Genomic DNA, 144,179 nt, shown 5'->3' with positions numbered 1-144,179 from the left:
CACCACACACATACACAACATTAAAAACTTGATTTTCACCGCAGGGGGGTCTTTAAGATTCCAGCATTGATATTTGACCAATGTTTTACAATAAAAATGTTACTGTGACAGTAATTTAACTTATTTAAACATTATTTAAGGAATATCATTTTTTTGTCCATGTTTTAATGTAGTAAATCTCTGTTGTGCAGCACTTTGGCAAAAATAAAATGATAAAGTTGTTATATTTTCATTTGATTACATTTTAAAACATTAATTCAATTGTTAGTTGTATGCATTCATTTGATTACCAGCTTTTTTGATCATGCATTTGTATTGTCATAAAAAAAGAAAAAAATCTGAATAAAATACATTAATAATATAATTATATTATTATATTTAACATAATCAATTATAAATGATAAAAATAATTTGTTAATCTAATCCATAATCAATTATTAAATGTAATTGATTAGACATTTGATTTGATTATTGGAATTTGAATAAACAAAAGTTTGCAATAATAAAGTATTAGTTCAATTCAACAGTCATTTTAACTGATGATGATAATAATAATTGATTGCTTAATAACATATACTGTGAAACTGTGATATTTTCTGAGACAGTTATCATACTGTTAAAATATCATACTGTTACAACCCTGTTCTCTGGCTCCACCTTGGTCTCCAGTCTCCCTGACTTTGCCTCGTTTTCCATCTCCCTGGCTCCGCCTTCGACTGCACCGCCTGAGGCTCCACCGGGACTTCATCCCTTCGTCTCCTTCAGAGCATTCCACTTCTCCTTCATCATGTCAAACTGGTTGGTATGATGTTACATTTAGCGGCTGGCTTTCGGACGGGGAGTACTGTCACTTGTATCTTGGAACCCCTTTTCTCTACTCTTCTCTGCGTCAAGCGTTACAGTTGCAATGTTCACATTTTAAACATGTTCATGTTTAATGATTAGCTAGAGTAAATAATATTTATTTATTTTTTAAATCAGTGATGCATCATCTTCTCTCATCACTTTTTTTTACACATTCAGCGATAACCAAGACTTGATAGACTCCCTCATCACATAAGGATAAATTATAAAAAAATATATAAAATAAAGAGCTACTCATGAGGCTTAAAAAAAATGAAAGAAACTAATTATTTCTAGGAAATTTACCATTGTGTGACCAAACAGAGGTCTTGCCTTTAGTCTATTTGTTTTTGCTAAACTCAGTAATCATAAACAGAGAATGCGTGCTGGAAAAACTGAAATAGAGGGAGAGAGAAAGGGATAAACAAAATGTCTTACAATAGATATGACAAAGAAAAAACGGAGTGTGTGTATGTGCCCATTTGCTTGGTTGAGAATAGATTTGCAAATGAGATACCTTAGGGGTTTATCTTAATAGCAACACAGCAATAAGAGAGAGAGAAAGGGTGAATCCGACAAATCGTTGAACTACAGACTGGCCGAGAGACACTGTCGATAAAAGAGAGAGTATTAATGAGGGTGACTGGAGTTGCAGTCAGGAGTCTGTTAGCAGCACTGCAGCTGTTCCATTATGTCACATCATTGGTACAATCTGACCATAGGGCCATGTTGCTTCTTCCTCTTCCTCACGTCAAGCTTTCAGAACAAAAAATCAGACTGAAAGAATAAAAGTATTTCAGTTCAGAGACAGAAGCTCTGTTGTAATCTACAACCCCAAATCAGAAAAAGTTGGGACATTTTGTAAAATGCAATAAAACCAAGAATCTGGGATTTGTTCATTCTATTTAAACTTTCATTACCTGACAAAAGTACAAAGAAATGTTTTCCAATGTTTTCACTGACCAACATAATTGTATTTTGTAAATATGAACAAATTTTGATTTTGATGGCTACAACACACCCCAAAAAAGTTGGGACAGAGACATGTTTACCACTGTGTCACTTCACATTTCCTTTTAATTACACTTTTTAATCATTTGAGAGTTGAGGATACTATTTGTTGGAGTTTTGCTAGTGGAATATTTGCCCAATCTTGTCTGATACAAGACAGCCGCTCAACAGTCTGTGGTCATCATTGCCTGATTCTCCTTTTCATGATGGGTCATACATTTTCCATAAGAGACAGATCTGGACTGCGGTAAACAGGCAGGCACATCCCTTCTATGGTGCAGAGTGTGTAGAAACCACTCAGTTTTAGCACTTGCAGAATGAGGCCTGGCATTGTCTTGCTTCCAAGGAAAGATGTCATCTTGATGGCAGTTTATCTTCTGTACAATCCAAATACATGCCTCCATGTCAATGGTACATTCACAACAATGCAAGTTACCCATACCGTTTGCAATGATGCACCTCAATACCAGGACAGATGTTTGCTTTTGCACCTGTCGCTGGTGAAAGTCTGGTTGGTCCCTTTCGTCTTTGGGACTGAGAACTCAAAGTCCATTTTCTCCTAAAAACAAGCTGAAACATGGACTCATCTGACCACAGCACACATGTCCACTGTCTTCTAGACCATCTGAGATGAGCTCAGGCCCAGAGAACTCGCCGGCATCTCCACATAGAACTGATGTAAAGCTTTCTCCTTGCGTAACAGAGATTCAAGTGGCATTTCTTGATGCAGCGTCAGACTGTGTTCAGTGAAAACTGTTTTCCAAATTACTCCTGAGCACATGTGTCTGAATTTAACAGAGTAGCATGATGGTATCTTGTGCAATGCCATCTGAGGGCTCAAAGATCACGCACATTCAACAGAAGTCTACTGCCTTGCCCTAAACAGACTGAGATTTCTCTGGATTCCCTGAATCTTATGACAAATTTATGTATGGAAGATGATGACAAGTATAAATGCTTTGCAATCTTGCATTGAGAAATGGGATTTTTTAATTTTTTGACAATTCTCTCATGATATTTGACAAAAGTGATGAGCCGTGACCCATCTTTGCTTAAAAAGACTGAGAAGCACTTTTACACCCAAACATGATACCCTCAACTATTACCAATTCACCTGCTCATTGTGGACTGTTTCAAAATACTTGGATAATCTAATTTGGATAATCTTTTAACTTTTATTTGGTCTCTGTCCCAACGTTTTTGTGGTGTGTTGCAGCCATCAAAATCAAAATTTGTTCATATTTACAAAGCACAATTGTGTTGGTCAGCGAAAACATTGGAAAACGCTTCTTTGTACCTTTGTCAGTTAATAAAAGATTAAATAGAATGAACAAATCCCAAATTCTTGATTTTATTGCATTTTACAAAATGTCCCAACTTTTACTGATTTGGGGTTGTAGTTGTCTACCTACATATATTATCTTTCTTCCTTAAGGCATCACATTCAGACACAGTCTCGTCCAAAAGGCAGTAAGCTTAAAGTCATAGTTTATCGAAAAAAATTATTATTTACTCAACCCAAGGCCATCCAAGATACAGTATATTGTAATCACATGATCAATGAAAAACGAGGCCTCACTTTAGGTGTGTTCGACTTTATGCGGTGCTGCTCAGACCGATCTGTGTATGACATCGAAGTAACGCGAGAGCGATTGGAGACCAGACGGCTCCGTATCCTTTCAAATCACTCTCACTGTATTTTGATGGCATACAATCGGGGGTAGAATTTAATAGGTATGCTAGGGACGTGTCCCTAACAATATCCAGTGACACTGATATGTTCCTAGCAATAATTTTGCAATGTATTAGGCTTATTTTATTGAATCAGGAAACATCTTTAGATTCAAATCTCTTACAAGAGCGTTCTGAGAAAAGTGCAAAATCAATGGTACATAAACGGTTAATTTTCTTTCTTATAACAATAGGTGTGGAAAAGAAATTTCTTTCTTTACCCTCTGGGGTCTAAGGTGTTTTTGGGGTCCTTGAGATGTTTTGACATGCCCTGACATTTGTGCTTTTTTCAGTTGCTTATAAACATATTAATTGCAAATGTTTATTTACACTCTATTAAGCACAAACAGAGCTACCATAATATGTGAGCAAGATGTATGTATATGTTTGTATTTTTGAGAGAATATTGTTTATGCATGGTTATTGAAAAAACTAAAACTTAAAGTGTCTGAAATAAGGCCACAAACCACATACTAAATGTGTCCACAAGACTTTTGACTAATGGGTGTTGTTGCCTAGAGTTTTTGATTCAAAAGGATCTGAAAATTATCCTGCCTAATAATTTAAACAAAACAATACATACATTTTATAAGACACCTTTTGTTTGGAAAGGCAATATGTGTGGAGGCGTGTTCACACCTGAGAAGACAAAGACGGGATAATGTGCCGCATAATGAGCTGCATATTAATTAGCCTTTCACACTGATGAATGCGACTGATGAATGCGACCTCGGACAAAAGAAATTCTATATATATATATATATATACAACGTGCGCGCGCTTGTGTCGTTCATTCATCATTTAGCCTACACACAGAGACGCAATTCATATTTAAACACTCTTTTTGTGGTTTACATACATTATTTAATATCGCGATTAGAACAAAGCACTTAAGAATAAATGACTTACTACATCAGCTGGATCCATTGCTCCTCGACATGAAACTACCAGCACTTCTGGTACATTGTCCAGGGCAATTAGATAGTATTATTCCTCACAGTGTAGCAAGACGAGGTAAAGTGCAAGATACTTACTAAACATGATGTGTTTTATAATCCAGCTGGTGGGCGTTGGCATGTTTGAATGGCTTGCCTTAGATCATTTGCGTTTGAATAGCGCGCGCTCTCTGTGGGCGTGGCACATTAACGCGTAATCAGATATAATGAGCTGGGGGAAAAAAGACTGACATCTCTCTCTTTTCATACAGATTACATAAACTGGGAATATTTGTTTTTTTATATAAATTAATTAATTTAAAAGAAGAGAGTTCAAGCTTCATTATGGAAAAACACTCATGCCGTTATGACAAATATTCGTGGAATTACAGTTAATTTTCGGAAGCGTTTCAGAATGGACTCCACTGACAGAGAGAAGGCAAAATTAGCATCATGTTTATTTTTCTTTATTTGAATAAAAGCAGAATACTTTGTTTAAATTGTGAGTATACACAAAAATATAGACACTTAACAGGATCGAATGATGTATAACACTAACACTTCACATCAAAATCAACAGAGTATTTTGAGTCTCTTTTACACCGATTAGAAAAAAAGCGAGACTATCGCGCCGGCGCGATAGCAGACCTCAGAGGGTTAATATTCTTTCTTAATATTCTTCGGACTTTCTTTTTTTTTCTTATTTCTTTTTTACATCATTTCCTCCAACAATTTTATTGTAATAAAATGGTTTTTCTACCACTAGTTTTGGGTGTTGTTTTCCACTGTTCCCAGTGGTGGAAAGAGTACTGAAAAAACATACTCAAGTAAAAGTAGCATTACATTCCAAAAAATGTAGTGTGAGTAGAGTAAACAGTACTTGTCCAAAAAACTACTTGAGGAGGAGTAAAAAAGTAGCTTATTTAAAAGTACTCATGAGTAGTGAGTAGTGAGTACTGAGCTGCGGATTCTACCCCTTACAATAAACACATGTGCACTACAATTTATAAATTAAAAAAAATTGTACATACTGTAATTCACATTATATTTTGTTCTTTGTTAGAAAGATTGAAGAATATCTATCATCCATCTTTTTAAAATGTATCAAATAGAGAGATTAAAAAATACCCAATTTCTCTCCAAAACGGTATCAATGTTAGTGTTTTGATAAATGAGAATCACTAATATTATCAGATTACCTCACCTAATGCACTGAAAAAGGCTAAGATAGTGAGCTAACACTAATTACACACTTTAATTCCATGATATTAAATATGTTACAATTTAAATGTAAATGCATTGTTCTAGGGTGGCATCATCCCTTACATTTTACATGGCTACATTTACTCACATTGTAATGCTGATAATATAATTTGTACGGAAAATTGTGCATTAAATAGGGAAGTTATATCCAGGAAACTTTTACAAAAGAAACAAACAAACGCACTCACACACACACAGACAGACACACAAATGCATGTCTCTTTGTAGTCTCGGTGAAGCTGTTTTATCAGCAGCATCCACACACACACACACACAAAAAAGTTGAACATGAAAAATGTTTTTGCGCAAGTGCACTTGCCAAATGAAGACGGATTGTAATGGATCAATCAAAAAACGTTGTTTATTAACGAGCTGTAGTCACGCACTGACAGAAATGCAGTTCAAGTTAACGCCATGGTTCATAGAGTGCACTGATTCTGAATCTGGCGGCATGGCGAGCGCGAGACGCGGCCGTGCACAGATCGTGACGCGCGTCTCTCTATAATGTGATTTTGAAGTAAATGGGAGCGGGAATTCACCGCATTATGAACTCGTCACGCAATACCCTCAGCCTCAGACCAAATGTTAGGCCCTGTAGACAGGCCAGCCTATATAAATATCATATTAAGCAGAAATGTGAAATGTACCTTATTAGAGGATTGATATCTGGATTGATGCGTGAAGAATGCACTTCCACAGCACGAGTCACGAGTAACAGCAGGAATAGGCGGTTAAAGTTGTCTATGCTTAATTTGATTTGATGACAGTCACGAGACCGCTTACTCAATCCAATCACGTTGATGGATAAAAATTAAATACATTTAAAACAAGCATGTAACGAGTAACGACCACAAACAGAAGGAAAATAGCGGAGAAAAAGTACCGATACATCACTTAAAATGTAGGTACTCAAGTAAAAGTAAAATTACAAAAATTTTAAACTACTCAAAAAAGTACAATTTCTGAAAAAAACTACTTAATTACAGTAACGTGAGTATTTGTAATTCGTTCCTTCACACCCCTGACTGTTCCTTCCCCCGATAAAGAACCTGTTTTCGATAGTGAGTTCCTGGGGCCTCAGTTTCAACTCTAGGTGGCGTAGTCTGCTACAAATGTTTTTTTCTAACCCTTTAAGTGTCACCTGTGCCATTGTTCTGAGCCATGTTTTCAGTCTCCTAAGAGCACTGAAACTTCTTTCAGCCTTAGCTGATGAGACAGGGTTACAACTTCATCAAACAGTCCTCTTTCAACAAGACCAAGCAATGTTTTTATGTTTTATGGGGACTTTTTACAGACATAATGATTTTATACTGTGCAAACTATTATATCCCCCTACACTAACCCTACCTATCACAGAAAACTTTCGGCATTTTTACATTTTTTAGGATATTACCATTTTTGTGGTGACATTTTGTCCCTATAATGTAGGGTTACACAATCTCTCTATCTCTATCTCTATCTCTATCTCACTTCCGGTGTGAGTGTTGGGCGTGAGTGTGTACGGAGTGGTGCTGAGTGCTGTGAGTGAATTTTTTCAATCAATTTCTCTACGCTGCTTTTTTTCTTGTTCTTTTTGTTTATTCTGGTCTTTTTGTTTCCTTATTACTGTACTATATCTAGGGCCGTGTGCTATCCGTTTGTAGGAAGCATATCGGCCCAGCGTGTGCAGGGTTTGTGATCACTCACGAGATGCCATGCAGTAAAGGTGGCGTCCATGGTTAGCATAGAGGACTGTTGCTTGGCTGTTGAGGAGGTGGTTGGACACTCAGGTGTTTTATCCGCTTCCAGGATGAATAATGTGTTAGTGTTTTTTTTGGATAGCATAGAAAAAGTGAATGAGTTGGTAGAGTGGGGAATTGTAATTAGTGGAGAATTTGTTTAATTGAAAAGTATGCTTTGTGTGATGTTTTGAGAGCTCTGAATGGAAATGAAAGACAGTAGACATGGGCTTATACACGTGATAATTATTTAGCTTTAGCTAGACTAGACAGATTGTATGTTTTTAGTTTGAAAATTATGTCAGTAATTACTCACCCTCATGTTGTTAAAACCCCGTAAGACTTTCGTTCATCTTCGGAACACAAATTAAGATATTTTTGATGAAATCTGAGAGCTGGCTCACTCCTTCATAGGCTGCTAGAAAATTGATATCTGTCAGCCCAGAAAAGTTAGTAAAGACATCATTAAAATAGTCCAAGTGACTACAGTGGCTCAACCTTAAGTTTAACAAGCGACGAGAATACTTTTTTGTGCGCAAAAAACACACACAAAAATAACGACTTTATTAAACTATTCATTTCCTTCTCTGTGGGCCTCGAGTGAGTTCACATAGTGTAACAGCGCAGCGCTTCCATGTTGTACATTAGATGCATCACACACGACCAGCGTCGGCCAATAGTGAGCCTACGTGTGAAGTACTACACAGAGGCAGATATCAAATACCTTGCAGCCTATGAAGGAGTGAACCAACTCTCAGATTTCATCAAAAATATCTTAATTTGTGTTCCGAAGATGAACGAAAGTATAACAGGGTTGAAAACAACAGGAGGGTGAGTAATTACTGACAGAATTTTCATTCTTGGGTGAACTAACCCTTTAACAGTATTGCTGTCTGTGTGCCATGTCCAACAGGACAAACTGGACATTATTGATGTGAAACAAATATACCAACAGTTCATTTATGTTAAGTTCACTTAAAAATGAAAATTCTGTCATAATTTACTCTCCCTCAAGTTGTTCAAACCTATATGAATTTGTTTCTTCTGCTGAACACAAAAGAAGATATTTTGAAGAATGTCGGGAACTGTTCCTTTAATGACAGATGCAGCTCAGCTTCTGGGGATCTCCCCGTCCCCACCAATTTTCAAAGTCAAACCTATGCCCTTGCATACAACAATTGGTCCGCGCAGCGCCGCATGAAGTCGAACACACCTATTCTTTCCAGTCATGTGAATGCTTCACTGTCAGAACGTTTGAATCCATATCACTACTCTACTACGGGTTTATGGAAGTTCAAGTCCAAGTATTTTTATAAAGGCCTAAGTATTACATTATCATATATTCTGCCATGTACAACACAGGCTCAAAAGTTTACACCTTGCAGAATCTGCAAAATGTTAATTATTTTAACACACTAAGAAAGATCATACAAAATATGTAATTTTTTTATTTAGTAATGTCCTAAATACGATATTTTATAGTCCATATGACAAAAATTCTTTATACTGTGTATCGTTACCTGTATGATCCACAACTGTTTTTTGATGGTTGTTCTTGAGCTCCTTGTTTGCAATGTTCTTCAGAAAAATCCTTCAGGTCGTGCAAATTCTTCAGTTTTCCAGCATTTTTGCATATTTGAACCCTTTCCAGCAGTGACTGTATTACACGTTACACATTATTACATTGTATTACACATCTTCTGAAAGAGTGCAGAATCTCCTGATCAAAAGACATGTGAAGAAGAAGCAGAAACAAGCGATAGCATGTAACCAGATATGTAATATGTAAAATAACACGATCATCAACATTAAACAGCAAATAAATCAAAACATGTCATTAGGCATGTTACTGAATGAAATGTAGACCCAGCACGAGCTACAGTATATGACTGTGAAGCTTTGGGGGTGTCAGGGCTCTCAAGTCTCACGCATTTCAACCCGTTCACACGCTCACACGCCACACCTTGTATTTCTCACGCTGAGGAGTAAGGGAACTTGTCCCGCTATACAATTAATGGACGAGGCGCAGGCAAACGGAGGGAAGTTCTCTGCCGAGTTCATAGCATCTGTCTCGAGTTATACAGAGTTAAATGCTAGCTCGCCAATCAGAAATTAGAATTAGTTGTTTCCGGGTAAATTATGTGTTCCCGCTGCAAGCTCGTTCGTTACTAGACAACACGCGCACACACGGAGTGGAAGTTGAAAGAGCACGATCTGATGAATGCGGTTTGCGGACATCTTCATTTATTTTTTTTAATTTTTTTTAGCATTTTGATTTTACGATTCCTGGACGATATATCTTGCCTGTGATCAAAGACAGTGAGAGCTGATGTTGAGGAGTATAGCCAAATTCGTGCTAAATTATTTTTGATGCATTCAAAAACTCTCCAACTGCTTTTAAAGGGGTCATCGGATGCAAAATACACTTTTATATGGTATTTGCAAATAAATGTGTCTTTGCAGTGTGTGGACACAATCACCATGCAATGAAAAAAATCCATTCACTTTTTTTTTAATCCTCAAAAAGCCAAAAAGTTGTTGCTCATTATCATTTAAAGAGACATGCACCGAATCGGGTCACTGTGAACAGAGCTGTTTTTTAAGAGGTAAAAAAGGGTGTTGTTTTACACAACCATTGAGAAATTTTAACCACAGTATGTTACAAACTTTACATGAAGACCCAAAAGAATCATACCAACTTGTGGAAAATGAGCATCCGATGACCCCTGTAAAGGTGACCGGTTTGGGTCTTGACATACATGCTCAGGGCAAGTTGTTATGACACAATGTTATGTACATTGAGCACTGATGTTCAGCTGGCTTGTTTGGGGTCAAATTTATTTTTATTTTTCAATAAATTTGTATTTTTTAAATATAACTATTTATTTTATTTGGATGAATTTGTCTTTTTATCAGATTTAACAATTGTTATAATTTCCATTTGTGCTGGTCAATTATGTACAATAGGCAAAATTGAACTGCTAGCAAAAATTGAAGCGAATTTGGTTGGGTCGAGGGACCGCTGCTGCAAATATTTGGGTGGCTCCTCCCCTAAATCTCACTCTAAACTTTTGATAAAACTTGAGAGCCCTGGGGTGTTGATGGACTCGATCTACTCCATCTTTGTTTTAATCATACTTCTGAATCTGATCTGGATGTATGGATATCTTTGACAAAAACACATTTTTCTTCGCTTTTTGCTCAAAATGTTGCTTTTTTTATGAAACTTAGCCACATTCAAGTCTTGATAAAAATAAAGAATACATTAAGCTAGAATAAAACAGTGTAGTAAGTTAAGTAAGTTTAAGTAAAACGCTTTTTTTTAAGCAGAGGTTGTGTTCTTTCTTTTGATATATTTTCAGACATTATATATAACAAAATATTCTGAGGGCCATGACATTTTTGTGAAAATGGTAAAAAATGCTGCCGGTGGCTGGCGACTTTTTTTAAAAAAGCTGACAGGAAAAGAGTTAGTCTGGTTAATTAATGATTTTTTTATTTTGAAGAGCCTCCTCATTGCTACATTAGGCACTTGGAATTTCCTTGGACACTTATACCTTACTAATTACCACACATTAATCTGACATCGCTAGCTTCTATCTAAATCGTTATCATTAGCTCAACACGCTAGTAATTTCGCCAGCCTGCAGAACATTATTCTGACATCGCTAGCTTCTATCTAAATCGTTATCATTAGCTCAACACGCTAGTAATTTCGCCAGCCTGCAGAACATTATTCTGACATCGCTAGCTTCTATCTAAATCGTTATCATTAGCTCAACACGCTAGTAATTTCGCCAGCCTGCAGAACATTATTCTGACATCGCTAGCTTCTATCTAAATCGTTATCATTAGCACAACACTGTTCAATCTGAAACCATTTAATGAAAAGTTGAAACACTGGCTGAAACAAAACCAAATCTGTGATCATTGATCATGCCACTGTGCAGACCCACTTATAAATGGACATGTACATACGGATAGAGAAATAGATACGCACACACACACACACACACACACACACACACACACACACACACACACACACACACACACACACACACACACACACACACACACACAGATATATGTATATAATGTAATGTTGTGTTTTGTTATTTTTGTTGTTGTTTCTGTTGTTTGTTTCTGTTCTCTTGGTAATGGTGATGTATGTAGCCTAACTAGGGACAGGGGTTGCAAATTAGCTTCGGCTAGAAACCCTATAGGCAAGGCAAGGCAAGTTTATTTATATAGCACATTTCATACACGGTGGTAATTCAAAGTGCTTTAAATAGAAGAAATTAAAATAGTCAAAAGAAATCAGAGTAATTAAAACAGTTTTGAAAAAAAAAATACAGCACAAATACAGCACAAACGTGTACGGACGAACAGTGGCACAGTGCTCATTCATTAAATGCACAGCTAAACAGATGTGTTTTGAGTTTGGATTTGAATGTGACTACTGTAGGAGCACATCTGATCTCTTCTGGAAGCTTGTTCCAGCTACGGTTGGCATAGTAGCTAAAGGCGGTCTCGCCATGCTTAGAGTGAACCCTTGGTATTTCAAGCTGATGTGATTCTAATGATCTGAGTGATCTGTTGGGTTTATATTCAGTGAGCATGTCTGCAATGTATTGAGGTCCTAGGCCATTTAGTGATTTATATACCAGTAATAATACTTTAAAATCAATCCTATATGTAACTGGCAGCCAGTGTAAAGACCTGAGGACTGGTGTGATGTGTTCATATTTTCTGGTTCTGCTCAGAATCCTGGCAGCAGCGTTCTGTATGAGCTGCAATGGTCTTTTTGGGAAGGCCAGTGAGAAGTCCATTACAATAATCCACCCTACTGGTGATGAAAGGATGCACAAGTTTCTCTAAGTCTTGACTGGAAACCAGTGGTGGAGGAAGTACTGAATCTCAGCAGCCTACTTAAGTAAAAGTACAAATAACCAGTGACAAATTTACTTTAGTAAAAGTAAAAGTACCACACTGACAACCCTACTTAAGTAAAAAGTAAAACTTACCTGATTTTAAATGTACTTTAAGTATTAAAAGTAAAAGTACTTGCATAACATGCTCTGCTCATCAGCTCATCTGGTTCTATGTCGAACACGTCCGAAATAAACAGTTCTCGGTTCTGTACTGGTGATTCGAGAACCGCTGTAACTGTGCGCGCATGCTCAGTATCAGCTGCTCGTGCTCATCACTTCTCTCAGCACAACAAGTCTCAGTTCAGTGCACTTTTGGATTTACTGGTGTAAAATATATTCCAGGATATTGATTAATTTTGAGTCAGAGGGACTGTCAGGCATGTCTGAAAGTGAGTAACTTTAGTAACTTGTGGATCAGCGCTGACGCAAGACGCGAACTGTTTCGAACGATTTAGTCCAATTTAGTGTGCTGGTTCGAACGGTTCACTAAAAAGAACTGGTTCAAAAGAACGATTCGTTCACGAACAGAACATTACTGATATCTATGGCAACCAAACTTGAGCCCCATTCACACAGAGATTCCGGAAAATAGACGGATAAAGTGACCCGGGATTTGACCCGGGTTCGTTTGATTTTGGTTCATTCACACTGCCAGTGGTTTTCCGGAATCAGAGAGTGCGTTCACACACAACCCGTAAAAATCCCATAAAGACACGTGACATCGATGTGACATGTAATGTCTCAGCAGCGTCTATAGTTTGCTTATGAGCTGCGATTTCTCTCTCCACGCTTGTGCATTTTTCTCTCTGATTCGATCATAAACTAGCGCATTATGTATCGTTTCACTAGCCTGCTTTCACTTCACTTCACTTCAGCGTCGTCATAACGACACGGCATCGATTACGGCTTTTGTTCACACAGTGCTCTTTCCGGGACTGATCCCGGCAATGTTACTAGGTCCCCAACCCGGCATCGATCCCGGGATCAATCCTGGGTCGTGTATGCGTTCAAACAGAAGGCGTTCTGGCAATTTCCCGGCAATTTCCCGGGATCAACGCGTTGTGTGAAAGGGGCTTTGTTGAGACAAACGTGCAACGGTCGGACGGTCAGTAAGACGTTTTGGCAGGTGGAAAAGTGATCAGAAAATGTAACGGAACATTGTAGAAATGTAGTGGAGTAGAAAGTATAATAATTGATGTAAAATGTAACGAAGTAAAAGAAAAAAGTATGCACTATTGATTCTACTTAAGTAAAGTACAGATACGTGAAAAATGTTCTTAAGTAAAGTAACGAAGTATTTGTACTTCGTTACATTCCACCACTGCTGGAAACAAAGCATCTAATTCTTGCAATATTTTTCAGGTGATAGTATGCTGATTTAGTTATTGCGTGGACTTGACTACTGAAACTAAGGTCTGACTCTAGAGACACACCCAGATTCCTGACTTGATTTTTAGTTGTTTGACCCCTAGACTCAAGGTTTGCATTCACCTTGAGAACTTCATCTTTGTTTCCAAATGCAATGACTTCAGTTTTGTCTTTGTTTAACTGAAGAAAGTTTTGGAACACATCCAACTGTTTACTTCATCAATGCATTGGAACAGGGAGTCAATGGGGCTGTAATCGTTAGGTGATAGGGCTAAGTAGAGCTGTGTGTCGTCTGCATAGCTATGGTAAGCATTTTGGTTATTTCTCATTATTTGGCTCATTGGGAGCATGTACATTGCAGGTTGAATAGGAGTGGCGCAAGAATTGAGCCTTGAGGGACTCCGCATGCAGTGTTGGGAAAGTCAACTTTCTACATGAACTAGTTCAAAGTCAGTTCACAAATTTTAAAATGAACTAGTTCAGTTCATAGTTCATACTTCACAATTTTGAACTAAGTTCACGGTTCCAAAAAATTAACTACTTCATAGTTCTTTTTTTCCATATGTTGCTGCGAGCTATTTTTGTATATTTTATTATTGCCACAACCCATATACAACCACAGACAACCGATTATTTTATCGGCGGGCAAAGTTTGCACAGAAATGTAAGATGTTTCCCATCTTCACCGACCTTGTCTTAAAACTGATCATACGATACGACGCCTCCTCGCTGCTTTGTTGACTACATGCTGCTTTATGTTTTGATGATGCATGCGGCGGCCGCGGTGCGACACTGGTGGCTTGTGTTGCCAGATTGGGTGTTTTTTTATTCGCTACATATTAAGGCCTGTTAACGTGTGTTTTATCCGGGTTTTCGCCTGGAAGACTCTATAGAAATCTGGCACCCTATTGAACGAAGTTAAACTATGAGAGCGTGCGTTCACAATAACGTTTCTACAATAAAGATCTCTGTGCTGTGATGCGTTGTGACGTCGATGTGACGACGTAATTGGGATCCCATGGAAAACACCGCGGTTGCTGCCACATTCAGCACCCTACGGAAGACTCTCAGACCCCCATCTGGCTGGGGCGGAAGACCTGCGTACAGGGAGTTCACTGCTGTTCCGTTATACCCCAAACATTGGAATTCTTTGGATAACACTGGGAAAGCGTGCCTTCCCAGGGGAGAGGGACGCTGCGGAAGCCACATCCTGCCCGAAGGGTGGTAACATGTGGAGAATACACATATGGACTGGCCGGAGGGGCAGTGCAACATATGGAATGTCACTGGGGTGGCTCCAGCCTGAGAAGGGGGAGGCAACACCAGGCAGTGACGGCACAGCGGATTCTGCCAAGGGAAAGACACAAGCTCACCGCAGGGAGCTGATCGTGGAAGAATACGCATATGGGATCGGCACAGGGATCACCACATATGGAACCCAGCATAGCACAAGTTACACAAGCATACTAGCACTAGGCAATGACGCTCCACAACGTCTGACTGCTGAAGGGGTTCGGAGGAACTCTACAGGGTTCGCCTGAGTGGGGTACTCGACTGGAGCAAGAAGCGCACGTATCCGCTCTGTGTGGAGGGGAGTGGCGCAGCAAGCCGACACTAGAGCGGGAACTTCGGTGTAACCGGCTGGTTGAAGCAAGCACACAGGAAGAAACCGGCTCAACACGTAGGCTATAAAACCTAGCGAACGTGTTTGGTGTCGCCCAGACCGCAGTTCTACAGATGTCTGTCAGCTAGGCGCCGTGTGCCAGCGCCCAAGAAGAAGCGACACCCCTAGTGGAGTGGGCTCTCAACTATCCAGTGGGCCATCCTCTGCTTGGAGACAGCCTTTCCCTTCTGCTGGCCTGCAAAGGCTCAAAGGGTGGTCTCTGAAGTGCTGAAAGGACCAGAGACAAATCCCAAGAGGGTATAGAGAGTGGGCGAGGAGGATTTAGTCTCTCTTGATCCCATCAGGAACCTGACGATCAGGTCGTGCTTTCCCAGCGACTTACCTTCAACTGCATCGTGATGTGCAGCAATCGCGGCAACATACACTTTAAGGGTGGAGGGAGACAGCCTTCGCTCCAGCCCATCTTGCAGGAAGGAAAGCACAGCTCTGACCAAGCAAGTTCGGGGGTTCTCCTGGTGAGAAGAAAACCAGTCAACGAACAGGTTCCACTTCAACGCATAGAGGTGCCTCGTAGAGGGAGCTCTAGCGGAAGTGATGGTGTCAACTACCGCAGGGGGTAGTTAACCTAGAACCTCCGCGCCCCGTCCAAGGACCAGACATGGAGTTTCCAGAGGTCTGGACGCGGGTGCCATAGGGTGCCCCGTCTCTGAGAGAGCAGGTCCTATCTAAGAGGAATGGGCCAGGGAGGGGCTGTCTTGGAGCACTAGTTCCGGGGACCAGGTCCGGTTGGGCCAATACGGCGCAACTAACAAGACCTGCTCCTCGTCCTCCCTGACCTTGCACAAGGTCTGTGCAAGAAGGCTCACTGGGGGAAACGCATACTTGCGTAGGCCCGGGGCCAGCTGTGTGCCAGAGCATCCGTGCCGGGGGTCCCCTCGGTCAGGGAATAGAACAACTGGCAGTGAGACGTGTCCGGGGCGGCAAACAGATCTACCTGTGCGGTCCCGAAGCGCCTGAAAATCAGCTGGACCACCTGGGGATGGAGTCGCCATTCTCCCGATAGCACCCGCTGCCGTGAGAGCTCGTCGGCTGCATGGTTGAGCAGGCCCGGAATATAAACGGCACGAAGCGACCTCAGATTGTTCTGACTCCAAAGGAGGAGATGGCGGGCATGTTGTGACATGCGGCGGGAGCGTAGACCACCTTGACGGTTGATGTACGCAACGGTCGCAGTGCTGTCCGTACGGACCAGTACATGCTTGCCTAGTAGCGGCGTATTGAAGCGGCCAAGCGCAAGATGTACTGCTAACAACTCGAGGCACTTGATGTGCCAATGCAGTTGATGCCCCGTCCACAGACCTGAAGCTGCATGCCTGTTGCACGTGGCCCCCCAGCCGGTGGCAGAGGCATCCGTGGTGACCACAGAGTGCCAGGACACTTGTTCTAGGGGAACACCTTCCCGCAGGAACGAAGGGTTTCGACCACAAGCTGAGAGTTTGGCGACTGTGCGGAGTCACTTGGACCCGGCACGAGCCGCTCTGCCACGCCCATCTCGGGACTCGATCGTGGAGCCAGTGTTGGAGCGGCCTCATATGAAGCAATCCGATCGGCGTGCCCTGTGTCTAGTTCAGTCTTTGTGAGTTCTTGATGTTGTTATGTTGCATGTCGTTTGTTCTGTTCATGAGTTCTGTTACGGAGTCTTAAGGGCCGTACACACCGGGACGAATATCAGCGCGCGTTATTCGCCAGCGTTTTTCAACGCGTTTTTTGTGTTCACACCCAAGCGATTTTCGCTGACGATGAGGGCGAGTGAACATGCAAATTCATTCCCTGACATTAGATGGCGCTTAATGTAAAATAGAAATATCCAGACTCCTGGATTCTGTTCCATTTTATTGTGCTCTCGAGGGTTTTTTGAACCAAGGACACAAGCTGTGTGAATGACTCCTTACCAAGAGCAGTATTAAGTGTTGTTGGTGAGTCGCGTTACCTGTAGTAGCAGCTGGGACTCATTTCGATGGGCAAAAACATGAAAGTGGGATGTCAAAGCTTATGTTCCGACACAAACGAGACCAGCAGCTCTTTATTTATTTTGGCTTGCATCTTCCTCGTCTTCTTCCCGGCAGTGTGTAGACGCTACTTAGCGTATATCTTCTTCGCCGTTACGTATGTGTGCTCGGCAAGACCATTTTGTGTTTGAGCGCCCCCAAGTTGTGTTTTCTGTAACTTCAGAAGCTCAAGACACGTGAGCAAAAGCGCCAATCTCATTGGTCGGATAGTTTTTGACGCGGCGCGTCAAACCAAAAAAACGAACCCAAGGCGTTTTTTTAAAAAATGCCGCTTTTACCCGTACCGTTTTTCGCGTCGGTGTGCACACTCACATTGGCGCCCTTTGTTTAATCACAAGGCGTTAAACGTCGGCGAATATCGCGTGCGAAATTTGTCCCGGTGCGAACGGGCCTTTAGTCTGAGTCATTGTCAATGTTCTAGTTTATTTAATAAAATCTCTGCTGCATTTGGATCCTGCTTCTTGCTTCCTGCTCTGCATCGTCACAATATACATGTAGATAACGAAAAAGATGCATTAGGATTGGCATTTAAAGACATTCTGAACTCTATTGGAGTTAGACAACACGTGTCAGGACCTACCTATTGGGTGCTTCTCAATATCCCTCCTTTTCTCCTCGCTCCTCCGTCCTCCATCCTATGACCCGGAAACCGATCGAGCTCAGCCATCTTGAAGGACATCTCAATTCTCTAATTGCACCGCGAGGAGGCGAGGATCAAGGAGTGAGGAGGCTTCCTGAGGAGTTATGAGCGAGGATACACAGGTGTATCCTATGCCGAAGTGTTTTATCGACTAAACGTGACGCACGTATCAAATCTCCTCCCCCTTCACATTGATCACAATCGTTTTAATTTATACTTTACCTTTGCAGTTTAAATAAACCACACATCACACATATTTCAACAGGGTATCGTGCTTTATTATTATTTATTATGAATTTCTTAAATAACCAAACTTCAACAACACACTGATGATGCTGTTAAGTGACGCTCGAGTGATCAATGTATAAAAAAAGCTTTCATTCGATTCCTCCATCCTCATTTTCTTTCCTCGCAGCCTTCCCTCGCATCCTACAGGGTGAGGAGCAAAGACGCGAGGAAAGGAAGCGAGGAAAGGAAATGAGGATGCACAAATAAGAAATGAGAAGCACCCATAGTCGTAATCATACTATAGATTTAATTTTATCACAATCAATGTTGATGCCGTTGAAATTCTACAGCAGAGTGATGACATGTCAGATCATTATCTAGTTTTGTGTATACTTCATTTAGCCAAGGCTGCAAAGTCGACTCCGTGCTACAAATATGTTAGACCTATCACTTCTGCCACTAAAGATTGCTTTATTAATAATATTCCTGATCAGTTTCATCTCCTCAGCATTCCAAATAGCTTAGAAGAACTTGATATTGCGACAGAAACTTTTAACTCTCTCTTTTCCAGCACTTTAGACACAGTTGCTCTGTTGCGCTTAAAGAAGATTAAAGAAAATAGTCCAACGCCGTGGTACAACAAGCACACGCAGGCCCTTAAGAGAGCAGCCAGAAAAATGGAGCGCAACTGGAAGAAAACAGAACTAGAGGTTTTTTTGCATTTCATGGAAAGAGAGCACAATTGCATCCAGAGAGGCCTTAAAAGCTGCTAGATCTGCTTATTGTTACACCCTATTAGAAGACAATAAACAAAACCCTAGGTATTTATTTGAAACAGTGGCTAAATTAACTAAAAATAAAGCTTCAATCCCAGACGTTTCCATGCAGCACTGCAATGGAATGACTTTATGAACTTCTTTACTTACAAGATTGATAATATCAGAGAGAAAAATTATAACTATGCAACCGTCTACTACAGTATAACATCATTGTAGTCTCCTTGAGGAAAATTATATTCATCCATTGCTATAGGAGAGGAAGAATTTTCCAAGCTCGTAAAATCATGTGTGTTAGACCCTATACCAACTTAGTTATTGAAAGAGATGCTTCCAGAGGTCATAGATCCTCTTCTTAATATCATTAATTCATCTTAATATATACGTTCCAAAAACGTTTAAGCTGGCTATGATTAAACCGCTTGTTAAAAAAATGCAACTTGATCCTACAGAATTAGCCAATTATTGTCACAGTGTTGGGTTTGTGTTCCCCAGGTGTCCACTAGAGGTCCTCGTTATCACGGTGTCCTTCACTATTGACTTCATTTCCCAGCATTCTGTCTGTCACTGTCACTCATCAGTTCATTGCACTCAGCTGTTCCCCGTCATCATTGTTCCCAGCTGTTCATTGTTAGTCTTGTTAGATGTGTGTGTATATATTCCCTGTCTGTGTTAGTATGTGTACGGAGTCGTTGTATTTTATGTCCCCACACTTCTGAGGTTTGTTTCTGCTCGTTTCTCGTTTTTGTTGTTTTGTTCTTGGATTGCTTTTACGGTGTTTGACCCTTGCCTGGACTGGATTACGTGTACGGATTACCCATTAAACATACTGCATTTGGATCTACTGTTTCCCTGTGTGTGTGTCGTGACAGAACGACTCCGTCAACTCAGATCCAGCGGTATGTTTTTTAACATCTCCTCCCCAGCTACCGAGCGGGAGAGAAGGGAGTTATTTAAGGGGACCCGATTAGTCAAGTTTCGCGGGACCCGTGGAGGTCGCAGTGGAGGAGGTGGTCGAGAGACTGTTCACGTCCCGTCTGCCCAGCGAGAGAATGTTCACGTCACGTCTGCCCAGCGGGAGACTGTTCACGTCCCGTCTGTCCAGCGAGAGACTGTTCACGTCCCGTCTGCCCAGCGAGAGACTGTTCACGTCCCGTCTGCCCAGCGAGAGACTGTTCACGTCACGTCTGCCCAGCGAGAGACTGTTCACGTCACGTCTGCCCAGCGAGAGACTGTTCACGTCACGTCTGCCCAGCGAGAGACTGTTCACGTCACGTCTGCCCAGCGAGAGACTGTTCACGTCACGTCTGCCCAGCGAGAGACTGTTCACGTCACGTCTGCCCAGCGAGAGACTGTTCACGTCACGTCTGCCCAGCGAGAGACTGTTCACGCCACGTCTGCCCAGCGAGAGACTGTTCACGCCACGTCTGCCCAGCGAGAGACTGTTCACGCCACGTCTGCCCAGCGAGAGACTGTTCACGCCACGTCTGCCCAGCGAGAGACTGTTCACGCCACGTCTGCCCAGCGAGAGACTATTCACGCCACGTCTGCCCAGCGAGAGACTGTTCACGTCACGTCTGCCCAGCGAGAGACTGTTCACGTCACGTCTGCCCAGCGAGAGACTGTTCACGTCACGTCTGCCCAGCGAGAGACTGTTCACGTCCAGTCTGCCCAGCCAGAGACTGAGCACGTCCAGTCTGCCCAGTCAGAGACTGAGCACGTCCAGTCTGCCCAGTCAGAGACTGAGCACGTCCAGTCTGCCCAGTCAGAGACTGAGCACGTCCAGTCTGCCCAGTCAGAGACTGAGCACGTCCAGTCTGCCCAGTCAGAGACTGAGCACGTCCAGTCTGCCCAGTCAGAGACTGAGCACGTCCAGTCTGCCCAGTCAGAGACTGAGCACGTCCAGTCTGCGCAGTCAGAGACAGATCCGGAAATGCCCATTTGTGTGGCCGCCAAGGCACTTACGGACTATCTGGAGCGTCTGGCTCGGATCCTGGACATGCCCGTGTCTGCTGTTCCAGAGCCGGAGCCAGTGTCTCCTGTTTCAGAGCCGGAGCCAGTGTCTGCTGTTCCAGAGCCGGAGGCAGAGCCAGTGCCTGTTCCAGAGCCGGAGGCAGAGCCAATGCCTGTTCCGGAGCCGGAGGCAGAGCCAATGCCTGTTCCGGAGCCGGAGGCAGAGCCAATGCCTGTTCCGGAGCCGGAGGCAGAGCCAGTGCCTGTTCCGGAGCCGGAGGCAGAGCCAGTGCCCGTTCCGGAGCCGGAGGCAGAGCCAGTGTCCGTTCCAGAGCCGGAGCCAGTGTCTGCTGTTCCAGAGCCGGAGCCAGTGTCTGCTGTTCCAGAGCAGGAGCCAGTGTCTGCTGTTCCAGAGCCGGAGGCAGAGCCAGTGCCTGTTCCAGAGCCGGAGGCAGAGCCAAGGCCTGTTCCAGAGCTGGAGCCAATGTCTGTTCCAGAGTCAGCGCCTGTTCCAGTGCCAGAGCCAGTGTTTGTTTCTGTGTTTGTGTCTGTCCTTGTGACCATGTCTGTTCTAGTGACTGTTCCTGAGCCGGTGTTTGCAGTTCCTGAGCCGGTGGCTGCTGCTCCAGAGGCAGAGCCAGTGCCTGTTCCAGAGCCGGAGACAGAGCCAGTGCTTGCTCCAGAGCCAGTGCCTGTTCCAGAGCCGGAGGCAGAGCCAGTGCCTGTTCCAGAGCCGGAGGCAGAGCCAGTACCTGTTCCAGAGCTGGAGCCAATGTCTGTTCCAAAGCCAGTGGCGCCCTGGCATCCCGAGGGGTCTTCACCGCCCTGGCCGCCCGAGGGGTCTTCACCGCCCTGGCCGCCCGATGGGTCTTCACCGCCCTGGCCTCCCGAGGGGTCTTCACCGCCCTGGCCTCCCGAGGGGTCTTCACCGCCCTGGCCGCCCGAGGGGTCTTCACCGCCCTGGCCGCCCGAGGGGTCTTCACCGCCCTGGCCGCCCGAAGGGTCGTCTGCTTCGCCCTGGCCGCCTGATGGACTGTCTGCTTCGCCCTGGCCGCCCGATGGACTGTCTGCTTCGCCCTGGCCGCCCGATGGACTGTCTGCTTCGCCCAGGCCGCCCGATGGACTGTCTGCTTCGCCCTGGCCGCCCGATGGACTGTCTGCTTCGCCCTGGCCGCCCGATGGACTGTCTGCTTCGCCCTGGCCGCCCGATGGACTGTCTGCTTCGCCCTGGCCGCCCGATGGACTGTCTGCTTCGCCCTGGCCGCCCGATGGACTGTCTGCTTCGCCCTGGCCGCCCGATGGACTGTCTGCTTCGCCCTGGCCCCCGGCTAAACCATCACCCCCTGTTTCTGTTCCCTTTCATGGACCTGGCCCCCCATCCCTCCCCCTGATCCTCCACCATTCCACCTCCCTCCTGAACTCTTGTGTTGTGTGTTTTGTCTTGGAGCGTCTGGTAGCCGCTCCGTAGAGGGGGGGTTATGTCACAGTGTTGGGTTTGTGTTCCCCAGGTGTCCACTAGAGGTCCTCGTTATCACGGTGTCCTTCACTATTGACTTCATTTCCCAGCATTCTGTCTGTCACTGTCACTCATCAGTTCATTGCACTCAGCTGTTCCCCGTCATCATTGTTCCCAGCTGTTCATTGTTAGTCTTGTTAGATGTGTGTGTATATATTCCCTGTCTGTGTTAGTATGTGTACGGAGTCGTTGTATTTTATGTCCCCACACTTCTGAGGTTTGTTTCTGCTCGTTTCTCGTTTTTGTTGTTTTGTTCTTGGATTGCTTTTACGGTGTTTGACCCTTGCCTGGACTGGATTACGTGTACGGATTACCCATTAAACATACTGCATTTGGATCTACTGTTTCCCTGTGTGTGTGTCGTGACAATTATAGGCTGATCTCGAATCTACCTTTTCTGTCAAAGATACTAGAAAAGGCAGTATCCTCACAACTATGTTCATTTCTAGAAAGAAATGGTATCTGCGAGGATTTTCAGTCAGGATTTAGACCGTACCATAGCACTGAGACAGCTCTCATTAGAGTCACAAATGATTTGCTCTTATCTCTCTATTAGTGCTACTCGATCTTAGTGCTGCATTTGATACTATTGACCACAACATTCTTTTAAATAGATTTGAAAATTATGTTGGCATTAGTGGAATTGCATTAGTATGGTTTAAATCATACTAATCTGACCGTTATCAGTTTGTAGCAGTAAATTAAGAGATGTCTTATTGATCAAAAATTCAGTATGGCGTACCACAAGGCTCAGTACTAGTACTGCTGCTGTTCACTCTGTACATGCTACCCTTAGGAGATATCATTAGGAAGCATGGCATTAGTTTTCAATGTTATGCTGACAATACTCAGCTCTATATTTCTTCACGCCCTGACGAAACTCACCAATTCACAAAATTAACGGAATGCATAGCTGATACAAAAAACTGGATGACTTTAATTCTGAAAAAACAGAGATTCTAATTATTGGACAAAAAACTTCCTCACGTAATAACCTAGAATACTTTCTAACACTTGATGGCTGCTCTGTCAAGTCTTCGTCGTCAGTTAGGAACCTGGGTGAAGGGATGGGAATTGATAAGAATTTAACGATTCCGATTCCATTATCGATATTGCTTATCGATTCGATTCCTTATTGATTCTCTTATCGATTCTCATTGGGTGAGGGAATAAGTACAAATGTGTTTGTTTGTATTAACTCGCTTTAATATCTGATCAGAAGACACAGCTATGAGTATTAGTGGTTTGAACCTACACTGCATGGTCTCATGGTTCGGTTCGATTACGATTATCATGTCATCGATTCAGTTCAATTCGATATCTCGATGCATTACGATGCACTGCATCCAATTTTCAATTTTACCTCAAAAGTGATGTGTGCGTGCGCACGCGTCTGTGTGTGTGTTCGCCTGTTCGGGAAGTCGCAGTGACAGAAACAGTGACATTCCAGTTAAAGTTTCATGGGACTTAAGTCTGTTTATGCCATTAAGAAAATGAAATTCTGTCAAATCAATTTTGTTTTAAAGAAATGTTCATTTAAAAGCAGCGCTCATTCATCAGTGTATAATGTTACCCTGAGACGCGCGCATCCGTCAACGTGTCCGTTGTTGAAGACGATCATCCATTTATAATCATGCGTAACAACACAGAATACTTGTAATTTGACCATCGGGTGCGGATACCTTAATCAGATAACATTGGGACGGGTGGATGATTTGTTTTTGGCTGCGGATCCGGGTGATATTGGAGCTCATGCTTACTCTAAAGCAGTCAGACTCTGCAGGCGTTATAACAGCTCGAGTGAACACGGCTAACGTGGTATTTCAAGTTAGTGGTATTACCTCCTGCATATTCTATTAGTGCGTGACATGAGCGTACATGCACTGTCTCTTCTCCAGGTCATGCTTACCAGGTTGTTCATAAAAGCCGAAATGTGCCCAGATGTAGGCTTTTAAAGTAGTTGGAGCATTTTTAATTACTCACACTCGCGTCAAATGAATTGCATGCTGTGTGGCCAAATGTTTCTGCATATTGGAGGTAGATCCCTTTGACGAAATAGAAATTTTACAAGTGTTGCAAGTGACCGCATTGTCGTCTTTTCGCGTGAAATATAACCAAAACAACGTAGCGCGTGTGTGACGTCATGACACATTCGCAACGAGCAGAACCGATAAGAGGAATCGTTAAGCAAGCATGCTAACGGTTCCAAGGAATCGGTTCACTGGGCACCGGTTCTGAAGAAGAACCGGTTCTCGATTCCCATCCCTACCTGGGTGTGCTCTTTGATACCCGTCTTTTATTTGAAAGTCACGTGTCCAGTATCTGTAAAACTGCATTTTTCCATCTTAAAAATATATCTAAATTACGTCCTATGCTCTCAATGACAAATGCAGAACAATTAGTTTATGCGTTCATGACATCAAGGCTAGATTATTGTAATGCTATTATGGGTGGTTGCCCTGCACGCTTAATAAACAAAATACAAATGGTCCAAAGCGCAACAGCTAGAGTTCTTACCAGAACCAGGAAGTATGACCATATTAGCCCGGTTCTATCAACACTGCATTGGCTCCCTTTTAAACATTGTATACATTTTTAAATATTGCTGATTACTTACAAAGCACTAAATTGTTTAGCTCCCCAGTACTTGAGCGAGCGCTTAACACATTATAATCCTTCACATCTATTGCGATCTCAAAATTCCAACCAGTTGATAATACCTAGAATATCAAAATCGACTGCTGGCGGTAGATCCTTTTCCTATTTAGCACCTAAACTATGGAACAGTCTTCCTAACATTGTCCGGGAAGCAGACACTCTCTGACAGTTTAAATCTAGATTAAAAACACATCTCTTCAACCTGGTATACACATAGAACACTATATATTCCTATTATTCAAATCAGTTATATGATTATTAGGCTGCATAAAATAGGTCAGCCGGAACTGGGAAAACTTCCTATAACACCAGATGTACCATCATAAAAAGAATGGCATCTACACTAATTTTAGTCTTTCTGTTTATTCCGAGGTTGACTGTAATCAGCCGGACCCGGGCCTTATCCAGATCAGATGGTGGACTTGCGCCTAGACACGACCACAACGCATCCCTGAAGTGTCAGCAGAGCTTGTGCCAACTAGACTCTCGCTTGTGAAGGCCTCATTAACACGACAGCCATCGGCACTGATCCTCAACAAACTCGTCTCCATACGCGCGTGATGACATCTTTAACCAGATGAACTGCATTTAATTTAATACAACATACTTTAATTTAATATTTAACAATCTTAGTACAACATTATTTTCCTGTTATCTCTGTAAAGCTGCTTTGAAACAATCTGTATTGTAAAAAGCGCTATATAAATAAAGGTGATTTGACTTGACTTCGATTCGAATACGATACAAATTTTTGCAGGTCAGAGTTAACCAAACTTCAACTTTTGAAGCATAAGCTTGCGTTTCTGGTCTCCTGCATTTGCATGCACATGAATGGATGTCAATTGAAAGAAACGTGTATTGACCGCCCCTTAACTCTCCATCAAGCACTGCATAAAGACTGCATAAAGACCCGCACTTCCAGTCAGCATCAGCGCCTGGTATTATCGTTATCCCCAAGGACTGCACAGATTGCTCTAGCCTTCCTGTAGAGTACTTACCTGATTGATTACCTAAATTGCAATTGACAGTGATAATTGTCAGACAGTGACAAAAATATGGCATGTCCAAATAGATTACGCGCAATACAAATGCAGACCAATAGATTAACAGGAAAATATTCGAATAAGTATATTTTTGATATTCCATTTCCGAATAGCCTACTATTATTTGTAAAAGTGATGACTAAAAGTCTCACTGTACATTGCTATTCTTGTTATGGTGAAGCCTTGCTTACATCTGCACTATGCTGGAGAACCCTAAATAATTTCAGATGCTCTGTGGTTTGATTCTTAATTGTCCGTCACAAGGTAAAATTAAAATGTGAAGTTTCAGTAAACTTTAAGTTAAAGTTCAAGTAAATGTTCAATTATCAATCTGACAGTTAAAAAAAGTGAATTTAATTAACTGAATAATAAAATTAAAATGTATGTGACTGCAAATCCATTAAATTTATTTACAACTGTCAAGAACTGCCCTGAGACACAAAGGTTGAGGATCCAAATGCAGTATTTATTAAAAGATTAATCCACAATCATAATCCAAATCCAGGAAAAGGTCATAGACAAACAAACAATCCAAACAATAACTGAATTAAGGGCTGAGGCAAACAGAGAAATCCAAGGGAAAAGGCAGAGAATTAAGAGAACCAGGACACTGGAGAAACAGGATACAAAAGCACTAAGAAATGCAGTTAGACATGTGAGAATAAACCAGTCTTATAGAGGGTGAGCTAAACTGTCACAGTGTCTGGTTGTGTTCCCTTGTCTATCACTAGAGGTCCTCGTTCTCACGGTGTCCTTCACATTTGACTTCAATTCCCAGCATTCTGTCTGTCACTGTCACTCATCAGTTCATTGCACTCAGCTGTTCCCCGTAATCATTGTTCCCAGCTGTTCTGTGTTAGTCTTGTTAGATTGTGTGTGTATAAATACCCTGTCTGTTTTAGTATTTGTTACGGATTCCTTAGTTTGTGTCACACCACTTCAGGTCTGTGTTTGTTGTAGTTCCTGTTTTGTTTATTGTCTTGACGGCTTTGTTTGGATTGACCCCTGCATGTTGACAACGAGTTTGGATTGCCCTTTTATTAAAGAAACTACTGCTCATGGGTTATCTGCTTCCCGTGTGGTTTACGTGACAGAAGGAATCCGTCACAAATAATCCAGCGGTATGTTTTGCTCCATCTCTTCCCCAGCCACCGAGCGGGAGAGAAGGGAGTTGTTTAAGGGGACCCGGTTGGTAAAGTTCCGCGGGACCCGTGGAGGTCGCCGTAGAGGAGGTGATAGAGAGTCTGCCTTCATGGACCTGGACTATCTGGAGCGTCTGGCTCGGATCCTGGACATGTCCGTGTCTGCTGTTCCAGGGCCGCAGCCAGTGTCTGTTCCAGGGCCGGAGCCAGTGTCTGTTCCAGGGTCGGAGCCAGTGTCTGTTCCAGGGTCGGAGCCAGTGTCTGTTCCAGGGCCGGAGCCAGTGCCTGCTGTTCCAGGGCCGGAGCCAGTGCCTGCTGTTCCAGGGCCGGAGCCAGTGCCTGCTGTTCCAGGGCCGGAGCCAGTGCCTGCTGTTCCAGTGCCGGAGCCAGTGCCTGCTGTTCCAGAGCCGGAGCCAGTGCCTGCTGTTCCAGAGCCGGAGCCAGTGCCTGCTGTTCCAGAGCCGGAGCCAGTGCCTGCTGTTCCAGAGCCGGAGCCAGTGCCTGCTGTTCCAGAGCCGGAGCCAGTGCCTGCTGTTCCAGAGCCGGAGCCAGTGCCTGCTGTTCCAGAGCCGGAGCCAGTGCCTGCTGTTCCAGAGCCGGAGCCAGTGCCTGCTGTTCCAGAGCCGGAGCCAGTGCCTGCTGTTCCAGAGCCGGAGCCAGTGCCTGCTGTTCCAGAGCCGGAGCCAGTGCCTGCTGTTCCAGAGCCAGAGCCAGTGTCAGATCTGGAAACGGCCTGGATCCGGCAGGCTGCGGGAAAACCTCGGGATAAACAAAGACACTAAAATTAGCGAAGATGCCATTCTTCTTATGATGTAACGAGTACATCAGGATATGAGGGAAGTGTTCCCAGTTCCGGGTGACCTAATCTAAGCAGCCTAATATTGAACACATCCGGAGGCAGAGGCAGTGCCTGTTCCAGAGCCGGAGGCAGAGCCAGTGGCTGTTCCAGAGCCGGAGGCAGAGCCAGTGGCTGTTCCAGAGCCGGAGGCAGAGCCAGTGGCTGTTCCAGAGCCGGAGGCAGAGCCAGTGGCTGTTCCAGAGCCGGAGGCAGAGCCAGTGGCTGTTCCAGAGCCGGAGGCAGAGCCAGTGGCTGTTCCAGAGCCGGAGGCAGAGCCAGTGGCTGTTCCAGAGCCGGAGGCAGAGCCAGTGGCTGTTCCAGAGCCGGAGCCAATGTCTGTTCCAGAGCCGGAGCCAATGTCTGCTCCAGAGCCGGAGCCAATGTCTGCTCCAGAGCCGGAGCCAATGTCTGTTCCAGAGCCGGAGCCAATGTCTGTTCCAGAGCCGGAGCCAATGTCTGTTCCAGAGCCAGCGCCTGTTCCAGCGCCAGAGCCAGTGTTTGTTTCTGTGTCTGTTCTTGTGACTGTTACAGTTCTTGTGTCTGTTCCTGAGCCGGTGTCTGTTGTTCCTGAGCCGGTGTCTGTTGTTCCTGAGCCGGTGTCTGTTGTTCCTGAGTCGGTGTCTGTTGTTCCTGAGCCGGTGTCTGTTGTTCCTGAGCCGGTGTCTGCTTTACCTGAGCCGGTGTCTGCTGTACCTGAGCCGGTGTCTGCTGTACCTGAGCCGGTGTCTGCTGTACCTGAGCCTCTGCCATGGCCGCCCGAGGGGTCTTCACCGCCCTGGCCGCCCGAGGGGTCTTCGCCGCCCATGCCGCCCGAGGGGTCTTCGCCGCCCATGCCGCCCGAGGGGTCTTCACCGCCCATGCCGCCCGAGGGGTCTTCACCGCCCTGGCTGCCCGAGGGGTCTTCACCGCCCTGGCCGCCCGAGGGGTCTTCACCGCCCTGGCCGCCCGAGGGGTCTAAACCGCCCGGGCCGCCCGATGGACTGTCTTCTCCGCCCGGGCCGCCCGATGGACTGTCTTCTCCGCCCGGGCCGCCCGATGGACTGTCTTCTCCGCCCGGGCCGGCCAGATGGACTGTCTTCTCCGGCCTGGCCAGTTGATGGATTCTTGGTTTCGCCCTGGCCGTTGGCTTAGCCCTCACCCCTTGTCTCCCTTCATGGACCTGGCCCACCATCCCTCCCCCTGATCCTCCCCCGTCAAAAAAAAACTGTTTTTTTGCTATCGTTGTTATCGCTGTATGCATATTATTTTTTTTATTATTCTATCTTTGTGGATTTGCTTGTTCACGTGACAATTCGCATCACATTCGCGAGAATCGCGGCAGAATAACGTCTGTCTCCTGCACGCGAGAGAGGAGAGAAGGAGAAAGCTGGTAAATGTCAGTTCAGTTGCAAGTTCATTCTTTATGTGCGTATCGGGTGTGCGATGTGTATTGTCTATTATGATATTGTAATCAATGTTTAAACTGTATACAAGGTGACATCGCATTTGTCTATCGTCCTTTCACTGCTGTGTGCGGCTCATAGGTAGGCTATGTCCCCAAATTAGTTTATGTCTTATATTTATGTTCTTATATTAGAATATCAGATCAGCAAGAGTGCCGTTTTCCCGTGCACAATTGCAACTGTGATATTGATGTTACACAACAGTTAAATTAACAATAAGTGAACATTGGGAGTTACTTTTTAGACACAATATTGTTTGTTTTCCCTTTATTTCGCCGACTAGAATTTCAAAATGAAACCGTAGCAGAGTCTCAATGCAACAGACAGCGATGATTTATTGACTGAAATCCGCGTTTTGAAGGAATCACTTGCTCCTTTCCCGAATGAATCAGCCGTTTGAACAAATCCGTTGAATGAATGAATCCCTCAACTCACTTATTAAGATTAGATTAAGGTTTTAGTTTCATATTTAAAGTAACCTTTAATTAGAACATTAAAATTAGAAATCATTTCATATTTAAATGTTGATTTAAAAAAAAATCTCGTAGCTTTATTTATGCAATTATAAATGGAGTGTAAATATATTAATGCCGCTTCTGTGTCACCTCTAGACTGCACTGCAAAGATGGATTTTGATTAAATGATTTCATTTGACTGGTAACAGTGGTACTGTATAATTATTGTATAATTAAGTATTATTGTATAAATAAGTATAATTACTGTATAATTTGAATGTTAGTATTTGACATAAAAGGTGATTCATAACTCTAAATAAGTTTAGAAAGAATGTCCATATATAGGTGAAAATGCCCCTGGAAATCAATTTAAGGTGGCAAATTAAATTAATAAAAAAATTATTTAAAAAATTATTTCGGTCCCTGCTGTTAACTGACCACTACATAGAATATAAAAAAATATGAATATCTTTGTGAGTCTGCTGTCAACAACAGGCCTAAACCAGCCATGTCACCAGCACAAAAACACAATAAGTAAAATATCATCTAATTATCAACAAAATATTGAAAATATTGAGATATATTTTTGTCAATATTGCACACCCCTAATGTACGGTATGAATTTTAAAAAGCCTTAAATTTGACTTAAATTTATTAACTTAAAATTAATAAAGCCTTAAATTTGACACTAAAAGTGTGCAGGAACCCTGTAAATGGTTAGTAGTTACCTAGCAAGTCAGTTATTTTCAGTAAATGAATTAATACGATTCTTGGTCCCCATTGCTTTTGCTCTATAGTTCTCACCAAAATGAAGAGAAAGAAGGTCATCATGTCAATTACAGTTACTGTGACTAATACTGAATATGTAATGCAAATGTAAAAATATAATGGAAATGCAAATGCATTGTTGAATGATTATAAACATGGTATTTTGCCTGTTAATACCTGCAGTGCAGTGCAGAAAATGATATGACAACAATAAGGTCTAAATGTAACTGGCCCCTCTAACAGTACAACTGGCCTCAGCTTGGCCCCCCCCAGTTGAAATGGTCTAGAACCGCCACTGGACAAAGATAGAGAGACTCAAAAAGATTTGGCAACATGTAGAATGCAACAGGACATTTCTGAATGGTTAGTTAATGAATTTATGTAGCTGATGTTGATTAACTATGATTATCATTCCCGGGGGTGGGGTTTATGTCAATTTTTGGGTTAGTGATGTTACAGAAGCTCATTGTTGTCCCTACCAGCCGTTTGTTATAGTCTTTAAAAAGCGATTTCTGTAAAAGAAAATATCTACCTTTGCTTTGAACTTTGAGCGTTGTTACTTTGCGGATGTTGTTTATGCTCAAAAAGCAACTATACGCACTAGCTAAAGTTAAAAAAGTGAAATCATGATCAACCACCCCTTTAACATAATATAACTATCATAATATGGTTGGTCTCTATTAATATCGAAGGCTTTATGCTTAATATGTAGTTCAGTTTGTCACATTTTGTATCGGGGTTCCTTGCTCCATGACTATAAATAAGGCAACTAAAAGGTCCTTCCCCTGACAATCATTAAAGACACCTGCTCTCTAGATTGCTAACTGCCCAACATCAAGGGCATTCTTGTTATTTCACCAGTTAGGCCATTATTAATTAATTTCGCTGTTGCTTTCCTGCTTGTTCTCAATCTCTGTCAATATTTCTCCCGCATATGGGTTCATTGCACTCCATTCCTGTGTGGTTTGTAACACTTATGTGTATTGCTTATGTGCAAAGGTTTTTTTTTTTTTTTTTTTTTTTTTTTGCTTGTTTGTCATATATGCATACTATTAAAAGGATGCATTGACAAAACTGATTAGCTGTGACATCACAGGCAGCAGACAAGGAAAAATAGAAAAATACATATGATTTCAAAAAACATGTAACATCAAATGATAATAAAATTTAATTTGGTTAAATTGGAGATGTGACCAATAGCCTACCTTATTCAGAAAGAAAAATAAAGACCTCAAAATGAATAACAAATTCTAATAATGATAATAGAATAAATTTAAATATTTGTTAAACTGATAATCCATGGAATACATTGTAAAGCATTGAACATGTCTAAAAATATTTTTTTATTAACCCATATGACTAAAACTTTATGAACAAAAATGTACACTGTGATTTCAAGTTTACGCTTTATTACATTTTGAAGTAGCTCACCATGGGAAAATGTAAGATAATTATTGAATACATTATACATTATATATTTTTGAGACAATAAACATCTATTTATTATTGGAAATGAATAAAAATGTATTTCGTATTTGTGCTAATCCCTGCCTGTGGTTGATGCAGTGGCCGAGAATACTGATGTATTCTATTTGTTAATGGCCATATTCTGTTATCCACAGCAGCAAATTAAGCAATTTAAGAACACTTCTCCGACAACAACACTTTCTCCAAAATTTGACACTCAAGAATGATAGAAACACTGTTTCAATTACCTGTCACTCCTAGATCTCCCAGCAGGCTTATAAACATTACAGCTAGTTTTATCTCTGTCTATCCCTCTGTTATATATTCACATACTGTCAAACATGAAACAGATTATCTGTGTGATTTACATTTAGACATACATATAAAATTTTTCTCACTCTCTGTGGGAAGGGTTCAGTGACAGGAAAGTGTACAAATTTTGTGTATCCATGTATGCAGCAGATGCTTAGGTTGTCTTCAGTTGCTTAGTTATTTCTTCCATCTTTCAGCCACACACACTCTTGTGCATCAATTCTTGTGCATCAACACACTCTTGTGCATCAGTTTTCAATTAAAATAAGCTTCCAGAGAGAAGATCCCAGCCAGAAGATGGCCAGCATACTTGACAGCATGACAGGAAAACCGTTTTTCTGCACCTGCCTACTCCTTTACACGAACAAAGAGAGGGTTTTTTTTCTCTCTATACAATACATGTACTGTTCTCACACTTCTCAATGTCAGAAACAGTCTCTCAAGTGACACAAACAATAAAATAAACAAGACAAAAATAATAAAATAAACAACGCCTGAAAGACAACATAACAAAAAATTGTGTGATGAGTCAACAAATAGTTGCTAGTGTCTCCGACAAGTCTATTGAACAGCAAGTCTATAGAGATAAATAACATTACCACCTTAGAAGTTTGGAAGATCATAATGGATGATTTATTGGTTTTCAATATATTTGTCTTATTTTGATTTGACCACATAATATTTTTTGATTCCAAATTACAGTTTACACAGAAAATCCAAGTCTGTTCATGGAGAACAATTCCTTTTGCAGGCTCTAGACTACTGCAATGCTCTTTTAGATGGGCTTCCTGCCTGCACAAACCGCTGCAAATGACCCAAAATATGGCAGTACATTTGATCTTCAATGAGCCCAAGACATAATACGCTTCTCTTTGTCTTGCTTCACATGGCTGCCATTGCAACTCACATCCAGTTCAAGACCAGCCACTGGCTCTGCATCCTCCTACCTCTACTCACTTTTACAAGTTCCCTCCTGAAGCCTGCAGTCTACGAGTAAGTTGCACCAATGCAGTCCTGTAGTGTCATCAAGTCTCTCCCCTGTGAAGACTTCATTCCCTTCCTTATACCTCTTTACAGATAAAACGTTGTCAAAATGATTCCAGTTCACATAAGCGACAATAAATTCTGTATTATGAATTTTTAAGGCCAGACTAGAATTTTGGTGGTCAATTTTTAAAGAAGGACTATACGCCTATATACATATTCAAACACGCATACCTATAGACTAAGCACAAAATAAGCATGTGCACGCCCTCAGCGTTTTCACAGATTCACGTTTTTGAAGTTTACGCGGAGATTCTAACGTTTTTCAAAAATTTTCAACGCTTGCACCTTGGAACCTATTTCAAGGTTTACATTCTCGACCCACCAGACAATGAGTGGCCTGGTGCGCGTTGAGGGTGCATAAATGAGTGCACAAATGTGTGGCCGGAGCGCGTTAAGGGTTTTCTGTTAGAACGGTGACGTATAAGCTGCCCCCAAGTCAACGGAAGTGAATCAATCAAAACTAACTTTTTTAGCTGGACAATAACTTTATTCTAGAGCTGCTGTAAACCCAAAACAATCTCTGTTACTTTAATGTCCTATTCTCACTGTAAAGCTGCTTTGAATCAATTTGCCAAAAGCGCTATATAAATGAAGGTGACTTGACTTGACACCGACACAGAGACAAAGAACCACTTTCCCAAACTTTCACTCTCACTGTTACTTAATTTCATCTTTGCTCCAATGTGTACTGTATCTCTGAGTTATTAGTTACAGCCACCTTAGGATGAATAACTAGTGCTGTATTTCTTGTTTGTAAATTGCTAAAAACAGCTACTAAATGAATTAATACAAATGTCTGCTAAATAAACGAAGCAAATATATATTTGTCAAAAATAGAAAGACTAAAATGTTTTAAAAGCAAGAATCTAAACACTGTGAAATGGATCCATTCAGTCATTTGCAGTGGGTATTATATGTTCTTCTGATATGCAATTACATAGCACATACTATAGCCTGGAAAATATGTGAAATCATGTGCGCTTTTTTGTCTTTTTTTTTTTTTTTTACACATTGAAAAAGGTCTGTGGAACAGTTTAAAGTGCACTTGAATGAGGTTTTATTTCATGGTTGTAGCATGCATTATGCAGCAAATATCTATAACAATAATGACCCATGAAGGATAATGTTGTTCCCCAGCAGACAGCAAAAGAAGAGCAGAAAACAAAGGTTTTCTTTGGATTCTTTAAATGTGACAGGTTATGTAATGATTATTTCTTACATAAGTCTACACATTATAATGTATTTCAGTGTTTGTCTCATTCCGCTCTCATTCTCTCTCACAGTCACCAAAAAATGGTAGAAAAAAATCAGTAAGTAATAAATGACACTATACTGACTTTTGTTCCATTGAATAGGTTTGTTCCTCATATTCATTTTTGTTAGACTAGTAATCAGCTTTGTTTTTCCTCTTTTTCCTGATTATGCTCTTCATCAGGAGTGAATGCAGAGGCAGATTTGTCTCTTTCATGTAAAAAAGCAGAGCACTTTCAGTAACTATGTGCAACTGTTGTAAGAATTTGAGGCATGGATCTAAGCACAGGCCTTTTATTCACATATGAAGGATGAAACAAATATAATCCAAACAAAACAGCAAATGCTACAGCTACAGTAACTATCTTACTCCAATACTGTTTGCAGATGACACAACCTCTGTTCTCTTACACTCAAATTTTATTAAGAATGTAAATGATGGTCTACTCGCTTATGCTAATTGGTTTAATTTAAATAAACTATGTTTAAATATATTAAAAATATATTGATTATTTTTAGTGATAAAAAAGTTATACCCTGAGGATTCATCAAAGTTTAATTGATCAGTATCACTCATATTGTAATATAGTTTCCTACTACTCTTCAAAAACATTTTATCCTTCAGAAACATTTTGTTAGGATTGCAGCCCGATCAAATACATATACTTCATCTGTTTCTTTATTTCAGAAACTTCAGTTTCTTAATATTTATGTTTTTAATTTTTCTCAAATGTCTCCAACGAAAAAAAAAAATCAAAAATGAGATTTCTTTAACATCTTAAATGTTCCTTTTAGACAAAAATGAGGTTACTTTAACATCAAACGGAGACTTTTGCTTGAGTCTCCTGCTTCTCACACTAACACTCTCACAATAGTCTCCTAAAGTTTTAGAAGAGATTTCAACAACATCACACACTGTGCTCAGATTTTTCTCCTTAGCTAGAGACTCTGGATCACTCACATTTGTCTCCTCTAATGATTGTGAAGGGATCGTCTCGGTTACGTATGTAACCCTCGTTCCCTGAAAGAGGGAACTGAGATGTAGTCGACATGTCGACTGATTGGGATCACGCTTAGGGAGCCTGTCATCTTCGAGTACTGTTAAATGACCCAATGCACATTGTTGTGAGGTCTGCATCTCATACTCCGCCCCGTGGCGCGGGTATAAATATGGAAGTGGATGCATGCACAAGTTGTTTTTCGCTGAGGAAAAACACATCTGTAGCCGAAGGGTATGGAGGAACTCGACAGGGTTCGGCTAATGAGGAACTCACTGGAGCAAGAATTAGGCACTAATCCAGTCCATAGGAGGGGAATGGCGCAGCAAGCCGTAGTCCACGTAGGCTATTTTTCTAAAGCATCTGTCAGCGAGGCACTCTGTGTCAGCGCCTAGGCAGGAGCTATACTCTCTCTTTGAAGGAGCTCACTACCCAGGGGGGCACGTGCACCTTTGGAAAACACACTTCTGCTTGGAAACAGCTTTCCCTTTCTGCTGGTCTCCGTAAGAGACAAGAGCTGGTCTGAGGTCCTGAGGCTATGCATTCTGTCCAGTTATAACCGCAAGAAGTGGAAAGGGCAGAGAAAAGCCAGGGCTGGATCTGCCTCCTCAGGGGCAACGCTTGCAGGCTCACCACCTGGTCCCCTTTTCAAGGGCGATGTAGGAACCTTGGGCACACATCCGGGCCGGGGTCTCAGGATATCATGAGAGTTGACCGGCCCGAATTCCACGCACGATTCGTCGACCGAAAATGCGTGCAGGCCCCCTACCCTCTTGATATAGGCCAAACAAGCAGGAGAACTGTTCTTTTAAAAACTCAGCTGCCTGTAGTGGCTCAAGGGGAGGTCTCTGCAGTGCAGTAGCACCAGAGATATGGGTTTCACTTTATTTTGATGGTCCCTTTAACAAATTCTGTTGTCTATAAGTAACATTGCACCTACATGTCTACTGCTTGATCGTCAGGTTCCGGAGGGGAGCAAGGAAACTGAATCACCTTGGGCCCCCTTTATGCCCTCTTGGGACATATCTCGGTAACACTTTATTTTGATACATTTTGATACATTTGAACATTCTGGAACATTCTGCAAGTGGTACTTCCCCATGGATTTGTATCCACTGCATCATGATGTGCGACAATAGAGAGGCAACAAACATTTTGAGGGTGGAGGGAGACAGCCCTACTCAACCCATCTTGCAGGAGCGTAAGCATGCTCTTCCACTCGAGGGCGTAAGCATGCCTCGTTAGAGGGTGTTCTCGCAGAAGGGATGGTGTCTACAACATGTTTGTGGTAGATCACCCAGAACCACCGCATCCCGTCCTTTCGGGACCAGACATGAAGTTTCCAGAGGTCTGGACCCGGGTGCCATCATGCCCCGTCCCTGAGAATGTACTCAGAGGTATCAATCCGAAAGGGGCTGTCGAGAGGAGCAAAAGTTCGGGGGAACTAGGTCCGGTTAGGCCAATAAGGGGCAAAGAGCAACTAGCAAGACCTGCTCCTTCTCCTCCCTGACTTATGTAAGGAAATAAGTAATTAAATAACATGTCTGGGTTAGACAGGTCAATTTAGCTCAAAAGGAATTATTAATTAATTTATAGGGAATCACTTAAACGAATCACTTAAACGGCTCGCAAATGACTCGTCCAGCGTTCATTTGAACGGGCCGTAACTATAACCTCTGCAGCGGATATAAATATCCAAACTATAGCGAAACACTATTTATTAGCAAGGTAACTTAGATCAGCAGTTTAAGACATTAAATCTGTAAGCACAAGACAATTATCTTTAAAATATAAACAAGACTTTATTGATATTCTAACACATAAAACTAATATCTAACACAATCAGATGCACACACACACACACATTCATACGAGTTGCAGAAAGAAAGAGAGTGAGGAAAGAATGAGTTTTAAGAGTGAGATGATGAATTCCCAAGTTTCTATATGCACTTATAAGACATGACCTGAACGAACCACCAATCATTAATTTAACCCTTCTATCGTTTCTTAGGCGGGTTATTCACGTTTATCTCAATGCACCAGTTCAGCTAAGAGTCTGGAGGTATACTTGCTTTTGTCTGTGCGTTTCTTTGGGAATTACTTTTGTCGGTGTAAAAGGGTGTTTCCCGGGTTCGTTGACTGGCTGGTGGTCGATCTAAGCTGGAAAGCGGGCTTTGCAGTCGAATCATTTAAACGAAAATTTGCAGCAAAACTTAACTTAGAATCGAGACTCTCAACGGAAAAGAAAAAGATAAAGCTAAGAACAGAAAGAAAAATGAGACGAGAGTAGTTATAGATGGCTTGCATGAAGCTGTTTAACCCATGGATGTTCTTCTGATCTTGTTTTGGGTTCTTTTGTCTGCCGTCTACATGGTTACTCGTCTGTCCGGTTCGTCATGGCTTCTCCATGACTTCTGTAAATTTGCTCTAGCGAACAAATTCACAAACTAAACCTCAACCCAACTTAACAAAATCTTCTACTAAAACTCTCTACTGGCTTTTTCAGGTCCTAAGATTTTAAACTCAGAATCAGAATCAGAATCAATTTTATTGCCAAGTAGTGTTGTGCACATACAAGGAATTTGCTTTGGTAATAAGGTGTTACCGAGGCTTCTATATTCACCGCCAACTTAAGAAAAAATACAGCATGACATGAGGAGAGGTGAGGAGAAAAAAAAGGCAACCCCCAGACTATGCTCCTGTAAGGAGTACAGTCTGGGAACAGGAAAAAACACCTCAGCAACATTAGCACATAAACAGTACACTCTACAAACAAGACATTGCAACACGGTTGGGAGTGGGGGATGGAGGTAGTCCAGCCCAGGCAAGCAGCATCCGGTCCTGCAGCCATTATGGCGCTGGTCACAGACCCGCCTGTCAGACTGGGGGTACGAAGCGGCGAAGGCGTGGGATGGGGTGTGGGGCAGGTGCATATCTGTGTATGTGTAAGTTCATGTGTGTGTAGGCCTGGAGAGAGTCGCTAAGCCGGCACCATAATCTAGGAGCCTCAGTCCGCAGGATTGTCGTAGCGATACACAGCAAGTTGCCATGGAGACAACCTTGATCATGTCCCAGGCAGAATCAACAATCAACAGGTGTCTGAGGAGTCGGGGAAGGAACGCAAGAGCGGCTCACTGCAGTGCTCTTCCGGGAGAGTTGTTGTTCCAGCAGCGGCCTTGGCCAAGGCCAGTGCTGGTAGGGGGGTGCAGAAACAGATAAGATTGGAATTGTTTGGTCTTCAGGCGAGTAGCCGCATTCAATTTATACAGGCTATTCTCCTGGTCCATTTTGGTCTCTGAAATCCAATTGCCTTTGCAAAGCTGTGAGCTTCTCCATGATGTTATCCATATTGTGGTTCATAGACCCAGTCTGAGTGCTGACAGCTCTGCCCACCGCTTCAATCATGACGGGCAGCCTTGCGGGGCTTTTGACAGCTGTCACTGTCTGTTTAGTTCCTCGATAAACCAGGGCAATGCCTAATCCAATCAGCAGAAGACCTTTTATCATGGTGCCGAATAGGTAGATATCTTCAATATCCTCCACGGAAAGAGCCGCCAGGCACACGACCCGCCACCTCTCCCACGCGTCCATCGTGTAGCCAGCTGCGAACGTCCCGGCAGGGCAGTCAGGTTCCCCCGAACCCAAGCTTCTCTTCGAGAAGATGGTGTCAATTGCATTGAGAGACCAGTTGATCAAATCCATAATTTCTTGGTTTTGGAGAGCAGTGTAGCGAGAGTCTCTCAAAGTACAAGACAGTAGACGTGACGAGAGAAGCAAAGCAGGATAGGTAAGGGGAGGGAGAGAAAATGTGACTTCCTTCGTTGAGAAACTCAATGGTTTGTCCAACCTCTTGGATGATTCTGACCAATAAGACACTGTGTTATTTGAGAGGTGGTATTTTCGTCACCTCTCATCGTAAATCATGTGTTATCTGTGATCCCTTTACTTCTCCAGCTCTAGCAGAGAGTAAAAATGGTACAGTTTTGATTCTCATTATAAGAACACGACATATTTTACACAGATTTCACTCAAGCCATCTTCTTAATTAAGAACACACGATCGTACTGATAGGAAACAAGACACACTTTCATTCAAACATCTAATAGTTATAACAATTACATGACTTGTATGTGATCTAAGCATAATAGACGCATACAGAGGTGGTATATACAATATAGGATTATGTAGTTGAACAATGTTTGATTAGACATCCGTCAATAATGGTTTTGGGATGATTTTATGTATTTTTATATGTAAAATCTCTGTTGTTTTAAGGGATTCCCACACTGGGGTCGTCAAAAGGTCCTTAAAATGGAGGTGGTCTGTTTTAAATCCTTTGTCTTGGGATCAAACAACCTCTGCCGTTATCTTGGTGGGTTCTGAGCCGTGCCATCACTGAACCAATCAGCCTTTTCCAAACTATCTAACTTTGACCAGCTCTTCCTCTATTTAGGCTCATCTCTTTGAAGCTTGCAGGGCCATAAAGTCGTTTTGTAGACTAGCTGGAGCCGGGAACTTTACGGTTCTGGAATGTTGAGTTTTGTGTGGAATTATGGAACTAATCACCTGGAAGATTCATATGTTTGGTTCGCCCTCAATTCCTACACTTAGCACATTGCTGTGCAAGAATGCTCACTGGGGGAACGCATTTCTGCGGAGGCCCCGGGGCCAGCTGTGAGCCAGTGTCTCCATGCCGAGGGTTGTCCGCTCGGACAGGGAGTAAAACACCTGGCAATGGGACGAGTCTGGAGAGACAAACAGATGTAACTGTGCGGCACGAAGTGGTCCCAGAACAGCTGGACCCCTGGGGATGGAGTCTCCATTCTCCCTGGGCCATAAGTTGTCATGAGGCCTTGTCAGCGGCACGATCGAGCAGGAATGAAGCGACCTCCTATTCTGACCCCATAGGAGGAGGTAGCGGGCGAGTTGCAACATGCGAGGGAAGCGTTGCGCAACAGTCGCAGTGTTTGTACCGACCAGAACAAGCTTACTGAGTAGCGGGGTCTCAAAGCAAGGTGTACTGCCAGCATCTCGAGGCAGTTGATGCCAATGCAGTCGGAGGCACAGACCCCCGTTACTGCATGCCCGTTGTACATTGCCCCTCAGCCGGTGTTTGGTGGACACTTGTTCTAAGGGCAGCTGGCCCGGAGAAACAAAGGTCTGATCATGGGCTGAGAGTTTGGCAGCAGGCCAGGTGATTGTCACACGGAGCGCGCCACCACCTCGGGACTCGGCCGTGAAGCCAGTGCTGAAGCAGTCATCATATGGACGAAGCCATTGCGGCTGCGTCTGCCATATGCCTCAGGAGCCTCTGAAAAGGTTTCAGTGGGACCCCTTTCTCACTTCTGAAAGCACCGACCAGATACGTTCCTGCTGTGAGGCATGTTAAACTGAATCCAGCTCCTTACCGGAAAAAGAGATCCTCAGCCCGTGGGCGAGTTCATTCTTTTCCCAGTTGACCTGAAGACCCAACTGGCTATATAGCACTCGAAGGTTAGGATTTGTACTGAGACTTCGAACCCTCAAACGCACAAACACAGGATGGCCTGCGTTGCGAAGGATAGAGATCGGAAGTACGCGTCCTTCAGGTCGAATGCTGCACACCAATCTCGGGGAAGGAGCATTTGAAAATGCATCTCTGCGTTAGCAGCTTGAACGGATGCTTGTACAGGGCCCGAATCAAGAGTCGCAGGTCCGAGATAGGCCATAACCCACCACCTTTCTTGGGTACAACAAAGTACGAGCTATAGAAGCTGGTCTTCATATTGGCTGGCATTGGGCTAACCACCAGCATTGGGAGAGTCTTCCAGAAGAACACCGACACACTCGCTCGTTGAAAACTTCAACACTCTTCAGAGACATCGACACCGATGTTACTATGTTGAACGTGAGCAACTGAAAGGGAACTTAACAACATCACACACTGTGCTCAGATCTTTCTCTTTAGCCAAAGAAACTGAATCGCTCACCTTTGTCTCCTCCAAAGTTTCAGACAAGACCTCAACAACATTACACAATGTGCTCAGATTTTTCTCAGCTAGAGGAGCTCTCACATTTATCTCTTTTAAAGTTTAGAAGAGACCTTAACAACTTTACAAATTGTGCACCAAGTCAAGTAGGCTACTTGAAAGGCACTAAAGTAAAAACAAATAAATTTAAAGTTTAACCCTAATTTAAGAATGAAGTTATGCAGAAATAAGGTTAACGTTACTGTTACATCCTTGTGTTGTGTGCGTGTTTTTTTTCTCCCTGCTTCTCTTGTTTACTTTCATTTTCTTAGATACCTGTGATTGCTTCAGTCTTCTGTCAGTCTTCATCAGCCGCGGACATCATCCATCCTGTCTATCGCCAATAGGAAAAGATTACAGATAAAAGAGCATGCCAGACCACTCTCTTGCTTCCACGCTGCTTTGTGTTGATTTCTGTTATTTGCCCAAGCTATCCTGCTAATTATTGTTGCAGACCATTTTGTTTGTGTTGCTTGGCTCGAGTATATGTTTAAAGTCATTTTTGTATATTCGTTTCTTCCCCTGTGTATGTTACATATTTCGTTAAGTGTTCACACTGTATGTTACTAGGCCTGGAGGAGGCGGACAGGTAAGAATGTCACGTGATATTCACTGCAACACGTAGGGGTTTCAATTTGCATTAGTACATTAGGTTAGCCCATGTGCTTTTGGTTTTTGGGATAGCGAGTGTAGATTAGTTAGGGCGTCACGGACGCTGAAGACTTTTCCTTTTCTTTCTTTTTTTTTCTCAGTTAGATTTAGAGGTTATTTAAAAGTTAACTTCGTTTGGTTTTGTTATTTTCTTTCTTTTGGCACCGCCCGTGTCTCCTCTTCCTCCCTGTGATTGTATTGTTTGTCTTCCGTAATACTGTAAATACTGGACATATATTTATTTTTATTTGTTTTCGTGTGTGTGTGTTTTGCTTCAGCCTTACCTATATTACCTTTTGTACTTAATAAATGTATCCGCTTGTTGCACAGTACTTATCTGGACTTGTGATTCTTTGAACAGCACATTAGTTGTATTTCTTTTTAATGTCAATTTTAAATGTTTAAATGTTTTTAAAATTTTAAATGACCAATGTAGACCCCTAGACTGTCTCGGGGGTCGTAACAATTGGAGGCTCATCCAGGATCAAAAATACCCATCCCAAGACATTGACAAGGATATATATAGTTTGTACCGGTGGCAAAGCAACCTTGTTTTTCATATAGTGGATTGTGCTGGACACGGTATTGCTGAGTGATGCGTGGTATTGTGCTGACATTGGTTTACTTGGTAACATGTATGTGATGCTCGTGACAATCTGATGTCTCAAGTGCCTTTGGGTCTCGCTCCCTGTTTGTGACATCGATTAGTGTGTTGATCGGTTTGTTTCTCTACACCCAGCATGGCCTGTCGAGGAGCAATAGATTCATGGGACTCACAAGCTGTATGCTGAGGGCGTCCATGATGAAGCTCTGTTGTGTGTTCCGTCTAGTTTGGTAGTCCCATAAGTAACTTTGTTTCAAGAACTTAAATCCTTTGTAAAAGTCTGTGGCAGTTTCTGCAGCAAATAGATTCTAGAAAAGGCATTTTCTTTCTTATCTTTTTGAATATAGACAGCTGTGTTTTCCCTTCTCCGGAATGTAAACTGATGGCAGTGGGAGGCTGGTCGAATAGGAAAACCGCTTTTTTGTAGTAATCTTACAGTCACAAAAGTATGTTCTAGTTTTAACGTTGAGCAGTAAGCAAGAGAATCCTGACAGTAGCTAAGCAGGAAGCAGTGTGCTTCCCTGGCCAAGTGCTTTTATTGTTGCCAACCTCAGGATCAGCTTTGTCTGCCTGTTTTTATGGCCCCTCTTAGTCTCTCTTAGTTGCTGACAGACATAAGAGAATCGAGCTGTACAATTTATGTGTATAGGATACATCATTTTTTCTTGGAAATAGTAATGTACCCGATGCCTTTATCAAAACTGATTTACTGAGGTCTTACTACAGGAACAGTAATCCTGGTGCTTTCTTTGCTGAAAGGCACATTAAAGGCTTATGACTCAATCCTTGACCAATTATGGTAGAAATGTTCGAGTTCATACTGAGACATTTGATTTGTAAAGTTGTTTAGATCTCTTCTAAACTTTAGAGGAGACAAATCTCAGCTGCCATGGCACTGCACCCTCCTGGTTGAAGTAGGCACAGTACATCTCCCGAAGTTCATTGTTGGAGCCCATCTTTGGTGCATCTTGCAGGGCCAAAGGAGCTGAAGATGGCTCAATGATGGGTTCAGCTATGCATGTGCATCTTCTCTACCAACCTATCCCGGCTGTGGGGGTAATTGAACACCCTTCTCTCTGGTGGGATGTGATGTCTAGGGTATGGCCGAGGTTTGTTATCCGCGGAAAACCCTTATCCCCCACAAACACAAAGGGGAGAAGCCCCCGGTGCTCTGCTCCTGAGATAGCAGTGACTGGTAGTAAATCAAGCGTGCCATCTCTGAGGCCTTCTCCAAATGCTGAATTCTGGAGTGTCCTAATGTCTCTGGTCTTGCCTTAGCCCCCAACATCCTCAACCCTATACAGATAGATGGCATTGACAGCGGCCAGGAGAACCAGTGAGTAGGTGGATTTGTTGTTAAAGAACAGGGACCCAGAATTTGTCGGCACTTGTAAGACCTCATGTTTCCCATCGATGGCACCAAGACAATTTGGAAAAAAACAGCGCACATGGATCTGGTCAGCGATGGCCCCTCAGTCCTCCATGTTGGGAACTGGCATAGTCTCCTCCACCAGGGCTGTCCAGATGGCACTGGCCACCTCCCTCACAATTTCTGAGACAGTAGAGTGCCCAACACGTAACTGAAGGCAATTGTTCTGAAGGAATATCCAGTGGCCAGGTACCTGGAAAAAAAGCAAGATGCATGACATTAAAAACAATAAGATTCATAATGTTTACTGTGTATGTATGTACTGTGTCTTTTACTCACATATCTCATATCTATGATATCATGTATGATTGATATGAGCACATATCTATCAGACTGGCTTTTATGCATTTACCATACAGGTTATAAAAACACACTGAACATATGTACAGTGTAAAGTATGTATGCACTGTGTAGTGTACCTACAGTTGTGGTCAGAATTATAGGCACCCCTGATAAATATGATTTAAAAAATGGCTGTAAAAAATCTAACCTTTCATTGAATTAAAAGAATTGAAAGTGGGGGGGATCACATTTTGAAATAAATGTTTTTCCACAAAACACGTTGGCCACAATTATTGGCACCCCTAGAATTGTTTACCAGTAAAATATCTCTGAAGTATATTCCAATTAATATTTTTTTGACCATCAGGGCAATAATTAAGAAGTTCCAATCAACTACAGAGGTTACAAATCTGACAGGAAGAGGACTTGTGTCTATATTGTCTTGATGCATGGTGAGGAGGAAAGTTTGAGTGGCCAAAGACTCTTCAAGGATCACAGATGGAGAATTGCAGAGATTAGTTGAGTCTTGGGGTCAGAAGAAGAGAAAAAAAATCAAACAACCCCTACATCCCCGCATGTTGTTTGGGAGGGTTTCAAGAAAAGTCCTCCTCGCTCATCCAAAAACAAACTCCATCATATTCAGTTGTCAGACACGACTGTAACTTCAAATGGCACAGGGATCTGTGGTCAGATGAAACAAACAAAAAATAGTTTTTTGGCAGCAAACACGCTAGATGGGTTTGGTGCACACAAGGATAAAAAATACCCCATGTGTACAATTTAATATACCATTGGATCTTTAATGTTGTGGGTATATTTTTCTGCTAGAGGTCCTGGACATCTTGTTCAGATACATGGCATAGTGGATTCTATCTTATATAAACAGATAAAAAATCAAAACCTGACGGCTTCTGCTAGAAATCTTATAATGGGCCGTGGATGGATCTTCCATCAGGACAACAAACCAAAACAAACATCAAAATCAACACAGCATGCAGTGCTGAAGTGCCAACTAGCCTCTCCCTATGGAGGATCCCTATACCACTCTACAGATAAAGCATTGTGGCTTTTTTTTGGTTCGCGTACCTACCCTAAGTGATAAGATAAAATAAAATTCTGCATCAAAATTTATAGACAAGTAGTTTGTTTAGGCATGGTTTGTAAGGAATTACAAACCTGCGCACATATATTCAAACGCACATAACTATAGAATCAATTCTTAATGCGCATGTGAACGTCATCAGTGTCTATCACAGGTTCGCGTTTAGAGAGAACGGTGTCGTCTTAGCGGCCCCTAATTTAATAACAAACTATCATTTAGACGGAAGTGAATCAATCAAAACTAATTTTAGCTGGAAAAAACACCACTATAAAACTAAACCAATCTCTGTTACCTTAAATTATACTGTAGTCAATTTCAGTGTATGTGTGTGAAGGAAGAAGAAGACAGGGTCGGCGAACTTGGGACTCGCACTTTATTTAGAACAATAAAAGAACAAAAGAAAGGTGCGCTCGTGCGCCTTCACCGTAATGTACCACTACAGCACTTGAATACGAAAACACTCTGCCCGCTGTACCAGCTCTCGCTGTATGTCTCCAGCTCTCAAGGTTCAGTCAAACGACCACTCTTCCCGTTGCATAAATAACTCAGTCCATTCAGTCAAAACTCTTTCCAATCCGTTTGTACACTGCGGGTTTCGGCTGCAGGGCGCGTGCGATTCCCAGGAGCTTCTCTCTCCCACTCTCTCCTTCCTGGCAGCTTATATGCGGTCTCCACGCCAATCACTGCAATCAGACACAGGTGTTCATCATCTGCACTTGACCTACTTACTCACCGCACAGCTCGCTGACTCGTCTCTCGCTACAGACTTCGCGAGACCACGCCCCCCTCGCCACATACCCTCACCCCCCGACTCAGGCCGGGGAGCCGTCCGGCCTGTAGCCCCCCCCCCTCCCCCCTCCTCCTGGAGAGGAAGTCGGCCACAGCCATCTGTGCACCCGGCCTGTGGACCACCTGGAATTTAAAAGGCTGTAAAGCAAGATACCAACGGGTGATCCGCGCGTTGGTATCCTTCATGCGGTGGAGCCACTGCAGGGGAGCGTGGTCCGAACGGAGGGTGAACTCCCGCCCCAGGAGGTAGTAGCGGAGGGTGAGAACAGCCCACCGGATGGCTAAACACTCTTTCTCAATGGCGCTGTACATCGTCTCTCTCTTAGAGAGCTTTCGACTGATGTACAGCACCGGCCGCTCTTCACCCTCCACCTCCTGGGACAGGACCGCGCCCAGCCACCTGTCCGATGCGTCTGTCTGTAGGATGAAAGGGAGAGAAAAGTCAGGGGCATGTAAAAGCGGCCCGCCACACAGAGCAGCCTTTATCCGGGTGAAAGCCTGCTGACACTGCTCCGTCCACTGGACCGTATCTGGTGCCTCCTTTTTAGTTAGATCAGTCAGCGGGCTAGCGAGGTCCGAATAATTAGGCACAAACCTTCTGTAATAACCCGCTAGCCCCAGGAACTGTCTAACCTCCTTTTTGGTCTTGGGTCTCGGACAGGTCGCAACCGCTGCCGTCTTATCAATTTGGGGACGCACCTGTCCGTGACCCAAGTGGAAACCCAGATACCTTACTTCTACACGCCCAATCGCACACTTCTTCGAGTTGGCCGTGAGCCCCGCCCTTCCCAGCGTCTTCAGGACAGCACGCAAATGCTGCATATGACGCTGCCAATCATTACTATAGATGATAATATCATCCAAGTAGGCAGCGGCATATGCAGCATGCGGCCGGAGAATTTTGTCCACCAGACGCTGAAAAGTCGCGGGAGCCCCGAACAAGCCGAAAGGAAGGGTGACAAATTGGTGTAAACCGAACGGCGTTGTGAAAGCTGATTTTTCTTTGGACATAACCCTTTGTTAAGTCCAGTGTCGAATAAAAACAAGCAGTACCCAGCCGATCAAGCAATTCGTCAACCCTTGGCATTGGATAAGCATCAAACTTAGACACCGCATTCACCTTTCTATAGTCTACACTAGGGATGGCCCGATACCATTTTTTTTCAAACCGATACGAGTACGAGTATTTACATTTGTGTACTTGCCGATATCGAGTACCGATACCGATATTTCTACCGCAAAAGTAACTATAGGCTCCCAGAAAAGAAGACAGAAGACTATTTTAGAACACAGGTTAGAAGACTGTTTTTATTTTCTTCTCTGCTTGTTTTAACAAGTCTAAAAATAAATAATAATCAGTAAAATAATAAATGTATTAACAAACAAACCACTGTTAATTTAACATAAAAGCAAGCAGTTACTGCGTGGATGGTCTGACATGACTGAATGCGCCCAAAGTGCGCTCCCTTAATAGTCTAATTCCTAAAAAGCTGACAGTTCATCGCGATCTCACACATCTGTTATTATCAATGAAGCTGACTGCACAATGAATCTTTCATAATATCCACACTTTGTTTGTTATAATTAGAGGATTTGCCAGCATACAGAATTCAGCACTGAACAAAAAAGTTTTGAGCAGTGAGGGGAGTCTATCTTAAATGCTTCTGATTAGCCATTGCGTTCAAGAAATCAACACACATGTCTGTGATTGGCTACATCGCTCAACGCTGCAAACATGTTATGAATAGAAACTCTGGCCTGTAAATCGTTTCTATTTTGTTTTAGTTGTTCTTCTTGCTTTTCTGCAACAGATGAATGAAAATCTATTAGTTTTAATATGTTGTATTCATAGATATTTCTAGTTTGCGGGAGTCCCGCGAATCGTTTTATTCTCCCGGAACCCGCACACACAGAGTGAGTGCATTACCGCCCACGCCCGCGCTCGCGCTCGGCCATCAGATCTAGTGCCGCGCCGCACTCTTTTGCGTTGGGAGTGCACGTCCCTATGCCTCAGTTCACCTCGACAAAGCACTCGCGGCGGCCAGTTTCGTTTCGCAAAATGTACGTGGTATCGGGGCGTGGTATCGGCGAATTTTTATGAGTACGAGTATATGAGGACAGTATCGACCCGATCCCCGATGCCAGTATCGGTATCGGGCCATCCCTAGTCTACACAGAACCGGACTGAGCTGTCGGTTTTAGGAACCAAAACTATCGGGCTCGCCCAGTCACTGCTGGACTCTTCTGTTACCCCCATATCCAGCATAGCCTCTAATTCGTTCTGAACTACCTTTTTCTTGTGTTCAGGTAAACGATATGGGCGGCAGCGCACCACCACACCCGGTTCCGTCTCAATGTGGTGCTGAATGAGGTCCGTTCGGCCAGGCAGGGACAAGAACACATCAGCAAATTCAGCTTGTACATTTTTAATGTCAGTGAGCTGGGAGGGTGAGAGGTGATCTCCACCAAGAGCCAGCGCGAGAGATTGTGGTTTTGTGGTCGCTTCTGGCCCGAGATCCTCCTCTCCGCTCACTACCGTCGCCAGCATCACTGACTCGGCCTCAACCCACTTTTTGAGGAGGTTGAGATGATAAATTTGAGGTGCTCCGCCCCTATCTGTTCGAACCACCTCATAATTGAGATCGCTAAGCCGCCGTGTGACCTCAAACGGTCCTTGCCACTTGGCGAGTAATTTAGAGCTGGAAGTAGGGAGTAATACAAGTACTTTATCTCCCGGTGCAAATTGACGCAGTCTAGCCCCCCTGTTGTACAGCTGACTCTGTCTGCCCTGGGCCTGTAACACATTCTCCATTGATAGCCGCCCCAAAGTGTGGAGTTTTGTTCTCAGGTCCAAGACATACTGAATTTCGTTTTTACTAGCGGACGGTCCGTCCTCCCAAGTTTCTCTAAGAACACCCAACACCCCGCGGGCCTGACGCCCATAGAGAAGCTCGAAGGGGGAAAACCCCGTGGAGGCTTGGGGGACCTCGCGTACAGCAAACAAGAGGGGTTCTAGCCACTTATCCTAATTTTTGGCGTCTTCGTGAACGAACTTCCGAATCATGGACTTCAAAGTCCGATTAAATCGTTCCACTAGCCCATCTGTCTGTGTGTGGTAGATGCTAGTGCGAATCGATTTAACGCCCAATAATTAGTAAAGCTTGCGAATAGTTCGTGACATAAACGCCGTACCCTGATCGGTGAGAAACTCCTTAGGGATTCCCACCCGGGAGATTAACGAGAAGAGCGCGCTTGCAACACTTTTGGCAGAAATGTTACGGAGCGAGACTGCATCGGGGTACCGCGTTGCGTAATCCACCAGGACTAACGCAAAGCAGTGCCCACGTGCTGACCGTTCTAATGGCCCGATGAGGTCCATACCAATTCGTTCGAGGGGGACCTGCATTAATGGAAGGGGGCACAATGGTGCTTTTGGATTGGCCGGTGGATTCACCAACTGACATTCACGACAAGACGTGCACCACCTGCGCACGTTCTCGTGAATGCCCGGCCAAAAGAATCGGTCCATGAGACGGTTTAGAGTCGCTGTTGACCTAAATGCCCGGCCATTGGATTACAGTCGGCCGCCTGAAAAAGCATTTCCCGGCGGCTCTTAGGAACTAACAACTGTGTTGTATCTTCTTTTGATTGGGTGTCTTGGGTCACCCGATACAACTTGTCTTTCAAAATAGCAAAGTAGGGGTAAGAGAGCGGTTGGTCTGGGTGGAGTACCTGGCCGTCGATAGAACGGACCTGATCAAACGCACGTTTTTACGTCTCGTCCTGGGACTGCTCCAGGGGAAAATCATCGCGCTCTGTGAGGATGGTTCTCTCCAGAGCACTCCGTTCCCCCGCAGCAGAAGCCAGAGGTCCCGGCTCAGCATCTCCCACCTGAACAACCGCTGTCTTCCCCTTGCTTTTCTTTTTCCAAGAGGCATCCGCACACAAAGACCCCAATAATTTACTAAAAGCCGGCCAATTCGTTCCCAGAATTAGCGGATGCCGGAGGTGTGGGTTAACTGCTACCTCTATGCTATGTTTTTGTCCCCTAAATTGAATTACCACAGGCATTATAGGATAACTCACCACCACCCCGTGCACACACCGCACCTTAACCATGCGGCTGTTATCCAATGCCCCAGGTTGAATCAGGCTTTGATGAATGGAGGTTTGGTTGCAGCCTGAATCCACCAAAGCCTGATAAGTACCCCCCTTGATACTCACTGGTATCTGGTACAGGCCAGCTTGATCGGGGGCAGCCTGCGGCACGTCGGGGACCCGGATCAGTGTCCCCACCTCCATCACCGGACAACGGTCTATAAAGTTTCCTGGGTCCCCGCAGCGCCAACAGGCCGGCCCAGGCCTCCCCGCCGCCCCAGTGGCGGGAAGCGGGTCAAGGGATTGGCGTGGAGAGCGCGAGGCTGCAGAAACCGGGGCGGAGTGGTCGAGCGACGACGTCCCCCTGGGTGGGGCCCTGGATGCCGGGACGGGTTCCGCCGGATGCCCCGTTTTCCACCTCGGTGCCGGCCGGGGCATCAGCCCCCCACGAGACCTGGGAACGGGGACAGATTTGGGGAGAGAAGGGGACAAGAGAGAGAGAGAGTGAGGGAGAGAGAGAGACAGATGGGAGGGGCTTGCCGACCCCTGGGCACGCCACCATGTGATCCTCCGCCAGTTGGATGGCCTGGTCCAGCGACGTCGGGCGTTGGCACTGGACCCACTGCGCGGTTTTCTTGGGCAGCTTCGCGATGAACTGTTCCAGTACCACCTTGTTGTTGACATCCTCGACGTCGCCTCCGTCGGCCACCAGCCATCTGCGGCAGGAGTCCCGGAGCTGCTGCGCCATGACGAAGGGCCGGCCGGACTCGTCCAGGCCCAGGGACCTGAACCGCTGGCGATGTTGTTCCGGGGTCCGGCCGACCCGCTGGAGAATGGCACGCCTCAGGTCTTCATAGACCAGGAGATTCTGGACTGGCAGTTGGTGGGCGGCTACCTGCTTGGGACCATCCCCGGGCCTCGGCCGACCTCTCAAAAAGGTCCAGGAACGCCTCCGGATCATCCTGGGCCCCCATTTTATTGAGAGGCAGGGGCGGGACCGAGGCCGTAGCTGGATTGGGGACGGCCCGAATCTCCCGGTCGACCCAGCTCCCGAACAGCTCGCGGTCTTCTTGCTGGCCTTGGAGAAGCAGCTGGAACCGTTGATCCTGCTCCTCCTTTACGGCCAGCAGGGTGTGGTGTTGTTCCCTGTGAAGACCCACGAGCGTTTGGATGAGGTCCGCAAATGGCGTTCCCGGCGGGTTCTGCATGGCGGCGGCGGTCTTCTCCTTCCCGGGTTTCGGCACCAGTGTAGTCAATTTCAGTGTATGTGGGTGAAGGAAGAAGAAGACAGGGTCGGCGAACTTGGGACTCGCACTTTATTTAGAACAATAAAAGAGCAAAAGAAAGGTGCGCTCGTGCGCCTTCACCGTAGTGTACCACTACAGCACTTGAATACGAAAACACTCTGCCCGCTGTACCAGCTCTCGCTGAATCTGAAGGATCTGGAGAGATTCTGTATGAAGGATGGTCTCTGAGCTCTTGTCAGGTGTTCTCCAAACTCATCAGTCATTATAGGAGCAAACTCCAAGCTGTTATCTTGGCAAAAGGTTTGCCAAAAAATATTTAATAAAAGGGTGCCAATAATTGTGACCAACGTTTTGAAAAAAAACAACATTTATTTCACAATGTGATCACACACACACACACACTTTCAATTATTTTACTTCAATGAAAGGTTACATTTTTGCACATTTTTTTGAATGAAAGATCAAAAGGATAAACAATGCAGATTTATTTTTGACAGCCATTTTTGATCATATGTACCAGGGGTGCCATTAATTCTGACCACAACTGTATGTAGTATTACATCATTTTTGAATAAAATTTTGAGCTGAACTCAGTTTCTAAATAAACTAAAAATGTTGGTGACTTTTAAACTAAACCATATACCTCTCAAGCCGATACAGTTCATACATAGAATTTACAAGCTCGACCACAAGTGTAATCACTATAAAATTATCCTTACCATAGATAGATAGCAAGTCGCTCGGCAGGGTCAATTACCAACAGCATCACTGAGTCGGCCTTTGTGATGCAAGTAATATGATTGGCTGTTGTCACTATGACGTCACGTCATCACCAAGCTTCAGACGCCCTCCGTCAAGCGTTGATGCCGACGCCCTGTGTGAATGCAGTGTTATACATATTATTCAATGTGCACTTGGGGGAAAGTGTTGCTACACTTATTTTAATGTTATGTTGTAGGGAATCTGTAACAATTAATAATGGAATCTTAATTATAGCTTATAGCTACTAGATTTTAACATTATCTGAAGAAAATGTGTAGCCAAAGTTATGCACTTTGCAAAGGTGTTATGAGTTGATTTTAAGCATGTTTTGCTATGCAGTTTGTTGAGCATTTCTATCATGGGTGGTTGCTTACAGCATGAGAAACCTATTATATATTATGACCCTCCATGATTTGAGTCCCTCCTTTAATGTACATGGGAACATTTTGCCAATGTATCACCCGCCAAGCAAAATTGTCAGACTGCTTAGAAAAGTAAAAACTTAAAGTTTCATTCATGACCAGCACAAACAGTGGGGGGCAAGTTATACTATGAAATGTAAAAAAAAATTTTTTTAAAATCTGTTTTATAGATATGGTATGCTGTGAGCAAGAGTCTGATGCTATATGAGTAATAGTGTTGCTTGCCTTAACAAGCTGCTCTAATTAAAAACAAATAATTGTCATGTTAAATTCTGCTCATGGTTTCTATAAAAGTCACAGTGAGCCAGCAATTTCGAAAATAAAAGCAGGCAGGCAAACTCGTAGATCTCAGAATCTTGAAATTACATGGACTGCATTATTGGGCTTGATGAGGCTCTGCTCCCATCCTGAGAAGTGAAAAATGAGGGTTGTCTGAAGCAAGCTACAGAGTGAATGTAAACAAAAGTAGGCTAAAAGGCAAATATTCTCTCCAAACTCCCATGGGTCAGCTGTGTGCCCAGAGCTTACTCAGGCTAGTTGTTATTTCCTTAAATACGTGAGAAGAGAGGTGATTACTCACTGAAAGTAACATTTATGACTTTTGTTTCGGAAATCTGCAAGCTGATTTGACTTGCTACATTTGTCATGTTGTTAATGCAAGTGAATAGTGACAGATCTTTTCATTGTAAAATAAGCCAACATTATTATTACATGCATAAATGTCATAAAAATGACCACATATATAGACAGCCTTTTAAGCAAACTACCAAAAACAAACTACCACATTAATGCTTAAGTAATGTAACCTACTTAATTTGAGATAGCGCCTGATAAAATGTGTTTTATAAGTGGGTTTACTCCATTACTCCTGCAAAACCTACTTTGTACAACACCGTACAGTAGGTTTACACACTTTTTTTTTATATAGAAGACCGACTGTGACTCATAATCTCTTCAATGAAAGATTGACAAAGAATGAATAGATTTATCATGTATGGGACTAGAAAATGTAATGCCCCCATTGAATAGAAAGCCATTCAGGTACAGCTCAACTCAGCTTGTTCAGGAAGAGAGGACAAGGGAAGCAGCATTCAGAATACAAAGAGAAAACGGTTCTTGGAAGGCATAAATTTCAGCTATTTCAGTTATTTCTTTTTTCTGTATTTCAGGTACAGTTGGCTAATTAAGCCAAATGCTTTTGAAACTTCAAACATAATAGATGCTTTATCTTCGGTTTACATGAACAATTTGTGTTGATGAGTCATTTTCTTTGTTTCCATAGATAACATGGAAACAATTATGAAGCACCTGAAGGTGTGTTGTCACCATGCCTATTGTACTCTAATCCATTGAGTTTTGCACTTAAATATCTACAGTCGATCTCATAGGTGTGCATACCCCATGCAGAATCTTTAAGATGTTTAGCAATAAAATAATAAATAATTATTATTATTATAAATACTGTTTTGACAATTGATTTTGTTGCACATCTCTGGCTGCTTTTACACTTGGCTTTATTATGTGTTTGCGTTTACACTTGTCAACATCAAGTGGATTCTGTATCCAAATAATTTATTGAATCTTTGTTTCCCATGAAATATTCAAAGGTGCTGTATGTAATTTGTTTGACTGAACTAAAGCATAAAAATACTATGTTTGCTGAGATTTAGGAAATCTGAGATTAAGTTCAAATACTTGATTCTACAAAAAAAAATGCTACAGCAAGTTATTCTACTTAGACCTTTAATCTACGTTCAGTCCACAAGACCTTAGAGTGTCCCATTTGTCATTTTAGGTTTCAGAAGGGTGCTCGCTTCATATGCGCCCTTGGTGTGCACTTTTGCCAAGCCTGCACGGAAGCAAGCTCCACAGCAGAATTGTTCCAGACAGTCAAAGTGCCGTTACGTCACGAAAGTGCGGACTTCGAAGGATTCAGTCAGGACTCACGAAGGACTCACGAAAGGCCGTGAGTGTTTGAGGTGCTATTTGGGACAGGGGCTTACTATACGCTGAGGCCACTGGAGAGGATTTGTGAATGGAGGTGGAGCGACACAACTGATGCTGGTAGGTCACATGCAGTGGTGGAAAGAGTACTGAAAAAACATACTCAAGTAAAAGTACCATTACATTCCAAAAAATGTAGTGTGAGTAGAGTAAAAAGTACTTGTCCAAAAAACTACTTGAATAAGAGTAAAAAAGTAGCTTATTTAAAAGTACTCATGAGTAGTGAGTAGTGAGTAGTGAGCTGCGGATTCTACCCCTTATAATAAACACTGTGCACTACAATTTATAAATTTAAAAAAATTGCACATACTGTAATTCACATTATATTTTCTTCTTTGTCAGAAGGATTGAAGAATACATATCATCCATCTTTTTAAAATGCATCAAATCAGTACACTCATCACCATTTAAATCATATTATTTGGGGGGAAAAAGCATTTAAAATTAGGCGAAAAGAAACTGGGCCTGAGCATGCTATTGTTGCACATAAAATATCAATATTCATAACTGTGCAAAGAATTCAAAAACCTTTAGAAACTCATATGATAGTTCAGCATCACACACCATGAGACGGGTTAAATAGAGAGATTAAAAAATACCCAATTTCTCTCCAAAACGGTACCAACGTTAGTGTTTTGATAAATGAGAATCACTAATATTATCAGATTACCTCACCTAATGCACTGAAAAGGCTAAGATAGTGAGCTAACACTAATTAAACACTTTAATTCCATGCTATTAAATATGTTAGAATTTAAACGTAAATGCACATTGTTCTAGAAGGGTGGCATCATCCCTTACATTTTACACGGCTACATTTACTCACATTGTAATACTGATAATATATATTTGTAAGGAAAATTGTGCATTTAATAGGGAAGTTATATCCAGGAAACTTTTACAAAAGAAACAAATAAACACACACACACACACACACACACGCATGTCTCTTTGTAGTCTCGGCAAAGCTGTTTTATCAGCAGCATCCACAGGCAAAAAAACAAAAGTTCAACATGAAAAATGTTTTTGCGCAAGTGCACTTGCCAAATGAAGACGGATTGTATAATGGATCAATCAAAAAACGTTGTTTATTAACGAGCTGTAACGTTAGTCACAGACTGACAGAATAAATGCAGTTCAAGTTAACGCCATGGTTCATAGAGTGCACTGATTCTGAATCTGGCGGCATGGCGAGCGCGAGACGCGGCAGTGCACAGATCGTGACGCGCGTCTCTCTATAATGTGATTGTGAATTAAATGGGAGCGGGAATTCACCGCATTATGAACTCGTCACGCAATACCCCCAACCCAGACCAAATGTTAGGCCATTTAGACAGGCCAGCCTATATAAATATCATATTAAGCAGAAATGTGAAATGTACCTTAGCAGGGCTGGACTGGGACAGAAAATCGGCCCTGGCATTTTGGCACAGACTGGCCCACTACATATGATCATAAACACCACCCATCTTTGCACGCCCTTGAATATGTTCAACTACTATTCATTAAAACCACTAATGGCATGTAATGAGTGAGTAGGAACGAGTGAGAGTTAACAGATGAAATAAGTACAAAACTGTAATTTATTAATACAATTGAACTATACTCCGCAGCGATGCATCAAAAAACAAGCCATAAGCTGCACTGGCATAGCAATACCAGTGTTTCCCACAGGATCTTTGGTAAAACTGTGGTGGGTGGACCTCTGTCCCTCTAGGGGGGTTTGGGGGCATGCCCCCCCTAAGAAAATTGTGTGCATTTTAATGTTAAATTCATCAATCTGGTGCACTTTGAATGTTAAAAATTAAAAGCTCCAACCCATTTTTAGTGTGCAAATTAAACACAGGAAAAAAACTGTTTTAGTATAAAACTATATTTACTATATTACACTACTACATAATAATAGTTATAATTAATCTCAAGACAGTAGCCTAATAGCCATATATTGTAAAACAAATGCACTGAAAAATAAAGAAAACTTTCATAATTAGTTTTGTACTAATTTATAAACTTGAAAGAGATAAGCACATGATCTTTTATTTTGACGGAAACTGCATCAAGCTTTTATTTTGGCGGAAAACATGGATACAAACGCGTCTCATTAAACTTCTAGTAAATTGCTGTAATCGTCAACAATGCAGATGTGGAAATAATGCGTAACTAGGTAATGGGTTCCTACACTCATAGCCAAAGTGTTTTTAAAAGTAGTTCTGCTTACCACAGACTCTACACTTTCTCATCTCTCTCCTGATCCTCCTCACTATCCTCCTCATCAGCCACTGGAGCTGATGAAGGTCCTGCTGCTGCAGAAAACACATATACTTTGACACATTTTACAGCGTCTGCTTGAAGGGCCTATATCTATTTTTCACGCTATTTCTCTGCACATTCCTTGCGTTTCTTCTCCATCTCTCAGACTATAGACAGATACACTTGACACTGCACGCTCACTCAAAACACAAATGGGGAGGTGTTTCAAGATGTGATTGGGCCAGCCCAGTGTCAATCAAGAAAACAACCAATGGGCCGCTGATCTACGTGTTTCATGGGCCGGTCTGTCATTGCAAAAAAATATGAATTTTTTTTTTGACCAATGCATTACATCGGCACTAACCCAGCGCCGTCAATTAAACAAAACAAAACGAATGGGCTGCCGATGTACAAGTTTTATGTGCCATAAAAAATAAATAAAAATAAAAATATGAGATGTATCGGCCCAAAAAGCACGTCGGCCCACCGGGCATTTGCCCGGTATGCCAGATTACCAGTCCAGCCCTGTACCTTAGCATATTAGAGGAAGACGATATCTGGATTGAATTGATGCGTGAAGAATGCACTTCCACAGCAGTCACGAGTAACAGCAGGAATAGGCGGTTAAAGTTTTCTATGCTTAATTTGATTTGATGACAGTCACGAGACCGATTACTCAATCCAATCACGTTGATGGATAAAAATAAAATGAAATTAGGCTAAAACAACCATATGTAACGAGTAACGACCACAAACAGAAGGAAAATAGCGGAGAAAAAGTACCGATACATCACTTAAAATGTACTCAAGTAAAAGTAAAATTACACAATTTTTAAACTACTCAAAAAAGTACAATTTCTGAAAAAAACTACTTAATTACAGTAACGTGAGTATTTGTAATTCGTTACTTCACACCCCTGGTCACATGATAATGACAACATTCATACTGGATTGCATTCACACTACACACAATCATACTATATAGAACTTACTTTTTGAATGGAAAATTTTCAAATGTAGTTCCTACTCAGACTTTACGTGATTTCGTTTAAGTCTGTCAATTTTACTCAATAGTATTTCGACACCCTGGGTTGCCAGTTGGCGGACAACAGCGTATTGCAGCCATGGAAACTAACAGGGTCAAAGATTACAGTCAACCCGACCTAAAAAGCCTTGTCAATAAAAACATTTGCAAACATATACATTAGATAATCAACATACAGTGTAAGACTCGTCGCTTTCGATTGTCAATTGCTCTCGCATATTTCGTGTCCTCAATCTGTCAAGCCACGAGTACGTCGAGTCTGAGGTGGAGGGGGCAGTGGAAACAACTCTCTCCAATATTTTTAATTTGGACTGTAGTACCCATTTCAACCGCTAATTGTCAATATTACATACTGCACCTTTAAAATAAGTTTGTAATGGAAAACTGGCCCATGTGCAAAGTCTATCTGAAGTGGTGGGGTTTCTTTCTAAAAACTATTTTCAGTCGTGGGGCTACGTGTTTCAAATATCATAAAATGAGGAGAAGGAGGTTGCAAAATAATAATGAATTGCATAGATGCTGTGATTGAAATGGCAAAAAGAAATGTATGGGTGCGGAAACTTAGGCGGGAAATGTGGCGCATCCTTTACAGGCAATGAATGAGTGTGCAACTTTCAGGTGCGAAAGCAAACTTACTGCGTTCTACACCCTTGAATTATCTCGCAAAAACACCTAGCTATGTGATAGTGGGTGGGGTTTTCGTCATCCTGTGAATGCAGATATTATGGCTATAAGGCATTTACATTACTCTGTTTCCATCCAATTAAAATGTGTCCTCGACTACCTCTCTACCAGGACACATTCTGATCACAAACGCATTTACACTTGTCTTTTCATTGTGTATGTGGACAACACCTGGACTTGAGGCCACATTGATGAAGGAAAGATTTTTCAAGCTAAAGTGTGGTCACAGTGATCTAAGTTTCATGGAATGAGCAATGCTTCAAACTGCAGAGCAAGAGCGCCTCTGTGTGGTTCACACACAATGTGTTATGTAGAAGTTACAGACATGGGAATTCCTGTATAATATTGGTCATATGAGAGAATAACTTATATAGTAAGCATTAATTAATATAAACTGAATAGACATTGTCTGGGGAAAAAAATATCAGTTTGCCTCTAGAAAGGCTGTACAACATACAGGGTTCACGCACTTTTTTGATAAATGATTTCTCTTGACCATTCCATTTGTATGACTAGTACTACTACATTTTTTTCTAGTGATTTCTGGGAGGTTAAATTCCAGTTGTATTTCAAGTAACAATACTTTAAATAATAAAAATAATAATTATTATTATTATCATCATTTTTTAGCTAGCTTGTAATTACACCATTTTTTTTTACAATTAACTAGAGAGGGACTTTAAGCCTCTTTTATTTACAAACAGTTTTAAAAAACAATGTATATTACATTAAACAAGAAACATTACTTAAAAAACATACCTACATATACATAAATAGGCTACATATAAAAAAATGTATAACATTATATCATAACGAGTCTATTAAAATACTTCCAGTACCCCAAAAAGAAACAAGTTTACAAAGTTTACTGAGATATTTTTTTTTTACTAATTCATAAAACTTATACTTAAACATTTACCTACTTTTTGCCAAAGTCTTAAACATACAGTATGTAAAGGATCGATTTCTCCAGTAAGAAGTGTTTTATTCTTCCTTGTCAGTCAAATTGCCATTTTAGCCTTATAAAACAAGACATTAATTAACACTATTTTCTTTCAGTTTGAGGCACTATATTTTGGTCCAAAAACAAAAAGACCATTTGTAAAGAGAAATGTATGACACAATTCTCCTGACACACCAAGAATTTATTTTAACCTTGAACCACCAATAAAAAATGAAAAACCGTTTTGTGGGAAACCCCACAAAAATAACACGTTTCCCCTTGCAGAGGATTCAGATGTGCCTTAAATCTATTTGTTGCTATTATCCAATGTGAAATCCACCATTGTAAGTCTCCATTCCTTTTTTCAATTGGTTTCTTATAAGGACCTCCAACTACCTTTTGGAGAGGTGCCTGACTCGACAACATCAGTCCACTTGATCTCTGGAAGTTCTTTTAACGCTCTTATATTGAGAAATTTTACACAAACACAATTAAGCGCTTTTTTAGAAATAGTGTTAAAAAAACAAGTTCATGCATTCTAAAAGTGAGCAAACTTCCTTCAGCCTCCTGCCAATCTCCTACATCCACACAGACCTTGGGGAATACATTTTCAGATATTCCAACTTTTAGCGGCAGAACAGGAAAAGATTCTTGAATATCAGCTTACAATTTTTGCACAGTTCGAACAGAACGGATACCAGTCCTTATGGCCCGTTTTTCAGCAGTAATCCATCGGTCATTTGACCTAAAATGGCAAATCTTATAAATTCTCGCTCCCACCAAGCTTGTGCACACAGTCTGTGATTCCAATATCACACTGGTGAGGTGAGAATTCAAAATTAAGGGTTCTTCTTGATGCCATTGACTAGGTGTCTCAGAATCAATAAAAAATCTGCCATGCATTAAACACTGAGGCATAAAAAGAGTCCACTAAGATCCATCTCCTGTGAATCCATTCAAAATTTTCAGGGATAACTTGTAAAGGCATTTTTGTTTTATCATTAAACCAAAATGCTTCTGTTCTACCCTATTTGTGTTTTTCAGATGATTCTCTCTCATACAATCCAATACTATAATTAATAATATCAGTGTCTTTTTCTTCTATTACAATTACAGTAATGTCATCTGCATACCCAATTAGCTTAAAAGAACGAGTATCATCACCAACCCTTAAGCCGGATAGACCTTTTCTTAATAGACACAACAGTGGTACCCCGCTAAAGCATATAACTGACCTGATGTTGGACATTCTTGCCTAATACCCTTATACCCTTCCATATTCTTATTGGTTGAATTAAACCACCACCAATTTGTAAAACAAAATATGAATTCATAAACAAGAGTTTGATCCAATAAATAAAAACCTTTCAAAAGCCAAAAGCATGCATTGTTTAAAACAAAAAGTCAAGGCTTTTTCCTGATCCAGAAACAAAAAAATCTACATCCACTTCTTAAAGTTTAAAGTCTAAAACATCTCTGATCAGAAAAACATATCATATATTATTTTTTCTGGAATACAATAGGACTGATCTTGACGTATATACATACATATATACTCTGTGTATGTGTGTGTACTTGTACAACTATCTTTGTGAGGACCGGTTTGAGTTTTAGACCACCAGAGTGAAAACAGAGTAAAGTGAGGACATTTGGGCCAGTACTCACTTTCTGAGATCCGTTTAAAGGCCTGTTTGAGGGTCAAGACATGGTTTTAGAGATAAGGTTTTACTTAGGTTAAGGGTTTAGGATATGGGTTTGAGTTAGGCAGTTAGTTGTGATGGGTATGGTTAGGAGCTAGAGATTGCATTGTGAAATGAATGTCCTCACAAAGAGAATGTACAAGAATGTGAGTGAGTGAGAGTGTTAATGTGTGTGTGCGCTGTGGCACAAAATTTATTTAACTTGCTGAGCAAAGAGTTGATCATTTATTTAGTTTAAAACCTGCTTAATACTTTTTTCAAATATTATTGTTTCCCAATCACAGGCAAATGTGTATAATGGACAGGGCCGTGCACAGATCTTTTTGGGGAAGGTACTCAAAGAAAATAAGGGTATCCCTCTCATAGTTACTCTAAAAATACATGAAAAATTAAGTTACATACAGTACAACATCTTTAAATGACTTAAATTAATAAACATGTCCTTTGTTGGCTGGAATTGCTAAATGAGCTAAATCAATTGATGGACCGGTCCTAAACATGGTCACATAACAAAAAATAGTGTCATTACCTTGAGGAAAGACAATGACAGACAACTTCATGTAACTGTACTGAGATATAAGATAGAAACAGCTGGGGGGGGGTACCACACTATTGCAATGCAATGTTGATCAAAAAGTTGTCCTAAGACAAGAATGGGCATTGTTCAAAATTCATGCATAACTTTGATGAAAGGTTTTGATCCACTTCAAATGTTGACTACTGTACATTGACAGTGTAAAAATGTGTAACCAGTTAATATGGGCAAAAAACGTGTTCTGCTCATGCTTGGACTGAAAAGAGACCTCAAAAGATGATGTACAAAGAAAAATCTAATAAAATCAGAAAAGGGGCATAAAGAACAGCAGCAGTTTAAGATGTTTATTTAAAAAATAACTTGAGTACAAAACATACATATAAAAATGTATATTGGAAAAAAAAAGTCTTAAGCTTAAGACATCATACATTACATTCAAACATCACCTGCATTCAGGTGAGAGGACTTTCTTTGTAGATCCTTTAGGGTTTCATTTCTTGATTTTAATCACTGCATTGGCACAAAACTCTCCACTTTCAAGATATTTGTAACAAAAAAGCCTCTCTGGTGATCAAACCTTCAGCGTTCTCAGAACATCTAGTGAAATTAAGAGTTGACTTTGGGACCACACTGAAAACGGTCAAAATGGAATCCGTTTGAATCAGGGAGGCCTTATAAACTATAATCAGGTTTTCATGCGAGAATGTATGAAGTGCCAATTCTTCGCAAAAGATGATATGGAAAAAAATATTTTTGTATGAAATGTTTTGTACAAGCATTCTAAGCTTCATGGCAATTTTAAAAAAAAATTAAAAAACATATACTAGGTGGATGCAGATTTGCCATCTTGTGGTAAAATAGAAAGACAAAGACGATAACATTTTGATCATTACATGCTCCTGCTGTGGGGGGGGGAGGGGGGGGGGGGTGTTAGTGCAAGGGAATATGGAACTGATTAAAAACCCTTTAAATTGTAGAAAAATAGTATGTCCTTAATCAGGAGATCAACAGAAAATACTAATTGGTTAATCAAGATATTCAAGTAATTCACCGGATACTTCTAAAGTGTTAAATAAATTACACGCAACATGGATGGCAGTATACAAGTCTGAGAGGGAGATGATTTTGATACAGAGCAAATGTTAAGTTACAAACTTAAGTGTATGCCTGAAAGACCAGCCGATAGCAAGTAATATGTAGTACACACAAGATTTTAACATGCACAAAACCACAATCCAAACAATAAAACTGGTTGTGATATGGATTTGAACATGATAAAATAATATGTACATAAAAAGTAATCCATAGTGTAATGTCAATTTAAGAAAATTAAAAATGAACTAAAATAAAATAAAAATATTGCACAAAGATAGTATATTACGTAAAGATTTACAGTACAAAAGCAATCACAGCCTAGCGGTACCGCAACAAGATTTCTGTTATCAAAAATATTCTGAAAAGCAATAACAATAGATGAAAAAATAACAAATTATCAGTAAACAAAAAAAGGCATCAGACACTGTCATACGAAGAAAACAAAAAGTAAGTAGGAATATGTACAAATGAAAACAGGAACATTTAAATGTGTAGTCACAGGAAGAGCACTAGACAAAACAAATCAAAGTGCAATTTCAGACGGTGCCCATCTTAAACAGAAGTGTTACCTTTGACCTAGGAAAACAAAGGTCTGTGGCCCACATTCTTTGTCTTGGGCAGAAGTGGTAGACAAGTGCTTGGCACTATCTGCAGAGGCTCATGGGAACAGTGTCCCTTCGACGCCGACGCGAGCTGTTACGGCCATACTGAGGATGATGTCCTCTGGGAACATGCACGATGTTGCGCTCTAAACAATTAGTGTGTGGGGGCCCCTTGAACCTCTGGCCATTCTGAAACAATACATACAAGTATTTTAAGTATGATGCCAGCCAGCAGTAAGCATTCATCAATACTTCAGGACAACAAACAACCTAAGTTTACTGATAAAAATGAAACTAGGACGGTCAATAGATTCAATGTAACTTTAGGATTACAGAAAATAGATTTAACTGCAAACTTTTAATGCATTAACAATCTGTTAAGGACTGAAAACAACATCAAACTCTACACCACTCAGTCTGTAACTAAATAGCAGCAGTTTGTTTGGGTCAGGTTCCAAAATTGAAGAAATATTGAAAAAAAAAAAACAAGTAGGTTAAAACCCATACAAACAAGCAAATACCCAAAACATTTATATGATCTAGGAATTTAATATGATCACACTTATCCCTTACATTAGTGAAGTGACTCTGGCTGGGTATTGAGCTGGAGTAAACAGGAGACAAATGGAGTACTCCATTCATATGAGTCAAACCATCCATACACTGTAATGGGTGTGACTGAAACAGGAGGAGGGAATACAAAACAGTGCATGGGTAAATACAACCACAACTGGAATTCCACAGACCAACTTAAAACAAGCAAAAATTAATTTTGTCAGAACATTAGGATTCCTTTGAATGGCTGTTAAAGGAGGAAGATGCTCAAATAAATAACCCGTTCTGCCACCGCTTAAAATGTAGACGACTCCCAAATAAAAAGGGCAGTTCTTTTAAAACCATGGTGGATGATGAGAGTAGAGTTGCTGAGAGACATATTGGCTGCATCCGAGAGCTGAAAAATGCTGCCTCCACCGGCAAGATAAGGAGGTAGGAAGGCAACAAGACATGTCCAAATCCAATTGTCATGCCACATTCTGTCTACTAAGATCCCTTCATGTCATAGATTTGATAGATGAAGGCAGCATACTTTTGCTGCCTTTGATATCCCACACTGCTGTGCATTCTGTCCATAGTCAGTTTCGTGTGGTGCCTTTGTGCGCAAAAGCTACCTGCTAAGTCATTCCCCGATAGGGCAGCGAGGCATCAAGCCAGCTGCCTAAGCATTCGGGCGCAGCCATCGACTCCCTCTCATTCTCTAATGACTGGGCAATTGAAATAAAAACCAGAAGAATGTAGGCCTTACCTGACTTCCAGAGTGCAGAAAAGTTCCAGATGCATTTGCTTTTATCTGTGGTTTCTGATTGGTATCATTCATGCAGGACATTGGAAAGAATTCATGATGAACTGAAGCTTTGCATGGTGTGTCAGAATCCTGGGAGAGAAAGAGATTAAGAGAGAGAGATAAAGAAAAGACAACCTCAAATGACAGATGTAAATGTATCAAATCACAAGATGTAAATGTATCAAATTACAAGGTCAATGTAATGACAGCAAACTTAAAGGGTTAGTTGACCCAAAAATGAAAAATCTGTCATTTACTCACCCTCAAGTTGTTCCAAACCTGAATGAATTTCTTTCTGAACAAAAAAGAAGATATATGGAAGAAAATGGGTAACCAAACCGTTGATGGGCCCCGTTGACTTCCATAGTATGAAAAAAAAATACTATGGAAGTCAATGGGATCCATCAACTGTTTGGTTATAGACATTCTTCAAAATATCTTTGTTTGTGTTCAGCAGAAGAAAGAAAATGTATACATGTTTGGAACAACTTGAGGGCGAGTAATTGATGACAAATGTCATTGGGGTAAACAATCTCTTTAATGGTTTTGTATGGGTTGACTTATTGGATTTAATGCAGAAGTGTGCTGACATGTGCCTTTAATGAGTTCTCTTGCAAACTCATATCTAGTTCTCTTCAAGAAACTACACCAGGAACTTACAATGTCACTCCCAGACAGTGAGGACACAGATGAAGATGATGAAGAGTGCTGTTGATAGCTAGACAGGGACACAGGTGAACCAGCCCTGAGTGGTGATGAGGAGTCTCTCTGCTGCTTCTCACTTGAAGTCTTCTCCAAGTCTACAACATTCTGGACTAAAATGACCAGAAATATTGTCAAAATGAACTTGGCCTTCATCCTCAAAGCATAAAAAAAAAAAAAAAAAAAAAAAAAAATTCCACAAAACATTTGTGATCAAATGACTTACTTTTAATGTCAATCATCTTGGCATTGTGTCTGTTCCCCCACTGCTGAATGATCCACTCCCTGTAGCTAATTACTCCCTGGGTCACTTTAATGATACGTCCCAATGTGCTTAAGATAGAAAGTGTAAAATTATTTCTCCAACAAAATGAGGCCGACAGATTTCAATGCACGGAAAAGTTCATCATGTTAAAGAACCAAAAACTAATTTGTGAAGGGAAATAAAATATTGAACAACATTGGTAGTTACTGTATATATAGTACAATATTATAGTAATAATTCTTTAACCTACATAATAGCAATGGAAATCATTTTTGCATTAAGCATAATGTAGCAGAGTGACATGACTGAATGAATGAACGAACATTGTAGTTCCACATAAATATAAAATATATAATAATAATAATAATAATAATAAGTAAAACAATATAAACAAATGTTGACTAAATGTATGCAATTTATGTACAGTTGTAAATTCATGACCACACAGACCCCAATGAGATCATGCAAATATTTAAATGAGCTCAATATCCATAACATTAATTTTGATGCATTTCATGATGATTAGGACAGTCACATTGCAGGACAATATAAATATTTACATGAAATTGCTCAAAATTATAACACAAATAAATTCTTACTCCACTGTCTAGCCATAAAAATGAAAAGGAGTCATTTTACATTGTTAAAGGTACAATATGTAAGATTTTTGCAGTAAAATATCCAAAAACCACTAGGCCAATGTTATATATTTTGTTTATTGGATTACTTACAATAGCCCAAATATTTCCAACTATTTGTAAATCGTGAGAAAATTGTGATTTCAACCAAGGAAACGGGACGTGTGAGCAGGGGTGAGGAATCGCCAGTCAATGACGTCATATCCGCGTTACCCTCGGTTTCCGCCAGGCTTGACCTTGCACTGCCATAGTAACCATGGCGACCGACGTGGACAACTGGGTTATGCCCATTATGCCTAGCAGGACTCTCACGCTGTTGTTGTTTTGTTCAAACATTATGGACCATGGCAAGCAGACTTTGAGACAAAAAAGGACTAAAACGAAGATCAGCACTTTTCGAGATGCCGAGAGCTCCACGTCTGCGACTAACTTCGACTTGACAGAGACGCGAGTGTTGCATGTAATTTATTAGACAGGTGAGCAAATGTACATAAAACTAATCAGTGTTATATAGTTCAACATGATGAAATGTTAGAACATGATCTGCATGTTATTCTAATGTTGATCTAGCTTAGTTAGCCTCATACAGCCAACACACAACCTAACTAACAACATTCAACACACTCAAATGCCGTTTAGTGTGATAGTGAAACTGTTAAAGCAAGTGAAACAGCGCTGCGTTACCTCAAGTTTGAGTCGTCTAATAAACGGACCTGTGTGAGTATTAATTCAGCACTTGCGTGTAGTTCGGTAGAATGAAATGTCCTTATTCCTTTATATCCGCGGGACTCGCGTTGTGTGTGGCGCTGGTACACGTCTAGCAATCGCGCCCAACTTCACACCACAGTCATGTTAAAAACATCAATGTATTCACTCATCCATTAATAAGATCCACAGGCTTGACGACAAGACCCATAATTATGCTTAATGCGGAATATACGTCATCAATATACGCCTTTGCTATTGTAAGAGGTTAGCGACCCCTGGTGGCGAAAAATCCTTGCATATTGTACCTTTAACATGTTGTGAAATTTTACTATCCTCATTCTAAACAAGTGAAAGGGATAGTTAAATTTTTTTCATCAATTACTCTCTCATGTTGTTCCAAACCCAAATGATGCACATGCCAAATATTGTAAATGGAAGCTTCTGTGTTTAACGCACATAGAGCAGTGAGCACATCAAATATGTTATTCAATGCTCATATGTGAATAAACGGCTCAATTAAATCATTAAGCGTCTTCAGAAGACTTGGATTAAACCATTTTATTCTCTTATTTTATTAAGATCTCTTTATGAAATATCAAGCACCTAGGTTTTGGTAAAATGGATTATAGAGGGACAGAAATCTCAGGTTTCATTCAAAATATATTCATTTTAGTTCCGAAGATGAATGCAAGTATTGAAACAGCATGAGGGTGAGTTAATCATGGCATATTCCTTTTGTTGGGTGAACTAACCCTTTAAGTCTTTAAAATGTCATTGGCTAAAAATATTCAAGCAGCACAGAAATGGTTGTGGCTGTAATAATTTAAAAACAATAGTTGGGGACTCATCTGGGGCTAACCTTTCCATATTTCTGTTGGGGTAGGAGCGGGATAGTGGAGATACAGCGTGACTCAAGATGAGGTATGCATAGTTAAACACCTCCTTCACCTGCATGGCACCGTAAGAGCTCCGGCCGACATCATTTCCTAACAAACAGAGAATCATTTGTTCAAATGCTTAATGTTAGTTTAATTTTAATTCAATTTGCATTAACAACATTTGCTTCTTTTTGGCCATTCTGTAGCTGTACTCCGTGCCACTAGCAGTTTTTATTGTGACATATAGAACATCAAGAATAAATCAAAGTCAATAAATTTGACTGACTAGTTTCCTTCATTGCAAGGGGATAAAACTGGTTGATCTATGGTGGTTTGCCTTCATACCTGGTAAGTTTGGGTCCTCAATGCAGAGCATTGAGGGTCTGTATGTATTCTCCATGACCTTCATGATCTCCTCTTTGGCCAGATACGCTCCTCCATCCTTCACACGGATGCCTGTTTTCAGATAATTAAAATGTCGTCCATACAATTCGAAGAATTCGATGAGCAGGATGCCCAAATTAATATTAGAAGCTCTGCAGTCTATTCTGGGATGGAGCTGAAACAAACAAAAGACAATTTCTTTTTATTGTAACAATTAAATGACCAAATCAATCATTTGTTTTAAATATCTGATCATCATGAACGTCAAGGTTCCCAAGGGATAAATACCATTATAATATTACGGTCAAATGGCTCAATGCAAAATGAGGATAAATGGTATCAATTAGTTGGAGAGTAACACCGGCTGGAAAACGGCATGCATAAAAGCACAACACGAAGATACCGGGCAACTCTTCTTGGTGCCTCACCTGCAAGAAGCTGATGGCCATTAAAATGAGGCTGTAGGAACTGATACCACCCGTAAACACCTCGTTCAAATCTCTCTGGAGCAGAAACTGCTTCAGCACAAAGATCAGGTATGGCAACACTGAGTATTTCTGTATTTAAAAGAGAGGAAATTAAAGAATAGCAGCACATAGTGTGTTCACTCAGAAATATTTATATTTTCATATATGGCTAAATTAATCATTCAATATCAATGAAAATCAATTCTTAACACAAGATTCAGTGGCTATATGTTTTCAGTTCAACAGCACCAAATCAAGCACTTAATTTGGGCTCAACATGCTCATTTACATTAATTAAAGCAAGCTCTCACCTTAAGATTATCCTTGATAAACCGAGCTGCTTTGACACCAGTTTCAACATTAAAGCTGATGTCTACCTTCACATCTGTCTCTCTGTCAGTCAGTTTAATTATTGGTACCTGTACAGAAAAAGACTGATTACTAGATTCATGCCTCTTAGTTTTTGGAAAGAAGACCATTATTAGTATTGGAATTACTGTTATTTTTTACAATCAACAGCAAAAAAAAAAAAAGGATGTCCCCATGTACTTTCAAATCAATAGCAGCCCTGATTGCAAGTGTATAAATTCTGTCTAAGTGCAATTATGAAACTAATATGTAGCTCTGTACAGAATCTGCACTTAAATTGTCATTCACAGTCATAATCACATTCACATCCCCCACTTGCTTACATGTTCATTAATTTGTTGTTTATCTTCATAAAAGATTTTAAAATGGTTGATATAAATCAAAAATGCAAGTAGTTGACATACTACTACGACAACAAACTTTGATACTTTAACTTTCAGAACTCAAAATTCCTCCCTAGTCTTAAAGTTAAAATGAACAAGCTGCAAAGACTCAGGCACAACTATGCAGTACAATACATACATTTAATAGTCTGACAGTCTGAACTCAACAACCTTACTACTACTAAAAGAAAAAAGGTACTTCTATACTACTACTAAAAGAAAAAAGGTACTTCTATAAAGATGCAAGGACTACAGAACAACAAGGGTAATGACTAACCGTAGCCTTGTCAAGTAGTTTGATGGAGGAGGGCTCAGCAACGTTGTTCTGCCTGAGTGCCTGGTCCAGCTGCTGTAGGGGTGCTTTTTCCCATTTTCCAAACACCACCAGGTCAATATCACTACATAAATGGAATTATTTTATTGTTATTGTTTGATTTTTGTTCTTAATTGCATTATCACTGCAAGTTCAAACATGTAAACAATCATATACAATACCTGGTAGGTAGATAAAGTCCTGTACGGAAGCTGCCAAATATTTCAACCTGAAAGATGAAATGGCACTTTATAAAGACCTGGCAATCGACTAGTATGTGCAGTTTACACTGATTTTCTTTTGAGTGTCTGTCAAAGATTGCAAAGACTGAATGTCACCTCTCCTTCTTAAAGGTCCCATATTATGCAAAATTCACTTTTGCATGCTGTTTGGACATAAATGTGTTGGCAGTGTGTGTACACAACCACCCAATAGTGATAAAAATCCACTCACTCCTTTTTTATTAATCCCCATAAATCATCAGCAGTGTCTCACAACGACCCCGTTTTCAGACTCCTGTTTTAGTGACGTCACTAAGTACATGCCCTGCCCACGAGTGTTGACAGACACTGCCGTTCTAGCATAGACCCGCCCTGATCGAGTTCACATCTGCTGTACTGATGAGAATGTCTCCCAGCGTTGTAGTTGTTGTGTGGCTGGATGTATTAATCCACATACCTCTCTCTATTTACTCCCAAAATCTGAGACAGACGCTGAAGACGAGGTGGAATATTTTGTTTTTAAAGAAAATGCTTCCTCAACTCTACCGAAATTCGTTTATGTACTTGCGCACTTCTTATATCTTACCGTTTACTCAGCTCTTACGGTGAGTTTCTGAAGTAAAACTGACGCTTCTTTTGTGTTATGTACAATAAACTTTAATAACTCATCAGTATATGTTTGATCATCATTCGGACCTGGTCCGAAACAGCAGACTTGTAGGCTATTAATAGTGGATACATACAAGCAGATGACAAATACGTTATAACCGTAATTAAACTACTAAACTAAACCTGTTCCATCTCTATACAGCACTCTGAATCTGTAGGCATTATCGTCCGACTCCGGGTCGAAATGAACACCGTTACTGAGAGTTTCTGATATTATCATCATTCTGTGAGATGAAATTGTCCTGAGACCATAGACCGAGACTGAGAACTCTTGAAGCTCCGCCCCCTGTGCCGTGCTCATTTGCATTTAAAGTGCACACACTAAAACAGCGCGTTTTTCTGAGCACCAAAAAATGACAATTTAAACATGCTGTAAAAAATTATCTGTTGGGTATTTTGAGCTAAAACTTGACATACACACTCTGGGGACATCAGAGACTTATTTTACATCTTGTGAAAAGGGGCATAATTTGGGACCCTTAAGATTAACTTGTAGGTCTTCTGTACTAGACCACCTGAGAGTATTGTATTTAAAGGTTGTATCAGTGATTTCTGGCCCAAAAATAAATGTCTAATCTTTCCTAACGATCCGCTAGCTGCCCGCCCCATAAGCATGCCATCCAAAAACCGCGTCTCTGTAGGCAGCCTAGGCTCTGAGATCTGCACACAAAAACAAATGGGTACAACCACCACTAAAAACCAAAATAAACAGTGTTCCAACCAATCACTGACAGGGGCGGGTGGCTAGCGGATGCTTATGGGGCGGGCAGCTAGCGGATCGTTAGGAAAGATTAGACATTTATTTTTGGGCCTGAAATCACTGATACAACCTTTAAGAAAGGAATGACGTAATCGCCTTAACCATGCTGTTGGCAAAACGTTTAATTCTTCACTGAAAAAGTGCAATGCCAACACATTGTATATGGATTGAGGAATTGATGCATTACATTCAGTTTTAAAAGAGCAAATTTATGGTCCATTTTGGTGGTCCAAATTTTTTGAAACCTGGTCACCTTTCCTAGCATACTTCAATGACTTAGTTTTCTTAGGTAGGGGTTACCTAAATATCTGAACAGAAGAGGACCTCAAGTCTTTCTTTTTTTTAGACTTTTAATGAATCTTTGTGTTTGCCATCAACTGTCTCTGTTAGTTGCCTTGAAGATGGATTCTTTGCCAGAATGTCAGAGCCGCATGGGGTAAAGTAAATGCATGGATACTTTTTTTTCCCCCCCGTCAATGTCTAACAGCAACATGTTCTCTCTGTGCTGGACTCACCTTTGCTGTAGGCCACAGATTTTTGATTACAGCTTCAATACGATTGACAACATCTCTCCTCATTGCTTCCTCTTCTGAGCGTGGGGACATGAAATGATAAAAATCCACAATCTCCTCATGCAGGCTGGGGAAGACAAACATCACAATCCTTACAACAACTTGCTTCCAATTGAAGACATATGATAGGAATAACATGAAACTGGAGCTGTATGAACAGACACCAGGTCAAATCTCAGAACATAACTCTTATGTTAATATATACAGCATTAGTGCAGAAATAACTGTCCCTTGGGTTACATACACTAATGAAACGATTATCCGTTTTCTCTGCGCAAACCTGCAAATTTTAGTGTACAATATTGAAAATGTGTTACATCAAGAAATCAAAAGTTGTGCACACGCTTGTGGTCTTCATGCTTAATTTGTAATATTTAATCAAAATCAGAAAATTTGCTTCATCTCTGTCTTGAATGACATCAGTTTGACAGCTTGGGTTTCAACATCTTTTAACCACAGAGAGATTGTGAGGATTATGAGGACTATTTTTCCTAAATAAAGTTTACATTTGTGTGCACTGGTATAAATTGATATTGTGGAAAAAAGCTAACTCAAAAGAGCGCACCGTTTAGGAATCCAAAAGCTTTTTTTTTTTACAGTATTTATGAATCTTTTTTAATGTTAGTTAATAAAAATCTGGTTGTTCATCGTTAGTACCAAAACCATTGTGGGTTGTGAAAGAAAGGTAATGCAATTGTGGTTATATGAGGGGGGAATTTATTCATATTATCACTGTATAAGCCCTGTGACTCTCTAAATATAGAATCAAAAGATATTTCAGTAGTGTAAATTTTAAGTGATGAACTATACATCTGCATCAATGGCAAATATATTACGACTTTGAGAAAAAGTTTTCCTTAGTTGAACACAGTTTTCCTATGAAATATTCCTATATTATTTATATGCTTATAAACGCATTCAGTTCCAAACGTATGGACTTTAAGCTTGTTTGCTTGGCTCATCAGTTTTGTCACTTTGCTTTGGATTTGTGGGTTCAGTTAACACCACTGACAAAATGATAGTTGGTTACATTTTACTTCTGGTTTATAGTATTTCAAACAAAAAGCCGATCTGGCTCAGCAGTTATTATAGACATCTAAACAGCAGCAAGAACCAAGCAAGTACCCTAGTCCCTTTTCCCTACCAACACGCAAATACAAGGCCGATGCACAACTGACATCACTAATCAACCTACTAATACTAAGCAGAGTTAGAAGCAAAAATAAAAACTACAGTGTAAAGTGTCACCTAATATTATTGAAAGTACTCTTACCCATTAATACCTAGACTGTATCTTCTGGTTGCCCATGGGGTCCCACTTAAATAACTGTCATTAGATTGGGACAGAAAGTGGTTCATTCCATATGTGCTCGCTTTATTGCCATGTCTCTTTCGTTCTGCATGGTGTTTAAGCTGGTTGTCCATCCTTATTTGAGTCTGTAGCCGCTGATAATGTTGTTGTTGTTGTAAACAATTATTGACATTGTGCACATGTTCAGTGAAGTTAAAGTGAATTCTGGCTGGATTTGAGCTCATACCGTCTTCAGTAGTTGATGATGAATCTGATGTCGGACTGTCACTTTCGGAATCCGCTGAAGATAGAGGTGATAAAGAATCACAACCGTTGACCTCGACAGGGGTGACATAAAGAGGTGCAGGACCAGAACATGCGTATGGAGATCTCATGGCACCACCATCATTGCAAGGCTGTTTGGTGAAATTGTTAATAGGTTTTAAAACTGTGTTGGTGGGAACCAGCGTTAACTGCTTCATGAAACCGGCCGCCAACGCAGGTGTGTTCACCCGCACCAGGTGACAGTGGTTTCGCCTTTGCGAGGTTTCCCATACGCGCGTCCATAAAGCGTTGCCAGGTCCTTTCTGTTCGGGCTGAATCCAAGCCACCCGAAGATCCATCTAACTTTACCGTTACAAATCTCCCGAACACTCTCTCGCATAAGGGCAGACAGGCGCCCTCAAGAGCTACAAGACTCACGTGAATGTGTGAGCCGCTGAGTAGAAGTTTAAAAATCCCGGGAAAGGCTGAATAAACCGAGATAGTTCCTCTACTTGAACCGTTTCTCAGCGAACTGTTGAATCCAGAGCATTCCAATATGGCGCACAGGAAATCTCGAGTCGAGTGCGCATGTCTCTGGGAATTTAAACTCTTTCTGGAAGAGCCACGAACACACCCCCTTCTATTTCCCCACCCATTTATCCAACCGTATCGAAATGTAATGCATGCATTATTTAGGTTTAAAGTTTAATGAATTACTTAAAATCCTAAAATTGTTATCTTTGGTTTGGTATTTAAATGTGATTTTGCCATAATATTTTGTCACAGAGCTTAGCACGTAGTCTTAATTTTACGGTTATAAAAGGTAATGGTAATTATGTTCACAAGTATCAATGAAATTTAATAAGCATAGCATGACAAAATTATGAGAACAAAGGAAAAATTCTGGTTCAGCCCATTTTTTTACAGGGTTCAGCCTTCACCATGAATTCGGAGTTTCCATTGGGGAGATTCAAATTAGCCAATATGATAGTGGCTTTAAAGAAATGTCTCACAAAGATAGATCATTCCAAATGTATAGTTAAATCTGAGTGATGATAACCACCACAGCTTATTACTCCCAATATATTGCAGATAAAATTGTAAGTCGAGTCTGAAAGATAACATGGAAGAGTTTCTTTGTCCGTCACTAGATTTACCTTCAGTCTGTAGACCAAAGCATCCCCAGACTCACTGAAATGAATAAATTTTAATAAAAAAATTCTATTAGCTTTTTTTTAATCAAAACTTGCCATGAAAATGATCAGAACTAAAAAAGGGGCTACATTACATAAGGAACCACGGTCTCAAGTGTCTAATCAGATCAGGACAAAAGCACTTGCCACAATAAAAAAACCATAAAATAACCATTCAATCTTTCAATTTCTGTATATTAATGATCACAAAACAACAAAGTCAAAAACACATTTTCAAGTTAAATACAAATGCTCTTTATGGTATAAACGTAATATCTTTAATCTACATACATAATATACACAAATGTACAAGAATGGCATAATTTCTGTGTTTTTCTGTAACCATTGAGCAAACATTCTGTCACAGAGCAAAACCAGACCACAGTCACAGCTTGGGGGTTGTTTAGAAAAAAAAAGTGCACAAAAACAGCATAAAAAAATTTTGTCTCAGGATTTAATCCGACGACAAAGGGAGCCAATCTGAGTGATGCAGCTGGTCACCGCAGCGGGTACTGACTGTGTGGTTTCACTTCGCCATGAGGCCAGAGCCTCCAGAGAATCTTTGGGGTTGCAGGGTGCCAGGTCATAAATGGCATAGACAGCAGACAACTGCACCTCCTTGGGCACACCTACAATCGTAAAACAAATGGTTGTATTGAGGTGTTAGAACTTATAACCCTAAGGGTTAAACAACTTTAAAAGATATAAAAAACTAAGGCAAGCCATTTTATTTTTTTACTAAAATATCTTTAATTTGCTATTACTGTTGTGCTTCATGAGTAGATGTGTAGTACCTTCTGTAATCCCATGTTTTCCAAAAAGGTTTATAGCTTTTGCAACGTTTTGGACTGATTTGCATAGCATCTGCTTCATTCCTAACTGACCAAGTCGTCCTGGAAAAATGAAAGGGGGGAAGAAACCAACTTGGTAATACAAATCTTTTAAAAGGCTGTTTTTTATATGATTTTTTATATGATTTTGAGACTTTATGCTATTGTTAATGACATTTTGACTTGTAGTGCTGTTATAAAAAGCACCATCAAGCCCCCAAAAAGTTAATGATACTAATCATTAAAGACCTATAAAGTAGAATTAAATATATTATTAATGAAATACTATTAAATATTATGTTTAATAATTAAACTAGTTTCACTCTATTTTGATTGTCCCTATAACACATTCTGTTGACTCTAAGGAACGCCTACATGTCTACTAACTCTGAGTGTTAGTAGAGTGTTAGTAGAGTATTAGTAGACTGGTAGGGTTAGGGTTAGATTAAGTTGACATGTAGTTGTAAAGTTTTCTTATAGTCAGTAGAATGTCTGTTGTGGCACCATTAAAATAAAGAGTTAACAGATATTAAGGAGTCTATTAATAATCTGAGAGTTGGTTGACATGTAGTTGCAAAGTTATTTAACTTTACATAAGTTAACTTTACATAGCAGAAAGTTCAAAAGGGATCATCAAAATAAAGTGTTACGAGGGATGGGCGATATGGACTTAAAATACATCACAATATTTTCTGCCATATATTGCGATAACGATATCAATGACGATATAAATATAATACCATATTCACGACTGTTTTTGGCTACAAGTGATAGCTGCATGCAAAGTGAAATGTACCCTTCATCAAATAGGCTCCTATAAAATACCAATTACCATAAATAAAATAATTTAAAAAACAGTACAAATCCAAACACCAACCCTTGCAGAAATGGAAAAGTTGCATATATGTTTCTTTCTGTAAAAGTGCAGATAATGTTTAAATAGTGCAACTATACTGAAAAACATCACAGTTCAAATCATCTGCAAGTTTGAAATGTAAAAAAACTAACAACGAATAGTTATAGCTACTAGGGCTAAACGATTAATTGCATTTGCGATAATATCGCGATATGATGAAACACGATTTTGTAACCGCAAAAGCTGTGATCACACTGGTCACGTGACACGCGAGAGAAAAGCAGTCTGCAGATCAAGCATCAACTTGGCACGCTACGCATATAGGTCTGGCATACAGGAAAGAACAGTTTATTTTTAATGTATGTGATATTGTGTTATTATTTATTCTCTCTCCAACAATTCTGGATCGATTCAGAGAATTTCAGAATCGAGTCTGAGCTTAGTTTTTAAACACAGATGCGTGATGACAGTGTGCGTGCTTTAGAAACAACCGTATTCTGCTTTCTCACACACACACACACACACGACACTGCTCGAACCTTCCGAAAAATAATCTTTCATAAAGTTCGGGGTTTAAGCGAATTACAAGGCCAGTCGCGGGCTTCATTGCACAGGTTTTGCAGCTTTGATGTTACTCTTGCAGTGCGCGGCCTTGGCCGCCGGAATTTTCCTTACAAATGCTCCACAAAGGCATTATTCAGGGTTTCCCGCAGCACTTTGTAACTAAGGCGGCCGCCTAAGCAACACACGCCTGCCGCCTTAAAGGTATAGCGGAGGATCTTTCCGAATTTTTTTTAAAAATGCACATGCGCCTATTAAACGTGTTGAGTGACCGAGGACTCAAGACATGATATGCAATGGAGAAGTAGTTTGTTGCATTTGTGTAATAAATACTATGGTGAACACATTATAATTATCGAAAATTGAACACACAAGGTTTTAGAATATTTCAGCGTGATACCATTTACCATTTGGTCATAAGGCTACTTTAGACAAATTGAGATGTTTACCGTGTCTACACGGTGCATGACTTGTGCGAGGGCTAGCATCGCTAATCATAGCTTACATTAACTTTTACTAGCAGTGATTTTAAATGGATTTCTCCAAATAGCATGACAAACTTTACCTGTCTAGTAACGTTAGAATCTTCGCGACTGCGGCATCAGTGGGAAGCCCAACCTGTTCTTTTAGCGCACGCCAGCGTGTGAAATATTCACCCAAAATCACTCTGGTCTTGTTTCTATATTCTGCAGCCTTTCTCTTCTTATCATACACTTCGTATACATTTTTTCTTTTTCGACCCTCAGCCGTTTTCAAAGGAATGGCTGAAACCGTAACTCATCACACATAATACACCTGAAAGTGCGCATGCGCAGAAGGGACGAGCACGTACGATGGCCTTACGTAAACATATCACCAGAATGATTGACACTTAGGTGGACCAATAGTATAGGCTACCCACCCGGAAAAAGAAAATCCTCCGCTATACCTTTAACTACGTCGTCAAAAAAATTATATGAGCGATATCTGCCGAGTTACCCTATCCTGTTTTCTCCCTTTCAATCTTTAAGTATGTGATAAGCCTTCGTGTTTGCTTCAGTCTTGTTATCAGCATGTTCTTCCGCAGCGGCGCCAAGCACGTCAGAACAAACAGAAGACAGTGTGTCTGTGTGTGTGTGTGTGTGTGTTCATCTGAGCCTCATTGGTCTGTCACTGCTCGTCAATGTCAGAATATTTGAGATGACCAATCAAATCAAAGTAGGCGGGCTTTATGTTCTCAGCGCGAATTTTAGCAGAGCGCCTCATAGACAGGAGCGACTCGACGCGCTTCAGTTTACGGTCGGTCAAGTGCGAGATAAGATATAAGTTGCTTAACTAAACATTTCCTATTTGACAGTTTTTTTAGGTCATAAATGTTAAACGAATCACAAAAATAATCAGGCAAACTAATAAGCTTTTGTCTATTTCCGCCATTTTGAACTGAAAATAGACCACTATGTGACGTGCTCCTGTAATGTAACGTTAGCCTAATAATTAGTTTACTGTCATTGTGAGGGGACAAGACACATTAACCAGGGTACCCACGGGATCTTAAAAGCATTAAAAAATTATCTCAAATTAAGGCTTTAAAAGCCTTGAATTTGGTATACAAAGTCTTGGATTTCGTTTCAAAGTTATTATATATTTTTTGCCTTAACTATGATTTACTAGGATTAAGCTCATACCATAACAAAATTAACTGTTACTAAAAATTCATGCAACGTTGAGTGCACCTCACACTCCACGTCATAGCAGAAAGCTCGAAAGCGTGCGCACCTTTTCTATGGTTACTAGGCAAGTGAGTTAGGCTACAGAACAAGATAGTAACGTTAGCCAAGCGTAGTTTGTCGTCTGAAATAGGAAAGTTTAATCCGCTGTGGCCACAAATGCCAGAATTCAATCATTTAACCCCCAAATCAGAGCTTTTCTGTTAAAAGAAAAGTCTTTTCAATAGTAGCTGGCAACCATGCGCGCACGCTCTCTAACTTACACTGCTGAAGAAGCGCGGATGATCTGAAAACACAAAAAAGCTGGAGTTCAGCAATCTTCATTTGATATTTTCAACTTAAATTGAAGTGTCATTCAGTCGGTCCATGTTCTGTCACGAGCCGCTTGTGCTGTTTGTGCAAACAAAATGCAGGCTGATATCCAGCTGTGTTTTTAATGTTGATGCAATGTTTTCCGAATATCCAAACGATTTCAAATGTGACATTGATTTTATACAACAGTTAAAAACAAAACAAAAGGGTAACATTAAGTGATTTACTATATTTAAAACAGTATAGTCAGGCTTACTGCTCTATTTTGGAACGAAATCTGTGGCTTTGAACGAATCGTGAGATTCAATGAATGACTCGATGACTCACACATAAAGACAATGAATTACCGCAACCTACTGGCGATTTTAATATAATATTTGTATTAATATTAAACGATTTTTAACATTGCCTATTTATTGAACATTGTTTTATTTAAGGAATTATTTATTTTTCAAGGTATTACAAAGGTAAAAAAATGAAAAGGAAAAATTGATTACAACAACAACAACAATATTTATTTATAAGGCACTTTTAAAAACAACCAAGGCTGACCAAAGTGCAGGATGGAATAAAACAAAATAATGAAAACTACCAACAAAGGAAAACACAACAATAGATAAACCATAATTACCAAAATTAAGCAGTATTAAAGGCCAAGGAAAATAAATATGTCTTTAAAGAAGATTTGAAGGAGGAAACAGACGAGGCTAATCTAATGTGGAGAGGTAGGCTGTTCCAAAGTTTAGGGCCCGCAGTTGCGAAGGCGCGATCACCTCGCTTTTTAAGTCTAGATCTAGGCACGATGAGTAGACATTGATCGCTAGATCTCAGACTTCTAGAGGGAGTGTACGGGCGAAGTAGATCAGTAAGATACTGAGGGGCCAAATTGTTGAACAAATAATAAAATTTTAAAATCAATTCTAAAGTTGACAGGTAGCCAGTGCAGTGATGATAAAACTGGGGTGATCGACTCGTACTTACGGGTCCCAGTGAGAAGTCTAACAGCTGCGTTTTGCACTAGCTGTAGACGGGAGAGGGAAGACTGAGAGAATGTGATGTAACAAAAGCATGGATTACTGTTTGGAAGTTACTCTTGGTTAAAAAAGGTTTCACTTTAGAAAGTTGGCGAAGATTAAAAAGCACGATCTTACAACAGCACTGATCTGTTTATCAAATTTTAGGTTATTATCGAACAGAAAGCCCAGATTTCTAGCGCATTGAGTTTCACAAGGTGCAAGTGGACCACGTTCAGCATCAAGAACACAGTTTTCCTTGGGCCCAAATAAAATGATTTCGGTTTTATTTTCATTTAAATTTAGAAAATTACTTGACAGCCAAAGCTTAAGTTCATTTAAACAGGCAAACAGTGATTGTAAACCATTTTTGTCGTTATGTTTTAACGGAAAGTAGATCTGAGTATCATCAGCGTATAAATGAAAGGATACTCCGTGTTTATTAAAAATGGAGGCCAGAGGTAGCGTATACAGGATAAACAATACCGGGCCGAGGATTGATCCCTGTGGGACTCCACAATTTAGAGGTAGACTAGAGGAGGACTGATGACCAATACGAACACTAAAACATCTGTTGGTCAGATAGGAACGAAACCACTGTAAGACTGCGCCACGAAAGCCTACAGATATCTCCAGACGTCGCAACAGGATCTCATGGTCAACTAAATCAAATGCGGCGCTCAGATCCAATAAAACTAAAGCAATGGATTTACCAGAATCCGTTTCTGTGAAAATATCACTTGAAACTTTTAAAAGGGCAGTTGCAGTGCTGTGTAAAGCTTTAAAACCGGATTGAAAAGTTTCATGCAGAGAATTTACAGGCAAGTATGATTGTAATTAAGTCAGTGCAACTTTCTCAATGATTTTAGAAATAAAAGGTAGATTAGAAATAGGACGGAAGTTAGAAAGAGACGAAGGATCCAAGTTTGTTTTTTTTAAGATATGGCGTCACCACAGCAACTTTAAGACTGTTTGGGAAGGAACCAGTAGACAGGCACTTGTTAATAACTAATAAAAGGCCAGGACCGACTAAAGGGGCCATGTGTCAGAATTGAGTAAAAAATATACAAAAAATTAGTTACACGGATCAAAAGAATGAGAAGAAATAAGGGCGATGGTGTCATTAAAAAAATGAAAAGTTATAGTGTTGCAGAGATATCAACCTGAATTAGCATGCTAAATTACTAGCCCCGGCCCGACAGATGTCATAATACCAGTTTCGGCCATGGGAGGCGGTATGCGGGCAACACCAGCCAAACTGCAATACACGAATAAGTCGCACGGCTTGTGGGCGTATTTGAACCTGATGTCAATCGTGTCTTCGTGTGGAAAGTACACCCCACTACTACAGTTCAGTTCAGGGAAGAGAGCGAAAGAATGGCTGAATCCCTTGGCAAGAGAACCTTACCACAACCACCCGCTGCAGGGGGAAAAAAACGCGCTCGGAATCACAAATAAAATCTGATAAAGGAGCAGAACCAGAGTTAACATTGGCACTGCTTTCCATCGTTGGAGACAACTAATGGAAATGAAAGAAATGAGATTTGACTCCGAACTTGCAACATTTCTTTTGGATTGGTAAGTAAGATTCTGTTAGTATTTCGCTAGAAGTTTGTTTTATATGTTTGTTTAGTTTTTTCGGGAAGTTATAACATAGAAATGTATCGAAGGCTGTTCGATATAAGTTCTAAAGTTAGCGATGGCTACATTGAAAGGTGTAATGAGAACTACGTGAGCTATATCATGTTTACTAAATTGCTTTCCTGAGGTAAATCTGACATATTTGTTCTCCAGCTATGTTATTGACCTCTGCACACTGATTAAAAAAATTATTGGTCTGTATTATGTATGAAGAATACATTTTGGTAAGTTGTAGCATACTGTATCTTTCAACAGTGTTCGTGTGTTTTTACTATTACTATTAGCTAGTAGAGATGATCGGTTCACGTGCGCTAGGGATCTGTCGTGTAACGTTAACATTTACAAGCGCCAAAACGGTATTTTTTGTTTGAATTGCGTTGACAGAATCGGTGACGGTGAATTCGTGAGAGTTGGAAGCTCTGAATGGCGCTAGCTTGGTCAACAGCAGCGAATGCTGTCTGTCAAATTAATGTAGCCTAATTCAAACTAACAATAAAAATGTAATATGAACAAAACGAATATGAACATTAGATGGTGAAGGGGAGTAGCTTGAAGATGTCATTTAAAAATCACCTGACATCAACCAACGTTCCTCTGGACTCAAAACGTCCTCTATTAGGAGTTGGCTCGGCTATGGCTCTAGGGTCGTTGTGAAGGTAGGGGCGGAGCATAGAGACTGCCTTTTCTCGTTTGTTACTCTAGAGTACATCAATTCACTTTCTGGAGGTAGACTGCCCCAATCTGGTATGGAATGTGGAGTATGAATTGTTTGTTTTTTGCGGATATTACACAAGGCACCTTTAAAGGGGGCAAATATTGACCCTTAATGTGGAAGTAAAGTAAAGTGGAAGGGGGGTGCGGCACTCTAAAAAATTGGAGAACCACGGAACTAAGGAAAACGGATATGTAGAATTGCACAAGTGCAACTGCTAAAGAGTGCAATGTCAATAATTTCTCATAATCTTAATTGAAGGAATTACAAACCTGCGCACATATATTCAAACGCACATAACTATAGAATCAATTCTTAATGGGCATGTGAACGCCATCAGCGTCTATCACAGGTTCACGTTTAAAGTCTGTTTAGAGAGAACGGTGTCATCTTAGCGGCCCCTAATTTAATAGCAAATGATCATTTAGACGGAAGTGAATCAATCAAAACTAACTTTAGCTGGAAAAAACATTTTTCAAGAGCCACTATAAAACCAAACCAATCTCTGTTACCTTAAATTATATGTTTATCTCTGTAAAGCTGCTTTGAAACAATCTACATTGTTAAAAGCGCTATATAAATGAGGATGACTTGACTTGACTTGAATTGGCCTAGAGAGAATAATTATTATGATTATTAAAAAGATATAAGACTCAAGTTTCAGTATTTGTCTTAATTTGTGTCAGGAGTTATGCAATTCCAATTCTGCGTGGTATGTTAAACTCTCTCGCTCGTTGAGTGTGTGAGAAACACTGAGCGCTCACTGCAAAGTGACAGCAAGTCGTGCGCCTCACACTAGTGTTTACTGCGCGTCAAATACACTGTGATTTATTGAGATGAACTGATATAGTGGGATTTACGGATCACTTGACGGAGAGCGAAACTCTCAAGCGCTCAGTCAGTGTTCTGCGAGATGGGAGGGTGAAAATCTATCTGTGTGTACCAGTTCCAGAATCTATCTGTGAGTACCAGTTCCAGATTGTAGAGGTAGTAATGGTGTGTTCACACCGAACGCGAATAGAGCGTCAAATACGCGTCTAGTTAGACGCTTGAACATTCGCTCGAGTTCAAATTTTTAAACTTGCGCGGAAGACGTTCGCGGCAAACGCGTCGCCCAATTCGCGACGCCCAGTGCTAATGATGCTTCTATTCGTGTCTTTGCATTGACTTTGTATGTAATCTACTCGTGCAATTAATTAAATTCGCGTTCGGTGTGAACACACCAGTACCTGTTTAGCGATAATTTTCTCCTCAGCTTAGGAAGACAAATTCTTATCGTGAGGAAAAATTTTACCAGTATGTCACAAACGATAATATATCGCCCATCCCTAAGTGTTACCATAAATTGTATAGATTTAATTATTTTTAAATTTTAATTTAATATTAAAACAAACTAATAATTTAAACAAAAACAAAAAAACCCTCTCATTTAATGTTACTTTGAATAAACTAAATACTTTCAGTATTAATCACTTCATGCGAATAAAACAACTTACCGATCAATCGCAGAACAGCTGCTACAGAAACATCACGGACTGGGGATTGCTGAAGCCTTGACTGTGTCACCCAAGTGTTCATTACGGGCCATAGCTCTTTGCTGTTGAAAAAAAAAAAGTCATGAGAAATATATCAATTATCAATTCTATATTATTATTATTATTATATTTATTATCCATTCTTTTAAATTATTTAACATTCTGTACTTGGTAAATAAATATACCCAATAACATAATCATGCGTCCACTTCCACTCCATGTGTGTACACAAGAGATCCAAGGTATATATATATTCCCAAGCAGTTGGGCAAAGGTCGTGACCATGACGATCATGCTTCTGGAATGTCAAAGTTTTGTCTTCTTGAAGTGCCTTCAATGTGTTGCTGATCAATTCTTGGATGTCATCAGGAGGACTCTAAGAAATATTAGGGAAAACTGTTAAACTGCAAGATAATTAAATGATTTAAACTGTATGTTTTTATCCATTGAATTAAAGGATACAAAATTAAACTGTTCTGTGCCCTCTCTTTATACATATGATGTCCAGAGGACAAATAGCAGGGTCAGGAAGGAAATGACAGAATCTATTGGCTTTGTAATAATAATTATTGGTAATAGAATGAATCATGGTATTTGTTTGCGCCATCACAGACTGTAAGCAAAAGAATGGGCAATGAACCATACCTTATCCCAGTGTAGATATTTAGTTAGGTAATCCAAACTGTCTTCATCTGATTTAAGCTTGGCCACTGTATGAATGGCCTTGCACAAGGAGGTCTCATGGAAAAGCACACTTGGCCATGTTGTGACCATGAACAAAATTAGCTTGGAGGCATCAGGAAAATCTGTGAGTGAAGAATCCGGATCGAATCAATGTCAGTAAATCTCAGACATGCCATGTCTCTGAAATAGGGATGGGACGATTACCAGTTTCACTATAAACCACGATAAAATGTACTGACGGTTAGTAATATCGTTTAAAATTCAATTATCATTAAAACCGTGTTTTATTATCACGATTTTAATAACTCACTATAAATCCTGTCCAGCCAGCAACAGTCTGATGCATGAGCGCAATGTTGGGGTTTTTCTTTTTAATCGAGAAGGAATGGCGGAAGGCGGTGACCGTGCTCGGGAGATTTTTCAGCCTTTTAAGAGGATCAAATCTGAGGTGTGGTCATATTTTGGCATTTACAAAAATCCTGAGGGAAACTTAATCGAGGATGGTCACTCTGTCTGCAGAACATGCTCAAAAAAAGTCGCTGTGATGGGGTAAACACTTCAAATCTGCCGAGCCGTCCTGTGTGACCATCATCCACTTTTGTAGCGAATGCAAGGCAAGTTAACTTTAACCTCAATACTAAAACTGCGTCTGGGAAGTAATTTGGCACAAAATGTTGTTTTGAGTTGAAATATTTTATCTCACTCACTTGAAATAAACTTGAAGCTTCCGCGAAGACAAGTTCGCAGCAATAAGTGGATTTGAGCCAAAGACGAACGAACAAGTTCCAACAAGACTATTAAGAGTGAAATTTAAGAGATAATAATGTATATTCATTGTACTCTTATTACACTGATTTTACCACATAATAATGGGGACATATTGAATAGAGATTAATGTCTCTATTCTTACCTGTTAAATACATTTTGTACAGTGTACAAAACTCGTCCAGACAAGATGATCACAACAATATTATCAAATTCTGTGAACAATAAATCAACTCTGATTTCATTTTTAATACAATCAAAAACAGAGACGCAAGATGACAAGTTGTATTTGAATGAAATGAGAGCGCATGGATGTGCGCTGAGTTATAATGCGTTGCTATTGACGACGGTCATTATAAGGAAGGAAATGCCACAGAATAGAATCTTGCTTTAAAGTGCATAGAGCTGCTTGTTTTATTTGTTGTTTGTTGATTCTCAAATATAAAACTTGTTGAAATGTTTTCAGTGTGAGCATCAGTTCTTTTTTAAAACTTTCATCTTGTTTTAACAAAACCGTGATAATATTGATAATCACGATAATTTCGGTCACTATAATCGTGATATGAAATTTTCATACCGTCCCATCCCTACTCTAAAAGTCTACTTACATTTAATAATACCAACACTTAAAGCAGGGATTCTCAAATCTGGCCCTCACGGTTCTTTTTCCTGCAGAGTTTTGCTCCAAGGATAATAAAGGTTTTCAGGATTACAAAAAAATGATGGGAAGGCAAGTTAGTGATTTTCCTTACTCTACAGGAAAATGGACCTCGAGGGCTAGAGTTGAGAACCCCTGACTAAAAAGGCTAAACAACTAAAACGACACATGTTTAATAAACATACCATATAGATATAATGGGAAAAGTTGCTGTAAACTCACCCTCTTTGAGAATGTTGTATGCAAAGGCATGGGCTTTCTGATAGTCCCCTATCTGGCGACATATTCCGATGTAGACTCTACACAGAGCTTGTATATTTTCACGACTCAGAATGTTCCTCTCAGTCTTTAGTTTAGTCAATATGGCAGACAAGAGTTTTTCTGCTGAAAACTAAAGAATAAGAAAAAAAAATGCAGCTTTGAGGATATTAATGCACACATTTGCATTACCTAAAAAAAAACATCTGACTTGTGCCAAGCATAAACACGTACCTGATTTTCACAGAACTCAGCAATTACAGCCTTTTCTTCATCAATCAAAATCGGCACCTGAGATATTCTCCCAAGAAAAACATGGCTCTTAACAACAGGCAAAACATCAAAACAGGAAATTCCAACTTTGGCCAGTGCTTCCGAGATTTTACAATCTTTGTCCACTGTGTTGTTGTCTGGCTTTTTCTCAATTATCTGCTGACTGCTTTTTATTTCTTGGTGAGATTGGATGGACTCTGTTTTAATAACCATTTGATGATCCTTTACTTGTTCTGCAGGAAAATCAACACCAGGAGGAGCAGGTGAACAGTTATCAAGTCTGAGTCTTTTAGCACTTTTTGGCAAAAGCATGTTCACACCTGTCTTTTTTGGTTTCTGCTCTGTTTTGGTAAAGGCAGTAGATGAAGAACTGATTGTTTTATTTCCTGATATCTGGTTAACAGAGGGAGGGGGTGTACCATTCTCATTGCCAGCTCGGTTCAGGTTGACGTTCCCACGGAGTATGTTTAATGTGCGGGCTTGTGCAGAGAGGTCAGGATACATAGTATCCAGCATCTGCATGGAGTTTTCCTGAGAAGCAGCTGGAGGGGAGGAGGATAAGGCAGATGACGGGAGCCTTCCTGGGACCGGAACAGCATGTTTTGGAGTAGCTGATCCAAACTGAAGTGGTGAGGAGGGAACTCCACAAGACGGCGATGGAGTGGTCAAGCACGGAGACATTTTTGAGGCATCCGGAAGAGCTGAATCAATAACAGGCACGGAAGGTATTGTCTTAGGAGACATTGGTCCATCTGTTGGTAATCCAGAGGATATTGAAGTAGGCTTTAAAGGAGTGTTATGTTTTCCAAACCTTGGAGGAGTAGCAGTAAGTGGCATAACCACTGGAGGTAGGGGTGGACCCATCTCTGTTCGAACCCTTCCAAGAGATAAACATGAGGTTGGTGTAATATGAGTTTGGGTGTGGAGACCTGGAGCAAGGGAAATATAGTTACCTTTTTCAAAGGTAGAATATTCTGCATCCAGAGTACCTTGGCATGGTGTGCTGGTATCCTCAAGACTATCTACTGCAGAATCTCCTGATGTTTCCTTGTGGTTATAAACATTACTGACTAGATTTTTGACACAAGGACTACAGGTATCAGTTGACATCTCCTCTGCCTGTTGAGATTCATTATTCATTTGCACTGATGTTTTCCCTGAGATTGCCGAATCATTTTCTTCAGTATCCTTAGGGTTATTTTCTTGACTCAGAAACTTTTGAACAGTTTTGTCATTTTCTGACTGCATATTCCCAGGAACATTATCCAATTCTTCTGAGGGGATTCTTCCTTCTGACCTTGTGTGAACACCCCTAACCTTTATCTTCAAACCAAAAAATCCTTCATCTTCTGATGATGATTCTTCAGTCTCTGAGGTTCTTAAAGGGCATGGACCTCCATTTACTCTTGCATCCAAACTTTTCTGATCTTCTGTAGGTGTTGAAACATTATCCTCAGCACTATATTCAGATTGGTCAGCCTTGCCAGCCAGTCGTTTCTTGATTTCATGAGTTGATATATCTGCAACAGCCTTCATTTCTAGTGGTACACAACTCTTTGATTCCTTATTGTCAATACTGTCTAACTTACTATAGTTCACATCATGTGTTAAAACGCTCTTGACATTACTTTCCGATGTCAAATTGGGCTGTACCGGAGAAGTTTTGCTTTCTGTAGATTCAATAGAATTGCTGTGCACTAGCTCAGAGTTTATATCCTGCTGAGGATCTGAGTTTCCCAACAGATCTTTAAGATTATTAGCGATTTTTGTATCCTCCAATTTTGTTGTGTCATCATTTGGATTCATCGGCGGAAGTTCTACCACGGTTTGTATGGTGTCACTTTCTACGGAACTTTCCACACTGTGTCCATTTTCTATACCTGACTTTGCAGTTCGACTCTGAGTGTTGGCCTCACAGCCATTCGTTCCTTCAAACATATTCTCTACCTCCATGTGTTGGCTGTAAGACAAAGTGTTTTCAAGATCTAAATTATCAACAGATAGAGCTGATCTTGCTTGAGTGTTTAGGGACAAAAGTACAGAAGATTTTTCCACTTCTTTTAGCAATGACTTCTGATCCTCAACATCTGAAGGTTCTAATTTTGTGTTGTTTTGAAGAATATCTTTTTGTAACCTTGACAGTGTTTCTGGTTTTCCATTATCTGATTGATTGTCCTGTTCAGTATCGGACATTGGTTGGTCGTCATTTACATTGACCTGGAAGAACAAATGAAAAATGTTACACTACATCTCTTCACCACTACTGGTCATACAGGAACATCACGGTTACATTTTACAAGTCAGTATTAAATGATTTAACTAAATGCCTTAGGCAACATCATTGTTGAATCTCCATGGATACCACTATATTTGAGATGACATGCAATGCTTCACATGTTTTTTGTCAGTAATTCAGTCAATTGCAAATGACTTGTATTGTGAATTTCTACGGCACAATTTCTGTAGGCTGAAATTAAATCTTGTGTAGATGTCGGTGTGAAACTTCATATATATATATATATATATATATATATATATATATATATATATATATATATATATATATTCATATATTCTTCGCAATGCTTTCTCAACATATCTAAACTGATCTCATTAGAAAGTTTTAGAAGGAAATATTTGTTACAAGCAAAGTCACAAATAGTTATTTTGAAGTAAAGTCAAATTCAAGTCAGAAATATTTTAATATTCGCTAAAAGACCAAGACTCAAGTCCACATCTCCAAAAATCACAGTAATGGCACTGCAATTTCATCACTTGAGCATTACAATGTAATTGAAATGTAAATGTTCACTCACCAGCTCTATTGAGGGGCTATGCACAGGTGATAAAGCTGTGGGCAAAGGCTTGAACCACTCTTTAATGCTCTGCAAATCAATACAGTAATCTCCATGTAAAAAATCTCCATCTGTCATTTCCTTTACTGAAGGTCTATTGGCATCATCGGTCCAAGTGTTCACATGTTCAAGCACATCTGAACTTCCTTTCCTCTTTCTACTTGGTGCACTGAACTGTTGGTCATTATTCTGCTTTTTCAGTTTTTGAGGTGATGATGAAGGCCTATTGATAGCTGGAGGTGATTTAGGTGAGGAGCGTTTTGAAAATTGCAACTTAGTTTCTGGACTGGGATTCCCTGGAGACGGATGGGAAATTGGTCTTCCTAAAGGACTGTTAAGCAGTGGTTGAGAAGGTATTCTTTTAGGTTGACTTTTCAAGGGTGCTGCCTCTTCTCCTGTAAAAGAAAAATGCATTGCCTCTTCATCACGATTAATCCTCTTCATCACGATTAAGCTTAGTGACTTGATAATGAATACATTTCAGCAAGGTAAAATTTTGCTTAATCAACGCAAGAATTACCAGTAATAAACAAATTTTCTTGTGTCTGGGATGAAGTTTCCACGCAATGCCAGAGTTCTTCCAGCAGCATTCTGACTTTGCCTGAAAAGGAAACATTATCAATTGCCATGCTATTCAGATGTTTTCTTTTAAATATACAAGCATTTAATAGAACAACGGAAAGTCTGACAGTTTTAAATAGGGCTGCACGATGTATCGTTTTAGCATCGATAACGTGATGTGCGCATCCACGACGATAGTCACATCGCAGGATGTGCGATGTAATTAGCCTTAGGGATCGTAATTGATCCGTGATTCATGATCAGTATGGGCCAACAGCTCCCCGGCCCGTAACGCTTGAGATTCGCGGATTAATTGCAAATAACCATCATATAGTGAATTGCGTACGCACATTGCGTACGCACAAAACAGGCCCTGAAAGAGGCGTTCGTCACTTCCCTCGCATAAGTTTTGATTTAAAAAAAAAAACTTGACGGGAAATTTTGCGCACCTGCACGCAAACTCTGACCCATGCGTACTAACGTTTTGGAGATGGAGCTGCGGTAAACTGGGGTTAAATGACTTTTTGGTCACTTTTAGACAGAAAATCCAAAGAAAATTATACATACAGAATACAAATATAATTTCACTCACCAAATCACTTGAAGCAAATATCCATCCCTTCTTAAATGTCAAGCGAGCGCGTTGGGCCGTTTAGTGAAACTGACGCGCTATATATCCTATCTAACGGCACATGAAGTAAAACCGTAAATCTTCGTTATAAGTCCTAATCATTAATACAGTGCGTGTTCACAATAACAGTTTAAATAAATAAAATAATTATTTAAACTGTTTTACTTCTGATATAAACATTTAGATGAAATAAGCCTATGCCATTCTCATTAATGGAGTTAAACACTTGAACTACATGAAATCATAACTGAGAAGTTACAACATATTTTATATTCAATAAATAGAAATATTTGTTGTGGATGCAATGTTTTTGCACACGTTTCCTCTGGCATGCTGTGTTTTAATGTTTTAACTACAGATATAATTGCTTATGATAATAGCAGATTGTCTGAGAAAATAGTTTTGTACAAATAATGCACAAAAAGGTCTATCAGTTTCCATTAAAAATATAAATCAAATAAAAATACTATTTGGCCAGTGGAAAAGATTGAGACAAACTTTCTCTGAAATGTATTTTATACTATTTGATTTATTTATTCAAAAACAAGGCAAGGAAAGGCTGCTAAATGATTTTTATTAATGTGATGTGACGGCACATCCGTATTTCACATTTTCCTAATGTCAGGCCTACCGACATGTTATCACGTGGATGAATAATCAAATGCAAATGATATGCAAATGAGAACATGCATAGTAAAACTAGGCGTTGTAAGCTCCATATATGGTTATTACGGGGAGGAGACACATGTGCACACAATCTTCCGCTGACTATTTTTGGATTTCGGGCGCACATACACTTTTAGTAAGGATCCTACGCACAGTTTTATAAATGAGACCCCTGATCTGTCCAACACTGAACTCACGAGACATAACAAATCGGTAACACTTTAAAATAAGGTTCCATTTATAAACTCTAGTTAACTATATTATACATATATATACTATACTATAATAGTTTCTATGCAGATTTACTCCATTACAAAATCACCACAGTCATTCAGATGATTCATTCTTTCCAAAGAGAGCTATTCAAGTCATCTGGTGAAATTGTTTTCATATTGCGAAGTATATCTCAGAAAAATAAAATATCGCAATGTAATTTTTTCCCAATATCGTGCAGCCCTAGTTTTAAACAATGCATACCTTTGTCAATTAGTGGCTCTGTATCGGTTTGAGAAGACGTACTCTTTTTTTCTAAGATAAAAAAAAAATGTTTAATGACTGAAAACAAATAATATACTAAGTGCACTTATGCATAACTCATACCTTTGTTGAACTCCTTCTCAAGTTTATTCAGTCTTTGCTGAAAACAGTAGAGAAAAGAATAATCAGAATGAATGATTACGGGTTGCCTTTTACTTTACATTTCACCAGAGCATATAAATTATTACAGCAAAATTTGAACCTGTGTTGTGTACAGCACTTCTTCTAGTCTTCTTTTCTCATTGTTTAGAACACCAATTTCATTGTCCTGTTGAAATTTTGACTCTGTGTACAGATAAACACAGTAAGACTTTAGTTTAGCTTTTATCTCCAATCTATATAGTGCACAAAACCATTTGCTGGAACATAAGGTAAGGAGATTAGAAAACAATCCAATATATGTTTTAATGTGCTGTGATAGACAGATATGATAGACATATTCAGATAAGTTAAACAAATCTAAAGCAGAATTAAAAATGGCATTCATGCATACAGTTTAATATGTATATGTAATATGTATAAGATCACTAACACAGACCTTTCAGCACCAAAAGCTCATTCTCAAGGTTTCCTTTCCTGAGAGGAGAAAAAATATATACATATATTAAAACGTAAAAAAATTTTCTTCTGAAGATCACTGTACAACTCAACCCTAACAAATACCAACACCAAATTTTAAAAAAAAGGACAAGCATTTGCAGACCCAGCTAGACTTACATAATTAGGGTCTTGGCATTCTCCAACTTGAGATTCTCATGTTCCTCAATGGTCTGAACATATTTTCTGAGAGAATCCTTGAAATAAAGAAACCCAAAAAATGGGTCAGAAATTAAAAAAAAAAAAAAAAAAAAAACTAAGGCAATCAACGAAATACAAAAAGACAAATAGTATAATAACTCCACTATTTTAGAGCCAATCTAAGGTGGTACTGATACATTAACTTTAAAAATCCAGTATTCCACTTGAATACCATTGATAATAATCTTTTGTTTGGACTAACCAATCTATAAATCACAGCGGCAACTTCAAAGAACCTAACCTGAGTTTCCTGCAGATCTTCCTTCAGTGATTTTATTTCTGTTTTGAGCTTCTCATTCTCCAGGTTTTGCTTTTGCACGGTGTCTGTGAAAATGGCACAATTACATGTTTATGTACAACACAAATATGATACAGGAATTCAGTGAGTGAACAAATCACAGAAAAGACAGTTTCAGTTTTCATTAGGGATGCACATTCATACTGAACTCTTGTACTAGAGTACAAGCGCGCATCCCTTTTTCACAGACATCAGTGGAAAGTTTGTAGTTCGGTCGGATGTAAATGGCAAAGAAGTAAACCGAGATTTCTGATTGTTCAATCAGCACACATGCATCATTTTGATTCAAACTAAATCGTATACAGTATGTAAGTAAAACATAAACTGTTATGTGATTTATGTATAACGAGTGGTTCCCTACATTATTAAAGGACGTTTGCAGGTCAAGTAGTTTCATGAATGCAAACATCCAAAGACCGCGCCCTGAAAGCTGCCTCACACAGCGTGCAAATTGAATCCTCTTTCACGTCTTGCGCTTGAATGGACAAATTTACACAAAATTATGTTAAACGTCCATCTTGGCGAGTATCCTGGTAAAAATAGTCGGTTATATCTTAATGAACGTAAACAAAGAAAATGCACATACTGTAGGGCAAGCTATATTGGATCCGTCCGTGCATTCGGTCTTAAAAGGACAGCAGCCTAATAAACTTGCTGCTGTATTTATTTTACTGATAATCAAACTACAAAAGACAAAGTAATCACTCACTGCTATTGACTGAATTACTTCTGTAACTTTATAAAGATTAATCTATATTTAATTTATAAAGTAAATAATAATATGTAGTATTATTTCACATTTGATTACTTTATTCAAATTATGTACTTGAAAACTACTGTTAGACCTACCTGAAAACCCCCAAAACTTTATAATTTGATTATTTGTTTCTATTTTATTACTGACTGCCTACTTGTTTTTAAATTTTCATTTAAAAGGCTAGTAGTTTTTGCTGTAGTATCAGAATTGGAATAGAGAATAGAGAATTAGTGTGACATTAGTAAAACACCTTTTAACATGCTTATCAGGAAAATAACTGAAGGAAATATATATTTACTAAACAAAAATATTTTTTTGGTTTCTCTACCCAATCCATTAAAAAATTACAAATGCAGTGAAAATACAGGTATCGTATCGGCACCAAAAATGAAAGTATCGTTATCGGACTCGTTTTGGAAAAACTGGTATCGGTGCATCCCTAGTTTTGATCATGTTTTTTTATTAATATTATCAGCACTCTTGACATATAGGCCCTGTTCTAATCTTAAAATAATTTGTGATGCATGTACCCTCTGCTTGTCTTAAGGATTCTTCAGCTTTTTCTTTCCTGTGAGTAGAGAAAGATAAATACAGTGAGTAGAAGACATCATGACAAGCAGAACTAATCAACAGTGATAGTACGGTAAAGAGTGGTCTTACAGAGAAAGTGTCTGAACACTTTCAGCTCTCAGTCTGTTGACATCTTCACATTTCTGTTGATACAATTTCAATTCAGCCTGTTGTATAAAAAAGCAAAAAGAAAAGAGAAATTAGCATGCACATATTTCAAGTCCAGTTAAAGTTAGCTTAACCTATGGCTCGTTTCCACTGAGTGGTACGGTACAGTTCGGTACGGTACGCAATTATTTGCGTTTCCACTGTCAAAAGTTGTGAATGGTACCAAAAAGCCGGGGTACCTAGCACAGTGGTACGGTACTAAAAGGTGGAGCTAGACTCACTGCAGAACGTTGATTGGTAGACAGAGTATCGTCATTTGTGCGTGCTACAAGGGCATTAGAAGCGCCATTTTTTAATATACAGCTGAAATATAATACTACTGTTATTGTGTCACGAAATGTAGTTTTAAGAGTTTTTCAGGCAAGAATGTAGTATTTTAAAGCTCAAATCTGTGGTTTATTTATAGATTTATGATAATTTGACTGAGATCCATTCCAAGCAATCACCGGGCGCTCGGCGCTCATGTACCCTGCCTGGAACAGCCTTTCCTCAGCTAGTCATTCTGATGTTTGCCGGTGACTCTGACGTCTCTGTAGTGGTTAAACATTATATATAATTCGTCTTGTATAGACCTAACAGGCGATCTTTGGTCTCGTGAATCTATGATTCGTTCCCTGGCCAATAGCTTTAGCAGAAGGCTAAGTGAATTTTCATATATTTGAGCGCTGAATTTGTATATTTGACTGAATTGTTTGCTTTATGTTATTAAAGCTTTATTGTATAGCTTTTTGTACCTTTTACTTATACTTTTATAATGGCTATTATTGATGAAACTGAAATTTAACAAAAAGACATAGGTTTGAGTTTTGTCATTTTTTATTTTATTACGAGATCATCTGTAATGTTGTTTATTGCAACATTTGTACCAATGCACATATTGCCTGGAATATGTTTAAAATTTTTAAATTTAAACGAAAAGAGGCAGGGTTGTGTTTTATATTTAGTTTTGTTATAAATATAGGCTACCGTATAGCCTATATGCAGTGAATATAGCCTAATCAATAGGTTATGTGTTGCCTAAACCACATTTTTGTGCTTATAATGTTTAAAATGTATTAAAATGAAATCGAAAAAATATTTCGTTTTATTGTTGCCTAAAATGTACATACAGAGATAACCGAAGTAGCAGAGCGAGCTGAGTGGCGCTTTCAAGAATGCGCTGTTCCATTAGCAGAACTACTGGACTCGCGTCCTCGGGAGTCATTCTCCTGAGTCGGATTTTGCGCAGGCTACTTGGTATTGAGAAACGCCTAATCCCGGCGCTTGTTTCTTGTGACAAACATGCCGAGAAGCAAGAACAAGATCTGCTGTATGTCATCCATTGTTGTTTACTATGTGGCTTTCTTCTTTGCGCGAAAATGACGTCGATCGCTTCTTTCCGGCAAACACCACGCCTATCAAGTAAGGGTACTGTTGGCGGTGGAAACGCTAGCCAGATCATGGTTTACCGAACCGCACTGTACCGTACCGTACCGCTCAGTGGAAACGAGCCATAACTTCACGATGAATGACCATTCTAACTTGAATTTAAGAACTTGTAGATCCTTATATTGAATTGGTAGAAAAGATCGCAAACTTAAAGGCCCAAATATTCTCCAATCAAAAGTAGTTAAAGAACAAACTAGCATGACATAATTTAACAATATTAGGCACTCAAAAAAAAAAGTTAGTTTGGAATTTTTTCCAGGAAACAGTTTGCCAAACCAAACTTTCCAAAAAAGTTGTCAGGTAAACACCTTCACACTACCGTGGTGATTAGTAGTTGTGCTCTGATGTGGAAGTCTTTTCCGGTTCAGTTCTTTTGTTCAATCCATCAATATCAGACGCAAGTAGAAACAAAAACACAGGAAACTGCTGCAAATCTTGTGCAAACACATCACCATTGCTACGATCAGATGCTTTCTTAACTTCTGTTTTCTCACCGCTGTTATTATTGCGGTGTCTATTTTGTTATTTAGAGGAAAGTGTGCAGCACATATTTACATATTTATGAAAACGCTGCTTTCAACAGCTTAGGAGGCATTGGAATGCTCACCAACAGTATATAGCTGCAAAACTATTTTTCAAACTTCTTTTTACTGCTAAGCAAAGAACAAAATAAAATTTACCTTAAGTATATAGGGGCTTTAGTTCAATACAAAAGCACAGTTTTTCGATCTCTTACATGGGTAAATGCCAGGGAATGTGCGAGACTAGTCGATTAAACCGGTGTTTCTCAACTGGTGGGTCACAACCTACTTGGTGTGCAGTCAAAGAAACAACTTCAACAACAAAAAAGTTAAATTCTAAATGTTTTTTTCTGATGGGAGACTTATTTTTGAAAGACGTGCATGTGTTGACACTTCTGTCAGAGGGCCTGAGAAAAACACGTTGTCCCAATTCAGTATCTGCGGTCAGATGACATGTTGTCAGGCTATATTTCATTCTCATTATTCTATCGTTATTTAAAAAAAAAAAGGAAAAAAAAGAAATATATATATATATATATATATATATATATATATATATATATATATATATATATATATATATATATATATATATATATATATATATATATTGAGAAAAATAAAGTCTCACCTCAGTAAAACGAACTTTCCTGTCAGATGTTATACTGTGCTCGTAGCGCACACTCTTCAATTGCAAGCGCAAATGCGGCGGCACATACTGTATATCACTTCACTAAATTGCAAAAGAAACTACAAGCATGCAACGTAATATAGTTATGTAGTCAAATAGTAAGTCATGAAATAAAAGTAAAGTACCAATAAATCACGTTACTGGTACGTCATTTTTTAGCTGTGAATAACTGCATGCAGGTATGATGTTCATTCTATTCAGAAGCAGTTTCCATGTTTCATTAACAGTTCGTGTTAGTATTGTGAATTCACCATGGTAAGTGTTGTTTCCATAACCCCAATACGACATGTTATTTTCATTTTGTGTTATTTTGTATATTTTTCCATTTTCTGCAAGCTTTTTCAAGGTATATTTAAGTTATTGTTAAGATTTTAGGCATATCAAGTTGCAATACTGAACAAGGAAACTAAACCAACCGCATATGTCTACTACAGTACATGATTCCATTCAGAATTACTAAACAGCAATTATAGCAGAAAATTTACATTTTTAAGACTTACTAAACCCGACCGATAAAAACATTATCCTGAATGTGTTTGGAAACAACATGAATGTACTGAAATGTGTAAATACAATGTGCAATCAGTGTGTCGAGAGCGCACATACACGGTTTGTTTGCGCATCAATATAACAGACTCGCACGTGCTTACTGTAAGATTCATTCAAGGTAATCGTCTTTACCTTGATTGCAATCCTCATCCATCAAAACTTTACTAGTGAGACGCTGGTTTGCTTTATCCAGCCGAGAAACGAAGTTTGTATATCATCTTGCCATACACAGTGATGGGATGTTTTGATGTTCCGTTCAATCAGTATTTCACACACCGCGATGCGTGAGGGCAAGCGGTCTTCAGAAACAATGACAGAATATGACACAGCTTGTGTTTTAAAGTGAAACACACTGGAATTAATAATTCACTGAAGTCTCTATTCTCTCAGCAATCTCTGATGTAATCAGCCTGGTTTTCTTTACATTAGCGCTGTTTTGGAAAGAACATTTTCTAGTTTACCAGCTTAAAATGATCTAATTGCAATCAAAGAAGCAAAATCAGGTCAAAGGGTTAAAATAGAAATTTCCATCTACCAGGGTTAGAGGTATTGTAGATGCTCAGTGTTATAAACTCCCAACTTCTAAGATCATCTAACTGCATGACGCAAATTACGTTAATGACGCCTATTTCACGTGCTTTATTATTATGTCTGTTTATTTGTCTGTAACGTAATTTATATTCGTTATTTACGTTAAATTATTTAAATGTGTTAAGGATTTAGAATTAATTGCATGCGCTACCGCATTAATGTTGACAGCCCTAGTTTATATTAATACTTAACTTTTTTATAAAAGTGGAAGTTTTTAAATCTGTATTGAAATTGGCAATGAGAATCAGGGAAATTCATTGCAATTGGTAGCGATTACTGAAATTATGATGTGATGGTTAGAAATTCAGGGGTTTGAACACAAACCTTAATTTTCTCCAGCTCTGTCTTCATCTGTTCATACTCCACTGTTTGCTTCTCTAAGGGCTCAAGCTTCAGTAGCACCTCATCCAGCTGTCTGTGCAGTTTGCTGCTCTCTCTGTGAAAAACACATCACCATGTTTCAAAGGCATTCTTCAAACACACATTTAGTCAATATACTTCAATCATAATTGACAATTTTTTGGCAGAAAATTATGCTATTGTGCACATTATCAAACTTCTAAAACTTTAGGCTACTGCACAACAAATTACCTGTGCTTGCTTTAAGGAACTTATCTGTAGCAACTGAGGGTAAAAGTACATGTAAAGCAGCATCTTGGCTTTGCATTACTTTAGTTGCAACATAACAAGTACAATATCTTTGCAATAATTATTGCAAATTATGCCAGTTGAGGAATCAGTGCACATGCATGGCATATTCACTGGTATATCTATTCTTCTGGTAACAGCCTGGTAAATGTGCACTGTAAATCACTTTGATAAATAGCAGCTGCTTAAAACATAAATGTCACCTAAAAATAAATCTATTACGCATGTAACTAGTGAAAAAGAAAATAAGGTCTTACCTCTGTGATTTCTGAAGCTGTGACTTTTTGTCAAGGAAAACAAAGATGGATTCAGAGAAAATGTAAATTTTTAAAGTTTCGGCTTCACTGTGCTCCAGACCAGTGTATGTGAGCAGTACGGAGTGGGTAGTAGAGTGCGATTGTGCCTGGGACAATGAGCACATTTTCACTTTAGAGTTTCTGTGATTTTTATCACTACAGATTTGGACGTTTCTCTGACTAGCAGTCATGGAATAGGTAATGGAAACCCCATATAGGAGCTTAAGCAGAATAATTAATTAAGAGATATGTTAAAGGAACTAGGAAATTATATTTGCCATTGCTCTAGTTAAATACAAATGCTTGGTAACTTGCAAAGTTGAACACTTTCTTTTGCAACCATTTTCATTGGATGGGGGGGGGGGGGAGATTAACTGGCCAAAATGTTTCTAAAATGTAATGTAATAATGATATCAGAAATTACAAATGTTTCAAAGAATGAAAATGAAAAATAACAATTTTGTTGAATGTATATTATTATATAAGGGAAAACTGGATAAAAAAATACCTTAATTGATCCACACTGGAAATGTTATTTTTAAATGTTTATATTTTTATTTTTATTGATTTCCAAAGAATTCATGAAACCAAACTTTCTTTCTTTACTTTATTTAGTAGTAAATATTAGGGCAAGACGCATTTCACACATACCACCTCTGTGCCGGGGTGAGCAAACTTGCATTCGGATTTTACACCAGCGGTGTAATTGAACAGTGACAGTATTGAAAACTAAATTCTTAGTGCCACTGAAAATTACTACAAAATTGAAATACAATCACATTTACATCTAAATGTTAATTTATTTCATTTTAACCGGCTACCATTTGGAAAGGATGCTGCGTAATACAACGTAAAAATGCCATTTGTTCTTAGATTGAACCAAAACAAAAACATTGTTTCTAATTCAGTATTAACTTTGTTTCTTAAATGGTATAAAAATAATATTTCACTCTCAACCATGCTGTTGTAATGACTATCAGCATGGCTGTGAGGTGATTACCTGAGGCTTAGTGTGGCCGGGCTGATATTCAATACAACAGCACTCCTGCTCATGTGATGTTGCACAATATACGTACCCAACAACTAACATAAAATCTACAATAAAATTAATCAGTAAATCAACACACATCATGACAAAAGCAAGAACAATCATATCATCTACATAGCTTTGGAAAGGATATCGTCACACTTCTCTTTGTATTCACTCAAGAGACGGCTGAAATAAAAATGTGAAAGTTATTAGAAGATAAGAATGTTAGTTTTATTCAAAAATGCAGTTAAAACTGAAATGTCAGCAAGTAAGATGTTCATTTTTGCCATTAAGTATGAATCTGATTATTACAGTTACAGTACTTACAAAAAAATAACTGTAAATATATTTCTTTAAACATTCTAGTTGGAACGGCCTAACCCTAAATATTAAACTTTTGCAACTCAATTGCAATTACTAAAGTTTGAACCATTTAACAAACATGTTATATTCAAACTCTGCTATAGGCATTAAGTCTAGATATGCCAACTATATTTTATTTATTTACTGTAAAATGTATATGTAATAAAGTAAAAGTGACATGTGAAGGCCAAGTAAGGCAACCCATACTCAGAATTTGTCCTCTGCATTTAACCCATCCAAGTTAGTGCACAAACATTAGGAGTATAGTGAGTAGTGAACAAACACACTGCAAACAGTGACACAATGTTGTGTTTAAAATTTGTGAATCTTCCATTGACCAGAGTCGTTGATAGAGTTGCGACACTCCCATAGACTTTCACTGGAATCAGAGAATGCAGAAGTATCATGTGTCGTCGGGCAAATGATAGTTGTGAACTTCGGAATCAAACCAAAAATGGTTCCTGCGATGAACCCCATTCATTTCAGTATCTACCAAGCACATCCGCTGGCAAGTTGATGAAATGACTGTTTTTTTTTTTTTACATTTTCACGCTTTAGCTGACTTCTCATGAGTCTATCATTATTATTTTGCCAGTTTTTGTTTGATGTTTCTCATTATACAAACCTAAATCAAGTTGGGACATTTTGTAAAATGCAATAAAATCAAGAATCTGTGATTTGTTGATTCTCTTTCAACTTTATTTAATTGACAAAAGTACAAAGAAAATATTTTGTTTTCACTGAACAATTTTATATATTTTGTAAATATGGTTCCTACTACACACTTTAAAAAAGTTAGGACAGAGGCAAAATAAAAGTGAAAAGCTTATACAATATCCAAGTTAAACTGTTTTGAAACAGTCAACAATAAGTGAATTGGAAAGAGGTGAGGGTATCGTGATTGAGTGTTAAAGAAAAATTATATTTACAAAATACAATTAAGTTGTTCAGTGAAAAGATTAGAAATCTTTTCTTTGTACTTTTGTCAGTTAAAGTTGAAAGAGAATTAACAAATTACAGATTTTATTGCATTTTACAAAATGTCCCAACTTTTCTTGATTTGGGGTAGTATAATAGCTAATAAGATTCTAATAGCAGTTAGACAACACGATTAACACGTCACTAACCAGATGTCAGATTGTTCAGGCCCGGTACACATAGGGCCACTATAGCAAACCTAAGGGCACCCTTTATAGTAGCCTATCTTGGTGCCACAGCGTTTTTTTACCACAGAAATAATTAGTAAAATAATAATAATAATATTATCTTCAACATTCATACAATATGTTATTATTGCTACAGATACATATAGTACACTTTACACGTTTTAATACTATTTTCACACCTCTTTTAATACATCCCTTAGTCTTACCATACAGAATATACTAGTCCACGTAGTAATCAGTGCACATGATGATTGATATTTGCCAAAATGTCCTGCTATCTGTCCCACTGCAACCCATTTAAACATGATGACAGCTTGGGTTTGTCTGGAACTATTGAGATCTACATGAACCACGTGACCGCGAGGCGGCGAGATTACAGAAGAGTGTCGCAATTCTGTCTCTTTTTTTTTTCAACGGCTCTGCCAATGACTTGATCTACTGAATTATCAACGTTCAAATGTAACCGGCAGTAGTGGTGTCACTGTAATACTTGCATAGCAATTCAGTAATTGGTTTTCTTTCTTGCATCTATTTGCATACTAAATTGTGAATAATATCCCATTTTTCATTTAGTAGAAAACAATACGCTGAGTGTCATGACAACAAGAGCGTTGTCAGAGCGGTGGTGCAGAAGAACCAAAGTCAGACATAAACTTACTTCACATTTTTAAAACTGTTCCTTTGCTTCCTTGCAAGTACGTGACTAAATGTATGTGTAAGGTATTCTTGAATTGATAGAATATAATTAAAAACAATAGTAATAAAAGCACTCACTCCGTTTCGACGATCTTTTGCTTGAGAGTTAACAAAGCAGCCACATATTCATCTAAGTTCTGAAAATGTAAACATAGTATTAGCTTTAACTTACTTGTAATCAACAGCCAAAACCATGAAAAGTGCATTCATTCATCAACTAAAAGAATGACTCTGGTATCTGCATTAAACACGAAATCAATAAACTAAAAAAACATAAACAGTTGTGTGCCACTAAGTGGAAATCACATTCGTTCGATGCGACTGTAAAATTAAAACAGTGACTAAGACAGGTGTAATATAAACAACATATATAGCGTATTCATACACTCAATCTTCATATGTTTAACAACAAAATAATTATCAAATTAACATATTGCGTTATTAATTACCGTATCATGGCCATAATTAATGCGTAACCAATTAATCAAGCAAATAACTAACTTACTGGACAGTAACGTTATGTTAGTTTGAGGAATAAACTTCTCACCTGATTTAAAACAGTGCAGTTTTGACAGGTGCCAGGAGTTGCTTCAGAGGCGATTCCTCCGGCTTTGGACTGGTTCTCCCCCGGCATCATGGTAAAGATTCAATAATATCAGCGGAATCGTATCGTCCCTCCAAATATATAAAAACGTGTAACCAAAACAAGCCCCTCAGATCATTGCGCACGCAAACGTACTTCTACCGCAGCACGTTGACTGAGGACCCCAGGGGAAGGGCCCCAGCTGCCCGCTGTTGACGCCTGATTAAAAAGTGATATGGTTTCATAAAACTTTTAAAATTATTGTACGGTGGTATTTCAAACAAAGTCCATCACTTTACAAAGTAAAAAGTAATTTACAGTGTGAAACGAATGGGGTAAACTTTAATATAATTGGATTATAATAATGGAGTTGATTCTAGGCATATGGGGTAGAAGCTTCTGACCGCTGTGAAACTGTAGGTAGGCAAAAAACATATCTATGGGCAAAAAAAACGTCCTGGTCTGACTAAACAAGGATGACCAGGACGCATTGCACTTACGTGCGCTATCAATCCGGAACTACTCATGTTTAAGGACGAATTTATGAAAAACAAGTATACAATAAGAGGCTCTTTAGTTGTGCCTGAGACTTTTCACCATATGTCTATGCTTTTCTCAGCGCTGGTCACGCTGGTCATTATACATTCAGTACTACACTTATACAACTACAACACCTTCACAATACTCTTGATTTCTGATTAAGTGTATTATTCAACGCTGATGCACAAAAGAGTGTTTCAGCCTCACCTTGTTGAATCTTGGAATTCTGTACCTTCACTTTGATGGTAATAATTCGAACTCATTATGCAGGATATGAATAGGGTTATAAACCATATTATTAGCCAGCCTTAGCAAATTGTTATAAGCTGAATCATAAAGCTTCTCAAGAGGCTGACCTACAATCTTTGAACAGATTTTTAATTGTATTAAACAACTTTGTTTTTACCATTAGGGTTGCAATATTGCAGTATACTCATTACCACAGACCTAAAGAACAACAGAAGAATCTATTGTCTTACTCCAAATGACCTAAGACGACGAAGAAAGCAAATTCTCTGCTTTGTTCTTTTACAGAGAGTATCAATATTATCTTTGCAGGATAACATATCATCTATCATCCTCCTTTAACCAGTCTAATTTTTTCACTACGAATAAAAACAGACATTATATGAGTGTCAGATGTCGACCCAAATATTATCTTCTCGGTTTTACTTGTATTAATGACAAGAGCATTTATTCACACACCACTCTATCAATTTATTCAAACCCTGTTGATGAAGCCCACTGTCCAAGTCATTCAACACAGATATTAAAACAGTGTCATCAACATCATTTTGTAACGTGAACTTAATGCAATTAGCATTAAAGCATCAACATTGGCTTGATTGTAACTCATTGTCATTTGCTCTTGCTGTGATCTCTTGTGAGTGACAGGTTGTCCCGCTCCTGCGCCAGTAAACACGTCATCAGAGAAGAAATGTTGTTGCAAAAGGGAGAGGAAGTAACTTTTGTTAAAGTTTATAAGGGCGCATGAATTTAATTGCATTGATAAACAATTTATAATTAATACTGCTATATTCCAACAAACAAACAAGTCCATTTTGATTTCATAGTGACTTTAATGCTAGGAAAACCTATGCATTTTCTGGCTTTGCAACCCTACCAAATCACAAAAAAGCCTGTTTGATGATTCCCAGAATGGCAGAGTCTCTAGTGGGGACACTGTGTGCTGGAGTGCTAGTCTGTGAGTGTACGTATATACATTTGGGGTATCTGCACAAATTCACTAGTCAGTGCAAGAATTCAGGAAATGCTTTAAACCAGAAGTTATGTGATCATTACTGGGTCCAAAAGACACACATCAAGGGTCAGTGTGAGTGGTTTAATAAAACTTTGGTTAGCAGTCAAGATCTCTCTCACATACTAAGAAACACAGAGCCAACTATCTGCTTCAGGTCTTATTCATGTCCATAGGGGTGATTCTTCTGGCCTCCAGCTCCTCATTGGGGGAGAAAGGTATAACAATTAGTAGATTGTTCTTTGGATAGTTTCATGTATCAATGAACATATCTGTGCTTCCACCAATGTAGAACTAGCGGCTACAACTACAACTGCCACTGCAACGAAAGCCATGGTGGCAGTAATGACGAGCCTGGTCCCAATGTGTTTCTGCCTTCAAAAATTGTTAAAAAGATTAAAAGTTAAAAAGTTATTGCGTTTATTTAACCCCACCACAAACCACTCTAAAAAAAAATACTAATAATAATATCATAATGTAAACAACTCAAACACACCTATATACACTGAACAAAATTATAAACGCAACACTTTTGTTTTTGCCCCATTTTTCATGAGCTGAACTCAAAGGTTTGAGAGAGCATGCAACTGGCATGCTGACTGCAGGAATGTTCACCGGAGCTGTTGCCTGTGAATTGAATGTTCATTTCTCTACCATAAGCCATCTCCAAAGGCATTTCAGAGAATTTGGCAGTACATCCAACTGGCCTCAAAACCGCAGACGACGTGTAACCACAGCAGCCCAGGACCTCCACATCCAGCATCTTCACCTCCAAGATTGTCTGAGACCAGCCACATGGACAGCTGCTGCAACAATCGGTTTACATTACCAAATAATTTCTGCACAAACTGTCAGAAACCGCCTCAGGGAATCTCATCTGCATGCTCGTCGTCCTCATCGGAGTCTAGACCTGACTGCAGTTCGTCATCGTAACCCACTTGAGTGGACAAGTGCTCACATTCGGCATGGCGTCTGGCACTTTGGAGGTGTTCTCTTCACGGATGAATCACGGTTTTCACTGTACAGGGCAGATAGCAGACAGCATGTATGGCGTTGTGTGGGTGAGCGGTTTGTTGATGTCAACGTTGTGGATCGAGTTGCCCATGGTGGCGGTGGGGTTATGGTATGAGCAGGCATATGTTATGGACATACGTCATTGTATCTCTGTGCATTCAAAATGCCATCAAAAAAATGCACCCGTGTTCGTTCACAGGTGCATTATATTGATGGCATTTTGAATGCACAGAGATACAGTGACGACATCCTGAGGCCCATTGTTTTGTCATTCATCCACGACCATTACCTCATGTTGCAGCATTATAATGCACAGCACCATGTTGCAAGGATCTGTACACAATTCCTGGAAGCTGAAAACATCCCAGTTCTTGCATGGCCAGCATACTCACCGGACATAAAACCCATTGAGCATGTTTGGGATGCTCTGTATACGACAGCGTGTTCCAGGTCCTGCCAATATCCAGCAACTTCGCACAGCCATTGAAGAGAAGTGGACCAACATTCCACAGGACACAATAGACGACCTGATCAACTCTATGTGAAGGAGATGTGTTGCACTCTGTGAGGCAAATGGTGGTCACACCAGATACTGACTGGTTTTCGGACCCCCAATACAGTAAAACTGCACATTTTAGAGTGGCCTTTTATTGTGGCCAGCCTAAGGCACACCTGTGCAATAATCATGCATTCTAATCAGCATCATGATATGCCACACCAGTGAGGTGGATGGATTATCCCGGCAAAGAAGTGCTCACTAACATAGATTTAGAACAATTTTGAGAAATAGGCCTTTTGTGTACATAGAAAAAGTCTTAGATCTTTGAGTTCAGCTCATGAAAAATGAGTGCAAAAATAAGTGTTGCATTTATAATTTTTTTCAGTATAGATATAAAATGCTGCATTAAACAATTTTGTAAGAAAAAAAATAAAAAATAAACCCCATAGTGCAGAGGTCTTCAATCCTGCTCCTGGAGGGCCACTGTCCTGCAGAGTTTAGTTCCAACCTGCTTCAGCACACCTGCCTTTGTATATTCAAGCGATCCTGAAGAGCTTGATGAGCCGATTCGGGTGTGTTTGATTAGGGTTGGAACTAAACTCTGCAGGACAGTGGCCCTTCAGGAGCAGGATTGTACACCTCTGCCATAGTGGATTCTAAGTGATCAAAGGCTTAGCAAGTTCCAATTCAGCCTATTGCAAAGGTTCTGCCAGTAGTGGGCACTCATGCAACTTATGCAATGACATGCATCCGAGTGAACGAGATTGAGGGAAGTTAGCGAGTGAAGGGCATGACAATTTTTGACTGGAATGCAGCCCAAGCCAATACTAAATGGGGGAGGGTTGATTGTAGTCTCTTTGTAGGTTGGTAAACTTTTATAGGATCTGCTTGGCCAGGTGATCCATTTTCTTCGTACCCAAAACGAGCTGACACCCATTAGAAGTAAATTATTATTGGTTTTTGGCATATTCTGACCAGACTATGAAGAATTCCAGGATGTCTTGCCTGGATGTAGATGAACACTTGAGGTTGTTATTGCTGAATATGAATCTGAACAAACCAACAGCAAGATTCCATCCATCCACTAAAGAGCAATCAAAACAAATATAATTTCTGTTGTGAAAACATACACTGTCTCAGTTTTAACAATTCTGATCTTAAAATGGACTGTTCTTAACGTGTACTGCTATGGCTGCAGTTGAATTACTAGAATCAGGCTCTCTTGAACCAGTTGTTTTTTTTAAGGAGGATTTGAGTCATGGGGTTCAGATTGCTGTTTACATGTACAAAACATGACAAATAGTCTAAAATCTTGCATTCAAATGTTATATTTGTGCTGTAACAAACACTGAATAGATTGTAGATTAAACAGTTTGATTTCAGGGTCTTGTCAGCTTGCAGGGTTCTGCTTTAGAGAACAAAATCTCCTTCAGTGTCTCCAACACCGGTGTTCTACAGCCGCGCTGCATCCTGTTAATCCTCAGCTCCACAAAGCTGCATTCGGAATTGAATGCAAAAAGATTATTTTACTTTTGTGGCCATGGATTAGCCACAACAGTACACAATTGGGATGTTTCCTTGAGACACGCATTTCAGGTTTTGGACTTTGGCTGTGTTCCACTTAAAAAATTTTACGGTCTTTCCGCACTAACTTCTGTGGACTCTGATGTACATATTTGCTTTCATTGAGCAAGAGCCCACTACTGGTGGAAAAATATAATTGGATTTAAATAGAAAGCCATAAGCTTATTTATTATTTACAAATTTTCCTTATGAATTTGTTATATGCACTATTCTACAGGAACTCTTGGTCTTTTGGGGAATAATAATACATGATAAAATAATAATGATAATACAATTAACTGTGGCTGTATAAAACAAAAAGATGACCTTAAGGTAGCTACAAGCATCATACCATTAAATCTCCAAGTGGAACACAGTCTTGGTGAAGAAAGAATGCCCGGTCCAAATACTGTTGTACCACCACTGCATCTTTGGGAGCATATCAGAAGCATTTATCTAGTCTAGCAACTGGAGATCAAGTTTTGGCACTAGAAAAAGCCGAGGTGGAATTCTTTATAAAGTCAATGTATTTTAAATGACTTGAAATTACTTATATATATATCTTAAAATTAAGTAAAACTTTCTCAAAAAACAAACAAGAACTTTTTGCCCGAGCTTTAATGATCAGCATTTGTTTGGTTTCATTTGATTTCTTGACATGAAATGGGGGGGGGGATATGAAAAATAAATGTGCCATGAACGTAAGCAGCCATGTGTTCTGTCCCTTGGTATTGGACATTTGAATAGGTGAACCAAAATAAAAATCCTTCTGCATTCTTCAGCCACACTAAAATCAACACTTTTGTGTTATAGTGAAACTAATAGTCTTGTATCTGCTCTCAAAGATGTCTGTCCAATCAGTAACAAACTACACAGTAACAATTAACTTATTTCAGGAGTGAGGCTTACTTACTGAAAAGACTGCATCAAAATGGTGAGAGCACATGATGCAGCACTCAAACCAGATGGATCCTAGGTAGAAATCACACATGAGATCAAAGACTGCACGGCCTACACTATAAAATGTTTACAAGAGATACAAAACCAGTGTCCACCCTTGTTTAAGCTGCCACCACTGTGAAGTTCTGCAGCAGTACACATAAGGGTTAACATCCTAGCTCATTTCTTAAGCCTTGCATTGTTTCACACCTATATTGCAGGTATGCAAAAGACAACCATCCTCTTAGACACTCAAACTATCTTTATATACATATTTATCTCTGCCACAGTCTATTCCACCTCTCTCTCTCTTCTCTCAAAAAAAAAAAAAAAGAAATAAAATGTGTAAGGTCCACATGCCACTGTCCTCTGTTGTTGTTCTTCTTCAGAGTTCAGTCTATATCTCAGTCGTCAGTTGTCTCCAGAACACTCTGACTCAGAGCCAAGTCCCAGTAGTGTTCGGTGCCATGCTTCTTAAAATGTTCCCTAGCCATGTTTTCTGTTGGACACTGCTTAAACTTCACCTCCCCGTAGCTACGTTCCTTGGCTGTACCCTGAGGAATGAAATTTATACATTTAAGTACACATAGGATTCATAAGAAAAAGGAAAGAAAAACTTATTATATACTTTGAATTACTTCATATCACAATGTCTACAGCAGTAAAAACCATGAAATGGCCAATAACATTATTGATCATTATTTTGCCATTTATTGCTGTAAAGCTGCTTTGAAACAATCTATATTGTATGAAGCGTTATATAAATAAAGGTGATTTGACCTGAATGAAACAGCAAAAATAGATTATTTCTATTACAAATGGTGAGTAATCAAAGTAATGCATCATTTTCAGTAAATGTTCCATTTAATTACATATGAAACGGCTATGCATTTACCTCCCAAACCAAGGTGCATTTATTATTCTTCCTAGAACCCTCATCATCTGAATCTTGAGGTTCTAAAAAAGAAAAGAAAAAAGCATGGAAGGTCAAAGGTCAGCTCCGAATAAAAGCTCATAAAAGGCTGATCATAAATGTTTAGTCTTCAGTCATTCACATTCCCCCTTACCATCTCTCTTGGAATTCGGCTCATCCCATTTAATCCTACTCAACATCAGTCGTTTAAACTTCTTCTGTGACTTGGGTCCTACAGGGAGAAAGGTGTCAATTAAAGATAAATAATGATCCTGAAAAAAATTATTTAAAAAAAAATCTGTGAGGATAATCATTAATAGAGATTGCCATATCACATTCACCAACCTCCCTCCACTACTACAATGTTGAGGTCTCTGTGCAGTACTACAGTGCCAGTAAGGTACAGTTGGTTTGCATTGGCCTCCACTTTAAACTTCTTGGCTGGGTTATACAGATTTCGAATTCTGCAGGCAAAGCAGATAAACCACTTGAGTAAACAACAGGATATAAACTGCCCACGCTATATGTATGTTGTTGTATGCAAGCAGCAAGAACAATGCAATTAAAAGTTGACAAAGCTGAAATCAGTAGCAAACAGAAAAAAAATCTGTATTGAATGTGACGAAACTGAGCAAATTTGGACTGTGATATAATAAGCCTTAGTCAGGTAGCACCATATTTAATTTTTTGGCAAGAATGAAAACAAGGAGGGGAGATCACGTGACCTATTGACAGAAATGGCAGCTTGAGTCCTAGAGCTCCCCTACTCAGCACCGAGAAATCATCCGTTCAAGTTATAGCTTCGGTATAATTTAATAATACCTGCTCCCTGGGTTCGTTTACCAGTGTGTGATGGCTAAACGAAGCTAAATTACAAAATAGTTTTCAATAGTTTAATATTTTTGGCCATTGGCTAATTCTCAGACAGTTGTATCATAAAATGTTATTTGATGACTACTATTATTCTGAATTGTGGGCTTCTCTATTCGCAATCAATTCAGAATGCAACTTTGTGGAGCTGTTGATTAGCAGGATGCAGTGCGGCTATAGGAAACACTGTGGTAGATTTTGTTCTCTAAAGCAGTACCCTGCAAGCTAACAAGACCCTGAAATTAAACTATTTAATCTACGATGTATTCAGTGCGTGTTACAGGACAAATATAAAATCTGAATGCACGATTTTAGCCGATTAGTCTAAAATTCGATTCGTACCTGTAAACAGCAATGTGAACCCCATGACTCAAATCCTCCTTAAGTTTCTTCACCTTCTTCTCTTTCCTTTGTTCTGTTGTGAGTTTGCGTGCTGCATTTGCCTCCTCGTGGGCCCTGAACATACAAAGTAAAACATCACTCTATGCAAATCAAACATGAAAGAACAGAAGCCTGTATTTCACAGAGTATAAATTAAATTTTTTAAATAATCTAAAACATTTTATAACTTATTTTCCAAAGCCAAGCATGCAAAATTCAAAAAGTGCACACATTTGGATTCATGCCGAGTGAGAGAAATGCTCAAGTTTGTTTGTATAGCGCATTTAATGTGTTTGTTGTATACTTTCATTCCTGTTCTGAATACACTTAAATTTAAAGGATTTGTTGTGGAGGGGAACTAAAATACATGTTTATAATGATTGTAAATGTGCCATTTTAACCAGGTGGGGCTTCTTTTCTGGAAAATACGGTACTATTGGCTTTGATACCAATCCTTTGTGCTTGTGAAACCACTCACTTCTGCCTCTTGGCCATTTGTGCTCTAACATGAGCCTCCACTTTAGTGGGGTCCTGCACAGCTTCCGTCCCCAAAACCCTCATCAGATTAGAGATACGCACTGCACACAAACATAGACACATTAAGATTGCATACACAGAGAAAAGTACAGAGTTGTAATCTAGTGGCTACTTTGTAGAAGCTAAAATATACGGGGTTGATACACATTTTTACCAATTCATGACTTTTGAGGCAATATACATGTACTAATGTTCCATGAAAAAATTATGTAAGAATAAAAATCCATGTTGAAATTTATCATAGTATCTTAACTAAAATTAATGACTATTAAAGGTATTGTAGCTTTTCTTCTAAAATTAATCCTTTTTTTATTGCCTGTATGTGAAGGGGTTGTAATCACACATTAAAATGATCCACTTGTCGGGTTTTGCTATTACCTCTGAAGGCCAGTATTCCTATTTCTATGTGAAGGCTTCGGGCCGGATTTACCGCGAAATCCATCGGATGTGACGTGCATGCGCGCTCCCGAGCCTCTCTCCTTTTTATATCCAGTCTATGCAACGGCACTGCAGCTAACTACATGGAGTCTGATAACACCAAAAAACGACATGCCTCCAGCACAACACAGACTCTAACACAAACTCCACATAAATATAAAAAACAAAAGAAGCTCGTCAGGCCAAACGTGAATCGGATCAACTTCGGACGAAAACACGGATCAACATCGGCAGAGCGTTTGAATTATGGAGAGACCTCCGCTTTGTTTTAGGTATAGATATATATTTAGGTATAAAAACAGACCCGGAGTTGGCTTTCATCCCTATTGTGATGCTTTCTCCGGTGTGTTGAAATTCTCAGTGTGGCCGGTACAATAAGTGCTCGCTCTTGAGTTCGAGCACGCGCACGAGCGCTCTTGTAAAAATTGTTTGCAATTTGAAACATCACCGCTAGAGGCTGCTAAAAACTACACATAGCCCCTTTAATACTATTTGTTTAAATAAGTACAAGCTCTGACTGTGCCTGATGCAGGGAACATAGCTTCACGAACAAGGGGGGAATTCCCTTAGGTGACTCTTATAGGAGGGATGTTTTTATTTTAATGATATAAAAATCATTAGGCTGTGGTCATGCATGTGGGGCGAATTTACTGATCCAATATACTGATTCTCAACTGTTTTATGTTTACTTAAGACAACCAACGTGGTGTATGGGGATACACGCCAAGACAAAGTATTTGGCCATTTAAGCGCAATAAGCCCCGAAAAAGAACTCAATTTGGCAGAACTCGAGTTGTTTGCGAGGTGGCTTTATGTGTATGCGCTTTGGCTGAGAGTGCACAGAAAACCGTCTCTCAGAGTACATAATGGTGTAAAATAGCTAGAATGTTTAAATTGGAAAGACTTAAAAAGACATGAAAATGAAAAAACTAAAATCGCAGCTTGCAGCGCTGACACAATGTGCTAAAATGTGAAGCCATTTGTGCGTCAGATAGAGAGAGAGACGAAGTGGTACTGCTGAATAACTGACGCTGTTTTAAATTACTGATTTGATAAGATATTATGAATGTGTGGATTCATTTATTGATCTAACCAACAAGTTACAGTGAATTTCCAGCATTATAAGAACGAAACCAGCACCGACATTCAGGCCCTAATTAAACATAGGCTATTCTATTATACAGACTTTTGAGAAACAAATTTCCATGACTTTTCAAAAAAGTATTATTCCAACACTTTTCAAAGCCTGGAAATTGGCATTTTAAAATTACATTACTTTTCCAAGTTTTTCATGACTGTACAAACCTTGAATATAAACCCAAGTGTTCATGAATTATGCTGTGAAAACTTTAATTGAAAAATAATAGTAATAAAGAATGAGTAGGTGTGCCCAAACCTTTGGCTGGTTGTTTGACATAATAAACATTTAAACCTGGCTGGTGATGTACCTTTGGGTTCAGGTGGAGGCATAAGACCCAATCGGACCTTTTCTTGCACCTCTTTCTGGCCTTCTCTACGTGTTTGTCTCCTCAACTTCTTTTGTTCTTTCTTAGTCAAATATACACCCAGAGTCACTGGCTTATCTGTATCCACTGAGAAATAGAAGCAAAAAGAGAAAGACAGAAATAGAAACAAAGTTAGACCAAATATTTGGATCAATGGGTCTTTTGAAATTCAAACAGTTTCTGTCTGCAGAATGTTTTGATGTTTAATGCATGCATGAATACCTGGAGGGGCCATCTGAATAGGATGTTCAAGTAGGTTGGTGACTCCGTGCATTTCCACCTCATCTAAATTTGTACAAGCAGATCTGAGAAAAAGAACAGAAATTTTACTCAATTATTTTATAAATTATCAAAAGGAACTGCATGACTGCCAGGTTAAATGGAAAAGACAGCCTTAATTCTTCACAATGTCAATACGACTTTGGACGGCACCATTTTTTTTTTCCTGAACCTGTCTTGTATATTTTAAAATTGTCTGTAGCAGATTTGAAAGCTATTGACCCTTACAATTCTATGTGGGAAGGCAAGATGTAGGAGTCCCACCACTCTATACGAGGAATCTCCCCCTCTCCCATCTCTTTCTTGGGGGCAATAAGAGCAAGTTTAGTGGAGGCCTGTATGCCTGTCTTCTTGGCAGCCTGAGCAATCTCCATCTGTAGCTTCTCCAGCTGAGCCTGAGGACAGGAGATAATATTATTTCTCTGCAATTATTGAGCTGTTTTTTTTTTATTCAAATTTTTAATCTATGATTTTTTTGAGTCAAAAATAAAGAGGGATGCTGTTGCCCACCTTGGTGCGAATGCGCTGGGCGATCTTCTCAAAGCGCCCCTGTTCATGGAACCTAAAGCCTTTCTTGGCTCTCTGTGCAGGAGTAAGTGCCACACGTGAGTCGAAGTAAGACGTGGATTCCAGGTCATCGCTGGGTTTTTCCTTTAACTGCTGCCGAAACTGTTCCCTCTTCACTGCTCTGATGTTTGCTAGAGTAAACAAAACAGAGAACATTAGAAAAAGTCTATTTCAAAACAACAAAATGTGAGAGATTCATATTTCTGTAGCAGTGTGTGGTACCTTTTAGAGTGGGCATACGATGTGTGAGTTCAACTTCTTTCCCACTGGCATCAACAGTTCGTCCGAGCTCATCCAAAATGAGGGGAGTTGGTTTTGTAATCTCACGAGGCTCCACTTTACTATAAGCAAACATGAGACAACTTTTAAGCAAATAAATCTCACCTTAACATGAGAACACATTGCAATTTAATACAAATGTTCCTAGGATACATGAAGCCTGTTCCCCATCCCAAAAAAAATCTTTATTATGTATACGAAAGTTATTTCTACATGTTTACAAAACTCACGGTGGTGCAATGCCCATGGCGTGCAGGTTAGCCAGGGCTACCAGGTTATGTGGCCCTGTGTTGCCCAAAGCACCCAGAATTCCTGGTTTCATGGCCAGTGTGGATTGGATCTTGGCCTGCAACTCAGCTGCCTTGCGGGCTTTCTCTATAGCGTCATTCATGAAGTTAGCAGCCTGAGAGGGGGCGATGGACTGGGTGGCACCCCCCGCTGGGAGGTTGGAACGTGTAGCACTAGGGTCCGTCTGAGATTGAACCATTCTAGGCTATAGGAGAAAGAACTAAATATGGTTTCCATTTTTAAAGCTTAGATGAAAAAGAATGACAGACAATTGGGGGAAAAAAATAACATAAGAGACAACATTGCTACTCTGAAAAGAAACAAGTTATTAATTATTAAAAATGTATAATAGCTGATTACTTATTTTAAAGCAGAAGTTAAAATCACTTAAATTAAACAAAAGGAACACATTCATTGGAACATAGTAATTATATTTATACCCCTTCTCAAAAAGTCGGTAACACAGTATACAGTAATTAAGTAGTTCTAAATCATTTGTAAACTATTAGTAAATTCATATTTTATAAATTGTGGTCTTTACACTGTTAACATGCATACAAAAAACAGTAAGTTCATAGTGTCAGTTTTTCACGTTTTTTTTTTTTATGTAATAAAGTTCAGCATTAGTTTACTTGGAGTGATTTGTTTATTTTCATTCAGTATCCACTTTGAAAACTATTGGTTATTGTCCAGTGCCATCCAACCTGGTTATTGTTATCGGTAAAATCCACTATCGGTCGACCTCTAATCTAGGGTGTTTTAAAAGAGTGGATCTTGTTAAAAGTTACATATGGTGGCTAAGCTGGAGCATTCCTGAGCCTCAACCCAGTGCGTGAACGGGACTATGACTGCGACTTTACGAGACTAATGATAAGCAGAGACAACAAGATGGCGACATTTATCGGATTGGTGAATTCGATATTACAATACCGATACCCGATTATGGGAAAATGCTTAAATATTAGACATAAAAGAATAACAGAGTGCACACCACAACTATAACGGCACTTAGTCCTTATTTAATAGCAATTTTGTATTTTCCATGACCTAATCTAAAGTGACGAGTATTTACTCCTAATAAACATTAACAGCTCCTTTAATATAGGTTTAAAATACTGTACATCACTTGTATGGTTAATCATTTGTTAATGCATAAAAACCATTATCTAACTTGAAATAAGAACTAATTAAACAATATTTATTTAATAATTAAAGTGACGATGAATGAAGAACTCTATTTGTATATAGCCTATTGATGTATTAAAGCCACACTATGTAATTTTTCACCACTAGAGGTTGTTTATTCAAAACAAAGGCGAGGCTTGATGACACCTAGTGCTGGGTGGTTTACCGGTTTTTACCGAATACCGGTGTTCATTTTTGTTATATTAATTTTAATATACCGCAATATCGGTGTATGTCGATTTAACAACGCTCGGAAAGCGACGTGTCACTGTTTGAGAGGGTCTTTTCACTGTTGCACTGGTGATGCACAGCTGTGTGTGTTACTAAGCGTGACGGTGAAGATGGATAGGTTAAACTATAATTAATAGCTGTCAAATTATATTACAGTTTAATATGTTTCAATAATGTTGAAACAATGTATGTTTCCTGATAAAGCAGCGCTTATGAGCCGTTACCGTAGAAACTGCTATTTCTGCCGGTCTTAAAGCACCACCTGCTGGCACCTCTTTGTAAACAGCATCATTTTGTGGGGCCTTGCAAACATGTATTAATAGTAGTGTGGATTTTTTTTAATACAATATTCACAGATGACAGTAAAATAGGGCATCCTAAGTCAATCTACTGCAGCATTTCCTCTCTCAATCAGTAGAAAATGTGGTTAACACCCAGTCATACTTGGGGAAAAAAATACCATCATATACCGTGAACCCGGTATAATTTTGAAAAATACCATGATATGGGAGTTGCTGTCTTCACCTCCACAGCCGGTGGAGAATACGACGGCACTCGCGCAGAAATCAAATTCATGGATGACCGGTAATGTATTAAAGATTTATAAACTTTACGAAAGCCGTTGGAGCGGAATGAGGCCGCTGGAGCAAGACAAGCTCCAGAGACAAGCAAGACACTCGGCTCGAGAGCAGTGGAGCTTTTATTACGCCGCAGGCGCTTCCGCTTCTTCCGGCGATGCGTATGCGCTATTGCAGCGCTGTTTGTTCATATTAGATACATTTGAGTGTGATGAAAGTTGTTATAATGCTACTCTGTGCGTTCGCTCAGCGGCCACTTGTTGCACACTGCAGTGAGCTAGATCGATCTTAGGTCTGGTAAAACATGGTACTCGTGGTAAATCAAGACAACGAGATTTAAACAAGACTAACTGTGTTGAGCTGTATAACAATGATTAGGTTTCTGTCGATGAATGTATACACAGTTGCTCACCTTTCCAATAAAATACATAATATATTATAGCGTCTTTGGTGTTTCAATGGTTTCGATGTATACACAGTTGCTCACCCGTCTAATAAAACGCATAATATATTAAAGCGTCTTTGGTGTTTCAATGGTTTCCACAAAATAAGTGAAGGGAAGCGCAGGTATGATGGTCCGTGTCCTGATTAAAACTTCTTATTTCTCTGGATTTAAACATTCTTAGAAACATTTGGGATAATATAAGTACACAAATCCACAAAATATATAACATTGTTCAAGTGGGTTTTGGATATTTTCATCCAAAAAAACTTACCTTTAAAGTGAAGACCACAGTTTATAAACTATGAATTAACTGTGAACTAATAGTTTGCAAATGATTTATAAGCACTTTGTTACTGTACACATTTATTAGTGTTACAGGTAAACATTTTAAATCTACATTTAACTTCTAACAAGAAATATTTTATTCCGCATATATTATATTGTGAAAAACAAAATTACCTGTGATTAATTTATCAACAATCATAAATTAAGGCGAGACACGGCAGGCAAAAACATAATTTTTTTTTTCACTGGTCAATTTTGAGATTTTGGGCTATTTGTCTTTAATAACATGTCTTCTTTCAGACTTGTGCTGAAAAAAAGTCCAAAATACACATTTAGGTCTTTATTTTACTACACTTTGTTTGCGTGTGTAGATTTTGCATAAATTCAACAAAAGTTGGCGTTCTAAATCATCCTGCTGCACCGCGATCGCTGTCTGCACCCTGTCATCACACACACCGTTAGAAAGCTCTCTATCTCCTTTGCAACGCTATCGAATCCAAATATGCATGTATCACATATATACAATACTTTACACACTATTTATACAAAACAATTATATTACACAACACATTTCAAGTTTTGTATAATATAATTACTATATAATACTAAACAAATCTGTAATTGTGGGATCCTAAAGTGGTTGTGAGTCCCTCAGGCAGATTCATATTCACATGTGTGATGGACTGTTGATGTGTGGTTTTGATGTTTTGAATGTTATGATCAGTGATGGATGAAGCAATGATGAGTTTTGGATGTTAAACAGTGTGATACATTGATTTTACATGGACCTAAAGCATATTTTGTCTGTAATTCATGGCTTTCAATAGAAATTAGTGGAATTTTGCCATAAAAATCTTTAAAGGCCGTTTTCTCAAAATTAGTTTTTTCCTACACTCCTAGTGACAATTTTCCACTTCTGTAGCACCTATATACACCAAACTTTACAGTCCTATTCCTAACTATATTGTGAAGGTTTGTTCAGAGGGTTTTGTTGATGTATCATTCTTGGCCTGATTTATATGACATTTTATGCCTAAAAATAGGGCGGAAATCATTTTTTTAAGGCTATTGGCAGTATTTTCTGATTTACAGGGTAACAAAAGGAGATATTCATAATCCCTTCTGTAAATGTCTTTTCATTGAATATATCACAAAAAAAATGCAAAAAAAATTTTGAACCTTGTTTTTTTCATCTTCAGAAAAGTCACTTCAAAATATATGCAAATTAGTGCATATTTAATTAGATATAGCCTGATTAGCATATTTAAACATAAAATTACAGAAAACTTGCAATACATTTTTTTCTCCTATTCATGCAAGTAATCAACTGGTAAAGTTTCATGGTGATATCTGTACGTTAAAAATTTTACTCTATTCACCAGTAGTGTCTCGCCTTAAATAAACAATAAATGCAAGGTATTTCTATGATTCCTTAGAGTTCTTTTGAACAAAGGTAGTACAGGGCCGTTACTGTAAACAGGTGTTTGGTATTGTTTATTACCTGTGTAGAGGGGACAGGAGCCACAATACTTAGCTGTTTCTTTCTCTCCTCAATCTGCCGTGTGGCTGCTTCCATCATTTGCTTTATCTGAAAATAGAGCATCACAGATAGTATTTACACTTGACACAGGCAGTCCATCAAAAAATATTCAATTATGAGCAATTATGTTGTGTCCTCTATAAAAAAAAAAGCTGTGAACTTTCACACTTGTGCAGCACTAAGCAATATCTGTTTTACCCAAGTACTTACTAGTCATTAAATGTTCTAAATATTGTAGTGATCACACATCATCCCATTACTCATTTCATTAAATTGTCAACATTTTATTGAAGTGATCCTGTACATACTCCATCAGATACCTCTGTCTAGTGTCTTCTTTTATTGATGGTGTGTGTTACCTGCATCTTGGTAAGCATGCCAGGACTCTCTGTAGGGGGTCCAGGTAAAACAGCTGGTTCATCCACCTCCTCAAAGCGAGGTGCTCTCTTCTTCTTTACCCCTGTATCCACACTGTGCCCATCCTTCACTCCTTCCACCTCATCTCCAAACACTTCCTAAACAAACAAATAAAACAGATAAAAAGACAGAAAGTTTACTTAACCATAACTTTTACCTTATATTGAGTGTCAGTTTCACAAAACAGTGACTCAATTTATTCAGAACAGACTTAATTTCTTTAATAAATGTTACTTCTTGCTCAGACATTGTAGGCATACAAAACTCTATACCTTCAGCTCTCTTTTGCGGTTCTTCTCTCCAGCTCCTTTATTGCCACGGGAGTTTTTGCTTTCTTCAAGAGCTTCAAACAGACGCTCGACAAAGCTGCTTGCTGAATCATCAAGAAACGGCCTTAGCTGGTCTAAAAGAAGAGAGATATTGATCTCCATTAATGAAGAGTTTTGTGGAATTATTCACTGCCTTGCCACAGTATATCAGCCGAATAATAAAATTCTAAAATCTGCTCTTCTAATTCTTCATAAACCAGTGCTGCCATTGATGCCGTTTACACTGGACGTGACAAAGCAACCGCTACAAATCCATTTGTTCTTTGTGTAAGAAGTAGCGTGAACGCTTGAAGTACTTCAGAAATAGAACAGGGCATTAGTTTAATGTCAGGAATTTGTTCTGTCGCGCTGCATCCAGTGTAGACAGCATCACTGATTATAATGGTTTCTGTTTGCTTTTGTCGCATCGCTCCGCTCACATCTGGTGTAGACACGGTGTTAAGTAAAAAAAATGAGATGGGATAGGTAAAGACATGTCAAGCCAATCAAAAAACAGCAATCATGTTTCTTTAAAAATTTTTAAAATGAGATAGTTTTTTGTCCCTAATCACAAAAAAATACTAGCTTGTTTCCACACACCCCAACTTAAGGCCCATTCACACCAAGAACTAGCAGATGATATTGTTCTGTTTAGAGGTTGGCCGATTAATCGGACGATTTTTTGCATTTTGTAACATAATCGGCATAGGCCAATATCCAAGTATATCAAGCCGATTATTAGGCAGGCGCATCTGTGAGCAGCCTAGTGTTGTTGTTGTTGTGGAACACGTGTTCGACGCACGCTGCTGCTAGAGTCATTTTCCAGCAGAGTGAGCAGACCTCATTCAGTGCCTAAGGAAGGAGCTAAGTTCCTTGGAGAAAACGGTAAGGATTTACTTTGGATATTGATAGCGTAGTTGAAGTTGCATTATCACAGCAGAAGGGCTGCTATCAACTTTCGTTTATTTAATATATTTGTTATACATTATATGTACAATATGTTTTTACATTATACATTTTTAATTTAAGTGTACAATTGCAGATTGGTCAAGTGTTCAATAAATGTTTTTGTAGAGAAATTTTGTCTATCTCAAGCAATTATTTGTGTTACATTTTATCTTTCAAATATACAATTTTCAAATTTTATCTTTCAAAAAACAAGCACATATCGGCCAAAATAAATCGGTAGGATTTATCAGCCATCGGCCGACCCGGATTTCAAAAGATTGGCATCGGCCTGAAAAAACCCATATCGGTCGACCTCTAGTTCTGTTTTTTTCTAAGCAGAATGAATTCTGATTGGCAGTCAATGTTTTAATCATTCAAAAGCTGGAAAAATCCTTCTAAAGTTATGCCAATGATATTGTTTCTCTGTGCTGTTATAGAAGTGATATTAGAATGATTTTTATAACTATATCTTTATCGTTATAATTATCGTCCTTGGTGTGAACAGACCTTTAATGTTTTAGATTTTACAGAATTTGCTGATTTAACCACAACTGTTGATTAATACTTACAAGTGTATCATAGTTTAGTTTCATTTGAACTCCTTTTAACAAACTACTAATGATTTTAATACTGATTTGGGGCAAATTACTCATGTTCAATATTCACCCAACCTTTTTTAGTCCCCAGAACAAAACATTCTCTAATCTGTACAAGTTTAAAAGCAATTAATGAAACATTAAAACAGCAAATTAAGGATCTCTTTATTAGTCAGTGCATAAATCTCTTTAAATTACAACAAATTTTGAAGCTTATAGAGAACTTAAAAATTGAAGCTGAGTGAGGTCATGTTATGTTTCAATGGCAAACCTACATGGTTAAAGATGTACAAAAATTAAGCAGAATTATTATCCATATCCATTTCCCGTGTTTATCCATGCAACTATAACATCAATCATGATGACATGAATATATAAAGGAACTTTCTGGATTGCTAGACTCATTTACAAGCTTCAAGCAATCAGGCTCAATTACATATTCACAATGAATGTTAAGATACCAATAGCCCCTTTCACACAGCGCGCTGATCTCGGGAAATTGCCGGGAAATTGCCAGAACGCCTGTGTGAACGCAAACACGACCTGGGATTGATGCCGGGATCGATGCCGGGTTGGGGACCTAGTAACATTGTCGGGATCAGTCCCGGAACGCACGCTGTGTGAACAAAAGCCGTAATCAATGCCATGTCGTAATGATGATGCTGAAGTGAAGTGAAAGCAGTCTAGTGAAACGGTAGGTAATGCGCTAGTTTATGATCGAATCAGAGAAAAAAATGCACAAGCGTGGTTACTCGAGAGAAATCGCAGCTCATAAGCAAACTATAGACGCTGCTGAGATATTTCATGTCACATCAATGTCACGTGTCTTTACGGGATTTTCACGGGTTGTGTGTAGGGCTGGGCGATATAGCCTCAAAATTCTATCACGATATTTCAAGAATATTTGCGATAATGATATTTATGACGATATAGACATTTTTTTTGTTGTTGTTGAAAATTTTCTTATTATGTTTATCTCGCCTAAATGTTTGCTCACTCATTGCGTTTTTACAATGTGGTAATTTTGTTGTTAAGAGTTTATACAACACAAGGAAGCTTGATTTCAATCTTTGAATTAAATGTTAAATGTGCGTAGGTCTAACACCAGTATTCAGAAATACTACAGAAACATAATAAAGTAATCAAATGTAAAATAACACATAGTCTTTTAGTTCTGTTTCCTGATTAAATTAAATACATAGGCTAATAATTCTCATTCATTACAATTAAAGCTATCTTTTGTTGTTTTGACGATAACATTAATGACAGACGCATAGCCTATGGCTGCTGTCACTTTTACAGCTAGTGCACGGATCCATTGCTGTTTTCATTATACTGTCTGTCACACTGTCACATGCGTTTTATACATAACCGACTGTGTTTATGAGTATACTTACCAAGACCGGAAGTTTTACACAATTTTGCGTTTTTCCCCCCATTAAAGCGATATAATCCACGAAAAATAACTTTAGTTTTTCGCAAGCTGTAGGCTACTCTATGTATGCACGCAGTGCAACTCTCTCAGAGAGTGCGCGAGTAACTTACTGGATAGTTTAAAACCGCTTGAATGTTTAAACTGATAAGAATTAAGAAGACTTGATTATAAACTTTAGTTACGATGCACTGATGGCCCGATTGTGCAAGAGACCATTCAGTCATGTCCCGACTCCTAAACGCGCGCGAGAGAAGACGCGCGTCGGCAGCCCCGCTGAACACTCAAGCTGTTTGTGAAATTGCTAAATCGTCATCGGAGGCTGACAGGCTGCTCTCGCGCTCAGACAGGTGTTGTTGTCGTGCGTGCTAGGGAACGTTAAATGCGCCATACGTCATCGCGTCGCTATATCATTGATATCGCGATATGACACTTTTTTATCATGTAAAAATGTATACCGGTCTTATCGTGGACGGTATGATATGGCACAGCCCTAGTTGTGTGTGAACGCACTTCTCTGAATCCGGAAAATCACTGGCAGTGTGAATGAACCAAAATCAAACGAACCCAGGTCAAATCCCGGGTCACTTTATCCGTGTATTTTTCGGAATCTCTGTGTGAAAGGGGCTATAGAGATCTTTTAAAAAAAAAATCATTATAGCTATAAGGAGGCTAAACTTAAGCCTGGCATACACAGTGCGAGTAAGAGTTTAGACACTCGGCAGCTTGTTGTGAGCCCTTGCACATGATATGAGTCAGGTGATAATCGTGTCAAAGCAGTTTGTATACGGCATGGCTGTACCTGTACATTGCAAACTAGTGGCAATTGCTTGAGTTTTGGTGCTAAAAACATGAATATTTCCAATGGCAATGCTATAGCTTCAGATGAAAAAAAAAGAATGCTGTGCAAATGAATACCGGTAGGTGAATAGCAAAGAACAGCAAGGTCAACAAAAACAACTTGAGTGTATTTATATGTGTGTGTTAGGGCTGGGCGATAAATCGATTTTATCAATTAACTCGAATGTGTAGTTTACGCTGATTTCTTTAAATGAAAATCGGTTTTCTCTTTAACAACCGCCAACGCTCCCATCTGGGCTCCCGTAGTTCCGACCGGGCTCAGCGCTTGCCATGATAGAGATGCACAAACAACATGGCAAATGAACAAGACCGCTGCAGCAGAAGCACACCCACCGAAAACATTTACAAGCTAAATCTGCAGGCCTCCCAACTCTCACGAGTTCACTGTGAGAGACGCACTTTTTACACGCTCTCACGCCACGCATCCATTTTCTCACGCAGAGAAAAATCGCGAAGCAAAGAGGACACTGACACCGACAGACAAGACAGGGCAGGTTACTATCGATATGAAACAGATTCTCAGCTCTCAGATTCTGTCAATTTTATTACGAAATTCAAACAATAAACACCGTTTTGGTGCTTGTAAATGTGACGTGAAAGAACGCTGGCAGATCTCAGTTCAAGCGGTACGTGAACCGATCATCTGTTACTCTTTACTACCAACTTACCGAGATGTAATCAAATCGATTGATCAGTGTTTTTCAACCGCGGAAAGATGTCCATAAAACAGCTGGAGAACAACATATGTCACGTAACGTTATATTTACCTCAGGATGCCTTTTAATGACCCATAGCACGCATGTTAGTTGGACTTAAAATAATTGCTATAGAGAGGGGTATTTTGCTAAATATGATAACTATATTACACATTTATTATATTTTTACCTATATCATTAAAATAGTATAATGTTGTTATCATAAGAAATGCATTATATTTAATTTGAGTTAGTTTTAACCTTTAATATTAGCCCACCAACTGACAGGGCTCTCTGTATGTTTACAGCATTAGGTTATTTTTTTTAAATTTTTTTTGGAGAACAATTAACACATTAACGTATCTACTGTACCTATTTATCCAAAGGAATTTATATTGAATCAAGATAAGAATCAAATTGAAGTTGAAATTGTGAAATTTGTGTTAAGCAATAATAAAAACAGTAGCATACCAGTAAACTTAATAAAATTATGTTTAGTTACCAAATAATTTGATGCAAGTTTTTTGTTTTTTTACACATCCCCCCAATCCCAATCCACCCATTTTATTTTATGTTACATTTTCATTGTTTTCACAGACAGGGCCTGTCCTCTTGTCTTTTTGGCTTGTTGTTTCTGATTGCACTTTAATCGAGATCAAATCCCAGAAGGGAATATTAAAACAAAATCAAGTTAAAACTTGTTTTGAACAATTTCTTTGTCATCTGCAGATTGATTTTAAGTAGGGAGAGAAAAAAATCAATTTAAATTGTAAATCGAATTTTTTTGTGAAAAAATCAGGGATTTTTTAGGCCATATCGCCCAGCCCTAGAGTGTGTGCGCGTGCGCGCTAGAAGCCTATGTGATGTGGTTGTATGATCTGGGAACCCAGGAGACCCTATACACTGGTCAAATTCAGCCAGACTACACAAATGTTTTTAACCTGTTTAAAAATTATTGGGAGGAGCTTGTAAGGTACTGGGTTCAGCTCGTAGTTCCTCTCACACAATACAAGGTGAGACAAAATGAATATGAGCAAAAACGATTGATGTGTGCTTTCTCAAGCCCGTTTCACATATACTCCGTTTGCAGTGCGTATGCGGTGCGTATTTTTTTACGTACCCATGTTAACAGGTTAGAACTTTCACACTGCACGCGAGTGCGGTCCGGCGATCCGTTCCAGGTGCGGTGCGTATACAGCAGCGCACAGATCGTTTTCGCAGTCTATTTTTGCTGGGCTGAATTAAAGTGGCAGCGCATTGTTCACATTAAAATAGACATAGATTGACAAGAAACTGTAATAATTTCATCATATACGCATAATTACAGTTAAAGCTCCAGTAGGTAGCTTTTGTAAACAAATATATTTGTTAAAACTCTCGTTATGTCCTGAAAGTAGAATATGAGACAGATAATCTGTGAAAAAAAATCAAGCTCCTCTGGCTCCTCCCTGTGGTCCTACTGCCATTTGCAGAAATACACCGCTCCCGGTCAGAAACAACCAATCAGAGCCAGGAGGAATGTCTTAGCAGTGTCAATCACGCTCGTGTACGCGCTGATCACCCCTCTCTTGCACAGCGCGAGCGCGTACCGTCATTCGTGACTCTCCTGTTCAAACTCGTTCATCCAAATGAACGAATCTTTTTTCGATTCAGTTCGTTCATTCAACGAACGAATGACTCGAAAAAAAATTTGTTCATTTGGATGAACGAGTTCGAACAGGATCACGAACGTGCATCACAGAACAGAGCATTATTCATCGTCTGGTATCGTTTAAAACCCTTTGAAGCTGCGCTGAAACTGTCATTTGGTCCTCGAAACGTTTGTGTCCTATTGAAGTCCATTATATGGAGAAAAAGCCTGGAATGTTTTCATCAAAAAACTTAATTTCTTTTCGACTGAAGAAAGAAAGACATGGACATCTTGGATGACATGGGGGTGAGTAAATTATCAGCAAAAGTTTTTTTTTTAAAGTGAACTAATCCTTTAACGTTATCTTAGTAGCTATAACGTATAGAAAGAGTGCAACCTTATAAAGTTACATGTATTGCAAAATACATAATGATTTGAGGACCAAGTTTGTAGTCAAAGTATGGGCAGGCCATAGTCAATGTAAAGCATATTGTTGATGTTTCGTCCCTATTAGTGAATGTTCCATAACTGTTTGTAATCCGCCGTCATCGGTGGTCCTGCTTACTAGCCTGCGCGTTCACGGCAGGCTCCGCTGTGGGGGAGGAGCTGTGGAGGGAGGGCTGTAGCGTAGCAGAGAGCAAGCGGGTTGGACCTGTAAGTTGTGCTTGTTCAAATTTTCAGGCAAAGTCAACATTTTCTCAAAACTCCCTACTGCAGCTTTAAGGTGTTCTACAGTTACTAAATTACAGGGTCAAGAAAAACAAAAAAGTATGATTATAGTCTCAAAAGTTGCAAAATGCCATCATATATGATTTTTCCCCCCTCAAAAAATACATGATATATATTTTGGGGAGGGGATGGGGGGAAACTACTAGAGATGCACCGATTACAATTTTCTAGGCCGATTCCGATTTCCGATTTTTCATGAGTTTGGCCTGCCGATACCGATTTTAGCCGATTCCGATTTCATTTTTTCTAACCACTTTACAGCAAACACAAATATTTATTTTCTGTCTTTTCTTTAATAGAACATTTTACATAGAACATTTTTTGAACAAATTAAATAAAAATGAACTATATGAATTATTACTAATGGTGTGGGAAATTCACACATGTAAGTGCAGTGTTATGGTATGGAAGAATCATTTTCAATTCCTATATTCAACTATACAAAAATGTGATATATTTACTTATTTAGGAAACTAAACTTCTGTATGAAAACAGGTAATGGCAATAAAATAATATATAAATAGCAAAAATAAATAAATAAATAAATATAGCCTTGCAGTATAAAGGTATTCATCCAAACACACACACAGGCTTATTGCAATCACTTGAACATCAATGGCAAGTTTTATTTCGCAAACAGCTCTTCTCCTCTGCCACATTTTCAGCCAGGCTAAACAAGCGCTAAGCTCGGGCAAGTAGAGCAAGTGCAGGGAAACGATTGGGAAATAATAAAAATAATTACTTTTCTGACATAGCCTACACCAGTTCTTGTTAAAACACACCAGACATGCAAATTCTGGGCACTTTTGGGGTGAAATCATATTTATTTTGTCCAACAAAAGTGTGCTTTCACTTTAATTGAGCGTGAGCAGTGCAGCAAAAATAGACTCTTCGCCGAAACCCGCGCTTCACTGCTGCCCACGCGACGCTCCTAATCGACGCTCACGCGCTGCTACCGCTCTCGGTGTGAATGCACTCATTGATTAACATGCACTGCGGGGGAAAAAAACGCGCTGCTCACGCTTGCGGTGTGAAACGGCCGTAAATCACGAGGTTTCCTACGTGCGTTCCGTGTGCACGTGCGATGCAGATGTTGCGCAATGTTAATCATGCGGCGCCCGAGTGCATTTGACCGACAAAAAAAATCGGAATACACCAGACTGACCGGCCGGTCATGGCCGATCACGTGAAAATCGTCCGATTCCGATCACCAGCCGATCAATCGGTGCATCTCTAGAAACTACATGTAACAAAGAATCACAATAATTAAAATTTATTTTCATACTGTTTCAATGTCTTAATGTCAAAGTTAACTTAGGATTTAAAATCAAAATTACTTAGCCATTTTTGATTTTGTGGCACAGAAACTGCGGATCAGTCGCGCACTGCAAACGCAGCATATGTGAAAGCACTATAGCGCGTGCTGCTCCTGTACTGTATACGCACAGCAACACACACCGCATACGGAGTATGTGTGAAACGGGTGTGAGACTAGGGAAAAAAAACACTTGCGAGCTCCTACGACAGCAAAAATCCCACTGTGTACGCCCAGCATTAGGTTTGCTGCAGAAGTAAAAACTGTCTTCAGGACAGAAGAAACATTTCCAATTTGCGTGAGAGACGGTTTCTCCCATCTCCGCAGGCATTCACCCCTACAGTAGAACTGTAATTTCATTGTAATATGATATAGCAGGTACAGATATAACTAAAATCAATCAGTACTAGGGATGTTAAAGATTGATCGACGATCAATTAATTGTCAATAATACATTTAATCGATAAAATGTATCGATCATCGATTAAGCAGGTTCATAGACGTGCGTAGTGCTCAACCGCGAAACATGTAAAGCGAGCATGCCGGAGTTATGTTTGGGATCATTTTACACCATCATGATTATAAATTTGTGTGTGCATTCGCAGCCTTTTGTTTTGTGCAAATGTAAGTTGTAATATTGTGTTTATTTTGTGTAGGCCTATCTATATCTGATTAATCTCATATAGGATGCATTTGGTTTAAAATTTATGTAGTAAAGTGTACGGTGATCCTCTTCAGCTTCAGCGCGTGCAGCTCAAACGGCAATGCACGACTTATAATGACTATTGGGACTGTCATATTACATAACATTATAAAGAGAACAATATTGTAATAAAACACTGAATTACTTTGGTTTAGTTGCTGTGTCGCGTTGCTCCAGGAAGAGCGTGTCCACAACATGAGTCTTTCTGAATGGCACGTAACTTAGTTCAAATTCACTTATGCATTCTCGTAATTTGGTGGAGATATAATTTGTAATATTATGTTTATTTTGTCTTGTATTTATTAATCTCACATAGGATGCGTTTCTTTGAGTTAAATAACGCACTAGCAAAGTGCTCCAGTTTACTGGTATTCATTCAGCGCATGCAGCTCAAACAGCAATGCACGGCTAATAATAACGATGATTGGGACTGTCATATTACAAAACATGAGAACACCATTTTCTTAAATCATTGTGAATTCATTGGGTTTAGTTGCGGTTTTCAGAGTGTTGTTCCAGGAAGTGCGCGTCCACGACAGTCACACATTCTGAGAAGCACGCATCTGAGACGCAGTTGGTGACACATTATAATAGTTGTTATTTGATAATTCATTAATTAAATGATCAATCATATCGAAACTTTTTACAATCCTACTAGCCCTTTATTTAGAATAAAAACCATTCTCATTCATTTGGTGAGGAACATGTAGTTTTGAGCAGCATTTGCAGACCTGGTCATGCTGTTGGCCATATTCCACTGCAGTAGATGCATATTGCAGTATTAAGGCTAACGATTAATGGATTGTTAATTAAAATAACGATCGATCATGGGTATTTGTGAAAATTGACATCACTAATCAGTACATGATATATACATATAAGGCAAACATCTTACCTGTGGTTTTTCTCTTGTCCAGGCCTTTTCCCACACAGTGTAACGCTGCTGTGACCACAGTGGGTTCAGAAAAACCAAGGACCTTCTTTACTGTGCGTTCCACCCATGGCCTCAGCTCATCAACCTCACGCTTGGGAAGAGACATACTGGAGGAAAATCTAACAGACAAACAAACAAAATGTTAGACATACAGTTAATGTCACAGACCACTTTCAGTTTTACAGCTTATTTATATTCACATTAATAGATATGTCTAATCGTTTATTTCCTTTACAGCCAGATATTTATAACGGTTCTCTATTTACGGTCTCAAATCAAAATCTGCTTATTGGTCACTACTTTGCAGTGTCAGTCCACAAATCAATACATTTTAATAAATTAGTAAACCACTAAGTTATAAGAAATGGGCCCGAACAACAGTATACAAATGTTTTGTATTTGGTGTTTGATTTAGTCTCAATGTGTGATTCCAACTTGTGCACGCATGACAGAGTTTTGCTTTTGTACAATTCTAAGAGCAACAACGAAGACGATACATTAAAGAAAACATTACTTATTAGAATCAGTAAAACAAATATTATCAATGTTTAACATTAGCTGCGCAAGATTCAGTTCAATCGTGTTGTGTTGCTGGCCTCAAGAGTTCACTGAAGTGGCTTTTAACTTAAGTCTCTCAGAATGTTACCAAAGTAACAAATCAAATGCACTGCAAAAAATATCATACTGTCCAGTTATTGACAGCAGTCTACAATACCAAGTTGCCGCCGTTATATTACAGTAACAACTATAATTGTAGCAACGATAATTTAATGCGTGCAGTTATAAGTCACCATGGTAATGTAAGAAGAAGGGTCTAAGAAGGGTGTCGGTAGCAAACGAACCGAACCTTAACACAAACACTTACCTCTAACTTTATTCAGCTGTTTTACAGCAATCTGGCAAGTTTCCTCGTTATCAAAAATTATCGTATTTTCTTCCTCCACACCAAATCACTAAAATAAAATAATCCGATAGTTGTGTAAATAAGGGGAGGAAAAAGAACTGAAATGTTTCTAGACTTCTCTGCTCCCACGGTGTTCGCTGAACGTTTTCCAATGTCGAAACGGAAACGGAAGTTGATCGTGAACGTTTCCTCCGGAAAGACATTGACGCCGGACACACTGCTGTCATCTGTCGACCTGGAGCGGAAAATTTCGTATTTGTTCAACATAACCTGCTTAAAATTAAGCTACTGATGATACTGATATCATTAAACGTTATTAACCCTTTACTGGCCAAACACAGGAAAAATGGAAACACCTTTCTTTGATTACAATTTAATTTTCGTTTACTAAAAAATGAAAATAGACTTTCTTAAGGATACAATAACACTTGCTAATATGTGTATTTTAAATTATTCACTTTACCTAACTATAGATTCTCCGAAATTTCTATAGACCAGGGTGTGTCCAATCCTGTTCCTGTCCTGCAGAGTTTAGCTCTCCAACCCCAATTAAACACACCTGAACCAATATGATGCTGTACACTATATAATCCATCCATTCTTCAAACTAGTTAAATTTACACGAAATAAATGGATAAATGAAGTATCACCAATTCACTAGCTGCCTGCATGTCTCCAACGGTTGTACCTTCTTGCTCAGTGCTACCCATTGATCCACCTTGTCGTCCCAATATAATAACGGTAGCCTATGTTATCATGCTATGAAAATTTGATAATCTGTTCGACCAGCCCAAACTATCAAATATAGTTATCTTTAATATCATGAAAATGAGCCTACATTTTAAGGTTGATTTGTTTGCAAAATATACCACGCTATAGTGTATTTTTGAAAATCGCAGTGCAGTGATTATTTCTGCTTAGCACCTGATTGGCCTCTTAAGGTTGATTGTAGTACAAACAATTTTAACAGGATATGCTATACCAAATGGTTAAGAGGTTTTTGGTTCATGTCTGTAATGTTGATATTTAGGCTAATTGTTCACACTGTCAGTCCAAATCTGAGCATTTGTGTATCCTGTGTATTGCAACTGTTCAGATCAGATTTGTGTGTCCGTGCAGCTCCTTTGTTTTCTGGAATATCTGCATTGGTTGCTATGGCAATCACATTGTTAGTAGGTATAAGCCAAAAACAGCAACTGTTGTGTTGTTTGTCTCAATAACCAGTCTTTATTGCTGTTATCCACTTTATTAACAACTCTCTCAACAACATGATCCCTCGCCTGACTCTCGCGATCAATCCCTCTTCCCAACCCCGTTCTCGCGATATCACACTATCCATCCCTTTGTTAGTGTTAGAGAACTTAAATACTACAAAATAACAAATTACCCTTCGTTTCAACAGCTTTGTTACTGTTATTCTGAATACTGCTATATTGTTTCAATCCAAACTGACCAACCTGTCAACAAACATACCCAAACATTTTTATAATCATGTCTTTGAAACGAGCAGGTTTTTTAACCACTCCGGGTGGTCTACCAGTTAGTCAAAGGCTTGCTACAGGTGTCTGGTAGCCTGACGTCATCATACTCAGATTCTAGTCAGAATGTGAGTCTGATACTGCTCCATTGGGCTGTGATTATGGGGCTTGTTTCATCCGAACCAGAAAAAAAATTGCCTCTGCAATGCCAATTGGATAGACCGAATCCCGTAGGAAGGACGGCAAAAACATCTTTCCGCTCGGCAAATGCCTTGATCGCGGTTCTCTGTTCCTCTTTTAAAATGAATGTGTTGTCTACATCTTCTATAACAGATGCAATGGCTGAATCTACACATAAATTATCCAGCGGCAGCTATTCTTTGTTGTAAACGTGCTGTCCATAATCGTATAAAGCCCGCTCTGACATTTTGATTGGTCCAAATTATTTTTGTTCGGGCATAATAGCTCCTCAACGGATTGATGTCCAAACCGAACTTCCCGACCTAAAAATTTTGTGGGCGGGGTTCGGGCTGGCATCCAGGCTAGGTGTCTGGTACTGCAGAAGAACTCTGTGGCTCTTTTGAGAAATCTGACTTGACCGCTGTCTCTTGAGTTCCTTGATCACTTTGTTTTTCTGCTGGTTCTGGTATGCTAATCTCCAACTGAATGGGAACATGACGAATATGCTTCACATTTCTCACAATCGGTCACGGTCTTGGAAGTTAGGCTATATCAGCACTGACTACGGCTTCAGCGTATGACATGTAGTAATAACAGTAAGTATATAGACATTCTGAACAGGACCCACCAAATCAACACCTATCTTGGTCCACGATCTAGGTGGTAGTTCTAATGGATGCAGTGGTTGATCTTCATGCAAGGGTTGATTCAGAACACATGCATTACAGTTTTTGACCACTCTTTCGACTTCCATGTCCATATTAGACCAATAGAATTTGTATGATTTTCATAATCATGTTTTGCCGCTTTTCCACTGCATGGTACGGTATGGCTCGGCCTCGGTACGGCTCACTTGTGGCGCTTTTCCACTGCATGGTACGGTACGGTACGGCTCGCTTTGGCTCGCTTTAAATGGTACCACCTCTGTTAAGGTTCCAAGCGTACCGTACCGATACTAAAATGTGACTTGAAAACACTGCAGATCACTGATTGATCAAACAGACAGAATCGTCACTACCAGTGTCATTGTATTCGCGAGACATCAAACCCGCTAGATTTAAATAGCCAGTAACAGCCACCACTGTAGCACCTGTTTTAAAACTACTTGCTTGACTTGTTTGAAGAAAAAAAACTTCCAAAAAAGAAATGGCTGAATCGTGGTCAGTGGAAGAGAAGTGCAGAAGTTCCTCTCATTGGTTGACGAGGAGCGGATAAACTATAACAATCAGTCATAATTCCACCCACTTTGAAGCGGTACTATCTGCAGTGGAAAAGCACGCATATGCTACAGGTTTCTTAGCTCCATTTTCTTGGATGGCCCGCCAGACCCATTAGCCAAGATGGCCGCCGAGCCAGAGTCTTCAGGCAACATGGCCGCCAATCCACGTGATTAATCAAAAAAATAAAAATAAAAATAACTCAATCCTCATTGATACCTTCCTGGTATGTAGTATGCTCAATTCTATAGCTAATGACAACAATGTCACATTTAAATAGAAGATGTAACAAACACTTTGGACTCAATCCTGTATGTACAACAACAGGGTAATCTACATCAGGATCTACATCAGTTAAACACAGTACATGCAACAAAGAGTTACCAATAGGCTTTGTTCAGCCGCAAACGCAGCTGGTTCTCAAAGTTCTTTGAGTCAATGCATGCTCTTCTTGGCCTGAAGATCATCCTTGCAACACTAAACAGTCTTTCACAGCACAGGCTGCTGAGGCAAGGAGTGCCGTATTAAGCTTAAGTGATAGCTGGAACACAGCTGGGATGGACTTCAGTACCTATACTGTGTAGAGATCCAGCACAGGATCTCTGCATGGTCTGGGGGTTAGACCAGTGCGCAGTGACACCAATGAAACCGCGACAGTGTGCTGTCCAGCAGTCTGTTTTTGTTGCTATGAACTTAGTATCAGTAAGGGCAGCTTTCAGTTTTCTTTTCATTTCAACAGAGGCCTTTGTGACTTTGTTTACAACAGTATTGCGTGTCATGACATTTGTATTTGGCTGAAGATGTTGCACAAGATCAATGAAGCCCTGTTGCTGAACAATGTGTGGTGAGTGCAAGCCTTGGACAACGAATTTGAGGACTACTTTATCCACACTTGCCTGGGACACTCTTCGAGTCTCCCACAGCTTGTTTTGTTTGGAGGGCGGGGCCAAATAACCTTCAGTGGATGACTTCCTTTTGAGGGCTGCTGAAGTAAGTTGTGTGTACCTCTTTAGACGAGTGGAGTGTTTCTTCTGTGGAGAAAATTAATGCACAGGCACAGATTGAGATTCATATTATTTATCTCAAACCACAAGCTCAGACTATCTAGGATTCCGCTGTATAAAATGTCATGCTTGAAGTTCATGAATGAAGGTCAGACTACAAGCTAGGGAGCAAAATCACTGGTCTATGCAATTATGTTGAGCAGACCAGAATATTGCCACTTAAAGCTGTTTTAGGACCACAAGCAGCTGCTGGCATGACTGAAAGTAGCATTATTGATGAGATAGTCCGACTAAATAAATTTTAAACAGCATTTGGCTGATAGTTGTTAGTTGGGCCTATTACCTCTTTACAAGGACCCATAGGGCCTCCCCCACACATGTGCGTGCACTCTCATACACAGACAGGATCATGCCTATCCTTAGTCCTTGCTTTATCAACCAGCTGTAGACCATAGCTTTGCACAATTAACTTACAAATATTGCATATAGTAATAATATAAGCTCAGATAATATTTGGCTAAAGTCGAAATTCAAATCTCACACAGAGCCCACCAAATGAACTTGCAACTTGAGCCTAGCTAGCAAGCAAACCATGGCATGTCTTGGCATGCAATAGCAAATATTGCAAATTTACCATTATTACGTTACTAGGTTACTACCATATTTTGTCAATAAACGATTGATAACAACAAACTTTCAGCTTACCTCAATATGCTTTTTCAAATTAGACGGCAAGTTTTTGAAAACGATTAGCTTGTGGTACTTGGGTGAGCAGATCTTGCAGCGCATTCGAAAGGATTTGTTTTTGCATCCAACCATTCTTCCAGGTACGGCCAGGGATGTATAAGGGTTCCTGGCTACCAACCTTCTTGCTGGTGCTTGGTTGGGACATTTCGCTCGAGTTCTCTTCATGGGTCTCTGCCACGAACATCTTCGTACTTGGCTACATACGTCTGCTATGTCCATAATGTGATTTGTGTCATGTGCAGGTGCAATAGATCGCCTACAAACCAATAAGGTGTCGGAATGGTATATGTTTATACTTCTCATCCAATCACAGTCAAATTCACTCTATCCGGATGGCGCGATTTATCTGGATAGTTTTTTATTTTTTTTAACAATGACAAGCCGGAATGAAAACATGCCGAAATGAAATAGGAGTAACGAGGCTATTTTTAAAATGTAAGGAGTAGTAAGTACAGATAATTGAGTGAAAATGTAAGTAGTAGAAGTAAAAAGTCGGCTGAAAAATAATTACTCCACTACAGTATAGATACCCAAAATGTCTACTTAAAGCTGCCGTCGGCAAAATTTTTTGATCATATTCAGTGAAATCGACACTATAATCCGACAGAACAACATAAATAAAGTGGTTTTAGAAAAAAACCCGAGCTTCTAACTCCACCTGGAGCGTGTTATTTGTTTTGCAAAAATCCACCGCTCCCGGATCATCGGGTCCAATCAGCGCAGAGGGGTGTAAGATCTGACTGTCAATAACAGGTCGTGCACACGCCACCCCTCGAGCACGTTACAATCGCATGCACACCCCTGAAGTTCGCGCAGTAATGAAGAGTGATGGCGGAAAAGATTCCAATTCCTCAGTTAAAGGCCATCTTTCAATTTAATTGTATAACTTAATTTATACAGAATCTTGTATGAAAATGTCAATTTAAAAAGACATACTTATATACATATGTTTTACAACACCCACAGGCAGAAATTAAGAAAAAAGTGTACCTATTCTAAGCTAGGCTAAAAAAAAACGCCCTTTTCCAGAGAACGCGTCATATGACGTAACGACAGGCAAACAAGTAGGCGTTGCTGCCCTGGTTCTCAGTGTGGGTTTACGTAGTCTGAGAGGTGGTAACAGAAAATAGAGCTTGTAGTTATCGTTATAGTTGAGTTGGTTTGAATTGTCACAATGGTGAATTCTTGTGTTTGTTTTGGATGCAACCACTCCAACTTTTCTGGTCATCGGGTCCACCGATTTCCAAACAAGAAACACAAAGATTTCCGTGCTTGGATACGTTTCGTCCAGGCAAAGAGAAGCAATTTCGCAGCCTCCTCGGTGACAAGACACACGGTGGTATGTGGAAAACACTTCACACCGGACAGCTACAAACAAGGAGATCTTATGGAATTTCGCATGGGATTTCGACGAAGACAGTGGGTTAGGCTGGCAAATGGAGCTGTGCCATCGGTGCATGCAAGTCTACCAGCAAAATCTGGCGGGAGTGAAGAGTCTAACGTTAACGTTAGCAGAGAATCTGCGCGTCGAAAACGGGAGCTTTGCACAGTAAGTCTTATAATACATTACATGATGCATTGAAATGTAGCTCTGCATGTAATTTCTGCAAATATATTTTTCTTGACGTTATAATGGATTAGTCTTGGCATGACTTTTGCTGACTGACTCTATTATTCTGCGCAGGGGTGTAGTACCAAATTTTGGGCCCTGGGTACAAACCATCTAGCTGGGCCCCCCGCCACGTACTTTTTATCTGAGCGCGGCGACTCCTCCAACGGGGGGGGACGGGGGGGTGGATGCGGGGAGAGAGACGGAGACAGACTTTTGATTTGAGCGTGGCGACTTCTCCAACGGGGGGGGGGGGGGTTCGGGGTGAGAGAGAGACGGAGACGGACTTTTGATTTGAGCGCGGCGACTTCTCCAACGGGGGGGGGGGGGGGGGGGTTGGACGGACTTTTGACTTAAGCTCGGCGTCTTCTAAGGGCCCCCCCCCCTGCCTCGGGCCCTGGGTACTCGGTACCCTTTCCCCCCCCCGCTACCACGCCCCTGATTCTGCGGGAATAAATTTGCGGGCGGGAGTGTAAGTTAACACATACGTTGCGGGAACGGGTGGTAATGGTCAGAAATTCGGCGAGCGGGAACGAGTGGTAATGGTCAGAAATTCGGCGCGGGCGGGAACGGGTGGTAATGGTAAGAAATTCGGCGGGCGCGGGCGGGAACGGGTGGTAATGGTCAGAAATTCGGCGGGCGGGAACGGGTGGTAATGGTCAGAAATTCGGCGGGCGCGGGCGGGAACGGGTGGTAATGGTCAGAAATTCGTCGGGCTGGAGCGCAGGACTCTAAGTTACCTCCTGACACTTAGTTTATTTATCTATTTATTGAGTCAATAAGATAATCTTTTTGGAAACGCATCCAAGTAATGCTTTATAATATTAATTTTCTGGTTTTCTTAGTTACATCGAAGTTGCCTTCATTTTCTTTGACTAATCAAAGCTGGTATCAACAGGGCACATGCGAGGGGATGCAGCTCGGGACTATTTTGAAAAGATTAGCAGTCTTTTAAATAATAGACGAATGGGGGATTTTCATGAAATGACTACATTTTTTAAAGTTCAAAGTTGTAATTTTGGTCTGTTTTCAGATTTTGGGAGAGAGTGTTGCCAGCAAAGACAGGGCGGGTGCAACTGCCACTTCAGATCCTGAAGATGATGGAGATGGAGACATCTCTACAATGGACCCTGAGCCAGTAGTGGTCCATCGTGGATCACAGTGCAACATAAGATGTTTACATCGTTCATTAGGTTCATTAGCTTATATCTAGCATTCACCATACATGCCATATACAATCACAAATAAGGATTATATGTCAACATTTTTCATGATCTCCATGGTTACTATTTTGTAGTTTACACTTTTCAGACAGTAAACATTAAAAATTATGAACTTCATAATGTTAGAAAAAGATATTTTGTACTGGGTTGCATTAGATAGTGCATGTGTTGTTACCAATGAATGTACAATGGTGAACAATTATTAAGATTAATCTCTTTCATCTAAGCTGTTCAGGTAAAGCCTCAGATGGTGGCTGTGGTGACTCAAACTGAAAGGTTTGAGCATCGCAGATCTACTCCACTGGCCAGTCCTGAACAAAGTAATGATGAATGGTCATTTTCTGATATCATCAACCATTCTGGTGATATGTCATGGAGTCCAGGGGAGGAGATGTTGAGTGAGTCCTCTGAGGAGGAACCAGAAGAGCTGGAATCTCTCAGTGATCCAAAGTAAAAACCTTTTTATTAATGGAAACTGTTTCTGATTGTGTATCAAAAATATCATAGTCAGAATTAATGTGTTTTTTCCTTTTCTTGTTTTCAGTGCTGTTGACAAGTTCATTGTTTGCCAGAGGCAGTTGCTGTCCTTGTTCACGGTTTGCCCTGCATGCTGTGGGGAAACCCAAGGACACATAATGCACCCGGAAGGAACCTTCATAAAAGTTAAGCAGGTAATGTCTTAATTGTCAACTGTCTGTGAGGAGCTGAATTATAGATTGTGAATGTACAGTATGTATATTAATTATTTGTGTATTAACTATACAGGCATTTCACTGCCTCATCTTGAAGCTGCTTGAGTCTTGAATCTTTTCTCATCTTTCAGGCCTGCGGAACTTGTGGTTATGAGCGTTACTTGCAAAACCAAGAAAAGGTGCATCGAAACATGCCTGCCTGCAACCTTTTACAGCGGTGCCATCCACTTCTCAGGTTGCATGGCTACTCAGACCATCAGGATGCTGAAGCTGTTTGGACTGCAGTGCATAAGTCCCGGCACTTTTTTCCGCCATCAGCGCTATTACACTATCCCTACTATCGTGCAGGCCTGGAGGAATGAGCAGAGGGGGATCATCAGGGAGTTGAAGTAGACTGGAGGTGGATTGATCCTGTCTGGTGACTGCAGGTAGAATGATCCAGCTCACGTCACTGATGTAGAACAGGTCGGTGTGTTTTTGCATTAACCTCTAAATGTAACTGTTTTTGACGTTCTTAGATCAGATTCTCCTGGACACTGTGCCAAATATGGTAGCTACTCCTTGATTGAGGATCGGATTAACAAAGTTTTGGATGTTCAACTTGTCCAAGTAAGTTGATGTCACACAGAAATCTTGTGTCTGATTTAGTTACTGATATTACTGATACTGTTCAGTAATAATCAATTGATTTTACAGAGCTCAGAAGTCTCAAGCAGCTCTTGGTGTGAGCTAGAGGGTCTAAAGCGGAGTATGCAGTTCCTGATGGACTAAGACATGCAAGTGTCTGCTCTGATAACAGACAGAAATCGGCAGGTAATTATGCTAGGAGAGATCTAAAGCTGAACAGTATTGACATGCACAGTATCACTCAAAATAAATTCTAAATTCTATAAAATCAATTTGTGTGTTCTTTGTTTAAGGTTGCCAAGTGGGTACGTGAGAAAATGTGTTCAGAAGGAACAAGGCATTTCTTTGACATCTGGCATATTGGGAAAAGTATGTATTGTGATGTTGGTAGTTCTATATAACAGACTTGTTTTTTGTAGTTAAGTTCACTTTCCTAATAATTAGTTTGCTCTGCTCTGTTTTTCTGCTCTGGAACAGGTGTACAGAAAGCACTGGATGCTGCTGCAAAAGAGAGGGACTGTGAGGATCTGAAACTATGGAGGCCAGCCATTATCAACCATCTCTACTGGACCGCAGCTTCCACCCCTACAGGAGATCCAGATGAGATGCAGGCAAAATGGCAGAGTATGATAAATCATGTACAGGACATACATGAACACAGCATTCCTGCATTTACTAGCTGCGCACATCCACCGTTGGAAGGAGAGGCAAGAAACAAGGAGTGGCTTGAACCAGGTACAACATAGTAGCCTATGTTAAAAGATGTCAAATGTTTTGAGGCTAAACTTTTTTCAGTGCTTGTTAAGTTTAGTTTGGTTTTATCAATACGTAACCCCATGTGTACTAATAATTACTTGTGTTATGAAATGCAACAGACTATATGACAGAACATGTTTTATTCAGGATCACCAGCAGCCACTAAACTGGAGAGTGTAGCTGCCAGGAAAGCACTGGTAAAGGATATTCGACAATTGTCACCTCAGCATCAGACATTCTCCCCGGAGGCATACCATTCCCTCATTCTGCACTTTGCTCCCAAACACACTGGCTTTTCTTTTCTTGGGATGTACAGCAGGTAGTGTTATCACTTAAGTATCGATACTAATAAAATCAGGTATTTTTTTTAGTGCTGGGCAACGATTAATCGCATCCAAAATAAAAGTTTGTTTACATAATATATGTGTGTGTACTGTGTATAAATATTTTTTATATATATAAATACACACATATGCATGTATATATTTAAGAAAATATGTTATTTATATACAAAACATTATATTTGTATATAATATTAATTATGTATAAATATATATACAGTATATACATGCAAATGTTTCTTAAATATATACATGCATATGTGTATATTTATATATAAAAAAATATTATACACAGTACACACACATATATATTATGTAAACACAAACTTTTATTTTGGATGCGATCAATCGTTGCCCAGTAAAAAAAAAAAAAAATCAGGATATTGCAATACTTGTATAGCGGACCAAAATGTTATTGATTGATAACAGCATTACATATTGTTTGCAAAAAAATATTTGCAAAGTTGAGTCATTGTCTTAACCCCATTGAACTGAAAACATTAACGTCATGTATTTCTGTTGCTTTTCACTGCATTGGGTTAGCTTTGGAGACCTAATGTTCTATCTACTTATCTCCTATAGACTTCTCTTGGCAGCCCTACATTTCAATAGTAATGGCAACAGAGATGTAGCTCGAACCAGTGAGGGTGAGGCACGCTACGCCGTTCGCTACCCGCGGTTTCGGAAAGGTGGCTGGGTAGTCCACCCCATCAAGGAGAAACCATCTTACGGTTAGTAGTTTCACTTAGTTTCTCAATATATTTTTTTATGTGAGTCAACCATGTTATTAAATGTGTTCTAAACATCTCTCCTCAAGGATACGCAACAAATCTGATGGTCTCTCTGGTAGAGGAATACTCCAAGTCACCACAGGCCCTACAAGAAAGCAGTGCTGTCTTGACCTCTGCTGCCCCGCCCCCCCTCACCAATTCCCTCCAGAAGGTTCCCAAGGATGAGGCAGTCAGCCTCCATCTCGCACGACACTCGCGTTTTAACACGTAATAAAAGATAACTTTGACCAATACAGTTTGTTTCACTATGAATTTATTAATCGTCTTCCAAGTGGGGCCACTGGAAACCTTTGTACGTGTGTCCCTCCTCTGCAAACTGCCTCCTTATTGCTGACACAACACATGAAGGTATGGCTTTCCTAATGTCCCTGCCTAGTATTCCGTAAGCCCAGCGGACAACCTGCCTGTATGCTTAGTATCGGAACTGCCTGTGGTGGAGATTGGGACCTAATTACATTTTGATCATACCATGTTTTCATAGTAAACAATTCCAATGGTAAATATTGAATGTCCTGTTGGCTGATATTCTACTGTACTACACAACACCAAAGTTGTGTTTATAGTGAGTATATGGAAACCACTGAGTTTAAAAACCTGCTTAACAGGATTTACTATTTTGGTGTAGAAAAGCTGGTTCTTAAATTGCAGTGTGAAATGATTTTTGCTCAAAACATACTCTGGCCTGCTGGCTTGGAGATGGCCATGCTCCTGTCTGAAGTTCAAGTATGCTATCTGCAGCACAAAAGGATTCGTGCAGGATGCTTCAAACCCTGGATGGAGTGTGAGGCAGGTAATGTCTTCTGGGGGATCCAAGTTTTGGACAAGGGACCAATAGGCGTCGACCTCCCTACAGCACACACTCTCCACTGCTGATGGCATAGCCTCACATCTACCACACAAGCACCTGTTAAACAAAATGTGCCAAGATAAACTCACGCATTTATCTGCATGCCTTACACTCAGTCCACGTGACAATAAAAGATCCTTGTGACAATGACTATATTTACATGAACAGCATATTCCCGTCCTAACCGGAACACTAACTGCTTTCATACACATACTCCATAGTACATGCGAGCTCATTTACATAATGTCCGTCGGAAATACTAGGGGAGTAGTATAACAGCCGGCTAAGTTCGGAAAATCTGGGATCTAAATTAAAATTTGCTTGAAAAACAACAAAGGCGACAGCAATATTGCTAAATATGATTTATTAAAGATACTGCAATGTGATAAACATGGAGACAACGTTAGCCACAATTAGCTATAGCCTGTGGTCACTCACCAAGACACCTGACCAATCCTCCACCGATTCTCCTCACACCACAACTCTATCTCTCTCCTCTGTCCATTTACCCTTCCCCTTAACTCTGCCTGACCCCTCTCTCGCCTAGGTGGCTCATAATTATAAGGCAATGGCCCATCAGAAGAGTTGACATGAACCCCTACTGCAGCCTCTTCAATGTCTGACTCCATTACGAAGAGATGAGATTTACCGGCCGTTGCGTCACGTCCGATCAGAGCGTTTTTGACAGCGGAAGTAATTTTACTCACAATTTCTTTAAAAAACTTTTTTAATGCACATTTATGATTAATTTCTTCACGCAAATCGAGTTCCTACAGTATTTATCTACACGTCTATTCACAGGGATCTTCAACTTGAAAGATGGGCTTTAACCTCAAGAGCCGAGTTGGGTATAACGCGTTACAAGGTAAGGTGTTACTGTATTCTAATTACTTTTCGTGGTAACGCAGTAATGTAACTCATTACATTTTAAATTTATGTAATTTGATTACAGTTACTGATGTCAATAAAATTAAGTTACTTGCGTTACAAATGTATTGTTAAGAAAAAAATATTTAGTAAAATGCATTTCTAATCACGTTTGGCCGGCTGCGTCAGCATGCGCTTTAATGAATTACCGGAGAACGCGCTTCATGAGGCACACACACACACACAGACATGCAGCTCTACACGGTTTGGAGCACAGTCTGACCGT

General features: G+C 39.9%; 4 protein-coding genes across 6 annotated transcripts; 1 reads left to right on the top strand and 3 right to left on the bottom strand.

Moving 5' to 3' along the window:
- Positions 1–62,915: 62,915 nt before the first annotated feature.
- Positions 62,916–75,094, bottom strand: LOC143715465 (terminal nucleotidyltransferase 4A-like). 2 transcript variants are annotated; one of them, XM_077207303.1, is made up of 14 exons: positions 74,492–75,056; positions 74,227–74,399; positions 72,897–73,020; positions 70,914–70,960; positions 70,696–70,816; positions 69,978–70,085; positions 69,628–69,756; positions 69,161–69,374; positions 68,797–68,923; positions 66,553–66,659; positions 66,285–66,439; positions 65,586–65,714; positions 64,856–64,960; positions 62,916–64,471 (listed from the first exon to the last, which is right to left on the bottom strand). In XM_077207303.1, the coding sequence occupies exons 1-14, from the start codon at positions 74,597–74,599 to the stop codon at positions 64,325–64,327; spliced, it is 1,794 nt and encodes a 597-aa protein (XP_077063418.1). In that variant the 5' UTR covers positions 74,600–75,056; the 3' UTR covers positions 62,916–64,324. The 2 variants fall into 2 exon arrangements, with proteins under 2 accessions (XP_077063418.1, XP_077063411.1); XM_077207296.1 differs by having other exon boundaries at positions 74,227–75,094.
- An 838-nt stretch (positions 75,095–75,932) lies between these two features.
- Positions 75,933–104,108, bottom strand: ice1 (KIAA0947-like (H. sapiens)). Of its 2 annotated transcripts, none has more exons than XM_077207276.1 (21): positions 103,873–104,108; positions 103,404–103,462; positions 101,233–101,286; positions 99,451–99,562; positions 95,269–95,345; positions 95,139–95,176; positions 93,795–93,877; positions 93,473–93,549; positions 93,294–93,331; positions 92,958–93,040; positions 92,819–92,855; positions 92,696–92,746; positions 90,881–90,961; positions 90,322–90,755; positions 87,467–89,722; positions 87,197–87,365; positions 85,513–85,673; positions 85,053–85,243; positions 84,829–84,929; positions 76,496–76,594; positions 75,933–76,330 (listed from the first exon to the last, which is right to left on the bottom strand). In XM_077207276.1, exons 1-21 carry the CDS (start codon positions 103,960–103,962, stop codon positions 76,149–76,151), a joined length of 4,473 nt encoding a protein of 1,490 aa, XP_077063391.1. In that variant the 5' UTR covers positions 103,963–104,108; the 3' UTR covers positions 75,933–76,148. The 2 variants fall into 2 exon arrangements, with proteins under 2 accessions (XP_077063391.1, XP_077063399.1); XM_077207284.1 differs by having other exon boundaries at positions 100,032–101,286; positions 103,873–104,085.
- Positions 104,109–109,385: 5,277 nt separating this feature from the next.
- Positions 109,386–131,744, bottom strand: prpf3 (PRP3 pre-mRNA processing factor 3 homolog (yeast)). The gene is made up of 17 exons (XM_077207366.1): positions 131,476–131,744; positions 130,572–130,729; positions 120,732–120,862; positions 120,402–120,557; positions 120,004–120,090; positions 115,721–115,983; positions 115,434–115,552; positions 115,155–115,342; positions 114,873–115,039; positions 114,588–114,670; positions 114,309–114,452; positions 112,364–112,463; positions 111,847–111,960; positions 110,980–111,098; positions 110,789–110,866; positions 110,617–110,678; positions 109,386–110,275 (listed from the first exon to the last, which is right to left on the bottom strand). Exons 2-17 carry the CDS (start codon positions 130,714–130,716, stop codon positions 110,126–110,128), a joined length of 2,106 nt encoding a protein of 701 aa, XP_077063481.1. The 5' UTR covers positions 130,717–130,729; positions 131,476–131,744; the 3' UTR covers positions 109,386–110,125.
- A 9,561-nt stretch (positions 131,745–141,305) lies between these two features.
- LOC143713501 (uncharacterized) lies at positions 141,306–142,510 on the top strand. The gene is made up of 3 exons (XM_077204850.1): positions 141,306–141,366; positions 141,971–142,119; positions 142,206–142,510. Exons 1-3 carry the CDS (start codon positions 141,356–141,358, stop codon positions 142,388–142,390), a joined length of 345 nt encoding a protein of 114 aa, XP_077060965.1. The 5' UTR covers positions 141,306–141,355; the 3' UTR covers positions 142,391–142,510.
- Positions 142,511–144,179: the final 1,669 nt, after the last annotated feature.

This window comes from Siphateles boraxobius, unplaced genomic scaffold, assembly GCF_051911475.1.
Source record: "Siphateles boraxobius isolate OS27281-9 unplaced genomic scaffold, OSU_SipBor_1 12, whole genome shotgun sequence".
NCBI lineage: Eukaryota > Metazoa > Chordata > Actinopteri > Cypriniformes > Leuciscidae > Siphateles > Siphateles boraxobius.
This window is presented reverse-complemented; position numbering and strand designations above follow the sequence as displayed.

Excerpts from the sequence above, each read along its gene's own strand:
- LOC143715465 (XM_077207296.1), bottom strand. The coding sequence starts at position 74,867 with ATGGATCTTCGGGTGGCTTGGATTCAGCCCGAACAGAAAGGACCTGGC. Across the intron at positions 69,375-69,627 it reads TGGCCATCAGCTTCTTGCAG|CTCCATCCCAGAATAGACTG; the intron begins GTGAGGCACCAA and ends TGTTTGTTTCAG. Across the intron at positions 64,961-65,585 it reads TTCTGCACTCTGGAAGTCAG|TCACACCCATTACAGTGTAT; the intron begins GTAAGGCCTACA and ends CTCCTGTTTCAG.
- ice1 (XM_077207284.1), bottom strand. The coding sequence starts at position 100,261 with ATGACTGCTAGTCAGAGAAACGTCCAAATCTGTAGTGATAAAAATCAC. Across the intron at positions 93,878-95,138 it reads ATCCTTAAGACAAGCAGAGG|ACACCGTGCAAAAGCAAAAC; the intron begins GTACATGCATCA and ends CCATTTTCACAG. Across the intron at positions 90,962-92,695 it reads AGAGCCACTAATTGACAAAG|GCAAAGTCAGAATGCTGCTG; the intron begins GTATGCATTGTT and ends TTTCCTTTTCAG.
- prpf3 (XM_077207366.1), bottom strand. The coding sequence starts at position 130,716 with ATGTCTCTTCCCAAGCGTGAGGTTGATGAGCTGAGGCCATGGGTGGAA. Across the intron at positions 120,863-130,571 it reads GGACAAGAGAAAAACCACAG|ACCAGCTAAGGCCGTTTCTT; the intron begins GTAAGATGTTTG and ends CTCTTCTTTTAG. Across the intron at positions 115,984-120,003 it reads CTCCTGTCCCCTCTACACAG|CCTAGAATGGTTCAATCTCA; the intron begins GTAATAAACAAT and ends TTTCTCCTATAG.
- LOC143713501 (XM_077204850.1), top strand. Across the intron at positions 142,120-142,205 it reads CAAGGAGAAACCATCTTACG|GATACGCAACAAATCTGATG; the intron begins GTTAGTAGTTTC and ends TCTCTCCTCAAG.